Here is a 144,179-nt window from a genome sequence, read left to right on the forward strand (position 1 = left end):
AGCGACCTAGGAGTGTGTTTCCAAACAAGGGGAGGGTTGGGGGATGGGACATCATTGTTCAGTCCAGACGTCCATTTTCAGTCCTGCAAAAGAAAAGAGGGCAAACAGAAAGGTGTTCAGCCACCACACCACCACTACCACCCTCGACCATTTGTCTTTTTTGCCCTTCCTCTCGAGACCACGTGATCGCACCTGGTGGCCGGCTGCTTACGTGATGACAAGCGACAGAGTCACACAGGTGGTCTGTGACGAAGTGATTTGCTGTTAGTCTCGGCGAGCCTAAACAATAAATGTGAATAAACCGGAAGCTTTGTAGTCTAGTGCCTCGTTTTAGCAGTTAGCTGGAAAAAAATCGTCTGCCAGCAGTCCAGTAATACGAGCTCTACCGAGCTAATACAGCTCTACCTACCCGTCAGTAGCCATAGCTGTGGATCGTACAGAAGGTCTCTAGGTTAGCACGCGACCTTCTAGGTGTGACGTACCTGTCCATCTTCATCTGACGCACCAGTCCGTCCGTTATCATCAGTCTCGCCCATCTCCAGCAGCCTGACCAAGCCGTCGCTCGATGAGCGGCCTCGTGTCCAGGTCTTCTGAAGACAAGTCTGCGAGCGGCGGTAAGGCGGTGCCGGCCTGTAATTAACTGCCGATCTTCAGCGCCGCACTTAAGAGGCTTTGGCCGGGTGGATGGGTAGGTAGGGGATGAGAGGGAGGGCAAGACAGAACAAGGCGATCCGCCATTCATCAGACGTCACGCGTTGGATGGGAAAATAAATAAACAACTGGTGGCGACTTAGTTTCAGCCTTGAAGCAGAGATTTTATTTCGCAAACCACCTCCTGCCCTCCTGTCTGCTCCCTTATCCTCCTCCAAAAACAAAAACAAAATTCACTGTGGTGCTGAGTCTGTGATAAATGCCCCTTAGAATGTTAAAGATACTCCCTGCCATAAAAAAGGGGGTGCGGGGAGGGGATGGTGGTGGTGGCTACATTTGCTTGCTGGAAAACTATTGCACGCTGGGGGAGAAGGTTTGAAAAGAAAATGGCAGCCCCTTGATCTTAATGTCGTTAGGGAGGGAGGTGTTAATGATACCCCTTATCTTGGGGGCCAGTCCATCAGATTTTTTTCAATGCCTCGCCTTCCCTAACCCTATAAGAAGTCAAGTACTTACTCTACAGCCGGATCGACTGGCGTCAGGCACGCTACCTTACACGGGTATCGAACCGGGTAGTCTACGCGCCTCCAGGTTCTCACGCTGCTGCTCTAACCACAAGGCTACCCACGTTCCCAAAGGGGTGTGATGGGCGGTGGGGTGAGTGGGGTGGGTGAGGGGAGGGCTGACGTTGAGCTTCACGACGCACAAAATATCAGCCGTCACACGCGAACCACGTGATAGTTGCTTCTCACGTTTACCTGGCACGCGCTTCTCGCGAAGATGTTTTTGTGCTGATAAATAAAAATAAAGGTGGGCGAATAAAACAACACCAAATCATATGTTGCCTTCTATGTCTGAAAAAATACACCCGGGTCCTTCTGAGTGTCCTTCCATCCTTTGCTCAAAGGGTAGACATGACGCGAAATTGTACACGTGTGGAGCCTTGAGAGGAGGATCACGGGATATGAAACCAGTGGCACTTCAAATCAGTAAGTAAATGTAATGTACTTTATGCATTACGGGTAATCCCTGTAAAGATGGTTAGTGTTGCGAAAACGAGCTGTATGACGGGATAGTGGTAATTCGTAGTGGGGTAGCTGGTGATTCCAACACATGCAGCTCGCATGACGACAAGACGAACTTAATTTTCCCACTTTTCTACGTTCCCACCAATTTCTCTCTCCGACTCTTTCCAATCAGTTCGCGTGAAGCGTATTTAAAATGGATTATGGATATTTTACGCAATACGCAAAAAAAAAAAAAAAAAAAAAATGATGTATGCGGGAGGCGAGATTCGAACTCGCAATCCCCATCGCCACTCACTTTTCATCATCAAGCGAGGCCACGAATCAGTACTCACAACGGCAACGAGTAGAAGATTGAAATCGCTATATTTTACTACATGCTCAGGGAGTCTCAAAAAAAAAAAAAAAAAAAAAAAAAAAAAAATTACACATGGTTTGATTAGCATGCTTGCATCTGTAGATTACATCTATTGATTACAGAGATTACACTGGATAATCTAATTCCAGTGGTTGTGCAGAAGTAAAGGGCTTTTATCCTTCAGAGGTTATCTCACCCCCTCTACCCAACCGCCACTGTCACGCGAGAATTATTAATAACAGTTCTGACGTAACTCTCGTTTACAACGAGAAGAGGAGACAACTCGCTGACCATGAAGAACCAGTGTACTGCAGCGTAGGTCGGGGGGCTGCACACAGCGACGACTAATTAACAACGACGGCGACATTGACGGAGCAGTGTGGGAGTCAAACGGTGCACACCTGACCAGCCGATGCCCGCTCCCATCCACCCTCCCCCCCAAGATCACCTGGAGCTCAGAAACTAATTAGTCGCCGCCCGGCCCTCGCTAGTCGCCGCGCGGCTAATTCGGCCCCAAGTGGAAGACGTATGGTGGGCGCCCAGTCTAATCCCATCCTGTCTTCGGGATCCTGCTGCGACGACGAGGCTAACACGTGGCAGGAACCGCAGCAGGATCTCTGGCAGCGGTCCTTTGTCATGCAGCGCTTGTCGACCGTTCTTGAAAGGACGAGTTAAAGATTCGTTACTTTTTGAGATAAAGTGCGGCTCACACGGTGCGACTAGGTTTTGACAACCGTATAAACGTTCCCATCTACGACTAAGATTTGATGTTTGACCCCCCAAAAAATAATAATCCACCATTTCTCGTGAACATTTCTGACATCGATGGAGGAAGATAATAAGGAAATGTCGGCTGACGGTTTATGATTTACAGGCCGTGTGAAGTAAGCTTAAGGGACCGACTAATATCGACTTGAGGTAATATTTTTTTCGTGCGGACTATAATATTTCCCCCTCATCCTCTCCTGCCCCTCGAAGTGCAGGGATCCTAGCCCCATGCCCTGTGTCTGTCCGATGGCGTGGCAGCCACGTAGGATAACTCGGTTAGATCGCGATGACAAAAGCGCGGAAAGATGGAGGGCGAGGGTTGGGAGGGTGGATGAGTTGTCAACAGAAAGTTTTGAGATGAATGATGGGTAATTCCTCTCTCTCTCACTCACGCACACATTCTCAGAGAGAAAGGGAGAGAGAGAGCATAAAACTGTAAACCGAGCAACAGTCCCTAGGACCCGAACTGTGTGCGAGGGAAGGTTTAATGGCCGTGGAGGAGCTGGCACGAATGCAGCGGGAGACAGGAGGAGCGAGTCACATGACCAGACATGGCGCCGGCCTGCTGCACAGCCCACTGACTGCTCGCCGATGACCGCCGCGGCGGCCGAAAGCGGGTCTGTGCAGGAAATGGCTGCGATTTATCGGGGTTGATTACCTCCGCTGATAGCCCCCTTATACTTAATTAGTCGCATCAGCAGGGCAGGTTACAGGGTCGCTCTCTTCTCGGCCCACCCGCCTCCCCTCTTTGAGCAAACAGAGGAGAAAGTTTGCGACGGAATGAAGGAGGGACAATTCGGAAGAAATAAAAAAGATTCGTAGTGCCAGGGAGGAAAAAAAGAATAGAACCCGTGACATTGCTAAATCCATTCTTGCTTTGGTATTCGCACTCATACACATGCTTGCACAAACACACACACAGACCAGTAAATTATTCTTGTTCACGCAGTTCGTGTATCTGATTCCTATTTGCATGCGTGATTTTCTCGTTAATTTGGAGACTCCGTAAACAAATATTTAAAACAGTAATTTTACGAGGTTATTTTTAAGAAATTACTGGGTTATCGAAACTTGTCCTCCCCTCCACAACTAGAAGATTTGTGCATCGTGTCTCATTTCTTCCCCTTCTCCAACTGTGTTCTGTGTGTGTGGTGATGACACACTCTGCCTAATCCTGTCATTCGCTCATCACCTGGCTTCTGACTGTCCAACCTCCTGTTAACACAAACAGCTCCTAACTGTTATTTTCTATTCACAATTCACCCACGAGGCAGGTGCCGACGCTCACACACTAAAGGTAAACTAGTTCAGATGAAATATTTTGTTGTTTTGACACCTGTAAGGTGAAGTCACCTTGTCTTTACCTGTATTAATGAATAATTATTCAGGTTTGTTGTCAGAGGTCGACTGGCTGGGCCATGCTCCTGGAAACTCTACAATAGTTAAACAATGTGTTTGTCTGCGTGTCTGTCTACCTTTGTTACTGTAGGTTTGTCGGTTGGTCAGTCTTTGAGTCTGTAGTTGTTAATATTGAATAACCTCATGGCGTCAAATTATTTTCGAAAAGTTGTGGGCGCAACAAAAAGCAAACAAACAAACAAACAAAAAAACAACACAAAAAAAACAAACACAACAACCAACCAAAAAGAAGAACTAAATAAATAACAAACAAACCAAAAAAAAAAAAAAACTCACCAAAATAAAAACTGCGACATCTACTTTTGTTATCTCAGATATTCATTTCCACCCCACATCATCTGTCGAGAAACAGGGAAGTGGTGGTGGTAGTGATGATGGTAGGGGGGCGAGACGGAATTTCTCTGGACAACAGTGACTTACCCTCCTGCAAACAAAAAGTCACGTGTAATTGCGTTTTGCACGTGCATGACATGACAGGTCACGACCTGCACCCTCGCACGATGACATCGTCTTGTGAAACAGGTCAAAGTTCATGATGTCGAGCGGTTAGGATGCGAGGCCCGGCGAGAGGAGGGCCTTTCATAACACAGAGCAAGCTGCACTTCTGCACCGTGAGAAAGTCTCCGTTAGCATCGCTCCCTCCCGACTAAAGGTGCTGCGGAGGTTGTGGGAAGCAGACCTGCGCCAACGTCATGTCACATGTGACTCACCGCCCACGACCGCCGCCACAACCACTCTCACAGAAACAAACACAAGTACAGGATATTTGACAGGAAAAAATAAATAAATAAAGTTCATGCAGTCGTCTTCTCTCTTCCCTTGCTTTTACAATCCCATGAGCCCAGCACACCAAAGAATCGTCGTTTAGCGGTTTTTTAGTAAAACTTTCTCGTCTTCTACCCACTGTCGGAGGTCGGGTACATGGTCTGAGGACTCTTGCCACTAGGACTTGTGATGGCACCTTGACGACTGTGTCATCAACGTGTTTCTTTGCGACCCCTGTTTTGTAAAAGTGTCAACCATCGTGTCTGAGTTCGTATGTGCGAATTGATCTCGGGTATGTGTCTCTTTCGGATCGTCACACTTTCTGTCTCTACTTATTGCAGCCCAGTTATCGCCATGAGTAACATTCACTTGAAATTGTTGAAGTGTGTACCGTTCTTTGTTTCTCGCAGAGAATAAACAAGTAACCTCCACTAGCGTGTAATGCTTTGGGTGGCGCGGTGACGCAATTAGCGCCTGTCAAATACAGTGAGGGTTGGCTGTCCTGGGTTCAGTCTTGGGATACAAATATTCTTCTCTACAATGATGAATGGACGGAAGCATTTTTACAGGTGTGCCTATGACCCTGCCTTTCGTTATATTTACAAATATTTTATGTAACACTGTTTGTCTGCTCGTCTGTATGTCATCGTGCTGGTTCATTCCAGTATCCATCCTTTCCTTTCGTCGTTCCAGAATAACAACATCAAAAGCAATATATCTGTCTGTCATTCCACAACCTCGAGGACTGCTGAGACTTTCCCACATCACACAACGTGAATCCCATCACATGGTGAACTCCCAACATGCACACAGCATCGACTTCATTGTCCAGTTGTTGTATTTTTTTTTTTTATTCGTTCGCCATTACCTTCGGTCGCCAAGCGAGACTCGTTCAGACAGAGTCTTTTGTGCACGCGAGGACGTCTTGAGATAAGGCCCGGCAACATTTCTCCTCGCTTTACACCTTTTGTTCTCGCCAGCTCTCAGCACGCGGCCAGAAGCCGCCATGGCGCACTGGATGGCTGGCTGTCTGGCTGGTCTGGTCCGTAAGAAACGCTTGTTGGCCGCACACAGCCCTGTCTCCATCTTCCCGTCCTCCCCCCATTGACGACCATATTTTTCTTCCCTTTAAGGTGTCAATTTAGAAAGCTTTGTTGCAGTCCCCCCCTGTCTCGTGTCGCCTTGCCGGAGCTCCAATGTCTTGGAAACTATCGTGGGCACAATTGAAGCAGATCTCTTGGTATTCCAAGCGTATTTCCGACACGTCAAAGCTCTTCTGTAAAAGAAAGATTTTCTCTTAGAGGGAGATAATAATCTTCCATCGATCTGCGGGCAGTTACGGGTCTTGTTATACTCCATCTCAATTTTCTTAACATGTAATGCGGGAGGGCAATTCTTTCTTTCTTTCCCTCTTTCTTTCCGCATTAATTTTTTTTCCTAGTTACATTGTCTGCGTGAAATCAGAGATAATGTCTTTCTTTCGTTCTTACTCTGTTACTCCATTTTTCTCCATTTATATTGTCTGCATGAAATAAGAGATTAACTCTTTGTTTGTTTCTTTTGTTAGACATTTTTTTGCCAGTTATATGATCTGTGTGAAACTAGAGATAGGCTCAATTAAGTTTAACTTCTTGGCAAGTGCACACAATGATCAGTTTTCGGTAAGAACTAGCAAGAGAGGAGGGAAGTCGGTAACAACATACTTTTTACAGACAAACATAAAGGTAATGTGTGTATTACAGTTTATTTCAGAGGATGTATCATCGTCCTGGTCTTTAGTGTGTCGGTGATGCTGTCGACAGATTTTTGGGAATCCAGAGTTTTTTTAGCTGTTCTATGTTCGAGGGAAGAGGTCATTTTCCAAATAGCTGGCTGTCAGTTTTTCTCCAGACACCTGTCTACTCATGTGGGGTAATAATACTAGAGACTCCTGATTCTTCTGCATTTTATTTTAACAGAACTAAGCCACCATCTGTTTTTCTGAGGACAACAAATATTTGTGTGGATGTCTTGGTATAGATAAGCTATCAATTTTAAAATCTTTGTAGTGCTTCAACGTGGAACTTGGCATGGTCTATTTGAATCCAAGAAATGTTTTCATCTTGGAAATTAATTAAATTACATGAATTAGTATTAATTAATTGTTTTCCGATTTCATTCCTGTGTCTTCTACTATCATGTTTATCAGCGCCCTGCACTTCCCCAACTGGTCTAACAGCTTCATGATGGGAACCATTCCACGATTTACGTTTTTCTTTTGCGTGGAGATATTTCTTCAGTTCTTTCTATCTCTTCAAACTTCATCAACGAGAACCTCAACAGTCTGGCTTTGTGAGGCAATGCTGCGACTGGGTGATGTCCACCAGATGACTGGCAACTGCCTGGCATGTCAGGGCAAGAGGAGGCAAAGACGCAGGCACAAGGGAACTTGGACATCGGTCTTACAATAATATACTCGCCCGTCATTTCCAGATGTGGATGGCGTCCTTCTGCTTCAGTGTCTTGGTTACCTACCCCCACCTTCCATCCAAGAACATTTTTTTTTTTTCTTCCCATCCCCCTCTTCCCGAAGGCGGCCATCACGGAGCGGCAAGTCATCTCTGTGATCTGCACGCGCACACCTTTCTAATCCACCAACAATCGGCCCTTGTGGTGCATGTGCGTGCGGTAAGATTCGGCGGGCTGTCCAAGATCTGGAAATAATTTTTAAAAAATAGTATTAAAAAAAAAAACCTCCTGGCAGGAAAAGTCGCGAGAGATGGCGATAAGTATCTTTGTTGGACAGTGACAGCAGCGTGGGACGCAAGACTTGTGTCGCACGAGGAGGAGGAGGGAGGAGGATAGGACTGGTAGGGGGTGCAGGCCGCGTGTTGGAGATGGCCCGATAAGCCACTCGCCCCAACAATTTTCTTTTTAACCGCACGTGGAGTTTTAGAGTTGCGGGTATAATTTGGGGGAAAGGGGAGGGTAGTGGATCTAGCGGCCATTTCCCTGCCGTCTCCGTACTAGGTCTGGCTCCGTGCAAGTCTCGCCGTACAACACGCACAGTCAAGGGTACTTAAGTCTCCAGGGTTCCCTCCCCTACCCATAATCCACCCTCGCACAAATCTCCACCACCATCCTCTCCTCCTCCCCCAACTAACTTCACCCCACACTCTCACCCACTCATCCACCCACCGTCCTGTGGGCTTCTGCGGTTTAGGGTTCATCAGTCTACACAGACCTGCCCACACGATGGTCGTGGTCGTGTGATTGATGGCATGAAAGCTCGAACCCAGGCTTAGCTGTCCTCGCAGACTTCTGCTGCAGGCGCTTGACACGAAGGTGAGCGGCCTTGACAGACCAAAGCAAACAGCTCCAAGACAGACATGCGGGAGGGACGGTGGTGTGGTCGTCGTGCGGGTAATGCCACCGCTGCCCCGACAACCACCGGCTGGCACTGACGGGGGGAAACGCGTGTTTATCATGCGTAAACTCAGATAAACCCTTTTTCTCTTGTGTGTGTGTAAACCTACGCTTGCGGGCAGTGGGAGGGGAGGTTGGGGCTCGGGGGAAAGGGGAGAAGAATTGGGGGAAAGTGGGACCACAAAGAAAGATCGATAACTCGGATAACTTGTAATGGAGCGGTAGTCTTTCTTTTGTTGTCACTGATACAGTGAGGATTGGCTGTCCTGGGTTCACATCTCATCTCAGACAGGTTGTTCCTTTCTACCTGTGGCTCCCGTTTACAGAGGTGAGTGCTTTGCCATGATGTAGCCCTAGTTGCTGTCTCTTCCTCTTTCTCTTCCTCTTCTCTTCCTCGCCGCCTCACTGAAGCATTATAAAACAGGATGTACACAGACTTCACAGACGTATCAAAACTAGTCACGGGGAATCATCACAACTGATGAAGGATACCACAGAGAGTAGCATTAACTACTCACTAGGTGGCGCGGATTGTTTCTGTTTTTCAAATGAGGCTCAGTAAAGGTTTTACCTCCCAAAATCTGAGTAAATTAGTAAATTAACTTCGAGGTGCCAGGTAACAAACATCCACATAAACAGAAAGAAGCAAAACCTGCGATTTCACAGTTTCATTAACTTTTCTCTTCCAGCTCTGCCATTGGTTGTAGCCATGACGACGTAAACGTATCCATGACGTCACCGCCTTAGACCTCGTTGTGGTTATCTAACTCTAACAGAAAGAAAATGCTAGACGTTTAACAATGCAGCGCTAATTATAGTAGCTAAGCCGGCTAAGTGTTTAAAAGGTAAATTTGAGGACAAGGCTGGTCACAGAAGTTGAGAAACAAATAAACAAATAAACAACCAAACCGACAGACGTTTTAGTCGCGGAGTATTCACACTTCGCTGATGATGAGAACATGCGACCAGACGTAACCAGACACGCGACCTCGCGATCACAAAGCATGAAAGTCTCCGAACAGCAGGTGGTTGTTTGTTTATTATTTGTTCACTTGTTTGTTTGTTGTTGTTGATTTTTGCTCTCTCTCTACTACCATTCTTCACCTCGTCACAAACATCGCGCAGCTCGTCGTCTCATTAGTCACTTCTCTCGGCATCTTCAATCCCCTCTCCTCCCTCTCATGCTGCCACCCACCCCCCATCCAAACTCAGTGCATGGCCTCCCCTTTGTGTCTGTTGACAGCCCCCAGATGGCTGTTTCGTGTCTGCGGAGATTTAGCGGTAGACAGCGCCACACAGCGGCAGCACTCAAGACAAGGTGCGCCACTCCGTCACGCAAAGGCGAGCGTCTTTCATCGCCCAAGGCAACACACAGGTACGGTTCCAGTCACATCTAAAGACTGCGCGGCAGGTAATTTCTGCCGGCCCACAGGAACGACCGCGCATGCGCCTGAGCCGTGGTGGGGGCCACGTGGGCCAGAAGACGTAGCCGCCAGGACGTTTGTCGGACCCAGACCTCTGTTGTTCTTGATGGTCAGGTCTGTCATTGCTCTCGGCTTGGTGGGCAGGTATCAGAAAACTGTCATTTCACTCAAACTGTGCTAGAGTCTGTCATGTCTCCAGGTGAGAAATACAGAAAATCACAGACAGTGTCGGAGGAGAAGGGTTAATGGTTAGACAACTGATGTTTATAAAATTTTATTTTTAACCGGACAAATAAAAAAGAAGTTTGATGACGTGTGACAAAATTTTTATATGATGGTTAAACAAGAACTTTGCTCATCTCGGCCAAAAATATTTCTCCATATTTAATTAAAACATAATTAATCTGGAAGGGAGGAGCTAAGTCTCTACCCGACATGCCTGATTAACGGGAAGCACATAGTCCAGTATATTAGGATGTTTTATAAATGTTCGCTGGAAGGGGAAATCAAATTTATCTGAAATAGAAACATATTTGATTATGGTATACCAAGTCCTGCTATTGCATCTTCCTTAAAAGGTTTACGTTACTGCAACGTAGTATGAACGTAATGGCGCCGTAACTTGCCCTGTATGACAGCATATCATTGTTTTATGAAGCATACTGTTAGTTGGCCCACTCCCTCCTAGTGCTAATTAAGCAACAAATACTTGAGGATAATTTCGTAGTTTGGACTATTGTATCTAATGTAACTCAGTTTCGAATTTTGCACTAATGAGCGAAAAAAAAAACCTTCATTCTATTTACCTGTTTTAGTCACCATTCTGGTCTCATTCTTTTCAGCATTTACCGTTGCCTCTGGTAAGAAACAAGGGTGATGTTTGATAACAGAATAAACTAACCATTATAAATTGTTTCTTTCTTTCTTTTCGATTCAATAGAAAGCCTTCGCGTAAAGGATCGAGTAGCTAACAAGATAAACATTTCGACTTGCACTGACGAGGTGAAAGGGTGGCTTACCTGCCGACCTTCTTGATGCGGATGTTTGACTGTCATCTGCTCACCTGCCATCACAAGATCGCGGCTTCGATGTCCATCACTTAAGACGCAGGCTGTGCGCTTTGTACATAAGGGCCAAAGGGATTTTATTTGAACATTTTGACTTAGGGAAAGCTGGGTTTAGTATTGTCTGTGTGCTTTCTTTACTCAAATGGTCTTGAAATATGTGTCAGCTCTACACTCGAGCAACAAGGCAAGGCTGTTCATAGACTCTATTCTCTATCAGGAGAAATCAGTGCCATGCTAACAAAACTTATTCAGTTTGTTGATAAGAAATGACTGGTCCAGGTTCCCGAACATGATCGTTAGACTGCTTGCATCTCATCCCCTCAACCAGGTAACAAACTCAGACCCTTGCCATCTCATTTCTCTTTCTTGTTCTGCTTTTAAAACAAACTAGAGATACGTTTCTTATCTTCAAAATACAGAATAAAAAAAACTTCTTCAAAAGATGTGCTTACTTAAAAGTCTAATGTCTTGTACTACAGGTTTGGTGAGCCGTTTGAATTGTTTTCAGCCGTGTGTAGAAAATAAACAAATAATAATATGCAAATATGTGTATAAGGGTGTAAAAAACAGCCATCTGCCAATGGCACCCTGTCACACCCGTGGAGTGGTTCTGGCGACCGACACAACTATAACTACCGGCTTGCTTATAGAGCTGTCGTTGGCTGAGGACTGAGAAAAGGCGCTTTCCTTGCCCGCCGCTGGAAACAGAAATACAATTACACGGATCGATCCCAGACCCCCGCTCACCGCGACAAAAGACCGCGAGTGGCCGGCAGGAGGAGAGTGGCGGCCCTTTGATGCTGCACACGGGGCTAAATCACGCTTCCGAGAACTTGGAAGCTCCTCGGGAGGAGAATTCCACAGAAGAAGGGGGTTTGCGAGGGTGGGGTGGGGTGGGGAAGTGGAAGTCATGGTGGTCACCAAGGTGCGCGCAGGTAACGGTTGACGGTGGGCGGTAACGATGTCAGTGTTACCTTAAGTGGACTCATAAAATCAGGAGGGAAGAGGGGTCAAGGTCAGGTACCTGGCATGCAAGGGCCACCTGACCTCCCATTAACGGGTACATAGACGGGGTCTGTACTTGTGGAGTTCTGTCGGCAGCAACATGGTGCTGCTTCCAAATGAAGAATGAACAAACAAACAAACTCAGGAACAGGAATAAAAATAAAGTCAGTCAACGTTCAATAAAGTTTAATAAACATGACATGTCTTGGTTCTCATCGGGAAGGGACAAGATGAAAAAAAAAAGAACGGGTGCAATATGGGGTGCACGCATCCAACACAAAAGAAGTTTCGGTACAAACCATCGAGACCAGACCCACCTCCAGTCGAAAAAACAACTTCGCTACTCTCCAACTGCCATAACATTTCCAAGGAGAACATTTTTCAATCCCTAAATAATCTCGACAAACGCATGAATTATTCCCGACATTGTCCTTTTTCTCGACCTAAAAAAAAAAAAAGCCTTGCGGGCACTGGAAAGGGAAACACCTTGTACAGATTTTATTCACGTGATCAAAACGTCTCTGAAAGCCTGGCAGACGTTTGTCACTAAAAGGTTACACAGTGACACCTTTCTTTGCTCTCGTCCTCCTCCTCATCATCATCATCACCAACCATGGGATGCTGCAGCCAAAGATGTTCGATCCTCCACGCCAACAGTCGGTCTGTTTGAGATGTTGACACGTTTCTCGGTCCCCAGAGGTGAGCTGCTCCTCAGGCCTCGTTCTTTAATCAAATCGTGACGAAGTTTGCTTTATTGATGTTCTTTTTTCGGTGAAAGCTCGTGTTTACTATCCAGCAAGACGCTGTAATTGTTTCAAGAGCTCAGTAAGCGAGGGCTGTGGAAGTGATGCGATGTTGCGAGTCTTGCCGTGCTCCTTCACCTGTGTCTGAAGTCACTGGGAGAATGAAGAGGCTGCATGTGTGCCGAGGACACACAAAACACTTCTATGATTAATGGAAGTTCACCTTTTGAAGCTTTTCCCTCAACCTTGCTCACAGATAGCCGACCTTTCAAGCCAGCCTTCCTTTGTGTATTTTCGCTCTGTTTGTGTTTTCCCGCCTCGATGCGACACACCCAGTGAAGAAAGCAATCGTTGGAGAATTTTCTTCCTTAGGTCCATTAATTTTAGTTTTCTTTTTCATGCGACACGAATTTGAATGGAAGCAACACGGTCGTGATGAGTGGTAACTGACCTGTGACCTTGCCAACCATAGCTTGTTGTTTGTAAATATTTCTTGACAGCTATGCCTCGTTCGTCTGTATTTTTTTTTGTTTTTGTTTTTGTTTTTGTTTTTTGTTTGTTTGTTTTTTTTTTCCAACAATGCCTCATTTTTCTTGTTTATTTTCTTGCCAACGATGAATTGACAGCATCGGCGACATCAGCATCGCCAGTCGTCTGCTCGTCAGAACCGACATTTGACATCGTCGTCGTCTTTGAGGAATTTGAGATGCATTCAGATTTATGTGTGCCACTCCGAAAACTTTCTTGTGATGCTTACCAACAAAAGACAACATGCTGGTGACCTTTATGTCGCAACTGTTTGTCTCTCATAGGACATCGTTCTGTTGGCGTCAATCGTTTTAGTTACAAAAACTATCAAAGAAAAAAACTAAATCCAAAAGGCTAACTCATAATCCAAACAGGTTAAAAAAAATACTGAAACGATTAATAGCAGAAATTGAATGGAAAGTAAAATTTGTTTTCCGCTAAAATGAATAATTCTTCAGGAAGCCATTGGCTAAAGTTAAAATGTATCCCAAGATTCGCCAAAGTCTATCCAACGGACGAGCTGAACTTGAATAGAAGATGCTTTCAAACTATTTTCACATTACAAACGGACAGACAAAATAAAAAAATCTCCTTCGATCGACTTTATTCCAGGAGAGGCATGTTGCCCCACACGACAGCAGCTGTAAACATCAGTGTCAACTCGCCTGTAACTCCTGGCTCCAGTCCCGCCATCTTACTCCTCATGCGATGCGTGCCTGTCATAAACTCCACCCCAACACTTTCAAACAAGGTGTGTAGCTTTCTCTCTCTCTCCCCCGCTCCCGCCATCATAACGGTCCTCAGACGCACGTGAATTCTACGTGCAACGTTGTAATTCGAGCCTCGTTCATCCCTCGCACGTGTTAGGCGCCGCCTGGCAGCGAGTGGCGCCCTCTATCGACCGAAGACACGGCTAGGGGAGGCAATCGAAGAGGTGAGCGCACGCCTGATCACACGTTGGGGCCACCCTTCCTTCGTTTACACAAATCCCCGCCCGGGGCCTGGAGTTAGGGTCCCCGAGTCTTCCGTGAGCCTGCAGGCTCCTGGTGAATACATCCACGTCCTGGGTAGCATCCACACACTTGCCGGGCGTTGTTGTTGTTGTTGTTGTTGTTGTTGTTGTTGTTGTTGTTGTTTACTACCCATACGATGCTTGATAGCAACGTGAGACAATAAACTTTTACTTTTGGCGGTTATTATTTTCTAGTTTAAATCAGAAGGTGTCAAGCCGTGTCGTGATGTTGTTTTTTTTTATTTCCTTTAAACCTAGCGGACATGGGCTTCGTTTCCAGAAATCTCTTTCTCTGTTTTTTTTTTTTCATCTCGATGAAAAAATACCCTTCTCTCTCTCTCTCAAATCTCTTCTCGTTGTCAGCTCTGCCATAACAACCTGGGCTCTATGTTGTCCGCATGTGAAGTTCGCTGTAAGATGGAAACCTCCCGTTACATGTCCTCCGAGTACAATGGGTTTTCGTCGAGGGTTTAGCTACATAGGCTAAGGTCAGAAACAGTTACTCTGATATTTACTGCCATAGAGACTAAAATGGTGGCTAGAATTTAATTTACATTCACGAAGGATTAGACTTTGTATGTTTTAAATGAACTGCTACAGTCCGGCAGCTTTTGAGTTCTTTATACAGAGGAAAGATACTTGTACTATAATGTTTTAGAAACTTTTTTCAATTTTTAGACATCCATAGGGACTCTTCATGATTCAAGGGTTGTTTTAAGAATATTGTGCTAGGCTTGAGTTCGAGTAAAAATTTAAAGAGTGAAAACTAGGTGAGATATCAAAATCTTCAGTTCCAGACCCAGGGGAAAAAAAAAAAGGACCGAGGCGAATTTTATCGACAGTCAGAATGTCTGCTCTACGAGGTCACGACCTCTGACCTTGTCATAGAGTCAGTACTCCTGCAGCTGAGCATACCACGCATGACGTAACAACAGCTGTACCTAAGTCGTGACGTGAGCACTATTACAGTCACGTACCACATCTGTGACATCACGATAGTTGTTTGCTGGTCCTCGCGTCCACAGACCTTGCCTCCCTTTGACGATCGCTCTTTAGCTTCTTCGCTTGCGACCCTCCAGCGTCCCGGGGGGGTGAGTGGAGAGGTGGGGGAGGGCGTGCCGCGCTCTGTGTAACGGTCCCAGAGCGACTGGCCGCCTGCAGCATGGAGTAACGGGACACACGTGCCGCGAGCGGCGTTGACAACGGGACCCCGTGATTGCAATTTCTACAGACGGCGGCGGCGGGCCAAGAACCGGCGAGCGTCAGGATCGATCAAGAGATCGTGGGACAGAAACTTTACAAGTAAATAATGGCTGCTTGACAATCGGAGTGGGTATTGACTACCTGTTCGCCCGTTGTTGCTGCTGCGCGGTTCCGCGGGGCCCACCTTACAGAGAAAGGTTCCCTCCACGAACTTGTATTACTGGACTGCTGGCAGACGATTTTTCTAGCTAACTACTAAAACGAGGCAGGAGTGTACAAAGCTTCCGGTTTAGTCACATTTCAGATTAACTACTAAAACGAGGCAGGAGTGTACAATGCTTCCGGTTTAGTCACATTCATTGTTTAGGCTCGCCGAGACTGGCAAGAAGGTAAGCGTTGGTCTCGGCAGACAGACAGCAGTCCACCTTTACACATCCGTGTTCGTTCGTTTGTGAGATTTCAGTTGGGATGTGAGTGCACGCGCGTGCATCTGTGTGTGTGTGTGTGTGTGTGATGTGTTAGAGAAGAAGCCTTTAGTTTGGGTTTTTGGGTTTAGGCATCGGGTTTATCTCGGGTTAGGGTTATGATTTGATTAGGAGGAGTTTGTTTGTCTCTCTGTGTATGTGCGCATACGTTCGGTCCATGCATATAGTTTGTTCGTAAGTCTGTGTATACTTTGAAGCTGCTGGAGACAATCCATCCATTCTTATTACAAAGAAAAGTTGTCGAAAGACAGTGATAACCTGATAGTGGGATACATTTGACATTACTAGTCATTGTAACAGTCCGCCACTAAATAATTCACACTCACCCAGAAGACGATAGTGTATAATTTTTAAAGAACACGGCTCGTGCATAATTTACGTCCTCCTTACGTTACGAAGACGGCAGCTTGACCAGCATTATCGTCTCACGTTGCATGTTGTCTGCGGGAATATAAGGTGTTGGAGTCCCTGGACTAGTGCATTTGTAATGGGCTTTCTGTGTAGTTCCTTCCACTGAATTTCTGCATGACTACAAGTGGAAATACGTTTGTTATTACCGACAATCAAGCGGATGGGGGCTTCACGATTATGACGGACTGTCGCCAGACGAACAAAACAATATTTTAATTTTTTTATCTGCAGGTTAGTTTAGTCGCCACAGAATCGAAAACATTATTTGGGGCTTACAACTTAAAGCACTAGTTGGGTGTTAAATTTTTAAATAATTATTCAAAAGTAGATAACATAAAAAGAACTCATAACACAGACACCAGGATGGTGCATAGAGACGTTGACATTGGCCTCAGCCAATGGGAGAGCTGGCAGGATATGTTAATTAGGCATATTGTGACGTCACGGTTGTTCATGAGGAGGTTTGCAGTGATATAGCGTGAAAATGGAAGACGAGTGTTCACTCAGATTTGGGGAAATAATATCTGGGCTTTCCTGATCATTAAAAAAATGTTGGCACCCAACTAGTCCTTTAAAAACCTCACATCGAGAAGAAAAGTCATCGATTTCTTTTCTATGCACCTTTCACGGTCTCAGTCTTCAGATTCTCTGACGAGCAGACATGAACTTGCCTTCAAAGCTCGCTTTGTGTCATTCATGGGACAAACACGACGCTACATAATTAATTTTCTACAAATTAAAGAAACCTTATCTCTAAAAGAACGTGCGACAGACGCGGAGTTTCTTGCTCGACACCCTGTCCTAGCACCCGGCCTCAGACTCCAGGCTTTGCACCTTCGAGCTTGTCTTCTGAAGTGTCAGATAGGATGTGCGTTGCCACAGCGACGAAACCGGAAGCCAGAGCGTGCAGGATCCTGTGCGTAAACGGCCATGGAACCGGGAGTCTTGAGGAAAGTGGTGCCTCCTGAGACCGACTTCCGGTTTTTGTCAATCTGCCTTATCCCCCCATTTCTGGGATTTTTTTTTTTTCTTCTTTCCCAGCCTTCCTTCCAGTCGCCGTAAGTGAAGGATGGTGAGAGGCCAGATAACACCGGAGTCGTGTCTCGGATGACATCATGCCATGACGATGGCGGCGAACGATGGTTGGTGATGACCTGGGATGTCTGAGCTGAAGAAGTAGTTTCAAGATTGTCGTTTCAAGGGAAACTTCTTTCCATCACAACAGCTACCTGATGATAATGACTCGATGACAAATGATGATAACAACGACGACAATGATGATTGACGACAACGAGAGGACCGATGAGGAGGAGGATCACAATATTTGTAAATTTGCATGAACATTCATGTAAGGGTTCGTGGGGTGAGTGTTAAGGTTGAACGCCCACAGGGAAAGTGTACTAAAAAATCCTCTAGGGACATTGGACCATTGTTCTTTTCTCCGGAAGTAGCACACAATAGACTTAAGGACCTGCACAGCCTTAGCTTGTTCACGTGACTGTTTCGTTCTGTCCCACTAGTCTTGGCGGCTCCGTGTGTCCCAGTGCTGCCAGATACGAGTGGTCCTGCACGACACAAGTTGCGCCCCCACTCCACCCCAAGCCTCTGGTTACTTGCAAGTCAATTACCTGCGAAGGTGCGCACATAAAGCTTTTGGCTGTATTTGGTCGCCCATTACTTGCCTTCCGGTTCCCACTATCTTGCTGCACGAGCCATTTCAAGAACACACTCGCGTTCAGCTGCTGAGGCAGACCTGGGGATGCTGTTTCGATCAGAGAATTCATCGGGAATATTAAGACTCCGCAAGCTTGGGCGACATCTCATGTACTTCCGTCATGTTAGTTTTGTCTTTGAATTTCATTTTGGATTTTGTTAATTGTCTCGATCCGACGGTAAAGATTATGAATAAATCGCTGTAAGGTTGGCTGGATGCTACCATCATTATGACACGGCGAAAAATAGTTCGATGATCGATACAAAAAGGTGAAAAGGTAAACAATAAGTGAACCTTTAAAAAAATAAAAACACAAAACAAAACAAAATAAACAGAAACTTGAAAAATGGTTGAAAAAAAAAGAACAGTGAAAGACCTGGGATGGCCTTTAGAGAGGTCAGCAAACCTCTCCTAAAAATGTCTTTAAATAGGAAAAAAAATCCCTCAAGATAAATACGAGGATTTAAATAAACTATATAATAATTTTTTAAGTTAAGAACCATTGCATAATAGACAAACAACATTTCGTTCAGCCAATGACGTCAGCAATGTACTTGTGGCAGCAGCAGCCCTCGGTGAAACTGAGAAGATCGCACGCCGCCACTCCATGAGATGCTCGAAGACCAAACCTGCTGCTTCCTGAACAGAGGCCGAAGAAAAGAGGAAGCAGGCGATAACTGCGATCAATGTCGGTCCGTCAAGACGAGGAGGGGTGGGCGGCGGGTGGGCCGGTCTTTGTTAGTGGCTGCTTCAAGCCGTGCGAGTGCATGGGACCCCGTCTTTTCACGCGCTAATGTACCCGTGTACTCCAAGATATCCAGTTCTGCCGCCTATTTGCCGCTTCGATTTGTTGCAAAACTGAAAGAAAATGTCCTTTCGAGATCCTCTTTTCTTCGTCGTCATCTCCTGATTGTTCTTGAGTCGGCCTGAGTGCCTCGGCCAAGAAGTGGCTGCGAGAAAGCCAGTCACCTAGCGTTCAGGTGCCGGGAGGATGCTTGTGGGGGGAAGGAGGGACGGGGAGGTGCTCACCATATCAGATTTCTGCTAGAGACTTTTTACTGCAGACAAATGCCAAGATTTTTAAATGGTGGGAGGAAAAAAAAAGTTCCTTAGTACCCCCTCTTCCTCGTCTACTCCCCCCTACCCTCCCGTCCGCGCCATTGTTGGCTAGCTACAAGTGAGCAGCAGAGCAAAGCGAGGCAACTTCTTCAGCCTTCCGGCGTTTTCAAATCCGTCATAATCAAGCCCACCCTCCTCTACCCAGTTATTGCTATTTTCCTCCCATTTTGAAAGATCTGCTCGCGCCTTGTCAATAATTCCTGCTGCAACAGCGACAAGGCCCCGAGCCTGCGTTCGGTCCTTTCGGAAACAGTTGAATGGAAAGCAAAACTGAAAGTTCGAATTAAAACAAACATTTAAAAAAATTCTATATAGTTTGTGAAAACCTTTGATATGTTACTTAAGCGAGCAAAGGAACAGCAAAGGAAAGAGCAGATCAATGGAAGGAAAAGAATAGTTGATTAAAGTGAAGAGGAGACATTGTTGTCCTCGGTCCTTTGAGCGAGTTGATAATATAAGGCTGACATGATGCTTTTGATGTAGAAATCTACGGAGGTCACTTGATATTGTGTTTATTGATCACACGCAGACCTCACAACTATAGAAAGCTGATTCTTGAAGTGCTTGTTTGTTTCCTGTTTTTCTCTTTCCTTTAATGTTGTGTTGAGACAGGGCCAGTGTCTGTGGGACCGCGAGACTGCCGATGGATTCTTAATGTTTCATGATGGATGTTGTTCTTCGCGCTGGCGCTCCATTCAGTTGTCCAACACCTTTTTTCATATTTGTCCTGTTGGAGAGAAAAGGGCCTTTTAGGTTTACGAAACGCCAAACAAGCAAAGAACAAAACGTTTGAAGGACGTTATTTTATGGAGGGAAAGCCGTGACCAACGTAATCTACGTCCTCGTGACCCTGCTGACCCCACGCTGAAGTGCGCACAGACATACAGAGAAACAAGCTCTCACCCGAAACTATAATTAATAATGCAGCTATTCTTTATCACATACTAGCAAAGGTAGCACAACTTTGATCGGTGATGTCTCTTGGCCTGACAGGCTGTCACTGCTCAGTGCGCTCGCGGACAGGATCAGGTAGACACTACCGAGTGTTTCTACTAAAAGAAAGAAGCTTCGGAGCAGAATGCACGAACCAAGCCTATTCTACGGCCTTCGTGTAGACAAACGGTGTCGTGCTGTAACATTTGGTTAGCATCCGTCAAGCCGCTTGAATCTGGTCTAGTTTGGTCACGTGACCCGGGACGATAATCTGTCCAAAATCGTCCTTCATGCCACCTTGGAGTGGGGTGGTCGACGCAGACTGGACATCTGACTGCAAACGCGAAAGAATGGATTTTAATGACTATAAAAATATAACTATACATATAATTATTATTAAAGATGAGCCTGTCTCGTTATACCAAAATGGCGTCTAACAGATCGTTAGGTCTGCACATATATATCTTTTATGTGCACAGAACACAAAAGAGTATTTCACAATGACAGTGGCCGGATTAAATCATGTGAATGAAATGTAAATAGTTTATATTTCCGTGAAAATTAATGTGAATTAATGTCTCTGTAAATAGCACTATCTGTTTAAAGGAATTTAAAAACCTTGTCCTGTCCAAATTGTATCTTCTCTTGACCCCTCTCACTTTTTGTTGTAAGGTCTGCAGTGAAGGTTTGAGTAGAGGTTTGAGTAGAGTTAGAATGCGAGTGACATTGTGCTATGTTGTGACCTGTGACGTAGCAGGCCAGGTCATCCAGCGCCGCACTGCTCTGATGAAGCGAGAGCGCGCCCACTGTTGTCAACCAGGAAGGCGAGGGTTGTTAAAGGAGACTAAGACCTCAGATTTACTATACCAACAGTTACGAGAATGAATGGAATACATCCCATGGCCAGCTGAAAATGTTAACAAATATCTCATATACATGATTCGAAAAAAATAAGTTCCTTTTGTGAGCGAATTTACCAACGCGTACATTCCATCGGGCACTAAACTCATGTGATCTATCTTTGCCTTGGCAGCAGCAGTCCTCACATATTTAAAGGCTATCTTTTAGAAATTAATATTTCATATCACTAAAAATATGGCAAAAACCAAACAGGAGATAAAATTCGTCCAAGCAAAAGCTCTAAAAATTCCTACGACAGTGATCCTATTATTTTATGCCAACATCCCTTGAGCTGTGTTGTCTTTCTTTCAATTTTAACTTTTTCTTATGATAATGTACAGTTTATTTAACTAAATTTGATTGATTTCTGTTTTGAATTTACTATTAATGAAGGCAATATTTGTACCATTGATGGAGGCATTATTTTTTTGCTATTAAGGAGGCAATATCTTCCCCGAAACACGAGTTCACCTACAAGCAAGCAATGTCAGCTATTGTAATATTAATTTTCAAAGAAAATGTCCATGTCTGGCGATGTAAGTCACTTGTGATTAGAATTGGGTGTGAAAACTGTATCCTCAGTCTGTTTAGAAACAATACTACTTCTACATATTTGTATTGTTGGAGTTTTTTTTATGATTTAGATGTTGTATTAAGCACATTCTATTGTTGCACCTGCATTGCTAGTGTTATCATAGCCTGGCATCGTTCTAATTTCGTATCCTCTACACCTTTAACGCAAATAACACAGTGAATCATATCACTGAGGGTTGGCAATGGACTTTTTAATTATCTCTTTCCTCTCATGACGCATTTCATTGGCCAGTGATCATGGAAGGGGAATTTTGGAAAACCAACTTGTGACTTCTGATTGGTCAAATACTGTAATTCTTTCCATTGGTGCACTTCCGTCTAAGTAGAGTAGGAATATTCCACCTTGACTTCTAAATTGGTGTCAGGGTCAAAGCATGAAACTTCACCGGAAGTTGTCTTCCTTTTCATTTCCGAATTCCACATATACACAAGAACTCATTTCCTTCGCTGTCTAGCAATTTGTTGGTCAAAATCTAGAAATTCTAGCTTAAATTTCATTGGTCAGACGAAAAACTTCCTCTGAAAACAAGTGAAGAGTAAGTCCCAAGTCTACAGAGCAGCTGCATTTAATTGTCTTTAAGTGGTGTAAATATAAAGTCAGACAACCCTGCATGTATGAAAGTAAATGTTCTTGATACGACTGACCTTTCCAAACGATGATTGTTCCCTTTACAGCCATGACTGAGTACAAATGTGGAAGACCAAGACCTTGCCTATTTCAAGATATTAACTATTCTTCATACTTTGGAAAAGGAGCAAACTAAATAAACTTTTTCCATCAACATTAATTTAACTACTATAATTTTTATAAAGTACTTTCACTTATCGATATTTGGATTTGATATAAAATCAAATTTATTGTATGGAAACTTTATGCAAAAAAATATTTTTCTACTCATACCACAGTTATTAAGAAAGTTTTTATCTTGTGACCGGAGTAAACAAATGTAAGACTATGATTGCTCTTTGGCTGCCTTCACAAATTTCGATGATAGAAAACTGACAACTGCCACATCAAGCAAAAACAAAACAAAACAAAAACAAAAAAACCCCAACAAACAAACAAAAAAAAAAACAAAAACAAAAAAAAAACCCAACAAACAAAAGACAGAGCAGCAGATTAGTCAACGTGTGCAATATTGTCTTCCTTTGTTTCTATTCTGACTCGAATGTATCAGAGACTGTGGCAGTTCTAGGAGGCTGCACGTCTCCTTTAAGGCGGCCAGACAATGGCGGAGTGCAGCTGCTGCAGTCAACAGGATCGCCGTCCTCATCGGCATACAAAGCCTCTTGTCGCAGTGAGAGCGACTGATTATAAGTTTTTATATCCGTCCCTGCCTGTTGTACTCATGATTTGTTGGACTTGCTGCATATCTGTCTATTCTCCGTGTGTAATCGGTTGTTGCAGAAATCCTCATCACATTCATTAATTTGTCCGTTAAAACGATTGTTTGTGATATCCGGTCTTATTTCAATATTTATGTAATACTACATATTTCAATCACATGATGTATGATAATGATTGCTTATTCACAGTGTATTTCATTCTCCTAACCAGGACGACAGGCATGTAAATATTTTTTAACTTCTTTCATTTTAGCTTGCATTTTAAAAATCGGAAATAAATGTTAGGACTATCTTCATTTTTCTGTTTAGATGACCGGTTCTCGTTCCTTTCTCTTTCTCAAAACACATCCCGCTTAGCTGGCAGTTTGTCTGTCGAGCTCACCAAGCACATTGTAGGGTAGTTAACCCCTGAAGGTATTTGTTTACCCCCGAGGTAGATTAAATCCGATCTGCAGGCATAGGAGCATTCCTGAAGGGGCAGCTGCTGGACCAAACGCCAGTGGACCTGTAGACCATCTGCACCTGTTTGCAAATGGAGGACCTACAGTCAGTCTCTGTGCCCCTCGGTGATTATCTGAGACTGGAAACAACTCGTCTTTCATGGCCTTGCCGAGCAACAGTCATGATGATAACAAGGTGAAGCTGGGAGAATGTAAGGCTAAACAAGAATGTGTTGTCAGAGAATGTCCAGACGACTGAACGGCCAAGACATCGTCTGCTTCTGTCACGTTTCTCTCTCTTTCTTTATCTCTCCAGTCTGCTTATCTTCACATCAGCCGTTGCCAGTTTTGTCAAAGATTATGTATTCAACGGCTTCTACAGTATCAGGGTTGACCTGTCGGAGAACACCGACCCAAGAATGTCATTCTGAACTTGAGTTGACCTGAGGTTGACTTTACAGATTGGGTATGAAATCTTTTTGTACCAGTAGAAGTAGAGCATGTAGGAGTTGTGTAAAGCCCACGCACGTGCGGGCATTTAATGACCTGTCATGAAGAAAGCGTATTTAGTTGCTAGAGAAGGTTTTGCTTATCCGCTTCGTTGCTGAGGTGTGGCGGTTGTCACAAGAAACCGTAAGCTGGCTCGGTCCTTTTCTTCCATGTTGGACATGCCTCATAACCCGGCTGTTGTTTGCAAACTGCTCTTAATAGATCATCGGCGGCTAAGTAATCCTTTCTGTGTGCCAAGATTTTGCAAGCAACAGCTGTGCATAATGTGTTCCGTGCTAAGAATTCACGGAAACAGCTGTGTGTACAACGCGCGCATGCGCAGTGTCGCGTCATCGGCTTGCCGTTGGGAGTCCCCGTTCGCGGAGCAGGTCTGCCCTCCCTGGGGAGAGACAAACGGAGGTTTGGGGTTCACAATATCTATTCTTGTGGTCTGGGGGATGTGATACGCTCAGATGCCCCCCCCCCCCTTGCCTCTCTAATGCGCATGCGTCATAGTTAAATACATTTAATCAGGGCGGGGTCGTGGTTCTCGACATCTATCTTATATACATTAATTAAAAATATGTCTATTTATAGAAACTCGGCTCCATGTTGTGCAAATATAAGCTGCATATCACTTTCGATATTGTGAAAGTCAAAATCTAGATGAAACGTGGTTTTAATGTGAGGTTGATGGCGAGGTATGCGTATTATACAGGTGGATTTCTGACCACGTGACATGCCTAAAGATTCAGACTTTAAAAAAATTTCTCTTTCACAGAAAGAACTGGAAATCGTCAGGTGGAGATCGTTGGGTTCAAGAGTTCAAGAGTGAAGAGATTTCTAAAGACAGTGAATCAGGTGTTGATAAGACTTTGGATTTTGCACGACCTGTGAAATAGGTCAACGGTCATAACTTCTGACGACCTGACAGTGACGTGTTGAGTAAGTCTGGAATGTAACAAAGATCGAGAACGAATATCGAGTAATGCATTCAGTAGGTGTAGGAACATTGCTTAACGAGATGATGACGTGCTATATAGGTCTAAAAATATGACTTACCAAGATGTGACATATTGTGACGTGTTATATAGGTCTAGGAACATGATTTATCAAGATATAACGCATGTGACGTGTTATATAGGTAAACGAACATGATTTATCAAAATACAACATTGTGACGTGTTATACAGGTGTAGTAACATGACTTACCAAGATATAACATTGTGACGTGTTATACAAGTCTAGGAACATGAATTCCGAAGATATAAAATTGTGACGTGTTTCTAAGATATAAGGTTTTTCATCGTCTTGCTTCAGTTCTTTCCACCCTTTATTTCTTTCATTTTACTCTGTTTTTCTCTTTATTTCGTTCTCCTTTTACTTTCGTTCAGGCTCTTTCTTTTTTTCTTTCGGTCTTTTTACTTTTACTCCTTATTTGTTTTATTCTCTTTCTTTCACTGTCTTTTCCCTTTATTTCACTCTCTCTCCCTCGTTTATAGTTTTAGTCTTTTCTCTTTTTTACCTGTCTACGACCTGCATAACGACTTTGTTGTTGTGCTTCTACATAAGAACAGTATTGTACTTATGATACAGAGAACAACAACAACAACAAAAACAACAACAACAACCCGCTGTCCACGTCACCACTGTCCAGGAGGCTGTCCCACACCATGAGTGTGTCCGTGACAGTCTGACCAATAGTCTGGTGTCTACTCTGAGTTCTCTGTCTACCTGTCCCTCCTCCCCCGTCCACAGGTAACAACGGTTAGCACTTGGTCTGCTCCCCAGGAGCCGTGGGACTGATGACACAGACTCCAACATCTGCTGCTTACACTGCACGCTGAACCTATTTGTTCTTCTGTCCTGTGATTTCCTCTCCTTCGTCATCAGCGCCGTAGTCTTTGTTCTGACAGCGCGGCATGAAGCACAACTCCATCACTGTCACACCAACAATTCCTCGACTACTGCCACTGACTGCGCCAGTACACTGGCTACTCTTTGTCAACAAACTTATGGTACCGACAACAATTATGTATATACGTACTTTGATGACTGCGATATTTAATTGTGGGTGAGGAGAGTTGTGTGTCAGCCATGCGTTAAGCGGAAAGACGAACGGTTGAGCGAAGGTAACGTTGTTTGATAAACCGTCATCTTGATTGACACAATAAATAATGAAATATTTTGTTTAATTTTGTTTTCTTCTCCCCTCCTCTCTCTATTTATACCTCGGCCATGGCTTCTGTCTTTCTTTCGCTTTCTGTTTTTACTCCCATCTTCTTTCTCTCTCCATCGCCATCTCTCTCTTTTCTTTTTCTCACTCTCTTCGTCACATGCGACTAACTGATCACCTGTCAAACAAAAGCTCAGTGAAATCTGTCCATCGTGTGTTTCTGTGAAACTGTGAATGATGACATTGTTATTTACCGACTGACAACAAACAAAGGTTTTCCAATCATCTGCCAATAATCTGATCTTAGAAGTAAGTTTGTGGGTAAAACACTAATTAAATTTTCATTCACACATCGTGCAGACGCTCCAATGTTTAAATTTTCACTTTTGCTTCTTTTTCCTTTTTGGAAGTTTTCCCATCAGCATTCGAATCGTGGTGTATATATATTTTTTTAAAAATCAACGTAATCGGTAGATGAAAGTTGCTTTGATGATAACAGTCTTCCATTAATAAATAACCACGACTTCATGGCTCATTTGCTTTTCGGTGTTGTGTTTCTTTTCAAATTATTTAGAAATACTTACTCATCGTATTATAACTGACAGCGGTTATAACGGAGGACGTTTCTCATCTTACGTCACGTGGAATGAGATCCTCATCTCGCGCTCCGTCAGCACAGGGCTGCTCGTAAAGCGTCACGTGAACTCGTTCCTCTCATCCTGTAGCAAACCACATTCTCCTCCCCACCCACCCACACCACCATCATCACCTCCCACCTCGCCTCCCCCCTCCCCCCAGTCCGAACCATTTTCAGAATTGTCTCCCTGTCGCTGCCACGTGGTCTCGGAGATATCAGGATGGCATATCGTCTTGATTGATGAACAAGCTCCGAGCAGGCCAGAAGGATGAAAGATAATTGGCTAATCAGACAAAGAGCCAAGAAACGGTTGGGGGAAGGTTGGAGGTTGGGGGGATGGGAGGAGCGGAAGCCAACACGCTCATCTTTCCACGTGAGGAGGTGAGACTTTTAATTATCTTTGCGCCATGTGCAACACCCTGTCCGACTCCGGCTGTCGGTGTGGCTGGCAGCTTGCATGCGCGCCCTGCATTGCACGTGAGTGAGAGAACTCTCACTGTGTCCACACCCCGCTCTGTGCAAACCTCCAACGCACATGTCATGCGCAGTCCGTGTGTGGGTGGCTACAGAGATGTATCATGTTTACTACACAGTTTTTAACGGGTACTCTAGATGAAGCTCATTTACATATACCTGGCGAGGATCCATTGCTTTACACCTCGCGACTGAAACAAAGACTAAAGTAGAGCATCACTACCTGTCAATCCACCGTCTGAATCCCAAACGTTTGATGACTGAAAGGAGGAAGAAGGTGATGATGATAAATGGATATTCTCCAATCAAAATTTTGTTGGGCATAGATGTAAAAGATGTACAAGAGATCCTGAACCCCACATCCTCGGAGAAAATATTAGAAAATAATGTGCACCTCACTTGTACAAGCACTGTCAGAATAAGAAGGCCGCTGAGGACAAATTAAGAACTACGGAAAAAATTCAAGAAAAAAAATAGAATGAAGGAATGAAGCAACAAGAGAGAGAAGAGAAAAGGCATGAACTTATATGATTTCCCTAAGCAGGTGCTATCTACCCTTTGTCCCCCGCGGGTACAGCAGCATGGTGGACCTACCACAGAAGGCGTGGTTGTAGTTTGTGTCGGGTGTGAGAGGTCACACAAAGACACCCTTTGACCTTTGATCACTGACCACGCCACTGGACGTCATCTGCACTCAGTTCGGGGCCTGAAGCTTTTTCTTTTCTTTTTTCGTCCCTCGGACCGTGACAATACCTCAGCAGGCTCTCTATCCACCCCCAACAGCCTTCACAGAGGCGGGGTACATAAAACTGGCCTTGGTATGTTTGTGTAAAGGTTTATGGGTGGAATAAAGTGTACCCAGCTCAGTTTATTCATCCATGTCCGAAAGACAAATAACCACTTTTCAAACTGAGAAGAGTGGTGCCACATAAAGTATTCTTTTGGACATCTTTCTTTCTTCTATTTTAGTCTGTCTTTGTTTCTTTTTATTCTATCCTTTATTTGATTCTTTCTTTTTATTCTATTTTTTCTTTCTTTCTCTTTATTTATTCATCCGTCTGATATCAAATACTGTGTAAATGGAGATCTGCCTATTTTGTTTCAGTCATTTTTTTGCTTCCTCTCTTGTTTCATCAGTCATGTGTGCTGAACCACCAAGTAAGAATGCAGTAGAGACATAAAATGAACAAAGTGGAAAGAGTGGACAACTGTGGCACTAGTGTGTGAAAACGAGCATTAATCATAGCAACCTTCTTTCTTTCACTTGTATCCTCCGTGTCACTGATGTAGTCTGGTCTCTATTGTAACCGACTCACATACCTCCGCCCTCCCCCTTTCTCTCTCTCTCACACTCAAACCTGTTTTTGACTATTTTCGTCTCTGTATCTTCATTTCCACCCGTCGCCCTGTCTCTACCCTGACCTCCCACCCATAACTATTTTATGTACAACTGTCAGTCTGTTTTGTATCTTTGAATCTCTTTGTGTCTTCATCCTCCCTCGTTGAAAAAGTTTGTAAGCCTCCCCCTTAAAAAATTATTTTAAATATATTTTTACTAAAACTTTTCTCAGATCGATTATAAAAGTACACTTTGATTATGATGATTAGTTCACCCCTGTAAATAGAATTCCTGTTTACTATTAGCAAGGGCAACAACCCTGCATTTTTGTGCAATGTCTTAATTTTCGAAACTATTTTTATTCTATAAAAATTACTAAAGATTAATAATTGATAAAATCTGGAATGAAAGGAAAAAATTATTCTTGCTATTTAAACAAGGGTAAACGTAGTGGACAATACGAAGGACAGAAAATAATGAGAGAGAGAGAAAGAGCCAGAAAGCAACAGACTTTTAGCACTTTACCTAACGACCTCCTTTTTCTCGACCTTCGCTCCTTCAGTTCAGTGAGCATGAATGAGGAGAAGATGAGGAGGTAGAGGGTAAAAGGTTGATAAGTCCTTCGGTGTCTTTGATACAGAGTTAATGATCCCAGAACATACCGTACAACTGGTCGGTGATCTCCCTTTCTTCCTGACGACAACAAAGGCCGTTTGCTGACCAGCTGCAGCTGCTGCGAGCCTGTCGCGCGGCAACTTGTCGCGAGAGGTGTCCACGCGTCAGCCTGTCCCGCACGCGACCCTGTTCACGGGGGGAGTGGGGTGAGGGAGGATGGCGAGGAGGTAGGGGGTTGACAGGGAAGGGAGTCCATCCATCTCTCATCCCGTCTTCTCTCCGTTTCGTCCTCTCTACACCCTGCGTGCTGTCTATAGTTTCCCTCCATCTTCGTCAAGGAGAGAAACTGTCCCTCTGTGGAAGTCATTTTAAGAAAAGAAAAATAAGAAGGAAGACCTGCTGCTATATCTTTGAAATTGTGTAGAGTTGCAGTAAGATGGTAAGTCAAACTGACTGAGGACAATATTTACTGCGATTCTCGGATGGACATACAACCTTTGTTTTATTCTTTTGCGTAAATAAATGTTAAATAATTTCTTGAAAATGTCTAAAACCCTCGATGAAAGAGAAGGTAAAGTAAGAACTCGGGGTTGGTTGTGGGGAGAGTTATTTCATGGGTTTCACACTAGCGAGCCGTCACCAGCTCCTGACTGGGGTAGGGTGACAGGTAACGACTGCCATACAAAGGGGTAGGCGGGGTGGCTGAAAGAGAGAAACTCCGTGGCACATAAACAAAACCTCCTCACACCTACAGCAGGCATGGTTGGTCCTGTGGCCACACCTGGTGGGAGGTGAGACCCTCGGTTACCAGGGGAAGACGAGTGCGGTTACTGTGGACGCAGCACGTCACCAGCACGCGCCAATTAGCCAGCAACCTCCGTGCTGTGTGCGTGACACACGCTCTGGTGACGTATCGTTTTGCTGTCTCTTGTTACGAACATATTTTGTTCCTGACCACGTCTCAATCTTCTTTAGCCTGTCTTCAAAAAAATGAATATCATGTCTACCCACCCCCACATACTTATCCAGAGGGAAAGGGAGGTTGATTGTTCGTACATTGGTTTCACTGTCGGAGACTTCAAGCAAAGCTTGGAATGTGTCGCCAAGTAAACCTACCTTAGCTAAGACAGGTAATAATGAAAAGCGGGACGGTTGGTGAAAGCTCAGGTGTGTCACCATGTGTGTGTCTTGGGCACACGGCGTGGTCGGCGAGTCCTCGAGTCGCCAACACCTGCTTCGAGTGTGAACCCGACAAGCGAGACAAGTTTCCTGGACTCCTACAGCGCTTCCCTCTCCACCATACCTTTCTTCCTCCTCCCCCTAGCCTCCCTACACTTCTCCCCCCACCCATAACCACTTACGCCCACGCTCGACCTATCTTACCTGGGATCCACCACCACCCACCACCACCACCACCATCCCCTCTTCCCTCACTCCAACCCCTCCAGCTAAGGGGCACGCGAACTGCGCACCTGCCGTCACCTGGACCAGTGTGTGGGTGGGGGATGCCACGTCATCTCAGCCTTTGACCGACGAAAGTCGCGTGCCCCACTCGCGACGGCGCGTGCAAAGACGGCAGCCACGTCCTCCCTCTCCGCTCATCCCCCTCTCCCCCCGACTGGAGGATCACCTTTTGTCAAGATGCCGGTAGGCCTGAGCTTCAAGTGGATTAGCTCGTGTTTCGTCCCCTCGCTTTGTGCTCGCTGGTAACCGCTGGGTAAGTCCCGTAACCACCCAGAGAGCCACCCAGCAAGCGGTATCCGTCCTTCCCACCCGACACATTGTTTGTCTTACTTCAGCTGGACACATGTGTCATCGAGGCCAACAAATGATGACACCCCTGATAACGAGAGACAATGACACATGCAAATGACTTCATCGGTAGACACAGGCAAGAGGTGAGAAATTACCGACATCCACTTGTTCTGTCCTCAAGACAAAAAAAAAGGAAATTTGACCAAGCTTTTGTAAAACACTTCGCCAAACTTCTTCACACGTTTGTCAAATATTGTTTTAACACTTGTAGACAGAAACAACATCTCAGGCTCATATCTTAATATGTCTGGCATTATGACAAGTTTTTCTTGGCCTTTTCCCCGATAAAGGTCCTTCTGGACAGATCACAGATTGTCGAATATGTGACCAGGTTTGGAAAATCTTCATGAGACGAAACCGTTGGCAAACACAATTCCATATTTGACCTGTTTAAAAGCCAGAAACAACTTTCATTCTTTCAGGTTCAGAGTAACAGTGACTCTCAGTCATCTTTGTCCACCTCCTACTCTCGACGATGAATATGAATATGAATCTGTTTACTCGAATTTTTTTTCAAATACGATTGTTTTTTTCCAGTCGAGCTACATTGTTGTGAAGATAACAATGAAATAGTCGGCCTTTGACTACATATCCACTTTAAATCATTTTCCGGTTGTTTATTTGTTTCTTCCGTACATTTTTCAATAGAATAATGAAGAGACCAAACTTGACATGTTCTGTTTCCATCATGGAAGCGACTTGCAGCATAAATTCGGTCTTTCTGGGTTTTTTTCATTATCTATTTATTACAGAACAAAGGTGTTATTAACAGTGGGAAAACGTGTGGACACCCCAAGAGAATAAATTTTCACTTCCGCGATGCAGTTAACTAACAAGAAGCATACACTGGAAGAATAACAGAACAATATTATAAATACCGGAGGTAATAGGAGGTAGCTAAGTATTTGACATTGTCTAGTGGTCGAGACTACATTGGTCAGAACCTACTGTGGGGAAGTCCCACTCTGTACCAAAAAATTAATTATACTTCAACACAAAACCTCAGTGTATATGGAGCCATGTACAGTCTATGTAAGCGATGACTTTGGATTGTCTAATAAAATTTTGAATTACTAGAAAAATAACAGACTTGTGACTAAATAAGTCTGAGAAAACATTTTGATATTAGGAACAATAACTCAACAGATCTTCTAATACAATAAAAATAAATTATATAGATTAGATTCCAGACTTTCCAGAGATCGGTCCCTCTACGTATTTTCCTGACATAACGACGTCAAATATCAGACGAAATGACGTAAGACTAGAAATAAACTAGTGACGTCAGTAATCTTTGACGATATGTCTTTGTGATGGATTCCCAGGTCAGAGGTGACATGCCGCCATATTGTGTCAGAAGCTAGACTCTCATCAAGAAGATTTACACCGGCACCACGGAGCTCTTCAGACAGGAGGACGGACCGCTCGGCACGTCCGTCGCTGTGCGCATGCTCGTTACTGGCCGCAGTGTCTTCAAGGGCGTGCGGAGGACGTCACGCGATGGCGCAATCAGCTCAAGGAGCGACATCGGGGTTTGCGGCTGATGCGGTTTTCGGTTTCGACCCGCTGCTCGTCATGTTCTCAGACGGAGGGCGATGAGGCAGACCTACTCCATCACGCACCCTTAATGTTCGATTTTCATTTGCGTCTTCGTAGCAATAAGCAGGCCGATGATAGTCCCGAGCTGATCAGTTAGAGCGTGTGCCCGATACAGGACATCATAAAACCTCGGGGACATTATCCTTTCTTTGATGTGGGGAGGAGAGACGGGTGGGTAGGAGGAGGTGTGTGTCTGTGTGCGTGTGTGGGTACATGCTAGCGCGTATGTCTGTGTGTCTGTGTGTGTGGTTTTCAGCTCAATCTTTATAGTTTTATGTCACATTTTACTGGCAGCAATTTCCCCGGCTGTAACACGAGGACTCCTTAGCATTTTTGCGGTGTTTCTACCCCGTTGCCCGATTGAATGCACGCGTGGGTGCGCGTGCGTGCGTGCGTGAGGTAGTGGGCGTGTTCGCTTGCGTGCACGCGGGAAGATGGCTCCCGGCCTGTCGTTTATAAATGTTTTAGTACAACGAAGAATTTCTTAAACGATGATAGCCAAGCACTAGTTAACCCCGACTGATGTGATAGCCAATATCCACCCGCCATGCGAGCTTTGCTATTGTAATAACTGATTTCACTGGCGGGTATTCACTCCCACAAAATTCGTTCTGCTGAAGCGTTTGCTGGTTTTATTTCGTGTGGGTGGGTGAGAGTGGGTGGGTAGGTGTGTTTGGATTTTAAAATATTTTTTAACACAGCTTAGGTTAGTAAAAATATTTTTTTTTAAATCCCACGTGAAGTTTCAGAGAAGAAAGAAGGGTTTGTGAAGCAGAAAATGTCACCCATGCCTAACAGCGAACCGACTCCTCGGCTGAGTGGATAAGAACACATTGGATTACTCAGACTTCACAGGTTGTCTGGTGTGGCGTAGGCAAATCGATTTGTTGACTTCTGAGAGAGGAGAGCCGCTCACCTGGAGCATGAAAGATTCTCAGGTAGAGCGTGAAAGATTGCGCGGATTTAACGGGACGGACGTGCATGAGAAGGCGTGTGATTAGCCGCGCAAAGTACACAGACCGTGCACCTGTCTGGGCCGAGCAGCACGGTAAGATGTGGAGGGGAAAATAAATTTGGAATAATTTTAACGGTCCTCGATTTTTCTTCTAAAAAAGTCAGAATGGATTCAGTATTACCGACCTGTATCTTTACCTCCGTAACACCTGCCGCATAGCTGCACACGTGACTAATGGAGGTGATAAACAAGGGTGCGACTGCTTCATGCAACCTCCCTCAGTAGTAGATGCCAACTGTTATCTTGATGTATAGTTGTGAGGAGCATCGTGTTTTGTATTTTACTTCAGACTCAGTTTAATCATTTCGCGCGTCTGCACATGTTTAAAATAATAATAAAAAAAAAAACCCAACATATTGACATTCACATCTGTCATTTGTGATAAATCTCTCATCATCTCCACCCCACCACAACAGCACCCTCCCGCCCCCCTACATATACTTTTCATCAACATCCTGGTAGGTCAGATCCTGAGAGCTTGATTTGTTGTTGCTCTCTTTGGAATTTCTTGATAATTCTTTCTTGTAAATTTGAAAGAATGTTGAATGATTATTTTTTCGATTTTTTCTGATTTTTTAAGGGTGACTTTTAATCTTCTCATCTTTATTTCTTGTCTTTTTAATATTCCTCTCTTCTTTCTTTTATCCATTTCTTTATTTTATTCTCATGTTCGTTCTCTCCTTGCATGCTTTGTTTTCCTTTTTTTCTGTCTTTTCATATTTTCCTTCCTTATTTTTTTCTTTCTGTCTTTTTTGCCTTTCTCTCTTCTTTCTTTTATTCTTTTCTTTCTTCCTTCCTTTCTTTATTCTTTCTTTATCCTCCTTTGTTTCTTCCTTTTTTTATTCTATTTTTATCTCATTTATTTTCTTTCTTTTAAATTTCTTGGTGCTTTCATCGCCAAAGCTGGTCATGTAATCACACATACAGCTGCTTGTATTTAATGATGTAGATTACACAGCAATTAGTCGAGCCTGAAGAGCAGCAGTTTCAGTTTGGAAATGAAAACGAGGAAAAGCCGAGAAGTGATTCTAAGAGTCGCCATGCCAAGCTTCATCTGTGAACAGTAATGGAGGAAGGAGGGATGGAGGTTAACCTTAGGGGTGTCTGTGCACCCGAAGTCTTGTTACTGGCCTACCCCATGGGCTAGGAAGTCGGCTGATAACGTAGCGAACCTTACCCCACCCTTACCCACTCCACCCTTCCCCCACCCTTACACCACCCTTACCCCACCGTTACCCCGCTCCACCCCATACTTACCCCACCCCTCTTTCACCCGGTCTTGTCACGAGGTCCTCGGATAGTGTGACGACAGAGGGCTGGATAGGGGCTGAAGGTGTTGAGTGGAGGTAAAGCTTACCTCTGGGTGTAAGTTCGCACCTCGGGTTCATACGCACGGCCTAAGGAGGCTGGGGTCGACCAGAGATACCTCGACCGCTGGATGGGCAGATCACGTGACTGTAAACACCTCTCTAAGAGCTCACTGAGACGAGGGGCCAAAGTTCCCTGCGGCTGGCAGTTCTAGGGAACGTGGGGGGTGAGTGGAGTGGTGAGGGGAGGAGTGAAGGGAGAGAGTCCATTTTTCCGTGGCTTCTTTGTCATCCATTTGACGCTCTCGGTTCTGCTGAAGGGATTACATCCCGCCCAGCCTCAAGAAGGTGGCCATAATCGGATTCAAATTTGACTCTTCCGGCTGACATTTTCCCTTTGTCGAGTTTCAGTCATGCTTTGTACAGCTAATCGCTCTGTGTCTTTTGCTTGATAAAAAGCTCGATCTTTGCCGTTGCACAAGAACCCGCCTCTCTTTCCGTCTCTCTCTCTCTGCTAAGGGGATTGTAACTGGTTATTTTTAGGTGGAGTCAGCAGCTAAGACTACATCACGGCCCAGCAGTAAGCAAGCGCCACAGGCAGAGAAAGATCAGCGTGCCAAAGACGAGATTTGAACCCAGGGCACCAAGCTCTCACTACAGGCGCTAACCGTTGCGACAGTTTGCAAAACGCAAAGCTCTGGTGCAGAGTGAAAGAAGGTATTGGGTTTCAGACATCTTCCTTCCTGATTATCACAGTAGAAGGATGAGAGGTCGCTAGGCAACTGATGGTTGTGATCAACAGATAGTTGTTGATTGTGAGATAAGTTACACAGGCTTTTCACAATAAGCTGAGTTTGTAGTAGGTAGTGATGTGGTATCTGTAGTCTTGATTATACACCACACTAGCACAGAACTGTTTCACAAGAATACCATCTGCACAATTTTCTTTGTCAGTCTGTCAATCAGTTTCAACCGCATTTATTAGTCAAGATAAAACAAATTAATCTGTTTCATTTTTATAGCTCTTTATCCTTTAAACACGTTTTTAATTAAGCCAGATTATCTGTTTTTAACCTAAGTATTCCTTGAAGATTATACTAGTCTTAAAGCTCTGCAGGTTTTTCTGAAGATTATTTACTTATGGTGATGGTGGTGGTGATGGTGTGTATGTGTGTGTGTGCACGCGTGTATGTGTGTAGGAGGGGGGAGTGTTGATTGGTGGTACTTACTGTGGATAACAGACGATTGCTGTCACAAACTCAACAATTAAGCCATACTAAGTATTATGTGTGTGTTTAAAGGGAAGAAAAAAGAGGTACAAAACATCGTGTCCTCTCACGATCACACTCACAGCCACACCCACCTCAACACAGGGAAGCCATTTAAGACTAGAGTTTTACTTTATTGGATTTTTGCGATCCGTGATCAAGACAGAGATAAAAAAACTCCGCTTGTGGGTGCCAGGGAACAGAGAGAGAGAGAAAAGTGGAAATGGCAGGAAAGATAAGATACATGGATACAAACACACCACGGAATGGCACAGACTTATAATGCTGCACAGGGAATATTGGATATCAACAAGGAATGATTGGATTACAGTCACCAATACAAAATAAAAATCAGCAATTATGGCAGCATGATTTTGTGGAATTGCCACAGGTATGTTCAGCTAACTCAGCATGAAGATACCTTCATTCAAGATTTCTAGTATGAAAGTCCATTAGTGCATAAAAGGTATATTTATGTCACATCTACTGACATCCACTGGAATTTTAACACCTGGACTTTGTACCACCCACCCCTTTCCCGTGTTCAGTTCCGTAAAAATCTAGCTTGAATTTCCATAGAAGTGTATTAAAAGTGGGACGGGTTGATACTTTGTCTCTGAAATGGGTGAGAAAAATGTTTCAGTTGAAACAAGAAAGTTTTTTAAAAATCCTGTCTTAAAAAATGTCTTGATTTGATAACAGATTAAAACCAAAATTGTTCATTTTTGTTCCCAAGGCATTCCAAAATACACAAGAAATTCATAACAATCGCCAGACAAAAATGAGAAAAAAATCTGCTCTCAAAATGGAATGGATAATGAAATAAAATAAAGTGATTATAGTATGTGCCTCACAAAGGAATGTAAAGAAATTTTGGCAAAAAAAATGTATAGCTTCTAAGCACCAAAAAAAATTATTTGTAAACCAAAAAAAGTACATGGAATAATCAGCATTGAAAACTGGAGTGTTCAATATCAGGAGAAAAGCCAAAAATTAATTAATGTATTCATAAAACCGCGATTGTTCTTCGTTACTTCAAAAACTGTTAGCTGTACACAGCAACAGTCAGTGCCAGTCTGTCTGTTATTCGCTTCCAGGACTTGTACAGCAAGTAGTTTGTGTAAACAAATCATCAGCAAAAAAGAAACTAATCTGATATATAATAACATTTACATTTCATGTCTTTATTCGACGAAGGGACTCCTGAGCTCTGGATGTGTACTACACAGTCTGTCTTCTCTCTCTCACCCTCTCTCTCTCACACACACACATGAACACATCAATGTATCTACATAAAATCACCCTATCAATTTAATTTTCATAAATAGTCCAGGAGTGTGAAAACATACCCATCAACTTGACCTCTATATATGTACAAGATTCTGTTTGGTTCAACATGCTTCCAATAACATGCAACAGGTCAGAGCTTTATTGCACAGTTATTTTAAAAAAAAACCTCCCTCGACAGGTTTGGGTATATTCTTGTATGTTAGATTCCTAATTAAAAAAGAAGACCTTTTTAGAAATGGGGAAGAGGTACAAAAAAGACCCAGTATCGACGGCTCTGTTGCCATTTAATGTAAGGAAGCATAAATATGACGGAGCAGCTAACTCTCTTCGTTTCAAAATAACGGAATAAAACGTGCCAGGGGTGGACGGGGATAGGAAGGGAGAGATGCAAAACACAAAACTGTTCTTGTACTGGGGCCAGCTGCACAACATTTAAACACTTTTAGGCTTGAAACCTTATCTTAAGATAATCAGTTTTATGAAAACACTGCGCACAACACAATTTTAGAACTTTTTTTAACGGTTAAAATTGTTTTAAATAAGAAAAAAAAAACTTTGTAAGCCAGACCTTCATTTTCCTCAGCATAACTTTTCATAGAGGCTATGGAGCGATTTTTGAAAAAAGGTTTCTAAATCTGGATTTTAAAGAATAGTCATGAGCTGTGGAAACGCATCGTGCAACTAGCCCTTAGACTAGTGAGTTCTTACTGTCATCTTACTGGGTGAGTGGGATTGAGGAGTCCGTCTCTGTGTCACGTGATCTAATACCATTTTCACTGAGTTCCACAAGAAATATCACGACTGTCGTAATCTCGTAATCTCTGCCGAAAATTTAAGAGGATGAAAAAAAGAAAAAATGAATCACGTGACACTGCTTATATTACAAGCGTAAAATTCTTTATTGTGGGTCGGGTAGACTAATAAACAGTTAGGATTTAGAGGTTTCTTTAAAGCAAAGAGAAAACAACAACAAAGGATTCGACAGAAATAAACACACAACAAGTACACTCCTTGACATAGTCCATTGACAAGAATAAGGCACTCAAGCAGACAAACAGAGGGAGGAGGACACTTTGTGCCTTTCTTGCTTACAAAATTAAAAAAAAAAACAACAAAATTTGATTAAACCAACCACGAAACAGATCTCAATTAATTGATTTTGAACCCGTCGACCCTTGAAGTAACTTTCAAATAGTTTTATATGCTGGACAGGTGGTGGACACAACAGACCCTAGCCAAGATGTCAGCCCAGCACAGATCTTTTAATCAGTCTCGCAGAAAATACCAACAGTTTGTGCCATCCTCGTATAATCCCAGACAGAAAAACGACAGAAAAAAAACAACTTTTTCCTTACGATTTTTGCAAGATAAGAGAAATGAGGACAAATTTGAGGATTAACATTGAAATCAGTCAATAGTTTTATACTATGAAATAGTATTCGCAAATACACACTTTAGACTTATATTCAGTTTAAAGAATAACAACAATAATAAACAAGCTCACGGTTTTACTTTCAAGGATCCTTGGTCACATTAATTTATCAGAACTTTAAAGAAAGATAGTTGGATAGTGTGTTGGTATTTATGACAGAGAAGTTGTCACCACCCATACCCAAACAGGCTCATTGTTTGTCCACCATCCCACCCCGAACTCCTAGTGGTATTAAAATAAAATATTGCTTAAAGTTCTGGATAAAACCCCATCCCACCCTCTCCTCGAATCAAAGAAACAAACAAGAAAGAAAAATGTTGATTATACTCGAATAATGAAGCAATGGCTGGCCAAATAAACTGCCAACTGACTAGAAACAAAAGTCTGGAAATAAAATAAAGATAATATTTAAACAAATAAAATGAAATCAGAGTAATATGGCATCGGCATTAGTTCGAAAGTTCAACATGTCAGGAGATGGACAAATAAATAAATAAATGACTTTTGTCTGTACAGTGTTCTACACGGGCTCATGTTCAGTTCCTTTATTTATTTTTCTGGTTGTTGTCCCTTCAGTCCTAGAGACGATGAGAGAAAGAAGGCCTGCTTTATGCTTGAGTTGAAACAGACACTCATTGCCTCACATCATCGATGATAAAAGAGGAAAGCGAAAGATCTTGACCTCGCGTCACGTGTCCAATGGTCCCACAGGGTTCATTGAGTGCAGCTGGCTTCACTAGGAACACAGCTGGGAGAATGTTGGGAATGATTCACAACAAACATTTGGAAACAATTATTATGTATGGAATGTTTTTTAAAAAGCGCTGTCATAAACAACGAGTCAGGTACAAAAAGTTCAAACCACCAACATGTAGAAAAAGTTTGTTAAAAAGATGTTGATCATTATTTATAGGAAGTCAACAGTTTCAATTTGATTTTTCAAAATGCTAGAGCACATTCTGTGTGTGCTGCTCACATAAAGTCAGTGACGAGTCTAGTTAACACCCGGGGTGGGCTGTCCAGTAGCCGGATCTTCTCAAGAGGAAGAGCAAGAAAAGAGGAAAACAGCAGACAACAGGAAAGTATAAAACTCTGGCTTCAGTCTTGGACATGTCTTCGTACTGAAATTGTCTGCAACTTGCTCATCTGACCGAGTTTCTGTACACTTCTGTCGTTCTGTGGTGGAGCTGCACGTAACAAGACAGATGCTGGTCGAGGGTGTCAAGAGAGAGAGAGATGGGAGGAGGGAACACAAAAAAGGAAGAGAAGCGCGACATGGAAGGATTTCTGCTGCCTTTAACCACGCTATCCTCTGACTAGTCTGAGTTTGAGTCAGCATCTTTCAGAGCCAGGAAGTGGGAAGTCCTCGGTGAACACTCGTCATCAGTTCGCACAGAAAAGGACGATTGGTGTGTCACTGACCTCTGTGTCTCTCAGGACAGGCTGGAATCGGGTTCACCATAGAACAGTTTTTCTCTCTGCCAGCAACTGGGGTACTTGAGGCCAGAACCAACTGTTCCACACACACACGTACACAAATCAAATTTCTAGCAGCTCGTGTTCATCGTTTCTGCAGATCCTGTTGATGACCAAGGCACGCGGCTTCCCAGGAATCTTCATTTGACCGGAGTGCGTGCTTTCCCCATCGTACCACTCTCCCCCAAACACATCGTTTTTCAAGTCAATGGCAACTTTTCTGAGAAGGTGACAGTGATGTCTTTGCATGGCTGTGCCTGTCATCTACGATGCGCGTGCAGTCGGTCCTACCGTCCAGATGGCGCGCATATCACATGCAAACCTGTCTTCAAGCAGATGAGTATCACCAATGCTTTGCACCCGACTCCAGACTAGCTTGTGCCTACGGAGGTCAGAGGTCAACTCCCTGTAACAGGGCTACCGCCGATAGAGGCACTAGCCTCGTAGCCCGTCCTATCTGTGCATCTATACAAGAAACTGTGCAAAGAAACTTTTTTTTCAATAACGCAAACAGAGTTTATGAAATCAGTCACACCTGGGTTTCGATCACTCGTTTAGGGTAAGGGTTTAACTGATTACTCCCCGCCCCCTGATTACCTGAAGCAATCAGGATTGAATTGCTGTTTGACTAGCTTCACGCCTTTAGCACGTAGCGCCATATTTTTTTTCAAATTTTTTTGGTTCCCGAGAAGCTCATGACGTCACTTCCGCTTTTCCAAACCTCGCGCCGATCACGAGTCTCCGAGTTGTTCCATCCAGTTGGCGGACTTGAAATACTCGGGAAGAGGTTCGTCCATGCGTGCGATGACTTTGTAGATGGCCTTCTTCCACGAGGATTCCACATCCTTCTTGGTGAACACCGCGCGGAAAAACTCTCGAAGTGTGGATTCAACTACACCGCGGAAAGACTCGGGTGCCTGTGGAAACAGAAAAAAAGTTATTGTGACATTGTGTTTGTATATTCTTCTGTGTGTATGTGAATGTGACTCGATGACCTAAACTTAAATACTAAATATTATCAATCATTCATTGATGACCTTAGACTTCTTCCCCCACCCTCCTCACCGGCTTTAATTGTCATGTTCTTTTACTGGGTGCACCCTGCCTTAAAGCGGGTACCTCGCACTTTAACACATAGCTAATCGCTTGCTGGGAGTTCTCTGCCGCTGCTACCGGAGACGCAATTCTAATGCAATCAAACTGCTGAAAACCTAAACACTCCTTTTCGCCATAGCTCTTATTCTCTTCTTCTTTTTTTTCTTTCTTTTTTTGCGTCCTCGCTCCAGAATCATGCTTTCCTGAAAACAGCTAGACACTTAATTATGCTGTCGTGACCGCTCATCTAACAAGAGAGGGCTGAATGGAAGAGATAAAGAGGGAACCGGGTTTCAAACCCCTGTATTGAAGTTTGGCATGGCCAGCTAATCAGGGAGAAAGAGAGAGAGAGGGAGACGACCAAACGCGCGCAATCAAGGAAAATGTTTCGACAGCAAGGGAGCAACAGACAGCGGGGAGCACCCGGCTTGTCTAATGGTCCGTTTCTTCGGACCCTAACCAGCATTCTCGACGGAGGCCCCTATTATTCTTGAGCAATAAAAGAAAAGCGATTCAATACTAGATGGTCCGTTCATATCCCATGTAATTACGGAGGGGGGATGGAAAATGAGCGGAAAAAGCTTTCCGGGGTTAGAATAAAGATGTCAGCGGCTTTCAGTTGCCTTTTTTGTGCTCTTTCCAATCTACCGGTTTAAGATGTCCTCACTCGGTCAGCTGTAATTCCCCCACTTCGCCTCCCTCCTCCTCACCATCCGACTCCTACCCACCAATCGATGGACGTGGGGGAAGAGGGAGGGACTTTCGGTTAGAGATTGACTGTGGGGGAAGTCGGTGATGTGGAATCTTCTCTGTCCATCTTTCGACCTATGGAAGACGCGCTGACTCACGAGCGTTGTCTTGGGTGCCATGATGGCAGCCAATGGGAGGCGGTCTTCGTAAGATCATCTCCCTGCTGCTGTCACTGTCGGACTGTCGCCATCTTGTCTTTCGCGACCCATCACACACACACATGTTCATGCACAGACGCATGCACGTTCAAGCAGCGGGACATTTCTCATTGGTTTGATTCGGTTCCAGCAAAGTACTCGGCTTAACTAGTGGGAGGTGAAGGGGTAAAGGTCATCTAAGCAGAAGAGTTATCGACCAGCATGCCTCACGTCATTGGCTTTTCATCACGGGCATCAAGCTCTGTCTCTCTCTCTCTGCAATGCCAGGACTACCCGCCATTTTCTGGCCAGTCTTCGGTAAGCGGAAGTGAACAGAGCATGCGCGAAGTCCTTCCGGTAAAGAACGGGTCTTCAGTTAGATTGTTTGAATGACATCCGGAAGGATGTTTGGCAAAGGTAGATCATCCTTCACAGACCGCACACTTTGCACAGTATTGCCAAGCTAGCAGAGAATGGTTGTGAATGCAGACGTAAGTTAAAAAAAAAACCCAACTTGTAAATATAAACTGACCAAGAAAACCCAGCAAGGAACACCCTCATTTCCTCACCAAACAACCTACTGTATATCCGGCTGCTGGGCATAAATGGCATATCCTCTTCCACAACCTCTAACAACATATGTCATGTGACCCACCCTAGAAAGGAAAGCTCATTCACGACCCCCAGCAGCCACAAATTTATCGAAGAAAGGTCAGAGGTTACTTCTGACATCTTTGCAAAGGAGTAACAAGGTTTGCAAAAGCGGAGTAAAACAACACAAATTCGTGGTATGGCAACGAACTTCTCCTCCCCCACCCAACAATGCCCCTCCCAGCTTGCTGTTAAGTTGTCTTCAAAAAGCATACTAAACTAAAATATTGTGACGATTTTCAGCAAATTATTCTTATATGTTTCAGTTGATTGCTCTGTCATCATAGAAGATTGTATTATTCAGTACTTATTGCCTCATTTCCATCGGGTACTATCATGATTGGTTGATGTTACTCTATGGACTAGAGGCTAGCTCTTTCTGTCTGCCTGGCTGCGGTTGTTGGTTGTTACTATAGACTGTTATTGTTGTAGTAAACTGCCATCCAACCTACCTCTATCTGGTTGTTGCGGTTGTAATGAAGGTTGAGGTGGCGGAACAGCTCGGAATCCCTGTTGACAACGAGGTCGTCCGCGTGCTTGCAGCCATCTGCCACCGCCTGCGGCGTACTTCTCCATCTGGATGTAGTAGAACTCCCTGCAACACACAGAGAGGCAATGATGTAGCTGTGAATACTCACAACAACCCGGGGAATCAAAATATAACATATTTTCCAAACATAGAAGGAAAAACAAGAGGAACTACACTTCACGGGAGACCACAACAACTGAAAAGGATGTGTAGGAGGAAGAAGACCCTTCCAGAAAAACGTGCCAAAGGTCACTAACGGAAAATTCTGCCGCCACAGAGAAATGGGTAGGCGTGATGGGATGCATTTTCTCACTCTGATTAATTTCTTTGCTTTAAAAATACAAAATATGCTTATTCAACACGTGATAAATGAAAACTAATTATCGGACACAAACAAAGATGTGACTGATGGAAGCCCTCATAGTAAGGTCTTCAAGTTTAGGTTCCGTGTTCGATTCTCAATGTAACCTGATCGCAGTGAATTTTTTTTTTTCAACGCTACAAACTGCCCTCGAAATATTTTTCATGTAGTTTCTCAACAGGCTGGCCAGAAAGTCAAAAATACTGATCCACAAGTGACTAGCTTCAAGAGAGAGTGGAAAGGAAGGAAGAGAAAAGAAATGAAAGAAAGGTTCTTGGTGCAGACTGGCGCCAAGTTAATTACATTCTCTCAAATTTGGATTCCACTTTCTTTTTTTCCCCGCTGAGCGTCTCACATGATCATAAACATGTTGGCTGGCAGTGAGAGGCGAGTGGTGCGTATTGGCTGTGAGTCACTTTGATTAATTGCTGAGGTGATTCATAATCATAGGCTCTTGTCTTGCCTCTGTCGCTCGCTCACTCGCGGCCAGGCCCGGCCGTGCCCATGTTTCTCCATTCGTCCATCATTCCGGTATTTTACTCTGTTTGTCCGCCTTCCTGGTCTTCTTCTTACTCAACCTGGAAACGGTTGAACGGTAATTTTTCCAGTGACGGTGGTAATTCGTCCATGAACCTTCTTCCTTCCCAATGTCTTTTCCTGTCTACCCCTCCCATTCCCGTTGACCGTTGGACACTGTCGTCTGTTATCACGGAAGGATTCCCAACCGCTGCCCTAAAAAAAATGTGATGAGAAAAATCCTGATGACTATAGGGTGCGTGATTCCATTCCCATGGCTTCGCAGTGAAGTCACCAGGTGTCTCCTCCACTCGCGCATCACAGGTCGTAGGGGTCGATCCCCTGCACCTTGATCCCACGCTTCTGTCTTTATCTCTCATCGCCGATCTTTGTTGCCCTCGTCCGCCCACCTTTCATCGACGTCAAGTGGCAGCAAAGAACACCGCGCGGAGTAGCTTTTATTTCTCGCTCTCTCCCTCGCTCTGACCTTTGACTCTCCCGACATTTCTGAAATAGCATGACAATGGTCTGATCTTTCCAAGCACTGGTTAACTCTTTTCACAGATTCGGGCTTTAAAGTAGGGTGTGTGTGTGTTGGGGGAGTAGTGGCAGGTGGTTGGGGTTGGGGTTGATACTCGTCGTAATCTTGTACAACTTGCTGCTTAATTCCTCCCAGTTTTCCTCCGCCCTCTCACCCCCTCCTTAGAGCAGACATTTTCAACACGCAATCCCTCCTGTCCCACATATTTATTATTATTATTTTTTTTTTTTAGTGCGCATCCTCGTGACTAGGTCACTGCGTGGGGAGAGGAGGCGGGGATGCCAAAGATGACACGTGCATGTCGTTTGACAGATTTCAAGACAACAACTTGTCATCATCGACTCTCCGAGCACAACTTTCCCACCCTTTTGTTTTTAAAAAAGATCATCCTTTTTTTTTTTCCTCCCAGAATCCCTGCCCTAACCCCACCTTCCCAACTTTTGCTACCGAATCTGTCAGCACCTCCAGTCCGTCTGTCGTCTGCTCACAACTTTCATCTCGTCGTCGCTGCTAGACACTCAGCTTGGCCAACGCCACGACGAGGGATGGGAAGGTGGAGGATCACCTGTCCTTGCAACGACGACACCTGCGGCGACATATCTCACGAGTATGGCTGACCTCCCCACTCCTCCCCCAAGTGAGAAATTTAAAATAAATAATTCGCAGCTGCAAAACACTTGTCTACATTTGATTTACATAATGTACGAATGTTATAGTGATGCTGAGTCAGCGGGTTGCTAATATTTTCACAGTCTTCAGCTGTAACTGTAAACATGGATGTCACCGCTGGAACAATCCCCTGTTATTATGTCTTAGGTTACTTTTATTATGTCCCTTCTCGTTCTCTTGGATACAAAAAAAAAAAAACAACAACCAAAAACCCGTTATATTAACCAGTTATAAAAAGGAAACAAAGAGTGACAGTACACTAACGTCCACCTTCAATATTTTTAAAACTTATTGCAAGATTATAAAAAAAAATTGAGAAAAGACCTGAATGAAAATGATGCAGGCTTAGATTGCAAACAAAGCTATGATAAAGGCCGTGACAGACAATGCAACATATTGGTGTGTGTGTGTATTTTTTTTTTCATGCCTTCCCCAGTCGCAAAAACAAGTTTTCTCTGCACTGTTCGCTGCCCTAACCGGAAATGATAATAATGTTCCCCCAACACCAGACCCTGCAGCATTCCCCAGAGAAAACACACGAAGAACAAGAAGCAACAGTTAATATGGAAGTCCGATCAGGTCATAATGGCAGCGAAGGCTCCCGCTCCTCTGTTCGTGCCTTCCCGTTAGCAAAGCTCTCCTCCCGCATGGCCTCCCCGCGAGTCAAGGACTGGCGACTTGAAAGCGAGGCCACACAGAATAGGTCAGGCATAATTTTCGTCTTTATCACCCGCCAGTCTTGGAGCAAAAGCGTGGAAGCGAAATGTCAGCGTCGGGAGGAGGTCCGCGGGCGCGCCCACTTCGTGCCCAACCTTGGCAGTTGTCTCCCCTGCTAGCCGCACGCGGGCCGCCAGTGGTGAAACCTATCTACCGCAATTAGGTGCGGGCGCTGGCAAGATGTGATGATCAGTCGCCAATTTGCCCGCAGCTCCGCAACGCCACCGTTTTGGCAGGCGGGAGTGGGATGTGGAGGTGTGGGGCTTGGGGTGTGAGAGGGGGAAGGAAGGAAGAGAAAACTCGCCCCCAGAAAGAAAAAGAGAGAAACAAAGCTAAGCACAAGCCGGTGCAGCCCTCTTGGTCATGGAGGCCTGAAATTAATCTCAATTAAGTCATAATTCCTCGCCGACCAACGTGATTGCACTTGATTGAGGAGGAAGCATTTAACAAGCCAACAACTGTTCTGGGGGGTGGAGAAGAGTGAAGGGGGGAGAGGAGGACAGCCCTTCTCGGGCGTTCAGACCAATTCTTCTCCAGTTCCGCCGACCATCTAGGGAGGCTCATTATTCCGCACTTTCCGCGCGGCAAATTGCGGAAAGAAAGCGGGAAGGGGTGCCCCCTAAAACTCCCTGGGAACTAGTCGTTGACATTTAGCGGCCTGCTCGTTTTTCGCCGGCTTCTGTTTCGCGGGACAGCGTCGTAAGGGACAATGTTAAAAGATGTTTTATTGAGGGCCCTCGACAGACCCTCTTTTACTGAATGTCACAGGGTGGGAGGGAGAGACCTGAGGCAGAGCGTCCACCGAGCAGTGAAGAACAGCTTAGTGAGATGCCTCACACGACTGAGCGTTATCAGTCTCGGTCACATGCTTTGTTGAGGCTTTGTCGAGTGAGGGATAAAAACATAAATTCGCTGATCTTTTCTCAAAACCGGATGAACGTTGAGCCTTTGGAAAGATAGTGCACAAGATAGTATATTTTATTTCCAAACGAAGACACTTTCCATAAAGTTTTCACGTAAAGACATTAACACACCCTTTTGGCAGATGGCCAATGAAAAAACATAATCAGACAACTACAATTAAGAGTTCTTGAATAATTAGGGCTCATTGTCTTGATGCAAGCAGCGCCTCCAGTCTAGCGATTCTTCCCCTTCTCTCTCTTTACAAGGAAATCCCTAAAAGTCTATTAAGAGAGTGTCTCTTATTTAATGAAATGTTTGTGGTGTTTCCTGATGAATATTTCTCTCCATGTGCCTGTGGCTTGTACCGATCATGGCGCCGCCGTTGTGGTGTAGGAGCAGACAGCACGTGTAAAAGCTTTATTCGAATCCAACGTGTAACGGCGAAATGGTTGGGTGCAGACGTCACGGTCGCTCGTGAAGAGAAGCTTATGGTAGTGCCAACCTCCCTGTCGCCTCCCCCACTGGGCGAAATTACGTCTTGCGAACTGCCGCCATTTTCCGCGGCTGCGCGGAGCTGACTTATCTCCCCTTTGCCTTAATTTCATGCTCGCGACCACACGTCTCGTCTGGCACCTGCAGTCTAGTGATTCATTGCTTCAAAATAGCATGATCATGTTTTTATTCGTTAGTAAAGAGATATTTCTCTTTTTTTTTTCTTCTTATCTAGATAAAGAAATCCTCGCAGTTAATTTTCTTTCGTGCAATGAGGTCTAGTTATCTGTAAAAAATGCTTCAACAGCGTGTGATTTTTATTATTTCGAACTGCGCGCTCCATGCTGTGTTGAGACAAAAAGGAGAAGAAATGTATTTGCATAGCATCTCTGGGTGATGGAAGTGAAGTCTGCAAGCTAACAAAACGATCCGGTTCCTAAACGACCCTCTCTTGCGTAGTCAGGCGCAGCCATTAAGCCATTCTTTGTTAAGGAAGATCATGCTGTGGTTAGTTGGTGCAAACCCCACCGTCCTGTCCATATCCGTGGCACCGCCCACCATTAGAATTATAATTAACTTCAGTGCCATCGTCCTCGTCCAGAGCAAACAATATCCTCATTGTTGTTCTTATAATGTTTATTCCGTCATCAACTCCGGGTATTAATTTTCCCTATAAAACCCTAAATATGCGAGGTGTGTGTGTGTGAGAGAGATGAGAAAGGAGGGAGGCAATGGAGGCAAGTAAAGAAGGAAAATAGTTAGTGCCATCGATTACCCTCTCTGCCTTTTTCTCTCCCTCCCGCACACCCTCCCCCTGCCAGTCCATCACGCATTCATGCAAGTCCCGCGGCACCGACATCAAGTGCGCCGAGAGCGTGACCCTCCCTGTCCTCCCCAGGCTGCACCCAGCACCAACGGTTAGCGATCTTTATGAAGTAAGCCTAATAATGAAGAGGGTGTTGATGATGATGCTGATGATTATTATGATAATACTGGTTGTTGTTGTTGTTTTGTGCTCTTTATTTGGAAAACTCCGGAATAGCAATGACAGCTAACAGGACAAAGTTTTAGAGTCCAGTCATGGCAAACGGCTCTAACCGTTCAAACATGGACCAACGTCTGGCAAGGTATTTAAATGACAACTTTGTCAAACTTGGTCATCAAATATCCGTCCAGGTGTGTCAAGATGGGTGTCTAGAACTGGGAAGAAGAGGAAGATAATTGTCCAGATTTTTAATCCCACGCGGGTTACACCTGTTTAAGAATATTTACCCCTGATTAACTTCAAGTACAGTTTCACGCAGACACGTTCATGAAAAAAGAGTTCAGGTGAGTCTGCCCTGGCGACTAAAAATATCAAGCAGGATTTGAATGTTTAAAGACAGGTAATGCTGTCGACGAGACAAGAAGGTTAGCCACACAGGGCTTTGAAAGTCGCGCCGGGGTAGGCAGAAGTCAAGTAGAAGTGCACCCCTGGCAATCGAGAATGAAGAGGGGGAGATTACTCTGTAGATACAAGGGAAATTACTCTCTGGGCGGAGGCGTCTGAGGCTTGTGTACACGATCTCCGACAGGATCGGACCAGCCGGCCAGCCGTCGCTACCCGAGACCACCAAGGTTAGGGATGTGACTCACAAGGAGGCTGATTTCCATACGACTTCAAACATTGAGCCAGGGACCACCCTAGGGCTGATCACCACTTGAGCGACAGTGTCAACAAGGCTTTAGCCTAGTATCGTTTCCCCCCGGCCGCTAACATTAGAGGGCTTGCCCACTGTCCCCAACCGTCTCTTCCTCTCTCTCTTCCTCTACCGGTTCGTCCATCCATCTGCCTTTCCATGTCTCGTCTTGCTGGCAAATCTGCTTGTCACAAGTATTAAGTGTTGTCATTAAGTGATTTGCCCTGTGTCTGCTTAGTCCTGGAGTCGCATCCCAGCTTGGACTAAGCGAAAACAGATTCCCAACAATTTTCTTTGACTGTTTCCATCAGGAGTCGAACACTCTACACTGGAGGGAATCGCGCCATTCTCGAAGTGTTTTCAATTTTTCTGTCTTGATAACAGCAAAAGAAAGATGGAAATTAAAAAGAAAAAAGTAGAATAAAAGTTAGGGCCCTGAGGTCCCTCGACGAGAGTTGGGCAAACGCGTGACGGGAGGGGTGGGGTAGAGGGTGCAAATTAGTGTCGAGGTGTATTAGCTCCATCCTGCTAAACAAACTTCCCAACAGTTTGCCAACTCCGTGATTTTCTCGCGGTTAAACCTCGAGTCATCTTATCGGAGGGAAGAGACGGAGATGTTGAATGGTAAAGTAGTTGACGGAGGAGAGTCGGGAGGGGAGCGTGATGCTTTAACCGCCATCATGTCGGGTCTACCCTGCTCCGCCTCTTTATGGATGTGTTTAGAGTGTGTTGCCGAACAACATCGGTTGTGCAGTCAAGCGTTCTCTTCAGATGGGAGACAAGACTGGTTCGTGGTTCTGGTTTAAAGAATCATCGACCGTTATGAAGGCAATGGAGCGAGAGACCTTTAAAAAAAAAAAACTGCCGGCGACACGTTAAGACTCAGTTAAACAACTGCGGGAGTCGAAGTCGCAACCGCCGCGACACCTTGCTGACATTTCCAGAATGCAGAGGGCGAGAGGGCAACGCAAACGACTCCCTAAGACGGCTAATGGAGCGCTTGGCAAGACTTTCGCCAGTGTTGGCCCAAGGGTTGCCCACCCCTGGCAAACAGGGAGTTCGCGGCCCGAATTACATTTCCAGGTGAGTGCGAGCATCTTACGGCGAGCTCTCTTTTTCTCTGTCACTGACTGGAGGGATGAGGATGGGGGAGAGGCAGTTTTTTTTCTCCATGTGACGAGCGACGATTGAAGTTCACCCTTCCTGGGGACTGAGCATGGCCGCAGGGTGGACAGCTTATTCCGGAGCTTAAATCACAGACGAAAACTGCGCATGCGTGCTGAAACAGTTGCTGCAGAAATGGTCAGTTGTTGTCATTACTTGTTACATATTTGCAAGAGAACATTTACTTCCTGTAACTTCTGTTTAGCTCACTTCGTCTGGATCATTGTCCTTAACGCAGTTTTCAACCGGACGAAGGTTTCACCAGCTTATATCATCACCAAGTCAAAGCCTCTGCCAAATCTCGTCCAAAGCCCTTCAATATTTGTTTACAAGCTTTATTAACCGAACAAACTGTCGAATATGACTTAAGAAGATTAAGAAGGACTTGATGGTAGTGTCCTGTTGGGAAGAGGGCCTAGCTTCATGTTCAACACCAATACTACGGACTAAGCACCGTTCAGAGTTGCGGACTGCTCAGTTCTTAGAATAATGTGTGGATCGGTTCAAGTGACAGACATCTGTCAACCACACAACTAAATATCCTACACGCAAAATTCGTAACTTTCGTAAATAGGACGACTTTCCATGTTGATGCAGAGGTCTAAGGCGGAAAAATTACAAGAAAAAGATTAAACAGTTATTAACCAAACTGACTCCAAGGACGAGATTGACAATAAATCACAGCTTCCAACAGCCAACAAAAATAAATAAATAAGGATGAAAAACGAAAACTGCTCTTTCTCGTATAAACTTGTTTAATATCCGAGCTTGTTGTCGAGCACTGTTCAAACAAACCAGCGATTACCATTCGTGCAAACACGGAATCTGACAGAAAATAAAATCCTGCTTTGAAAAAAACCTGTTGTCGTCTGCAACCACTTCCCGACTATTGATCAACATGGAGGACGAGGTCCCACAAGAGGAGAAAACCCACACAAAGAAAATCCACTTCAGCTGTAATATTGTCCTCCCCTCTTGTATTCTTCATACCTCCACCTGACTGACATCTACATCGACAGGTCCACACACTCCATTCCTCCCCCCAAACCCCATTTTTTCCCTCACCCCCTCTCCACCCTTGTATATCTGTCACCCGCTCGCGCTCTCAAGTGCTTGCGTAGGAACTGAATAGCACAACAACACCAACCTTCCTTTCCACTCGCCTCCCGCAATCAGTAAATCACACAGTGTAGCAATTGCCTCGCGCGCCGTGCCCTTCGCTGAGTAAAATACATTAAAGATATGAGAATATGAAAATTTAATGCCCATTACGCTGAGCAAATGCCTTGACAATAGCCGCGACTTGACTTTGATGAAAGCCAAGAGACGGGGGGACGGGATGGAAATGAAGCCGTCCCCGTCCATAGGTGTCCTGCCAAAGGGAATTCACTCTGCCGGCATCGATAGATTATTCTATCTTTCCGCAGGGCAAATATTGGACGGTAATGATTAAAGATCAGGCGTGCAAACAGCGAAATGATTTATAGATACCGTGTCCCATTTGCGATAATGGACATCAAACAATTGTTCTTCATTGGATTTTCATCGCGGGGATATCAAAAGAGATGTTTTCCCTGCACGGTGGCACCTAGGCTCCTGTCAGACTCGCTGGGCAGTCTCACAATTTGCCGCATTAATATTTAAGACATTGTCAGAACAATAAGCCGGTTCCATCGCTCGTCCCGCGCCCAGCAGCGCAGTGGAATTACAGCCGTGAAATGCATTTGCACCTAGTGCTCGTCTTCATCAAAGATAGCCCACCTGTCAATTACACCGTTAACCTGAAAAACTCCGCTGGCTGCAAATTGAAATTGTTTCCCCCAGTCGTCCACAACCTCCACACCGTTCTTCCCTCCCCGTTCTGTCCTTTTCTGGATACGGGGAAAGGGTGGGAAGAGGTGTCGGAGAGAGAAAAAAATTATTAAAAAAATAAAATAATGCCTTCCACACCTCCGACTCCCCCCTCGCATTACTTTGATTGAGTAGTGGCGCGAAGGTGAGGCCACTGCGTCTGAAGCAAATCCCTTAAGAGAGAGGAAAAACTTGGGCGGGAGGAGTTCTAATTTGATCAGCGGCGGCCGCCGGAGAGCCATGAAAAGTGTCACAAAGAACGAATCCACGAGACAAGGCGCGACATGGAACAGGCATCAGGGAGATGGACACGAAACAAAAGAAACACTTAAATTGGAGGACGGTGCGCGTGGATGGACTGAGACAGGAACGAACGACTGCGAGGGTGTGGGAGGGTATGGCAGGGGGTGGGGTATGTATTTAACGCCAGTGGAAAGGTGTGTGTGTGGGGAGGGGGATTGGAGCGGGTGGTGAGTGGAGTTGAGTGGGGTGGGGATGGGGAATGGAAGCGGCTGCAGTAGCGAGAACTAATGAGCGGCATCGAGTCGCCGCGCGGCATGACGGGTGTTCGATCTCCGTATCAATCCGTGTAGTGGCGGCCAGGAGCCAAAAGCCAGGCAGCTCCGACACAAATCTGGCTACTCGCAGACAGGCAGTGGAAAACAAATGGGGAAGAAGGAATCGATCACACACACACACACACGAGTATATCTACAGCTCATACAACAATAATGCAATGGGCATTACAAATAACAACTGTCAATGAAGACGTTGGTTGAGACTGCAATAATTCGAGGACCATGCAAGACATACAGAGACTTCATCACAACCAGTAACAACTTCACTCACCTGAAATTGGAGAACCACTTGACCAGCTGCGCCGTGTTGTTTTTGTTGAAGGAGACATCTGGGAAGTAGACCTTCAGGATTCCAGAGTTCGGGTAGCGAGTGTAGAAGAACATGAGCTTGGCCTTCCGCAGGTGCATGGGCGTTAGAGTACAGGTGTGTCAATGGTTAAAGAAAAATGTTGATTGGACAAAACAACTAACTACAGATATCTTTAAACTTTGACCTCACGACTTAGTGAAGTGAGCTCAGCTACCAAAGTTGGGGGGAAAAAAAAGAACAAATGCTAGTTATGAGATAAAGCTAGGAGGGTGTGCATCACGGCCAAACACACAAACACACAATCTGACATATAAACCATCCTCAAGGCACACACACAACCCACACAACTACTAGCTTCATCTATAATTGAGCAGCTGGACTGCAGAGATACAAACGATGTCAAGTGCCTATTATTTCCGCATACAAACAGCATAATGTTTGTCTGAACTCAGTAATAAAATAAATTCTCCTGCTACTACATGTTTTTCGTATTGAAAGTTTCTTTCCTTCTTCCCTTCTTTCTTTATTTCGTTCGCTCGTTCGTTTTTTTCGTAATCTGCTTCATGGCCACTCAGCAGTGATCTACACTCACGACACTATCAGTGAGAGTTTCTTACACTAGTTTTTCCATCTTCTTCCTTCCTTCCTTCCTGCAGCCTGTTGCAGGGGAGTCTAATCCTCCAATCATAACACTTCATCTCCAGCTTATCCCGCGCGTGCAAGACTAAGATTGTGAGAGAAACAAGAAACACAACATCCTGTCCAAAAATGATCGAGGCTTTGGACGAGACTTTCTGGGTGTCGAGCGGAGTGTAATACTTCCTACTCCGGCCTGACGCGCGCTGATCCTCAAAGATGACGAGATCCTTGTCTTGCCTGAGCACTAGTCAGCAAGACATGAAATGCCTAAGGGGGAATAGCTATAGCTAAATACTAGCATGTCAAGCCAGGACTAATTTTTGTCACTATTTTGAATACATGAGGCAGTGTCCCGAGGAGTAGGTGTGGAGACCATTTTGTAGATTGTTCTAACTCTGGCACTGGGAGAGAGGGTCGAGATCGTTGAGAGGCTGTACCTGTGAACCAGAAGTATCTGGCTGCCCTTTAGGGTTGGTTTTACATGATATGCATAGTTAGGATGCACCCTGAAGCAGTTAGTGAACAAGTGAATGTTAAATGAAGTTAAACGAGCCCCCCAAGTAGTCCCACCCCACACATCTCTAGTCGCTACAGGTTGGGGCAATCGCAATAATATAAAGATTGTCGAGAGAAGATGAAACATGGCAGCCCAAACTGTAAAGACCATGAAATCTGCAGCACCTCACCGCTCGCCACATTTTCAAGATGACATATTCTGCAGTTCTGCTTCGCTGCACACGACATGTCGAAGCGAAACGCAATATTTCTGTCCTCGACATTTGTTGCGGTTCTTTTGTGTGCGCATGGCAACAGGATGGCTTTTAGTCTGCGCGGAACATCAGCCAACAAATGAAGCCGCTGAAAACGAGGCTATTCAATTATTGTCTCCCCGTCGTGTGACGTCCCGCTGCCTCCTGCCGCAGAATAAGCAATAAGTTGTCTCCCCTCTTTTCACCGGACATTAAAACGCGCGGTCTTGTTGTCTTCCCCTTTGTCTCCCGTACGGTATCGCCCCGCCGCGATAAGAACTACAAACATGATGGCTGCAACATCTTGCAACACACTTGCAATCTCATATTTTGTCGCGAGTTGCTGCGGGGATTGTTCTCGAGTCATTGTGCCATCCATGCCAATACTTTTTTTTAACACACCGGCGAGCGGCCTCCCACTCCCATTAGCAAAACAAATGCCCCTCTCCTCCATCGCCAAGAAAAACAAACAAACAGAGTCAAACACTCGGCACAGAGAAGATAAACACAGGGAATTTTGTCGTGGTGATTAAGAAGCAGTGGAAGGGGAAGTGGGGAGGGAGTGACATGATGGTGGGTGAGGGAACAGGTACGAATGATCTATAATGAAGGCCTGATAGACACGTGGTAAATGATGTTGCCTTTATGATTAAAATAGCATCTGCTGCAGGTGAAACAACGGTGTGTTGTCCACCCGACACCTCTCTCGTTTCCCATGCGGCCTGGATACCTGACACCTGGGCAAGTCCACTGAACTTAATGAGTAGTTTTCATCCTCGCAATGTGTTGTATGTGTTTGCTTCAGTCTTTTCTTCTGACTTTGACCTGTGTGGCACTTCTCAGAAAAAGAAGTAAATGACCAAGCCCAGACCAAAAGAAGAGGAAGGATCTTCTGATGTGGGTGCGGTTTGTGGAAAAAAAAACAGTTTCATCAAACGGAAATCGGTTAATTATCGCACGGCGCGAGATCTTGCCACAGAAAGTAAATGATTATAATTTTGTCGGGTTCCAGTGTTTCATGAAGGTAGCGGGGATTTAGGAAATTGATGTGGGTGGCTCCGGACTTGCTGTGCCATCCTCTGCAACTCCAACAGGATACGCTGCTGTTGCCAAGAGGCAATACGACCAACGACACGCGTGCAACATCACAGCCCGGCCTCACTTCAGCGAGAAAAACAACTTAAAAAAGCATTTTGAAACAGGAAAAGATTTGTGTACTTAATTATTGTTAATCAGTGGTAAAGACGATAAACATCACACGGACAGCACGGCTGGGCGAGAGGATGTAGCGGAGAGAAGAGTGGCGCAGACTCAGAAGGGAAGAGATGCAGAGGCGGGTTGTGAGTGACAGCCGGCGAGAGGAGAGGGAAGGTTCAGGTCCAGCCCATCAACATTTGCTTTATCTCTGCATCTCTGCATCTCTGAACCTCGCAGATACGAAACGACTTTTTGAGACTCGGCCAACCATCTCTGTAGCCAACAGGTTGGATGATATCGGGGCTCGATACAGGGAGGGTCGTTAGGCTGTTAGTTAAACTTGATGAGTATGTTCTAGTAAACTGCTAAGTTAGCATCCAGCTAGTGCATAGCTCCGCTCCGTGCACACGACCACAGTTGTTGCCATCTCTGCTGTAATCTGTCATGCAGTATGCACTCACATGTTGTTATCAACGGAGTGTAAGCTGTAATTTTCTCCTATCTGTAAAGACAAGGGTGTCCTATCCCTTACAACAGTTTGTCTTTTGATCAACTGTATCTGTATTTCAACTGGGTGAATAAGGGAGTGTTTAAATTTTCTCTGCCTCGTGCAAAAACGAAGCCATATAAGCATACATTTCTCCAAGTAGCTGAAATAGTATATTTTATCTTCCAGAAAAAATAAATTAAAAAATTACCATATCAGAAATGTTGGACTGTTTTATTAATCAAATGTTTACACTTCAGTGTTTTTGATTTATTTTTGTATGCCCCGAGAAAGTTGTAATTTAGCTGAACTGGAAGCAGATGATCATTCTTGGGTAGACACCTCCAACCCTGCATCCCTTCCTCCTCCCCAGGCTGTGTTACCGACTGTGTTTCTCAGAAATCTGACAGTTTGTTCTTCCAAGTGACTTGAGCCGAAGCTCAGTTATCAAACGATTTCTGATACCGTCTGTACTTTCACCTCGTTTCAGATCAGGCTCCTACAGGCTCAGAGGTCAGCCGGGTCAGTTTCTAATTTCTTAGGAGCGTGACCGTGACGCCAGGTCTAAAAATAGCGCGCTCTTGACTGTTATCTTTACTGTTATCTCTCAAAATATATCAGGTAACTTTCTAGAGCAAGATAAAATTATCGAGCGTTTCTCGCTTCAAAATATTTTCATATATCAGGTGCACAGTCACACTCCATCAAATCTTACTCAAACATCACAGGAGCTCACAGCTGTACGCGTGAACATTCACAGAAACTGCAGCAAAACTGAAAACAATATTTCTTAAGAAAATAAAAATATAAAATACTTAACAGTCAGAAGGTAAATAGTAGCTGTGTATTTTAAAAAGAGAGATTTTGTGTATGTGTGTGTAAATGAATGCAAGTGTGTTCGTCTATCTGTTTGCCTATGTGTCACTGTATGAGACTGCTTTCACGAGGTGGTGGTGAGTTGTGCTAACTATAAGGTGTTAGCATACAGCATCCTGAACACTGTAGTTTGTATGCTGTGCAGGGTAGATATTTTATTATTCTTAAAATAGATTTTCAAGTTTTTATATATTCAAGCTTTCTTTTTTATTTTATTTCCCTTTCTCTAAAGACAGGCACTGTTAATGATAACCTCCAAAATTTAAGGGGTGAAAGCAGTGTGTGTTTTTGTTTATTTGTTGTATCCCCCTGTCGCTCAGCACAAGTCATGGCTGAGCAGTCACAGAACAATCGAGAAGAGAAGACAGTTACCCACTAACATCATACCCCCGTGGTAAACACTAACCTGTCCTTTGTGCACCTGACGATGGAGCCGGTCCCTGCTATCTGATCCCTACCCAGTTCTTTGTTGGTGGGTGAATCTTCTGCTAATATTTGTTATTAATGATCTACTCTCCTTTCTGCTATACGAGCCACTACCTTTGGCTATCAGCCTGCAAATATTGTTTCTGTTTGCATAAAGAATGGGCGTCCAAGCCTCGTAAACAAAATGTTTCATGCCCCATTAGCCAGATAGTATCATCCGGTGGCTGAAAACAGTAGATAGGTTAGAAAAATAGTCTACAACACACACACAAACACACAACAGACTCAAATAAGAGCATTATGTTGCGATCATACAAACATAGTATTATTATTCAGCCCCTAGTCGGTGGAAAGTGTAAAATCCCAACTTGAGCATCCTTATATGTTAATACTCATTAGTTAAGAAGGAAGTCAGCTTCAGATTGTATCTGACTTTGACAGAATATTATTTACGAACCTTCTGGATTTTTCGACAAGAGAAATTAGTCTCGGTCATAGCTTCTCACTTTCATCCTAACTGAATAATTACTAATTATTCAAGATGGCTGAAAGTGAAAAGGAAGAAAACTTCGTATGTCTTCTTGGTCGTCCTTCTCATTTTCTTTCCACTTCTTTGTTTATATTTTCGTGAAAAGCCTTGTGTCAAAGCACAAACAATGCATTGCTTTAAAGGTTTCATCGCTTTGGCGATCACTGGAAACCTCCTCAACCGTTTGAATCCAAACATCTTCATAATTCAGGAGGCTAGGTGGCCATTAATGATCTCGTTACGGACTCAACAACACAAGTTGTCTCGTCCCTCCTTCCTGAATTCCTTTGACAGTTAGTTCTTTAGCATCGCTTGCATTGTGTATACCTCTGCTCCTATTCCCTAGATACATCCTCCCGGTTCGCTCCCCTCCTCGCGTACTTGTCTTCTTCAAGCACTGACATCCGTGAAACAAACAAAAAGAAAACTGAAGTGAAGCCAAACCAATAAAGCAGTTGAATGCCTTGACTGTATCCGAAAAGCATTCCGGTGTCACTGAAAGTGAACCGTAAGAGAAGGATGAATAAACCATGCTCCTACATTCAGAGTTCTCCCCCTTGCTGACATGTGACGCGGCTTCCCATGACCGCTTGGCTAAAAGACCTTTTTTCTTTGCCCTCGCGGTCAAACACTTCTTGTTCCCCAAACGCTTCTACCTTAACCTGCAAAATGGGTCATGGCTCGCCGGGTAGATATGCCGAGTGCATGCTTGGGTGCTGCCCAAAGTGCAGATGGGTTTAAATAATGCAAGGAGCTGAGCTATCCTTTTCTTTTTGCGTGAACCTGCAGGGAAAACGAAATGGTTATAATTCATGGTCTGGGGTTCTTGGGTCCTTCCTAACTCAGCATCTTTAGAAAACCCTGGACACAGCCTGGAACCCGTGAAATATAATCCTGCAAGGGTTTTCCACTTCACTCAGAACTGCGCTACCAACTATATCTAATTTGTTTTGTTTATTTTGTCTTTGGTTCTCATGCTACGCTAATCTGTATTATTCAGTTTCCCTCAAAATGTTAAAACAGTTTGTTGAGGCGGCTTCCATATGCTCTGTGTACCTGAAAAACCCAAAATTGTTTCTGCATGTTGTCCAAAAAATAAGCACATCAATTCTTGAGCCACTGATTCATCAGACAATGTCCTTTGCTGTGATTTAACACTACCTTGGGATACAAGGGATAACAGGTTCTTAGCCCAGACTGACAGTACTCAGCTTTTATTTGCATCCACAATACTAGACTAGCTTTCCGACATGGCTGCCTCACGATGTCAGAGCAGCTTCCGGTACCTTCTCTGTGACTCTAATGCCAGGCTTGGGCCCCTGTAGGGTGCCTTCCATCAACACAAGCTGTGTGTGGGGTGATGGTGGTGGGTGGTGGTGATTGTGGTGGTGTGTGTGGCAGAGCTGTTAGTCTGTTTACCTGCTGAAACACAGAAAGCCTTCTCGTGAGACTGGATACAAAAAAAAAAAAAAAAAAAAAATCCCTGCTTTCTCTTCGCCCAGGTGAGTTTGTTACCGACTTCCGCCACCTTCTGGTGTCCGTTGACAGGGTCTTCAAGCCCCACGCACAGCCCGCAGGATTGGCGAGACAGGACAGTATCCTGCGGACGGAGGGTATCGATCGCACCCATGTGGTCCCAGACGCTGGGCCATTCACCCGACTATGCTGTTGACACATGCCCGGGTAGGCGTGCCAGCAATGGGGAGATAACGTGTGGCCGGCGACAAACGTCTATTATCCCGCATCACATTTCAATGGCACGCTGCGCGTCTCCGGGTGGACCTGCACTAACGGATCTGGAACCGTGTGGTTAAGACCATCTTCTTCGCTGCACGCAACGAAAGTAACGACTGACAACCTTCAACGGCTAGTCGTCGGATGACGAAGATGGATAATCCGCTCCTTTCAAGAAAAAGAAGGAAGCTAAGAAAGAGAATGAAGTAGACATCATCTTCATTCTTTACTTTCCGAAACGTTTCACCTTATAAAGTGGTTAGTGTACTCGTGATGGGAGTTATCTCCCGGCTGATGTCACAATTTTCTGTGCGGTTCAAAATGTCGAAGTTCATGGGTCACAAACCCTGTCTGCCAGACTGGAAAATATTGCCAGGCCGGATACTTCAAATGGACATTTTACCATCAGGATCAGACGGCAAAACTTGATGGTGGATGAATGAAATAATACCAGATGGACAAACATCATGAATGAAGACAAGAAGATACCAAAAATTAAGCCAACTCTTTCTGTAATTCTGAATTTAATCATTGAACCAGTTTTTTCAGTGGTTCTTTAGGTAACCATTGAAAGAGAAAGGCTGGTCTGTGATACTCCATTCTTCGCCGTACTTTTTTATTTTTATTTATGTATTTATTTATTCTTTCTCCCACAACATTATTCTTCAGGCATGTATATAAAAATAAAAATAAAAATCTTCTCTTATATTTTAGACTCATATTTACGGATCAGCATTAACCAGTCTGACACATAGTCCGCGACTTTAAAAGTCGACAGAATACTTCCATTTATCATTCTCCTGTTCTCTCCTTCTTGCATTTCTGAATTATCTGAGACTTCGCTCCTTGCCTGTCCATACATCAAACATTTGTCATTGTCATCACTAGCTGATCTTTTATCTCGCCTATTTATAACAATGACTTCACAGATCGGCGGGGCCTTGACATTTAACCGTTCGGTCGCGGCGTGACCCGTGAAATGAGAAGAAAGTGGAGACGACAAAAAAAACGACAGCTGCGTCTGGTTCACCTTCTTGAGCTCGCTGGAGATTTGCTAAAGATAGATCAGTCTTTGTCACAAGCAGGAAATGGATCCGTTGGACATCGAAGAAGAAGTAGAGGAGCGATCCCGATTCAAGGCATCGCTACCCGAGATCTCGCCGCGATAACGCGAGACTTGCCAACCGCTCGCAAGAAATTCAAAGACGGCGACAAAGGAGACAAAGAACCTCTTTGACGACTGATTCGTCTTTCACCGGAAGCCGGATCTTGAGGTTAGCTGTAAGTCAACACCGGGAACGGTGAAAGGAGGGCAGTGTACTCGCCGTGTTTTACAGACAAAGCTAATCTTTCTTGCCATCCTTCTAGTGAAAAATAAAATGTTGCAAAATACACCTGGGTGTATTGTATCCCAGGTAACCAGGTAAAATGATCGACTCAAACGAGACATAATTATTTTGAGCAAATAAAGAGAATAAAGACAGAAGTGAAAAAGGGGAACGCACTCCAGAAAGTACCCCGGTTGGCTTGAAACAATTACACGAGATGTAGAGCATGCTTACGATGATAAAGATGATAAAAATCGGGGAGTCGAACTGATAACTGAGGACTGGGTGAGATGAACATCACTGTTATTTATGTTCGTACTGCTGTAAGTCTCAGCTTCCTAATTAATGATTAAAAATGTTTCTTTGCGTAATCATGTGTGATTATGCGATATATATTTCCTGCTAGAGTAGATATTTAAACAAAATACATGACCATCATCGGTTTTATGATCTCATGTTGCCCGTTAGTTTATTTTTAATTCGAATCGTAACAAAAAGAACTGTTGGCTAAAGAACTGTTAGCAGAAGACTTCTTTCCTCATCGTTTTTGGTGAGTTTATAGGGAAGTCTAGTGATAATCGTCCTGGCCATCTTGATTTTCATATATTGAGTGTTTGAGATACAGAGGGACACCAGAAGATGACAGTTGGAAGCTGGTGTTTGCAAGAAGTAGCTTCATGACTGTTAAGTGTCAGCTCGTTCACAACCATCCATTTAATTCTGCGTGTCGTGTCGAGGAGAGGAGTAATGAAGAAAGAAGGGTGGATGAAAACAACTCACACAAAGAACTGATCTTTCTCTCGAGATACAAAAAAAGATGACAGAGAGTGGGTCTCACGATACAATCTCGTCCTTCACTGAAGAGGAATCACAAATTATTTAAAGAAAAAACCACCCTTACCTCGTTTTTCACTGCTTAGATATGAGACACATAAAAGGATATTTTCTGGGAAGAACTGTTGTCCATGCTGTCCGGTGTCTGGGCGTCGAAGACATCGTTCTTGAGCATGTGCAGGCTCTCGGGGGGAGACTTTGGGGAGCTGCGATCGTGCATGGGTGGCGAGGGCAGATGGGGGTCGTACATGCTTTCGTGGAAGCGGAAGCTGAACAGGTCGGAGCGGTGGAGGCTGGGGTTAGTGATGGCCACGGAGGTAGGCAGGACTTGGGGCAGGTAATGCGGGAGAGGGGGTGGAAGGCCAGGGTGGCGCTCGGCGTCCAGGATGCTCTGAAGGCTGCTGCCAGGAATGTCCTGCAAGAGGGCGCTCTTGGCGCGAGGAGAAAGACGAGTGTCCGTCACCTTGGTGCGCTTTTTCTTGGGCGCGTTGGAGACGACAAGAGGCAGAGCCTCTGTCTGCTCAGGCTCCACTGGGAAGATGGGGGGCAGCATGGCCGTGTGCATGTAATACGGGTAGTGAGGGGCGAAGGACATGGCGGCAGCAGCAGCTGCAGCGCTGGAGGGCGGCATGCACAGGTCGGAGTCTCCGTGATGCAAGGGCTCAAAGGCGCTCAGCTTCTCCGAGTGCATGCGAGGGTTGCTGAAACGCTCCAGGAAGCTGAGGTGGTCCTGGAACGGGACGAGCAGGTCTGGCTTCTTCTCCTGGGCGTTGGCCATAGTCTCTTTCAGTGTATCTCTCTCCGGTTTGTGCAGCCGCACCGGGTGCAGCTGCTGGTGCTGGTGCTGCTGCTGCAGCTCCTGCTGCTTCTGAAGCTGTTGTTGCTGCTGATGGTGGTTGCTGTGGTGTTGCTGATGGTGTGGTGGTTGCTGATGCGGCTGCTGGTGTGGCAGTTGGTCTGAGGGTGTGATGGTCGTTGCGTGTTTCTCCAGCACGTTGTTGACCGCCGTGTCCACGGCCTCAGTCACGGCGTGGAGGATCTCCGACTTGAGAGACAGCGCCACGCGGTGGAGGATGGGCTGCTGCGCCAGGTTGGGCAGCGTCAGGTCGCCGCTGCAGAAGCTGACGTCCCGCTTCAATGGCTTCAGCATGCAATTCATCTCCCCAACCCCATCTACGTCCAGCTTGGACATCATCCGCAGCGGCGTGGACGTCATTGGCATGGTGTCATCGCGGGTCAAGCTGCGCGGACTGAGTCCATTGGTCACTGGCGGGGTGACAGCGTCTTTTTCGCGCATGGAGCTGCACACTTGCAGAAAGTTGTTGTTGCTGTGAATGTTGTTGTTGTTATTGCTGCTGCTGCTGCTGCGCGGGGGACTGGCGGGTTCGTCGTCTGCATCATCGATGCCGTTGCTGAACGCCTTGTCATCGTCATCCGAATCGCACATCTGATGGAAGGAGCGCGTCACGGCGTGCAGCTGCTCTTGCAGCTGTCGGATGTGCTCCTTCATCATCATCCGCTCAACTTTTCTGTACTTGGGGTCGGGTCCCAGCAGGGACCGTCCATCATGTTGCTGGGGCTGTGGCTGTTTCCGCTTCTGTCGCTTCATTTCGTACCTCGCCTGTTCCAGGGAATCGAACCCTGTTTGCGGCGACTGTCGTATGGTGGTCAGGATATTTTCCACTCTCGCCCGCTTGGCTTCTTTTGAGTCTGTAGAAGGGTTTTCGGCCGGGCTGTGCAGCCCTTCAGGGTCAATGTCCGTTTCTTTCGGAAGGTCATCGTGGGTCATCTGCCCGTACGTACTGTCTACATCACTTTCGTCGCCGCTGAAGTTGGCGAAGTTGTCGGAGTGGGCGTCGTTGTCGTCTGAGTTTGACTTGGACGACGACGACTTACCACGCATGACTGAACTCATCATCTCCTGGTTGTCGGAGTCGGAGGCTGAGCAGAAGTTAGTGAGCGCAGCGGGCTCTGCGGTGAAGGTCTTGAGCGTGTTGTTGTTGTCGCCGTGACCTAACGTCTGATGCAGCTTCCGCTCTTTGCTCTGCAGGATATCTCGCAACATCTGAGACGCGTCGCCTAGAGTCTCGTCCCCTGGCTTCATCCTTCACACGGGCCTGCGGATGAGGAACAATCACGGACCATCAATGAATGTTCGTGCATTCTTTATTAAAAATATTTCTGATACCCCTAACTACTAACGCACACGAATACGTGCAAACAATATAGTATAAACAAAATATTTTCAAGTTGTGACCTATGATCTAAGGGACAAGTGTGAAATCAATAGTTGAAAGGATGGAGAGATAGGAAGAAAAAGAGGGGAAATGGCGCCTCACTCCTTCCCCCTCTAACCCTGGCCCAGGGCCGGTTACTCAAAAGTCGTCGTCTGGTCACAAGTCGAACTCGTCGAAAAGTGACGCAAGCGCCACCTGTCATCAATTTACTTAGAGACTGCACAGTGCGTGTCAGGTGCGCAGCAGACTCGGAGGAAGGTGTGGAGGAGGGGTGTCAGGGAGGACCTCCGACAGCAACAGGTCGAAGGTGGGGGAAGGAAGGGCAAGGTCGTGTACTCAAGCTTTTCAACAGTCGTGTTGAGGATGGAATGAGGGGTGAAGCGGGTGTCAAAAAAATAGCCCTATGCTAACAACAATTGGCGACAGTCGAGAGGTTCAGAGGGTGCAGCAGGCAAGCAATAGGTGTATGGTGATGGGGGATGGAGCGGGGAGGAAATTTGAGAGAAATCGGGTGAATCTTTTCATTTTATTTCCGTTTACATGCACTAGCAAAAACTTGAATATTTCTTTGCACACCTCTTCACAGACTGCCCAAAAATCTCCCTACTGTCACTGTGGATTTCTCAAAACAATTATCCGCTGCCTTTATTTAAAAAACATCCGTCAACAACATCAAAAGATGCGGCATCTCGACGATGTGAGCATCTCTTGACCACGCTCACATTTTCATACCCTCTCCACCCTGTAACCTCTCGGTTTCTGCATCACAGACCGAGTGTCGCCGCTCTCTCTCTCTACGCACGCGCAGACCGCCACGCCCATCCTTCGATCAAGCAGCGTGCAGATCGTAAACGCAGGCTCGCGCAGGATGCGCGCGCAGCTTAAAGCTGTTGCACACGAGGCGTCGCCCGCCCTTCCTGTCAATGAACTTTCTGTGACTTTCTGTCGCGCTGGCCTGGCACTGGCATGCCGGGGACAAAAAACTCGGGAGATAAAAATTCGAGGTAAGGATTTAAAAAAAAAAATAATTTTTTTTTCCCTTGCTACCGATGCGGAACACCTCGCCGCTCTCGTTGTCGCATAGATCATCTTCAGTCATCGTCGGCACGTACCTGTGGGTGGTGACCTGTGTGGAAGGTGTGTGGGTGGTTTGTGGGGGTAGAGGGGAGTTATTAGGTGTGTAGGGTGGACGTGGAGGAAGAGTAGGCAACAGGGGGGCCATGTTTCGCTGCACACCTTTTGTCGGACTGTTTGTCACCTGGTGACGGTTAGAAAGATGGAGAGGGTTGGGGGAGAGGTCGGAGGTAGGTGGAAACAGTCGTTGTGATTAATCGAGAACCTTCGCTGGCGACTGAATGAGCTGGTTGTAGTGTTACGTGTCTGTGATGAACCCAGCACCCAGCCAACTGACCGCTTGAGTGACCGAGCAAGTGAGAAATGCTTCCTGACTGGTAAGTGTCCTGAACGCTGTTACAAGCACTCGTTAAATAAATAAATGATCCTGTCACTAGGAGCTGCGCACAAAAACACGGCTGTGTGTGATATGCTTGGACACTTCAAAGAGATCGAGTTGCTGCAAGCAGAAGCATGTCTTGCCGCAGACCTCGTGGCTGAAGCGTGTCAAAGTGCGTGTGATGTAGTCGCGCGCATCTCTCGCGCAGCGGAGCGTATCCGTCAGTTGTCGTCGGCCGACAGCAGGTTGATTCGTCGTGGGCTGATGAAAACCATTTCACACAAACATTGAGTTTCATCGCGGGTGTTTATACCCGAAAACTATTTTTTGTAGTTGGTGGAGGAGGGTAAAATAGCTTCAGGCATTCCACAAACAACTACACTGAAAGATTTTATTTATAACGGAAGTACACTTCGGTATAACTTTTTAAAAAATTCATCATAATCCTTTAAAAAACAAACTATTGTGGCAGTACTAAAAATTAAAGTTTTCCTTAAGCTCTACCAAAAAGAATTAAAGTGACGAGCGTTAAAGAGGGGCAATTATTGTCGATTTCCTGGAAGACATATCTCACAAGTATTGTAGCTTCATTAGACATTTTTATTTCATACATAAACACCTCCATTACACCAACATTACACACATATGTGTTATGTCGATTTTTTGTCTTGGGTGTAGTTTATTAAAGTTATACTTTATTATAATATTCATTATGTATTACAATATTATTATAATGTTACCCCCTAAAAAGCCAAACCATAATAAAATTTTAAAATGTTAAACATAGTGTATATGGATTGTTGATAAAATTTTATATAATCTGAACTTATTTGTTAAACCTCTTATTTGTTAAACCTTCTCTCTCTCACGCCTTCCATCAATCCCCCACCCCTTCTTCCACCTCATCCTTTGTTATCATCATTTGATGTTTAGACGGTTCTCTCGATCCTTTGCTCTCTAACAAATCCCCTTTGTCTTTGAACTTGTTCTCAAGTCTTGGATTATTTATTACTTCTGCGAGGTCAGAAGCTGAGAGGAAAACAAGTCCCACCGGGCCCCGAGCTGCTTGGGCACAAAGTCAAAGGGAGTGGAAACGTGGGGCCGTGATCATATCCTTGGCAAATCTCTCGGCGCAGCCTCCGCAACGCGGCCATGTCGAGCGTGAAAAGAGATGTTTTTAACATTCTTCTCACGAAAAAAAGTGCAATGAAACATGAATGATCAAGGCTAAAGTTTTAGTGTGAGGCTGCTGTTGTTGTTTTTTTCCGACGGTTCAAAAAAATAGGTTTGCCAAATCGAGCGTGATAGGTTTCTCTTGTGAACAGTTTGAGATCAAGGGAAAACGCATGTGGTGACATTTAGGAGTGCAGGACTGGTCTCTTGCTTACTATTTAAATGCCCTTCATAAAAATACCTGTCATTATCAAGATTCCTCACACAGATACTCTTCTCTATTAAGATGCCTCAGGCTAAATTACTTTTCCTTACTTAATGATACCTATTATAGCGACAAAGCTTTTGTATGACTAATAGTATTGCGCAATATTCCTCACATCAAATACAACATAGAAAAGACAAATGAACTAAAGAACTAAAGAAAGAAAAGTGAAATATTCAGCAGTAATTCCTAGTTTTCATGTACGTTTCCGTGAGACAAGCCTGTAATGTTGATATGAAGGCTTTAATAAACACACATAGATTTTATCAGTACAGATATTGCACATAAAAGTATTGTAAACTCAGACACTTTCTTACAAGAGGCTGGAAATAGTTCAGCGCGCGCAATAACAAATGTCTCATCCAGGTGTTGCAAACTATGCTGAGAGTCTGTCTACTCGACTACTCAACTCGCATATCTACACTGAGTTTATATTTTAGTCTCTAAAAACATCAAGTGTCCTCGTATGCACCGACTTTTACTGAAATATCCTTTGTGAATTCAGTATTACGGGCTTTGCGAAAAACTAATGGAGTTGTCCAGTCAGTTCACTTGTCTAAGATCCAATAGTCTACGTGATGACGTAGCTTTAGTACTTATCTTTCCTGTGCGAATCTTACAGAAATTCAGACAGTTAGGCATGACCAGTACGGCTTTATTTTAAGAACAGTTTTTTTCCCAGTCAGACATCAAACAGGTAATACCCTGCTTCTTGTCCGTTAGGTGACTTGTTGATCAGCAAAATGTCAACCGACGGGAAAGTTGTCGAGCTCTGTGCTCGTGCCAAGCAGGTCTAACAGTGTTCTAATCGCAGTGTGAAAATGTCAGCTTTTAGCTTGAACTGAGAGAATGAACACTCGATTTGCTAAAACTCAAGATAAACCAGATAAAAAAAATGGAAACAAGAGCAGTCTAGCTTCTATTGTTCATGTGAGAATTACACGAGTAGTAGTTTCTGTACTCGTTTCTCTGCCGGCAAAATGATGACGTAGCAAGGCCACCCCACAGTTCCACCCTTGGATGCCACACACACACACATCCACTCAAGCACGAGACTAGAGAGAGAGAGAGAGGGGAGTCTCCTACTAACTACCCCAGAAATGTTTTTTTCCTCGATTAAAAAAAAGAAAACGGTTATGAGATTCGCAAGGACACGCTGTTTAGAGTGTTGACTAGACGATACCCACGAGAATACACTGTATATATATATATCCACTCTGGTTGTCTCATAGAATTATTGTCGTGATGATTTATGTATTTCCACACATTTCAGCTAATGTTTGTCCAAGCTGAAGACGACACGGGAAATATTTATTCTGGTATTGAAAATTAGCTGCATTAAGAAGCTATCAAAGAGGAAAGCTCTCAGCACAATGGCATCAAGCTCGCCATTGTCGTCGCAGCAAATGCGTGTAGGATGCCGGGCATTCTCCCAAGGCATTTGATGTTCTTTCACTCGGTTATCGACTATACTTCCTGCTTACAGATCTTGTACTTTGATTGACAGAGCTTTGAAAATAAACTTGCATTGAGTGTAGTCCACAAGATGATAATTGTAAAAGACTTCCGAGCCAATTTCCACCCACCCTCTCTCTCCTCGAGAAAGCTCAGGTTTTTATTTGATCAGGTTTTCGAAAGAAAAATTCTCGTACATTGAATCTAGCCTTTAAAATTCCGGGAAAGATGCGCTGCAGACACTAACCGAAGTTTTCAGTATTTCTGACAATCGACTCTCCCTCCTACAACTCCACCTCTACCCTCCCTCCTTCTCCATTCCCCCCTCTCTCCTTTTTGGCCACCCCGTGCACGAGTGGTTTGTGTTTCTGACTGTAGATAGCTATGGCTCTGTGGCTGTGTAGGTATGTATGTGTATGTAGCTATGTCTAGACCCGGGTATGACACTCGTATCATCGAAAAAAGATGCTCACGATGTCTTGCTGCGTGCATGTCAGGGTACTTACTGGGCTTTCTATTCCACGACTTCATGTATGAACGAAATTTTTGTTCATCAACGCTTAAAACTGAACGAAAGTCGAATCTCAGGCTAAGCACACACATACACACTAGCGAACGAACGAACTGAAGAAATTTAAAAAAATCAACAGTCGTTCTGAGTCTTCACATCTGTCATCGTAACTTGTTATCTTAAGGAGTTTCTCTCGTTAACAGCTTGTTCCGTCGACACAAAGGTGCTGGTGCAGAACTTGCTAGGAAATTTTCTCTAACTATCGCAGGATTAAGTCAGTCACCTCGGGTGTGGGTCACAGGAGTTCGTTCGTACTCAACACGATTACTACAGGGCTAACGAACTTTGGCATGACGTGTCACTGGTGACAGTGCGACACTACTCTTGGAAAAAGGGAGAGTGGGAGAGAAAGGAAGAGAGAAAGAAAAACCAGTATTATGCTTTGTGGATTATTTGTGAGAGTAGCATCAGCAGTTGCACCAGTCAATCCCAAGTTATTTATTAGTATTGCGAAGTGAGTCATTATCCAAGATTATCGCCAGGATTATCTTAACAGATGTAGAACAGGCAAGCAGAGAGAGATGCAGAGGCAGGAAGTCGGGTACAGGTCTGAGAGAGAGAGACAGTAGGAGGAAAAACCCACAGTACAGTACCGTCTGACTGGAGGAAGCGATGTGAGTCCTGCAACTGTGATGCTGGAAGATGAGGGCCGAGCCGTCTCCAGCGATATTCCGTTAACTATCCTCCTTGTGGGTGGCAGATGAATGGGCAGCAGTCAGACCTCCATTCGCTCACTCCCCAGTGAGTGGCCTGTCCCCCCAACAGGTCCGTGGCTGCTACAAAAAGCCCGAACAGCACCAGAATCCAGCAAAGTACAGATTGGTGCGACACACTCCGTTTCTTCGATCACTGCACCAACGAATAAATAAATACTTCCCAAGTCGGAGGATGGTTACGAACCGTCTCCCCCTTCCAACACTTTCCTAACCACTCGCTGGACGAGACGAAAAGTCGGGTCTGTCTCTACAGCATCCAGTTCATCACTGACACTCGGTTAATCAAAAGTGGCTGTCCTCATTACGAAAAGTGATTGAAGGGGCCATCCCGCCCAACGACACTCCAACTGGGGTTTTTTTTTAATTCTTTTTTTGTTCACCCCTTCTCTTCTTCAGACGGCTGATTGGTACAGAAATGTTCACACATAAAAGTTATTGGTAAAATCCACGACCGGGCCGGACCAATGCCAAGTGTCTCCTGCAAGGCTGTGGAGTGTTGAGCGAAGACTCAGCATCTGAAGCCAAGCCCGCTAGTCTCTTATCTGACTGGATTCGTGGCCCGACTCCGTGTATTTATTTCTCTCTCTCTCACTCAGCCTTGTCCCAGTCCGCCACTCCTCCTTCTTGGGGGTTTCCACTAGCGACGGCGACTCCCTACGGTGGATTGAACTCTCCGCTATCTCCCAGACAAGCTCTCTCGCTCTCTCACTCCCCTCCTCAGATACCTGTGTCTGTAACTGCCGCGCCCACGAACCTTTTATCTCATAAAACTACTTTTTCCTCGCTCGCCACGCGCGTGCCCCAGGCACGAGCTCCTTAGAAGGGGCGGAGCGTTTGCCTGTCAAGACGCACGCCTCAACCGCCGGCTTCCTCCTGCCGTCCTGCGAGACGTCGCCCGGTGATTGGCTAAAGGCTGCGCGCGCTTGTCGCGAGGAGAGCACGAGCCGTCACTCAAGGCAAGAGCGTGTTGACGATCATATGCGAGCAATAGCTAGCGGGGAGAAAAAAAAAAGAGATCGCTGGGGTGTAGGATGGGGAAGGAAGCAGGAAGGAGAAGAGGGAATAAGAGGGAGGGAAGGGTTTGAGAGGGGGTGGGGTGGTAAAAATTATATCAACTAACTTCAAGAAGTCGCCAATAGTCGGAAAGGCTGGAACATCGCTGGCTGGCTGGCTGGCTGGTCGGTCCAAGAAGGTTGTGATGATGGGGTGGGGAGGGAGGAGAGACTGTGGGTTGTTGTCACTTTGCGGAGGGACCTTGGCAGTCAGTCCCCGCGACAGCCATCCTCCCCAGCTGTTGTAGTCACGGTTTCTCGGACCTTCCATCACCTGCAGTGAATGATGGAGGGAGGAACTAATCCGTGTCATCTCTCCGTCCAGGAACGACTGACATTAGGTTATCAGCAAGCATCACTGATGGCTACCACGTCGTCTGATAATTTAAAGCAACAGTTCTTGTTTCCGTTACTGAGTATTCTCGCGTGCATATCTTCGCACGTGCGTCTCTTTTTTTTCTGTTGTTTTGTCTTTATGTCAAAGTTTTCGTCTGATGATGTGTGTGTCTCTCTCTCATCGTTGATGTCTGCATGACAGTTCAAAAAGTGCCTGGCTCTTAACAACCTGTAGATAAAGCAAATTCGAAGCAACGTGAGAGGATCAGATAAGATAAATAAGAATACTCAAGAAATTAAGGAAGGTGGTTGAGAGAGAGAGACGAACGCTAACGTGTCCAATGGTATAAAACTCGTCTAAACGATGATTTCAAAAAGTACAACCTAAGAGTTCAGTGGGCCTAGGTTGATAGTAACAGTGGACTATGTGGCCAGAAGGAATGTCTGAATCACAGAAGATTCACTCACATCATTTACTTCCTGTCTTTTGCCGAAGATAAATAGTTTAAAAGCGGAGCTGCCATTTTGCAACTGGTCAAACGATGACCATCTTAGTTTACAGGCATTCTGAAGCTAAAACAAGAAGACAGCTTTAACAAGCATTAGAATGAGTGAGGATCTACAAAAGAAAGTTCAGAATGTAAAATAAACAACAATAAAAAAGGAAAATCCCAGATTGTTGAGAGATACATTCATCGCATTACTAAACTTATTTTTGAAAATTAATTTTGTGCTGGCGGCGTAGTCTTAGAAAACTTTTACAGCACAAATAAAAACTGTCTTTGGCACTGAGGCTTTGAACTTTTAGAATTGTCTGGAGCACTGTGGGACAAGATACCCAGGTGTTCACATCTTTTGATCGATGTTGAAATTTAAGAGGTTCGGCTTATGTATTTTATGGCACATTTATGTCATCAATCTGTATGATTATTTACCCCTTTCCTAAATAGGTTGTTCTTTTTCGGTAGTTAATTTCTTTCGTTCGTTCGTTCCCTCCGTTTCTCGCTCGAAACTTCAGTAGTTTTGTCATTTACTCCATTTCTATCGGTTTGTCCGTCTGCACTTCTCTCCCCTTTCCCCCCTTATTTATAAGTTCTTAACTCCTTTTTGTTTGGAGTGTCAATACGAGGAGGGTGTATTTGTTAAAAAAAGTGCTGCTGTTTAATTTCTTTCTTATTATTATTAAATTAAATCGCTTTCGGTATGATGACAACCTTTTGCTTCTCTCCCCTCTCCATCCTCCACCTATTGTGTGTGTGACATACACAGCTGCTTGCATTGCTCAAATGGTTTCTCTTTTGAGAATTTATTAAGAGCATGCATGCGTAGAGCTGTAGTATACATAAGATACACAAATAAGCTGGAAAACAAGTGGAAATGTTAGTGTGGTGTGTGGGGTAGGGGTGGAGTGGGAGGGAGTAATCGACTGGAAACATAATCTCAGTCATACAGTGACATACATACAGCTATTCGCATTTGTTCGGTCATGTGTGGATATACAGGAGGAAGAACTGGAAAGACACAATTGAGGATTGTCAGAAGGTAAAACACAACAAAGTTTCTAATTAAGTGACAGATGGGAGGAATAATAGATCAATGTGTCGCTGCAACGAAGCGTTAAACTTTTTTTTAAAGAGCTTGAAACCATTTGCCAATAATCATCTTGTGTAAGAGAGAGTGTATTGAAGCCATGCAAGTGGCGGACCAACCCTCCTCTATTAAAAAACAAAAAACAAAAAACAAACAAACAAAAAAACCAAAAACTAAAAACCTTCGTAAGTCAAATTTTAATTCAGTGACGATCATATAATATTAATTAGCAATATCTTTGCTCCAATGAGCTATGAATCTGCCATATACTGCCAATAAGATATTTGTTTCTATGAACATATCAGTCACAATATCACGGATGTGTATAGGTGGACTGCTGTCTGTCTGCCAAGACCAACGCTTAGCCTCTTGCGAAGTGATTCGCTGTTAGTCTCGGCGAGCCCTAAACAAAGAATGTGAATAAACCGGAAGCTTTGTCGTCTCATGCCTCGTTTTAGCAGTTAACTGGAAAAAAAAATCGTCTTCCAGCAGTCCAGTAATACAAGTTCGTGATCATATCAATCGAAAACTTGCATGGATCCTTCAGAAAATTGAATAAAATTGTCACTACATGAATGCAAAAATGATTCAAATAAAATATCCATGTAAGGTTGCTGAAGCTAGTTCAAAATATGTATGTGAATTATTAAAGTATTGTATATACACTTTAGCAGTAAATTAGTCGAGGGCACGGCAATGCGAGTTCGTTGTAAGCTCATAGGCCAATGCCTGTGGTATGTGGGTCATTAAGCTTGACAGTATTTGTGATACAGTGTAGTCAGTGTTTACCCCATTCACCCCCTGTTGCCCCCAAAGTCAAACATGATTTGCAGAAATCAATGAAAACAAAGTAAATAGTATCCTACACACTGAACTATGTCGGCGTTGTTACGGTTATGGCGTTTTTTCCATCCGGGGCAGCCATTTCCCAGCATCCAACGGACGGTTTCTTCGAAATCCCGTTGTTCACTGACGTCGTGCAAACATCACTCGTGGGAACTGACAAAGAAGGAGACAAGGATTCAACACACCGCACACGCCCACCACATGATAGTCAAGATGACCCCCAGGGCGCAGCATGTCTAGCCCCTCGCGGTGCATTGTGGGTGTTCACATATCGCAAGGTTCACAGTGTTCTTTGCAAAGCGCGAAGAACTGCTGCACGCGCGGCTGCTATTAGTCATAAATGCGTGTTTAACTCGTAACTCGAATGGACGTATCTCGGGTAATTGACTAACGGTGCAGTTTGACGGCTGTGCGGGGTTTGCTAGTAATTGGGAGGTTGGAGGGAGGGGCGAGCTTACGGCTGCTGGGCTGGTAATTAATCGGATAAATTCTTTCATAAACCGTGTCATGTTTTCTCGTTACAGTCATTCATCTGCCCTGTCTCGACGACAGCCATTCATTTGCCGGCCACATTATCGGTAGCCAGTCTTTTTTTTAACGAGAAACATAGAGAAGAAATACAACAGGTGTGTTGGCTGTACTGTTGGAATTTTTGTTGGTTCTACCTGTGTTTCGATGTCCGTATCCCTGAACTCTCACACCTGCTTCATCAAATTCAAACAAAATCTGAAACGAAACCAAAACCTGGACCCGGCGGTAAGAAAGACCCGGGTTACGAGAGAATGCTGCACTCAGTCCATCGTCCAGTACACGTCCATTCGAGTTAGGAGCAACAATATACATCACAGACTCCTGAGCGGTCATTCCACCCTGTCTTTTGTTTGTTTGTTGTTTTTTTTTTTTTCATATCACACAACAAACACCATACGAGCACGTGGCTCATTTTTTCAATATTTTAATGTCTAAAAGCCAGACTCGATGCTTTTGTGATGTCAGTCCAACGAGCCGCCGGTGTCATGGTGAGCATCTCGAGAGTGAATTAGCTCGTGGTTATTTCGATGTCAGGGTCAGGAGAGTTTAAATTTTCGGATGCGTCTGCAAAGGATGCGCCAGCTACAGCAGCTACAGCAGCGGCGATTGTACTGGAGGTGGTAACAGCAGCCGTCTTGATCGGAGAGGCTGAAAGTGTTAACAACAACGACGATCAAGATGGTGGAAGTGGGTGGTGGCACTTGCCGAGAGAGAGAGATAAATTTAGATCCTGTCAGACTGACAAAGGCCGGAGGTCAGGGGTGGCGCCCTCATCTACGTCATCGTGGCAACGGAGGTGCAACCTCTTCTCCGACGTTCTCGGGATTTTTAACTAATAGTGTGCTGATGGACGTGTGGATGCGCGGGAAAGCTATTTATATATACTGTGCATTTATCTATCGCGTATTTTCCATCATCAGCCGGGCTCAAAGCACTTTATATACATACATGCATATGAGTACACAACCTTCATGAACAAGCATGCACAAGCACACACACACTGGATGAAGCTGAAGTACCAGGAGAAACCCACCAATGCCCAGTTCTGAAAACAAGTGTTAAGTCCAAAAAGAGGCGTGGAGCCAAGATACGAATCCATGACATTCGAATTTTCACTGCTGGGGTAACAGACACGCTCGCCACTGCTTCAGCAGCAATCTCCACTGTCGACAAGTCGTCTTCCCTGTATATTTTCCGCACAGAGACTTCTAACCATCAGATTGATCTTCGTATTTGCGAACCATAGACATATATCGGCTATCTATAGATATATCAGCCGCAAAATTTCTTTTTCCTGTCATTTAGCCATGTGACTCTTCTTAATCATCGCACTGGGTTGTTTTGTGTTGTTTGTTGTTTGTTTGTTTGTTTTTGTTTGTTTGTTTGTTTGTTTGTTTCTTTCTTTCTTTCTTTGTTTTTGTTAAAAAGGCACAACTTACATACACAGTTCGTCTGAAGATATTGTTTAAGCGGTCTCTTCGAAATTCTTGTCGAATATGTTCGACATTTTCCGTAGAAAAGTTGGTGAACTACATGTGTTCTGTGCAATAAAAAGAAGACACGTTTCAATTTAATAACATCTGAAGTTCTAACAGTAGGATGGATTGACTGAAGGACAGGGCCATATCTCAAGTTTTAACAGTAGGATGGATTGATTGATTGAAGGACAGGGCCATCAGTAATATACAATTATTTTACCTCCTTAAGACGTAAACAAGCTAATTCTCGTCTCTATAGAGCAAGCTGTTCATAGTTATATGATCCGATCTTACGGGAACCATTTTGACCAAATAAAGGAAGAAGTATAGTTGCAGAATTGCTAGACTTGGAGTGTTGGCAAACGCAGGGAGCATTAACTCAGACGATGCACCCGAAGTAAAAATAAATAAATAAATGCATAAATAAAACAACTTGCTGGACATAGATATCTATCGGTACCCAAAGAACGTTTGCCTAACTGACTACCACCTTATTCCCCCCGTAGTAGCTAAGATTAGACCTCCAAGATCACCATCTTGTTGGCCTAGCAAGACAGTTAGTCAGACGACAGTTGACTTGGCCGGTCGACGTGATAGGGTTAACGTCCAAATGGAAGCCGGGGACTTTCACCGAAGATAGGAGGCCTTCCTGGTCTTCAGCACTTGCGCATCCTGTTCTTAACTTCTTCCTTTTAGCAGCGAGCGATCTGAACCGTGCACTTCTTGTGAGTAAGCTTTTCCGGTCCCGACGGCCAAGTGGAGCACTGAAAGGAAGACTGACCTCCCTGAGCAAAGCAATGAGAAGACCTAAACTCTTTCGCTGAAGATCGTAGGCTGGTGAGCCACTACTTCCGAGAGGTTCTCGTAAACTCCTGCGATGTCTTATTTATCTGCTCTTGTTAATGAGTGAATGACTTTTGCGTGTTCTAGCCCGCGCGCCAAACAGGTCTGATCATGAATAGAAGAGTTTATGGATCCGCCTTCATTCTCCACAAGTTATTTTGAGCGCATGCAAATTAGATGGTGAATAGAGGCCTGTTGATATTTGTGCATTGGGACAGTAGTGGCACCTGAAGAACAAGAACTGAAATAAGAATATTTGACGACAAATGCACGTACACAAACACGGAAACACACATGCATTCAAGCACTCACACATTCGGGAGGTCCATCAACACATTGGGGAATGGCTGTCCTGGGTTCACATCTCGTCTCGGGCATGTGGCATCTTTTTACAGGACAGCATAAGTTCGTATAGGTATGAATCTTCAAACAAAAAATAGAGAAACTAAAAGATTTTTATTTTGGTCTGCAAAACGTCTTTTGAATCGACCGATGACAAACAGATGTCGTAGGTAGGATTCCAGCTCTCGGACTTCGGGTTCGAAAACAAACAGCCTGGCCTCGCCAAAGATGAAGAAAGCAAAACTGAAGGAACTTGCAAGCCTCTAGGGCATTCAACCAGGTGGTAGTGGTGGTCACTTCAGAAAGAGGATCTCTTCTGGTTAATTTCCGTGATATTTGAGATACATCTATTCACGCAGATGGCCATGGAGGATGAAGGAACCCATTCCATATTGTTCCACTAGTAACCCCTTGCTATTTACCAGGTGTGGGCGTGAGAAAACACTTTGGTTTGGCATAGGCATGTCATAAAATCTTCTCACTTCAAAATTTATAGAAAACATTAAATAGTTTCAGGAAAATCACGAGGGAGGATTCGAGTCTGTCAGTTAAGACAGCGCGTGGGCGGATTGTAGAGAAGCGAGTGACTCCCAGCATGCAACGCGAGTTGCCAGTGCAGGGTGAATCAGCAGCAGACGTCTTGGCATCAGATGAGATCAGAACGAACGCAACCGGAACCGGAACTGCCAGTTTGACAGTGACTCACAATCACAATCACTTCTTGTCTGACCCTGACTTAAGCCCTTCTTGAACTTAGTTTCTATCTATGTCATGGGAGACTGCTCACACTCCACAAACAAATACTTTAGTCAGCCTTGTGCTTGAGGGGAACAAGACACATTTCGAAAACATAGAAGAAGTGGGATTTAAAAAGCATTTTGAGACCGAAACATCGATTTGTAAAGAATACTTTGGTTAAACAAAACATATTTTTATATTTAATTTAAAATTCAACAGGTGCCTTGAATGATAGTGACATTTGAAAGGCGTAGACATGTGATAGATCGTAAGATAAATTACTTACACAACTGAGGGATTCTTTTGGACATAAGTAGTTAAATTTTGAGTGTATAAAAATTAGAAAAGATAAAAATAGTTGGGTCAGATATCTTTAAAATTATTATTCAAAAATTGACAAATAAATAAAATTGCATGAAAGTGAATGTTTTAAAGGTAAAAACGTACTTGAGTTTGTTAATATATATAGTAAAATATATGTGTGTATAATAGTCTGTGTACATGGATGTTGTTGTATGTTTGTATGTGCTTGTTTGTGTGTGTGTGGTATACAATGTTACAGCCTTGAAATTCTAAGTGGTCTTATTTTAGTTGCGATGAATCGGACAGGAAAGAAGACAGGCGGAGCTATTCAACCATACTTACACCATAGACATGACGCATTTCCTTTTATCTTTATCAGACTGCAGCCCCTTTTAAAACCACAAGCCAAAATAGAAAATTCTTAAATATACTTAAAGAAGATTCCTTTACAGCATAGTATGAGATACATATTGATGCAATTATATGTAGATATGTCATTCATGAGCTGAGGATTCTGGCGGAAACGAAGTCGGCTTATCATCCCGTCTATCTGCCGCCTTTCTGGACGAACTTAGCCTCGACAACGATTGTCTTGTTTAAATGTAGCAAAGGGACTAATTCTGTTTCATATTGCCCTTAATTGGTAAGAAAAAATCGTGCATAATCATTTTCTTCTCCTACTTTTTTTGTTTGTGTGTGGGGGGTCCGTGCGTTCGTGTGTGCGTTCGTATGTTTGCGTGCTTGAATGTGCATGTGTAAGAGTGTTTTAAAGCGTCTATTTTTCCGTGTACACGTGTGTGTGTGTGTTTGAATCTACTTTTACCTGCAATAATCCTTTAAGGCCTTTTAGGGAATCGATACCGGCTTCTTTAAAATCAATTTTTATCATTCGAGAGTCTTTCTCCTTCTGGAGTTTTTTTCTTTTTTTTTTTTTAACTTTAATATAAAAAAAAAATAAACACTTCGTGTGAAGATGATGTAGTGTCTGAGAATCTTTCTACCATGAATGCGGATCTAGAATATTTTCTTAGACGATGCAACAGCTAGAGGTAAAAGTTGTGTCATCGGTTATGCTTTTAAATATTTGACGAGAGAACAAAGCAATCTTAATATGCCTTCGCCATGATTTGTTCAAACCCGAAGTGTTGGGGAAGTGGTTAGGAAGCGGTGAAACACTTAATCCAGAAGGAAGACTAGGAGCAAGTAGGTTGCCCTACTCCTGGCGACACCATCTTAATGCTCCGACATCTAGGCCACGACACCCGACTTGCCTCACTTTCGGAGACCTGGGCATGCAGCACATCAAAAAGAAAACCCAAACGTGTACTGCTAGAACTGTGTCCAACGGATCTGTAGTTTAACCTAAAACTAATTAGAAGACAGGCTTTTATCTTTGCTGAATATAGAGAAATACTTCCTTTACACAATACACAAAGTTATAAGCCATGGGTCGTCTGCATAATTTTAATTTGAAAACGCAGCTCCGTGAGGTGACCTCGGGGCCATCAAAATTGTCCTGATGTCTAGTAAACCTTGTAGTTATGCCGACAACACATGTTTATAATTTTCATGGGAGGTAAACTACAGGAAGTATTTCTCCATAAGTTTCAAGCTTGCGCTTCAGTTTGTTTGCGATCTTACTGTTTTATCACAGATCCACCAGAAAATGCTCTGCTCTTACAGTTAGTGTTTCCATGATGACTGCATACAGTGAGTTCAGCCTAATCCTCACTAATGCTTAGGCAATGAAATGGATCATAATTTTCCAAGTGTTTGCTCGCGCAGTTTCTTAAACATCAAGGACACCGTCGAATTCAGTTTACACTAGCTTTGCTCCATTCCTGCTAAGCGTAGTTCTCCTTTTACAAAACAACTATTATGTTTTTCTTTTCTTCTAAAATGACTTAGAAAAAAAATAATCATCATCTATGCTTTTCCTATGGCTTATCTAAACAGCTTTCAGCGTCCTAACGGTAATACAGTTTGTTTGTAATGAGATTTTTATATTCAGTGTCGTATGTGACTTTGGTAATTAAATATGCTTGTCTTCCACCTTCCTTTCTGGCACCGTAGGTATGAAGCGAGGGTAAGTCTTTTCTTCAGGGCAAACTCTGAAACTCAAGAAAAGTCGTTTTTCGAAGATACGAAGTGGTGTCCAGATCCCGCGGACGCTACTTCATGCTACTTTACCCAGAGCACCTTTTTTGACTTCTTTGTAACTACGGTTCCAGTGGTATAACAACACATTCGGGGTCTGGACACCGCTTTGTAAGTTTGGAAACAAGACGATTGTCCTCGAGTTCCCCATGTTGGCCCATGGCTTACCCTCCTTCATAACTACTACCCTTGGGGCCCAAGGGCAGAATGGGGAATTAAAGGAAAAGTGTCTTGTTTCCGAAGTTACAAAGCGGAGTCGAGACCCCGCTGACACTACTTCATTATTCTTTTACCTATGACTTTTTTCCTTTTCCACTGCTTTGTAACTACGACTCCATGGGTAACACATCTACATGATCTGGACACTTCATAACTTTGGAAACGATGTGGTTGTCCTCGGAAGTCCCAGGGCAGAAGCTTACCCTCCCTTCATGACTAATGGCCCTGGGCTCTACGGCCTCTTGGTCATTTTGTGCTGCAGCGTGGACTTGTTTATTTTATATTTTTATTTACTTTTTTCAAAACCCGTATAATGTTCATTAGCCAGATCTATTGTAGTTATGTTTAACTGCTTAAATAAATATGAAAATACAGTGTCAGACTCCATTTAAAATAACAATAAACACACGGAAATGTCTTTTCGACGCTCGAGCAGACGACAGGAATCGACATTACTGACGCATGCGTCGATACAACTTTTTCTATGGCCGCCATGCTAGCCACTGGGCTGAGATACCTACCTCGTTGTGTCAGGCGGTTTTCGAGCTGCCGATCACAGTTTACAAGATTAAAGGTAAGAATCTTGAGTTGTCCTTAGTGTGATTATTGAATTTTGCAGCTGGGAGTTTACATATGGATATAGGAACATTATTTTATTCATCGCTGACCCTGAATAACCTTTCTTTTATGCACATTTCATGGACTAATTATTGCTATAACAGACAAATATAGTAGAATTTGATCAGCAAGGTTTAAAACATCTGTTAATAATTTAATGCAAGAGTTAGATTTTAAAGTGGATAAGGAATATTTTGGTAATTTAGTTGAGCGTTTGCGCAATCGTGATAGTTACCGACCCGATTCGGTTTCGTCATGTTTCTGTGGATTATGTTATTGACGACCTTTTAGCATTGTCTTTTTTATTTAGCACTCTATTCTTTAAATATAGGACATTCTTTAAACTGTGTTACAAATAATATTTATAGGTTAATTCTAAGAGGCTTTCTCTGAATTGTGTTGTTGGAAGAACTTGAGAGGTCAAAGCCGCCATTGTTGCAAGGGAGATTACTGTCAATTCTGTCTCGTCGGATGTTTCATTTAATATTTCGATCGGATGCAGTTTTTGATTACGATTACTACTCGCACATACGTTATAGGAAAATATTAGTAGCTGATAAAAATCTGTTTAAGTTTTTTGAGTAGTCTAATTTGATATTGCGTGTATTCACTAACTGATCTGTGGACTCCAAAGTTGTGTTGTAAAACCGTTGAAAGCAGTACAGCATGTAAATGTGAATTTTATTTTATTTTGAAAAATAATTGCATTAAAATTTTATGTAATGTTGGTTGGTTAGAAAAGTATGCCGTTAAATGTATAGATTTTAAAATATACATGACACAATGTAGATGATCAGAATTTACATGATCAAATATACATGGTCAAAATATACAAGGTAAAGGACACTGTGCACATTTTGTACACCAGACCCAGTTGTTTAATAAGTAAGGTTAGGTTTATATCTTCAGTTATAAATACACAGCAGAAATTCTAGGATTTCCCATTTAGATTTAATAAAGTAAGTTACAGTAAAATGATAACTAGATTTTGTTTACAGTTTAGGGGTTTACACTCATATTTGTCGTTTTTGTTTTGCTGGTTGGTGGGCATATTGAGGGCTAGTGTTTCTATAACATTACCATTTAATATCATTAAAAAGAAGAAGTTTCTTGATTGAGTAAAGTTCTTCAGTAATATGTAGTAATAGATTTGAGAGCTCAGGCCTACTAGATTAGCATAAGGAGCTTCACAAAGTGCAAAAAAGAGGGTTTGCAGCTTTGTGAATGACTTTCAGTAAAATCAAGATCAATAGTAAAAGTCAAAACCAAGCCTGCAAGACTAAATTTTTTGATCTATGGATAAAGCATCTTCTGTCATGTTCTCATTCTGTATTATTAACTTAAAATTATTTTACTAGATTAATTATCATGATCTTCAGTGATAGAACAATGCCTATTTAATCAGTGGAGTACCATAGATATGCAAAAGTCATCATCAAGAAGGAAAAATTTGTGATCAGTAAAGGATTTTATATCCACCTGGAGCTGCATATATGAAGCAAGGGCAAGTCATTGCCCAGGGTCACACATCTAAAGTAGTATCCAGAAAAGCAGATGGTGTTTTACCTCTAGAGCAGTAGCTAAAAAGTGGAGACAAAGATGTCACGAGGTAAAGAAACATGAATTAGTGACCACAGGCTCCGGACGCAGTTTTATAACTTTGGGAACAAGACATATTTCCTTAAGGTCCGGTTTGCGCTGGGGAAACAACTTACACTCACTTCATAACTACGGTTCTTTTGGCTTTACCTTGGCTGTAAAGTAGAAGCAAAAGAAAAAATGTCTGACCTGAAAAAATTCCTTTGGTATTTTCAGGAAAATGAAAATAGGATAAAATAGCTTTCTATCAAAATACACAATTAGATTTCAAAAAAGGCAAAGAAAGCAGCTCTGCTGTTAAAAAAACAAAGTAGAGGTTAAGTAACCTAAATCTTTGTGTGCTCTTTAAACTGTTTGGATACCCTGGTCCTACCTATGCTGTTGTATTCTTCTGAAATCTGACACTTTTCAATGACATAGAACAGGTTCATTTATTTACCATTGAAAGACTTATGCGCATAGACATTGGAACTCCCAACCATATGGTATACAGAGAGAGTGAGGCGGTACCTACTGGATATGAATTGTACAAAAGAGTTGTGAAATGCTAGATAAAATTAAACATCGAGGATAAGTCGAGATTTCTAAACCAGATGCAGCTAAATTGAGAACTACTTTGGGCAAAAATAATGGAAGACATCTGCAGCGCTACAAATGTAGAAATGTGGGAACAAAGTGGGGAAGGAGATGCTAAGGCTTTCATCTTGTTACTTGAAAGACTGAAAGGAAACTATGCAAATATGGAAAGATAAAGTACAGTCAAGTGATAGGTATTCAGTTTATAGTCAGCTTAAAGATGCACTTGAACTAGAAATGTACCTTGCAGTAATAAGCATACAAAAATTCAGAAATACTCTAATACATGTATGAATTAGACAAGGAATTAGAAAAATTAATATCAATAACAAATGGTTAGTCCTATTTAGCAAGAACTTCCCTTTCTTCAAAGATACAATGGAAGATGAAGAACATTTTCTGTCATATTGTCAAACCTATGTTGATATTGGGGCAAAGTATCATGCACTTTTTTATAAATAGCAGGGCCAAGCAGGCAATGTTTGTTGTATTGCTGTTTCTTGCATAAATGAATGCTGTAACAAATGTCGCAATGTATATTTTCTATGAGCTAAGGATGCACACTTGAACTGATGATCAATTACGGATTATCAGAAATATCTTGTTTTAGTTTAATTTATTCCTTGTTGTTCCTTTGAGGAGCATAGGGCCGCAACAAGAAATATCATGTAGTGTGACCTAATTTGGTTAGACCACAGACTTGGCCTTTGAAGGACAACACAGGTGGCCACCGAAAATCATTCTAATGGTATTTTATGGTGAAGAGGCATAAGAAATATTGATGTTTTTCTCTTAATCACACCTGGATTTGTCGAGGAAAAAAAAACAGGAAGTGATGATTGGATAGTATTTCTAAAAATAGTATGATCTACATGAGTTGAATTAGTAAAGGAAATATGGAATCCTTGGTAAAAGAAAACAGACCAGGATGCAGTGTGCTGTTACTGAATGCTCTCTTTGACACTCAGATGGAATTTGTACTTATTTAGGAAATCCTAAAGATAATGTCATTAAACACCAGTGGATCTAACTTTGTTCAGAGAGGTATACATACCAGTAGTGCCCAACTTTTTCTCGCTCAAGGGCCGCATTGGACATGATATAAAATCTCGCAGGCCAAAACATGACGGTTTTGCCAGAATTATAATGTTAAAAATAAAATTATGTTGTGTCCGTTTAAAATGAGCGGGCCTCGTGGGGCACTTTCACGGGCCGTAAGTTGGGCACCCCTAGTATATACAGATCTGTGCTTTGTTCAAACATGCCATGCAAACTTCGTCCTCCCACCATACTGAAGAATTTGCTCAAAACATTTCAAAAGTGATTGTTATCTACTTATATGCTACAAACAAGTCTTGGACTTTCAGTAAAACAAAGAGATATTTTTCCTACAGAAGTAACAACTATACAAAAGCTTGATCTGTTAAAACCGATTATGATTGCTGGTAAAAATATCAAACACCAGATATGCAAATTTTTATGCTATATTTTTAATGATAAAAAGGTCATTTTCACCAGTCAGTTGTAACTGTGAAATAAAATGCAGTGCTGGAAATTAACACCATCTATCAAATTAAAAAAAAATTACAGGCTTAGCTTAGTCAAAGAGAATATAACACTTTATTTATCACAGAGGGCAAGTTGGGGCAGCTCGATTTAAAAGCACAAAACAATACCATAATCTATTCATATCCACCAAACAGACTCATGCATTCATGTTTCAGACAGCTGCATTCATTCGCACTCAATAACATTCAGAAATTGCTTCAGCGAAACAATGAAGGTTAACCTCACTGTGTTGGTCATGCATGCAGGTATGCAAAATCAGCGGCCCAATGGGAGATGGAAAAATTCTCTTGCAGGCTGTCATCACAAAGGATTTCAGGCACCTTGAGAAGGTGTCTAGCTGTTATGTAGAGTCTGAAGAGTACTCTGGGCCATTCTAGTGACTTTGGAGCAGGTGGATACAACATGAACTTAAACACATTTGAAAGTTGTTTGTATTTTATGAACAATAATACACATGGAGAAATTAACTCAACAATTTAGGTAAAATTAAACATCCAGCATCTGTCACTTTCATACCAATGTGAGTTTCTTTTAACCTCTCGAAAATAGTTGTATGCACAGACACTAAAAAATGGTGCCATTTCCCTTTCAGCAAGTCTTAATAATTTTAATCAGTAGGAATATATATCAGTCTACTTTGTTTTGTTCTGCATCATTTATGTTCGATCTTAGTACACTGAGGGAGAGCAGATAGGCACCAAAAAGCTGAAGATAATCATAAAATCATGAACTCCTGAAGAGTCAGATGATGGTTTTTAAATTTTTTTTAAAACAAAATAATAGTGTTATATTTTAAGTCATAGAGCAAACAATAAAGTTAATGGGCAACTTCTTGTTCCTAATCACCCCCAGTAGAGCATAGGGCCACAAGAATGGCAGCCTTAATAAACAGTTAATTTAGTCAAAACAACAACAGTTAAAAAAATTAACAACAGCTGGTTCAGTTGGTTGTGTTCATTAAGAAAAATCTTATTGTTTGTCTTTGATTTGGGATGTTGCCTTAATCTTGACCTGAAAGTGCTTAAGCCTGGGCATTGGTTGTATAGCAAATAGTGCTAGGATCATCAGTTTCTTTACTAGGTAAAAATATAATCAGTAAAAATAGCAGTATAGCTTAGCTGAGTTGATGGCAAAGATTTTACAGACAAATGTCAAGCAAAGAGGGGGTCTGTTCACTCTGATTGGACAACAGTATCAATTTATGAGTTCAAGCCTAGTTGTTTGAACAAAGTCTTGTATTTTTTAAAGACTTTTAAAGGATTTGGCATGGACTTTAATATATGAGCCATTGTCACAGATCTAGTCGGAGTGGTAGGACTAAGAGCGTTAATGACAAAAAAGTTTTTGAAGTGCCTGTATCTATGATGTAAAAAAAAAGAGGTGGTGAGCAGTTAGCGAGGAGGGGAGAATCGTTAGAGAGCAAATGCGAGGACGTGAAATCCAACATTTAATTGTGAGTAGAAGATATTGTGTTATTTGAACTGAAAAGCCATTGCCAAGACAGTGTGCTTTACTGGTTTATAGAGGACCTAAGGAACAGTTTGTGGTTGTGTTATTGGAAGTAAAAAGCCATTGCCGAGACAGTGAGCTTAATTGGTTTATAGAGGACTTAAGGAACAGTTTTGCAGTTATGTTATTTGAAGTGAGAAGCCATTGCCGAGACAGTGATCTACTGGCTTATAGAGGACTTGAGGAACACATTGTAGTTTGCAGTTGTGTAATTTGAAGTGAGAAGCCATTGCCGAGACAGTGTGCTTAACTGGATTTATAAGGAACTCATTTTGTGTTTGTGTTATTTGAAGTGAAGAGTCATTGCTGAGAAAGTGCATTTAAAGAATAGTATGGAGGAACTGAAGAACACTTTACAGTCTGTGTTTATGTTAGTTATCTCAACGTATCAACGGCCAGCCATTGAGTTATTCGCTGTGTCACTTGAGAAAAATAGATCATATTTGGATATTTTTTATAAGTTATTTTGCTTTGTTTTGTAAAAATAGGCAGACTCCTTCAGACAAATCATTTTGTTTATTTGTGTGAAAGAAGGCGTATTTGTCTGACATCACAAGTGTGTCGAAAGGGAGTGAGCAAGAGACACTCTGCTGTGTCGTGACATCCATGTTAAATAGAAGTAAAGCACATGAGGGTTATGATTTTAAAAAACTTGTCTATTAAAAATATTTAATAGAAATATGAAGTATTAGAAACATTTACGTTGAGTTCATTTGTAAAAATAGAGACTTTGGAATGTGCTATATAGAAAACAACACCTGGGCAAAGAACACAGGATAGTACAAACTATATTTATTTTATGTGAAGGTTCTATCCATTGTTTCAGTCAACACCTAAACCCGAGGGGAGAATGTTTGTGCTGGAGTAGGGGTTATAAGATAAGGTATTTATCCCTGATTAGATGCAAAAAAGAACATGCAGTAAAGCAGGTAACAAGATAAAAGAAACCTTTTCTACATTTGTGGTGTGTATACTTACACTATCTAATCCAGTAACATATGGTGGTTTCTGGAAAGTCTCAGCGTCTCACTGTGTACATCATTTTACATCTGAGATGTTTATTTATACTATCTAAAACCCACTAATAGCAGTTTCTGTTAAGTTTCAGCCTCAAAATGTTTGATGTAAACTAACTTTTGGACAAATGAATGCAGACATAAATATGAAAAGGATTTAATAAATACTTGTTGTTTTTTTAATTGTTGGAACATGTGTAAACAAAAGATTTTTGTACTGGAACAATATATATATCACAAGTAGATGTTTAATTCCATGACAGCAGGCCTAAACATAAACTATTAGAAAGTGAAATATAGTATATTGACTAACCAGCTAACAAAATGCTGAGCATTTGCAGACAGCAGTAGAGTGGTAGGCAGAACAAAAAAAATGTTGTCCCAAGATATAAACTGCTTATGCTGTCAGCAATGCATCTTTCATTTGAAGGCGGGCGCTGTTGTAGTCGAGACTTCCAGCAGATTCAGGTGATTCAGCCACCACTTCACCTTTCAGAAGACAGTAAGCAGGAGCATAGCAGCAGTTGCTTAGCAACTGCGAACAAGAAGCAGCATCGGTGCCAGCTGTGGCTCCCAAGGTGGAAGTTGGCGGACCTCTGACCTCTTTTCCGCACCATGCCGGCCACGCCCCGCTACGCACTGCGGACACGGCTGGGGCTAATTGATGGTCGCGCATCACTTGCCATCTCCAGCTGCTTCACCGCCTCTTTTATGGCGATACCCATGCCAGAGCCCGCTTTGACCCTTTTCAACAGGCGTGCTCGCCATGTTGTCTTCGTAGCCGTTTGGAACCTGGCTTCGGCCTTTGTTCATCTCCGGCTTTATAGAGACTGTCCATAGACAAGGTGGGCAGGACTCGCCCAGGCATATCCGCCTATCCTCCTCCCCCGACATTGTTGACCGCGCCTTGTGGCAAAAAATAAAAAACCAACAAAATGAAACAAACAAACAAAAAAACCACAAGACATTGTATCTTGTATTGGTTTGACATTAGCCTCCCATTTCTGTGGACATGTGCAAACAGCGTATCACATGTAGCACTCTGAAGTCTTCGTAAAAAGCTTAGAAATACAACAGATACAAGAGTATCAAGTTTATCATAGACAGAATGTGTGTGTGTAGGGTGGTAGATGAATGACATTTTTTGTCAGTGAGGGTGATAGTATAAGCAGCGATCTTTTTGTGTAGTGCTTTACCTAAATGGGAAAATAATTTGTTAAAAAAAAACAACGTGCATGACATTAAGAAAAGGAAAATGAACACGATAACTTTTGGTGGTTTTTAAAGTTGAAGTAGCACAGTCCTGATCTCACAAACTTATGAGGAAGTTTAGTTAGCATCCTCGGGCCAATTTTTAATGGTGGGATAAGAGGAGATAATGGCACGATCCACACTCGTGAGTTTTCCATTATAACATTTCTACCCGACATGTCTAGTACCCGTGTTTGCGTCATACGGCGCACATCAAGTTCTTTCCACAGTTCGTCTCCTTCTCCCCCTCCTCGTCCCTCCCACCTCCCCCACCGTTGTATGGTTTGAAAACGAAGCATCATCAACGCAGTCGATGCCATCTCGACGCTTGTCTTTTCTGTGTCCTCCCACACACCGCGTGTTGCCACCCAGTTGGCAAGTGTTCTGGCCGGCCTTGTAAAGGGCTGTATGGCTGGCTGTGCAGCCAACGGTCGTGTGCAAGTTCCGCGCGGGAGCGTCACCAAAGTGCTAGGAGCCCTGCTGCGACCCTTGCTAAACCCCGGCATTTTGGTAGCTGCTTACTGGCTGTTAACGACTGCTTGTATTCATAACGCGCAACCTGTTGCCACTAGCAGCACCACTGAAAGCCTGCGTCAGTTGTTCGTTCCCTAGTTATCAACGGTTTCCTTGTAAATCCTGCATCCACCCCCTTTCCCCTTCATCTTCCTCCCTCCCAAGCATCCGTTATTGTCAGGTTTCAATGTAACTGTTTCGGACAGAGCTTAAGGCGAGGGTGCTAACGAAGTGGTGTTTGGCCCTAGTTATCCGCAAGAAACCCGATCCACCTCTCCCCGTTATTTCCCTTTTCGGTCCAGATGTCGCCAGTGGGCTATCACGCCATCAGCAGTTTCGCCTCAGCAGCAAGGTTCACGTCGCAACAAGTGTCACTCTCCCTGTCTCGCAGTCTACATGACGACGGTCCGCCGGTCTCGTGCCGAGACCTCAGATCGCTTTTCATCGGAATATTTACGAGTGTTTTATTTTTAATAACACTCGCAGATGGTGGAGATGGGAACGGGCGCTGAAGCTTAGTATTGCCTCGTAAAGCCAGCCATCAGGTGTGGACGATGCTGCTTGTGGCGTTGAATTACATCCTGGTGGTGGTACTACTGTATGTGGCGTTCTGGACAAGTGCACAGCCTCCTCCTTTCCAATGTACTGGCTGTCATTTTGGAAGGAATTAACAGATTTTTGAAGCCCGTATTTTATGAGGTTGATATTAGAACATGTTTGCTCAAGGTTTCGTAGCAGTCCGAAATGAGCGCTGAACGAGACGCATTTGTAGCAGCAAAGGGAGGGTGCTGTAGAAGTAGATGAAGCGAGGGTGCTGAACATCAAGAAGTAGTCATCCTGTAACAGCGAGGCTTGACTGAGGATGAAGTTGCAGGAGAGCTTGTATTTCCTTTCCTATGTACAGAACACGTGAGAACGTCGGAAAATGGCCGACACGTTTGGAAGCTACGTTCGTTTTCTGCCGTGCTGAAAAGCTTTCTGACATTTTTTTTTTTTTTTTGCGGGAGGGCGGGTTGTTATGAAAGTGTTTAGGGTGGTGCATGTAGATCAGGCCTTAATAGCCTTCCAAACCCGAAATTGTTCATATTTTCAAATATATCGCACATTTACTGTCGAGTGTCTTAAATACCTTCTTCAAAAGAGGAACGTTGGTTAAAGGGGTTACTGTATTTTTTCATGTCTGTTATTCACCAGTGTGTCTGGTCAGGAAGGCCATCTAGAGAATAAATGTGTGATGTCACACTTCATCACCTATGAGATGCGGGGGAGTAGGTGGGGACAGGCCAGCTAATAGACTGTAATGGCAAGTGACTTCCTAGAAGTAAGGCTTGCCATTTTCACAGCAAGAATAGTTGCAGCTTTGTGCACTTGAATAAATGTGGTTGCTCCCTTGGTTTTTTCTGCAGTCCTTGATGTTTTTAGTAGGCTTAGTGAAGTCCATCTCATATGGTCATTGCGACTACCGGCATGCGTGGCTTGCTAGGCGAGGCAGGATGCAGGTCGGCTGAGGAGAAGGCTACATCGCCGGATAGCATCCACTGTCATCGTCAGAGTTTCGATCAGGTAACCAGGCTATCGTCGGCGCCGCTCTACCTCCATTTACCTGGCTTAATTCAACACCGCATGGGTGGATTGGGAATAGGAGTTATTAGAATTAATTTGGACAGCTCATGACAAGTGGGAGATCACCGAAGCTAGATGTACACCCCTCTTTCCCCACACCCTACTTTTTTTTTTTTCATTCCTCGGAACAGCTAGGTTCGTAATCTGTATGCATATTTCTTAGGGTGGCCTCCAGCGGCGTCTCCTTCTACAAACAGATGAAGCTGGTGTCCAGAGCCTGTCCGATGTCTTGTAGGCTCGTGACGGCGGGGGTCCCAACATTCCCTGAAAAGGAGTTGTCAGCAGTCGGGGCCGGTGCGTGTGTGTGGATGCACGCGCATTTGCATCGTAAGACAAAGTCCCACAACCGCCGTGCAAATTTGCCTTGATTTCGCCATTCTTGACACCCCATCTCCCCCACCTCCAAGCGTGAGCCCGCCACCCCCAAAAAACAGGGCCGACGCCGCGTGTTTGGAAGGCTGAGTCGTCTGGTGCACCCTGGAATACGAGAGTGTTTGCCGGGTGGTCACTAAAAATAGAGCCGCGTGTACCTTGCATGCGTATTAGTAGTCCGCCATTCTGAGACAGGAAGAGGAGGCTGGACTGGGGTAGTGATCCTCGGCAGTCTGTTGTAGCGGTTGGTCATTTCATTGACGTCATATGTCAACATGGCAGTTGGGGACAATCTTTTTCAGGTGGAGGTGATCTGTTAAATTATAGTTTGAAGTCAGTCTGCCGGGTCTTCTAGTCTTGTTTGATTTGATTTTCTTGTGTGCATTCTTTCATTCATCTTCTACATCTCTGTTATCTTATTTATTGTTTTTCTCTCTCACCTACTCTGTCTTACACTCACACACATGCATCACACATTTTTTAAGAACAAAACCAAGTCTAAATATTTTCTTATTCCTGTTCTTCTTCTTTCTCTGTACTTTAACAGAAAGTTAAAATATTTTTATTCATGCAGTTGTCGGTTTGTTTGCAGGTCGTCAAGAATGTGGAGGAGGAAATCTCATCGGGATCAGGTAATCACACAGCCCAACAGTAGGGTTTCTGCATGCAAAATGAGGCTTTATTGAGGTTCTTGGGTCGCAAATATCGTCCTCGTAACAGATTGGTCAGGGTGAATGTAAATGTGTTTTAGTTCACGTGCCTGTGTCAACAAATGTGCCGCCTATTCAATCCGCGAATGAGATGACAATACAATATATTTAAGATGATTTTTTTTTTCACGCTAGAAGTCCCCCCCTCCCAAACTTACCCCACCTCTTCAAACTTGTTTTATTCGTTATAGCAAGCAGTGGAGCACATGAAATATTCTCTCATTTGGCGCCATCTTGCTTGTGACAGGTCGGGCGTGTGCGCTGCTGCTCCGCTGTCACGGGACCCTGGCGGCCAGGTAAGTGGAAAAGTCATTAGTACCAAGTGTGTGCGTCAAAGGAAACATTAATGCAGCTGGGTGGGTGAGAGACTGTCTACAGGCGAGCGTGTTGTAATGAAAGCCCTACTTTCCTTCACCTTTTGCTAAGTTCGCAGACCTGTCTTCCATTAGTGTGCGTGCTGCCTGTAGTCTGTGCGATTCCGTCACGCTCTTTGCAAGGGTTTTGTTGAGCTCAAGGTACAGTTGGTGTGTATGAGGGATCGTAGGTTAGGTTTTCTGGATGTGGGTGGGAGGGGACACCTAATTTGTTAAAATAACCTCAGTCTGAGGATCATGTTCTGTTTGATCATTGCTGAATGTATTTCTTCCTCTTTTCCATCTTTTTTTTTTTATCTTTCCATTCCTCTTTTCTTTTTCGTTCTTTTTATTCTATTTTTCTTTCTTTCTGATTATTTATTCATCCGTCTGATATCGAATACTGGGTAAGTGTAGATCTGGCCATTTTGTTTCTTTAGGCCTTCCCCCTCCCTTCACTTTCCTTTCTTGCTTTATCAGTCGTGTCAGTCGCCTAGTAAAACATGGGCGCTAGTCTACGCCAAATAATAAAAATTTAGATTGTGAGGGAGGGAGCTGCATTGGTTTATGAGTGGACTGGCACTGGAGCGTCACCATAATGTTTGAGGCCTTAATGTCAAGCGCCCTCATAATACATAAGACAGGAGCGCGTGCATACTCACGTGCCAGTCATATTTCGAAGACTGCAATTTTCGCGGCATATACATTAACTCTGTCTGTAGGGATACCGGCAAGGACTTCCAGTGTAAGGGTACCGCCATAACCAGCAGAGATCTCGGGATAGTGATATGACTATCAAGGCATGGAGCTCAGTCGGCGCCATGTTTGCCTCCAGCCAGATCTTTTACAGAACCTAGCTTAAAACGATTTTCTGAAATCCTGCCTGTTTATGTACGTCTGCTTGCGTGTTTTCTCCTCCCCCCTTCATCATTTTCTCATTCTTGCGTGCTTGTAACGCCGACACTAACTCATTTCTTCAAGCAGTGTAGTCCATTGTCAGGCAGGCTTGTCCGCGTCGTTCGTCCCAAGTACAATGTGACGATGCGGTTATCCATTTGCGTTAATCGCTCCAAAGGACTCTATTGATTCCCGGCCCTTCTCTCCCTCCCACCCCCTTCCAGGTCTTGGCTTTATTATCAAACAATTTGTGGCGCATAAGGAGATTTCAATCGCACCTTACAGCTATTGGAAGAGCCATATTGTGCTTTTTTGTTGTGGCGGACGGCGGGAGAATACGGTAATGATTCCACCGTTTGTTTGGAAGTCATTTCGGTTCGGCGTCGTTTCTTATCGACTGGGGCTGCCCTTTACTTTCGTGTAAGCGTCTGAGTAGGGAGTTGCTTTCAGGCGCTCAGGTCGTCCCAAGAGGACACAATATTGGCGCGCGCATTGCCTACAAGATTTGCAAATAAAAGCAGGCCATCAGGCGTTTGAATGAATCAAGAGATGGAGAAAAATTTACTCGCGGAGAATTCACGGTCTCATCAGGAAGTCTCGTTTGTAGACTGTTCTCTATTCATCCCCTCTTTCTCTGTCTCTCTCTCTCTTACGGTAATTGCAGGATTGGGAGTTGGGTCCGGTGTTGAGACAAATAAAGTTGTGCACGATGGTGATCAATCATTATCCAATTCAGGTTGATGAGTTCTAGACACTTCAGCTGTCTGTTTTGCAGGTTCCGCGGTGACACTGTGGCCAACGTTTTTCAGCAGCACAGAGGATTCCGGTGTTCGGCCATAGCATGTGAGTTTGCTTGTAGCCTGTGTTGTTTGTTAGCTCTTTGTTCTCTTATGGGTGCTCACATTTTTAACCGTTTCTTTTTCTTTTTTATTTTTTTTTTTTACAATATACTTAATACAAAAAACAAACAAACAAAAAAAGCAGCCCTTCGTTCTTTTCTACCATATGTGTGTGTATATATATCCATGTGTATAATTTTCACTGTGTTAATGACTGCAATCTTTGGACATCTGTGTAACCAAAGTAAAAGTGAAAGAAGTGTCTGATTTCTTCTTAATTATTTATGCTTGTCATTTAAAGTCATGTTGGAATCAGATCGTAAACTAAAACGATATAGATTTTAGTTCAGGAGGTGAAGTGTGATGCAATAATAATAGTAATAACAAAGCACTTACACGACATGTCTTCGCGTGACAGTGAGCTCAGCTCACATGAACAAATGACAAACACGAGAAACAGTAGCACAGTTGCCAGCTACACAAGCAAAGGGGATTAGGATGGGGTTGAGGTGGTAGATGATGACAAAAGGAGACCATCTGCTACCGGATTATTCATTAAAGAGGTACTTGAGATTGGCATCTGGAAAGTGATAGGGACAAGAATGTCAGCTGGAAAGTGATTGTAACTTGAGAATGGCAGCTGGAAAGTGATGGTAACTTTAAACATGGCAGACGAGAAGTGATGTCCGTTTGAGTGGCAGGTGAAAGATGACAAGGGGGCAGACAGGCAGCTGCAAAACGATCAGTGGTACGAGTGACAGGCAGCTGCAGCTGACAGTGGCTTGACCACGACAGCTTGAAGATAAAGCGAGCGTGACAGCTGGAAACTGGTGGTGACATGACAACGGCGGCTGGGTGATAGTGGCCTGTAAAAATACCAGTTCAAAAAAAGAAAAAAAAATCCCCACCAAAAGACGAGCATGTAATACAATGATATTAAAGTGGGGACAAGTGACATCAACATCTGGAAACCGATGAGTTGAAAGAAAGTGGCTGCCGCACGCGCTCGGAATCGATATCAGTGAAGCCTGCAGGGGGACACCAGGGACATTTTGCTGTATCGTGGATTTTAACAAACTTACTTTTGGCTTAAGTGATGCCAGCTTTTCACGGTAATTAGTACCATGCAACCCTGTGCTGTTCCTTCAGTAAGGTAGTGGGGAGAGTAGGGAGAGTGTGTGTATGTGTGTGTGTTCGTTTGCGCGCGTTAAGTATTTATATTTTTAAATGTGTATGCGTTGAGCTTATCGTTATTTAATATATCTTTCCGTGTTGCAGGTGATGAGTTTAAGATAGTTCCTGTGCCGACATTAGCCGAATCTATATCAGAAGGAGATGTCAAGTGGCTTGTAGGTGAGTTCGTCTCACTTGCCAGTTTGTCAGTGTCCGGTAGAAGGGATGGAGCCTCAGGTCCCTTTATTCATGCAGTACAATGGAGGATGAAATATCTCTTTTAAAAAAAAGTTATTTACAAGGCCCAATAAAAATTGGACCGACCAAGATATCACATAAGATCGTCTTGCAAAGCGTGAAATGGTGGGTGGGGTGGAGATGAGGCATAGGGTTGGGAATATGTTATAGGATAAAGCGAATGTGGTTGTGTTAAAACCAAATCGTGGATCCAAAAATTATGGCTGGACTCTCAGCAGTCGCCTAGAAAATGCCGAAAAGCATCCTACTCATTGTCACGCCGCTTGTGATCAGCGTTGCGTGTCAGTTCGAACAGAGGGCGCTTATTAATTTTCACCCTTTCATTTCCTTCATGCCTTTGATGGGACAGAAAAGATCTATTTATCGTAGGATGTGTGTGTGCCTGTGAAGGAAACACATGAATCAAACGTCTTGCAGCTCGTCTAATCACGTGTTATGGGTGTTGGATTATTTTATTTTATTAAGTGTTTTGAGAGGTAGGGGGAGTGGGAGGAGGCGGGGAACGGTTGCACTATGGACTGTGTGTCATGTTCACATGCAAGTGTTTTGTCTGCAGGTGTGGGTGACTTTGTAAAAACGGATCAGACGGTAGCAGAAGTCGAAACGGATAAGGTAACTAAATGAGCAGCGTTCTCTTGACTTTTCATTTTTACGATACTGTTAATAAAATATGACGCTCGTGTCTGCAATTTTTAAACCAAAAATAATTTGATAAAATTGTTTTTTCTTCTTTTTTTTTTCTTCCCTTCCTTTCCAGTCTGACAACTGATTTATTACTTTTCCATGCACTTTCAAGTTGTTTATTCTACCCTTCTTGCCCTACGTGCCTTTTCACAGTTCTCTCGTGTACCTAGTGCAAGTATTTTTAGAGCAACACCTAGTGTTGTTCTTTGAACAAGAGAAGCGTATTATTTACTTGTTAGTTAACTTCAAGCTTACTACGGCTCGCCAATTACTTGTAAGCTGTTCGTCTATTACATTTGTAGGAAACGATTTCCTGCTTGTCCGTGGTGAAGACTAATTGCATCCTACTATAACCTGTGCAATCATGTATCTCCTTATCACACGCGTACAATGATGTATTTGCCTCTTTATTTGCAGCATAATACATTTTTAACAGGTTTTAGTTGAACAATTTTATAATTAAACTTAGTGAAATTGGCCTGCTGTGTGTTTTTTCATGCAAATTTAGAAGTGTATTATGTTACAGATCTGCATATATTGATGCAATACGTATTTGCATAACAGCTCCTGCATTGAATTATCTAGTTTGGTGGTGTCATTGTAATACCGAGATGTGCCTTTCATAGCCGTGACAGATTTTATGTGTTCATAGTTCTTGTGGTATAATACGTGTGCACAGCGTTTTATTTATGTAGGTGTGGTTTGTACAGAACACTAAGTGGTCTGTGCTGTGATGTTTGTGACACCTGCTTATTGATTGTGACAATGTTGCTTCCATCGTTATGAACCTCCTTTTCGTCTTATGTTTCTTCTTTGGACATTGTTGCACATAGTTCAGAGAGATAAAAAAAATTCCTACCAATGTCTATAGTTGAAATTGTTTGGCTAAAAGAAATAAAAATATGATGAGGTTAGTGAATCAGAAATGTGCACCCGTTTCAGATAAACGTCTCAGTTAATACGCCTGCAGCAGGTGTAATAGTAGAGCTTTTCGTCCCAGATGGGGAAAAGGTGAAAACTGGTGAGAAGCTTTTCAAGCTCAAAGTATCAGGTCAGTACATATATATAGAGTGCGTGCATGTTGTGTGTGTGTGGTTTTTGTTTTCTTTTTCTTGATGAGTCAACAACCCTTTTGAATTATAGAACTCACAAAGACAATGATAGTAAAAATGTCCCCCTACCTTTATGTTCATCTTTAATCATCTTGATACACATGATTATACTGGGCATGGTTAGGGTCAGGGTGGTGTCCGAAATGTCACTAAACAGGCCAGTGTGTGTTTGTGTCTGTGTCCACAGATGCCCCTCCTTCGAAAGAGGAAGCCGCGCCATCCCGACCCTCGCCTCCACAACCACCTCCACCACCATCCGCCAAACCTGCAGCACCCTCCGTGTCCACCTCGCATCCTGCGCCTTCTGCCCCTCCTCCCGTCCCGCCGGTGCCGTCCAGCCGCAAACCTCCGTTCCCACGTCATCAGTGAAGCCCACACCAGCTTCCTCCGGCGCCTTGCCACCTGTCGGCGGAGCCCGCACAGAGCAAAGGGTGAATATTCGCCAAATCAGCTGCCATACGTTTTTTTGTTTTTGTTTTTTCATATTTGTCCTTTTTTTCACCTCTGTTCTGCCCAATAATAATGATGGATCAGACTCTGGATTTGCACCCTTGTGTTTGTGTCAGCGAAGCGGAGTTGCAGTCTAGGTAGTCTAACCCTGGAATAGAATTCCCGCTCGACACATTATCTGTCGGCTGGAAAAATTATCTTTGCGTGCCAGGCATGTGCACTGACAAGTGTTATTGTTGTGATATAACTATTTATTATGCTCACTATGGAAACTTATACGATCTTTATGAAGAGCTTTGATGCCAGTCAATAACTAATCGCTTACCTTACCTCAAGTATCACATGGCGAGGATTTGGTCGTAGTAAATACAGGCCATAGCACCTGTTGGCAAATGCTATACAATTCACATGTGCGTACATAAATTTTCTGATTAAAAGTCGATTGAGACCACACCGTTGACATTTCGTTGTTTCGTGACACATGGGTAGGACGTGGAGATGAAATAAGTGGGAAGTGTCATGATATGTGGCACGGTAGAAGCATTTCATGAAATGAATTTTCAACATCTTACCTGTAAGTGTTTCGCAAGCTGAGAGGTGCTATTCACATCCAGTAAAGCTGGTAGAACCGATGACGTCAACATCATAGACTGGTCATAAGTATGTTTTCGCCTTTCTTAATGGGACACAGTGTCGAATATGTGACCATGTTTGGTTAATGTGTACAGCTATGTAAAAACCAAAGTTTAAGGTTTGAGGCCCTTAATGCGTGTAGTAGAAACAAAATAGAGAGGCCGCGTGCCAAAGGACTGTCATCGAATTCGATATAAATACCAGTCCATCCTCTGTCGAATGAAATACATTTTCGAGTACGTTATTCTACACTTGGGACGTCCGACCTGCGAAACCATTTGGTCTGGAGCGGCCAATTCAGTCGCAGGTGGGACTCGAAATTCATAAATGTAGGAGAATCATAGGAACGTAAATGTATAGTAAGTGAATCATAATCATAATAACGTAAAATTCTGAGGGACAAGCAAGGAACGTCCATTACGGGATAGACAGGACACATAAGGGCGTATATGATGGGACTGACACGTACGATTCTCGCCGGCTGCACGCGGCCTGTATTGCGGTGACTCAGAGGACAGGCAGGGAGTAAGTCCTTGTAGGGATTATGCATGTTGCAAAAGTGTTAACGAACTGTGCAGAAACTGCAGGCTACTTTTTATGTTCATAATTTTGTTTGTCCCGCTAATGACATTATAAATATGTGAATGTCCCTTAACATAAAAAAGGTTCCCTAACCCCGACATAGACATAGACATAGACATAGTGTAATATTGCCAGGACTCTTGCCTGCATGCGAATTCATGTGTAGGGGCTAGAGACTATAGGGTGGGTGTGTGTGCTTGCCTGTAGACAATGTCTTAGCTCGCTTTGCACACATCTTTAGAATGGAGGATGTCTGGCTTTAGAACAAAGAGTGTGCTAGGTTGCTGCGCTAGAGTCCGCTATAGCGAGGAATAATTCTACCGAGTGCCAACACTGAACTTGTCCCACTTGATCTTGGCAGGTGAAGATGAACCGCATGCGACAGCGCATCGCACAGCGCCTGAAGGACGCGCAGAACACGTGCGCCATGTTGACCACTTTCAACGAAGTAGACATGAGGTGAGTACTGAGCGCCTGCACCTTCCTTCCACAAGGTCTGCCTTTGTCTTAACTGGAGAAATATGCTCGAACATTGGACCAAGTTTGGAAAAGTAATTTTACTATCACTATTTGCAGAACGTTTGTCTGTTTTTGTCCGATTTTGTGTGTGTGTGTGTGGTCAGGAGCATTTTTGAGTAATCAGGCTTGCCAACAGTCAGGCAGTTTAGGTGAGTGAAATGGTGTCTCAAAACCATAGGTCTCTGTGTGTGCATGTTGTCTGGTGTGCTTGCATGTGCGCGTCAGAGGACCAGGAAGTTTTTAGCTTTACTTAGCACGATTCTGACTTTTGTTTTCCTCTTATATTTTTTGATTTTGTGTAATAATGGGAAACCAACATCCACTAGACAAACTGGCTAAACAGTACAAGAACTGTGTTCATGTATTTCCCTTGTACTGTGCCTGTTGAGTCGATAGTTTATGTACCCGGTGTTGCTCTTGCCTCTGCCACCCGTCTTGCGAAGCTTAAGGGCCTTTAACCACAAACACTTCGTCAAATATGTGGCTATGTTTGGTACAGATTTTTTAAACATGACGGTTGTAATAATAATAAAAAATTGCCCAGCTTAATTCGAGGACGTGTCAGGTTAAGAAAGGTCTGACAACATGTGACCTGTGTGCAGCAACGTCATGGAGATGCGCAACAAGTACAAGGACCCCTTCCAGAAGAAGTTCGGCCTCAAGCTGGGCTTCATGTCTGCCTTTGTCAAGGCCACGGCCTTCGCCCTTCAGGACCAACCGGTCGTCAACGCCGTCATCGACGAGCAGGAAATCGTCTACCGCGATTACATCGACATCAGCGTCGCTGTCGCGACGCCAAAGGTTAGGTGTGATATTAGTGGCGCGTGCTTGGCCCACAAGTACGAGAAGCTTACGATAAGACATCGAGTTGCGTAGTCAGCCCTGCTTTGAGTGCAAGGGATGGCTTCGGGTGGTTGAGGGGACGTTTTAATGGCGGAGAAGAATTTTCAAGAGAACAAACTATCCACAAATCTGCGAGTTACTTGACATAAAGGCAAAAGGGAGGATTGGCTAGGAAAGAGATTAATATACAAGCACTGCATAGTCGTAATGTCAAAACGCAGTGAGGGAACCTTCGGAAGGTGATATATTTTTCTTCCTTTTTTTTTTTTTTTTTTTTTTTTTTGACGTAGCGAGAACGTGTATTTTTGTTGGGGGTGGATAGGCTGTCAGCATCTATTATCGTAGAAGAGAGATAGCCCATTGACAACCATGCATTAACCAACAGAATGTTTACGAGAATGCGTATCTTTGCCAAGTATTATTTTCTGAAGCAGAATTCGCAGCTCAGTCAGGGCCAGGTACATACAAGGCGAAGTAGAATAATATGGAAAACAATTACTATGGAAAAAATATGTTGACTCGCTTCTGGGAAATGCACTTTGTCTGATTTGTGAGATAGAGATCACCGTTTGGTGGCTGGTGTTCAGGCAAGAAGTTGTCCTCCAGTGTTCCTTTCTCACAGGTCGGACAGGACAGAAGGTTTCCGCTGCAAAAAAAAAAAAAAAAAAAAAAAAACAGTGTCTGTGGGTCTTATTTTAAGTAACATTTTTCATCGTGTGTTTTCGACACTTCGGTGTTAGTGAGAGAACAGTAAATATTTTCTTAGTCTGTTTTTTTTGGTTTTTTAAATTTAAATATAAGCCTTTTCTGCAAGTTAGCCATTTCTATGAGTAGATGTTGATTTTTTCGGTTTTGTTTTTGTTTGTTTTTTTTTTATAGGGAGTGCGTTAGGCGTTAATTTAATGACCGGAAGCATTGTTGTTGTCTCTAGTGTTGACATGTGTATTCTCGTGCTTTAACGTCTCGATGCGTCGTCAGGGACTGGTGGTGCCCGTGATACGTAACGTCGAAGGAATGAACTACGCTGACATAGAGAAGGTCATCGCAGAACTAGGAGAAAAGGTGAGAACACGGTTATTCACCAGGCCCAGTATGCATGTAGACCGGAGAAGGGGTATAAACGGGTGTACGTTGATCAGGGTGACTAGCAGCGAAAAATGTGCATGCATGGGAGCCCGGAGAAGCTCTCCCGTCCGGCTGATGGCGTTTAAAGTTATCGATGCTCTCGGTCCTAATACCTGTAAGTTCCATTCTTTATTGACGTCAACAAATAAAAATACCGTTTATTAGATGAGCTCAGTTTGTTATTTGGATGGTTAATCTAGAAGAATTAAGAGAATGTGTATATGTGTGGAGGGGGGAGGTTTACATATATATATAGGCATATACGAGTATATGTGTGTGGGTAGTTAATATATATATAAGCAGATATGTGTCTGTGAGGGGATTTACAATATATAGAGTAGGTGTGTGTGTTGGGGGGGGGGGATATAGTACACAAGCAGATACAAGTGCGCATGAGTTGGGGGGATTATATGTATGCAAATATGAGTATGTGTGGGGGGATTATTTTATATATATGCAGATATGAGTAGGGGTGTATGTGTGTCGTGGTGTTTTAGATAAATATACGTGCAGATATATGCCTTTGGTCGTGCTCATGATCGCTGCTTGCTCTCTTTCTCTGTGACGACAGGCCCGCGCTGGAACGCTGGCCATTGAGGACATGGACGGCGGCACCTTCACCATCAGCAACGGCGGCGTCTTCGGCTCCATGTTCGGTACTCCGATCATCAACCCACCCCAGTCAGCAATCCTAGGCATGCATGCAATTTTTGATCGACCTGTCGCCGTTGGCGGGAAGGTAAGCTTTGGTGGATAACCGTTTACTTTTACTCAGAACGGTAGACTTTGATGCATGGTGTCTTGTTAGTGATAAAGTGCAAGGCATAACAGGAAGTTTTGTAAATTACGATCTTTACTAACTACGTAATATACAAGTTCTTTTGTCTTTATGGGTGGAACGGAGCGACCCCTGTGTAAGGAAAAGGAGGGGAGAATATTACGTGTGATGTTAGGTCGATCTGCAGTGTACCTTGCGGAGCAATAGTCTATTCGCATAATTGCAATGTATTAATCCATATATATATATAGCTTATAGTGTGGAGCATAACGGCTCTTTGTGGACTCTCCTCAGGTGGAGATCCGCCCAATGATGTATATTGCGCTCACCTACGACCACAGACTTATAGACGGCCGCGAGGCTGTGCTTTTCTTGAGAAAGATCAAATCTGCTGTTGAGGACCCGCGGGTCCTGTTGCTGGATTTGTGAGTTCCTCTGCTGCTAAGCAACACCTCGCAACGCCAGCAGCCGAGGTTGTGTTGTGATATCCCAGAAGACTCGATGAGATTAGACAAGATTTTTGTTTGTTTTTCTCGTTTGTTTGTTGTTTCTTTTTTTTTTTTTTTGGAGAAAATGTCACTGTATAAATATACAATATAAGCTCTCACGATTTCTTGTGTGTTTGTGTGTGTGCATGCGTTCTATCTCTCTCCCATATATTCTTTGCCGCACATCCCTATCCCTTTTATCCATCTCACCCATCCCACCATACGCCATTATAAAATTCAAACCACTAGCAGCTTTGAGCAACACCCCAAATAATCTATCAAAATAATTCACAAAAATGTATGCACCAAGCCGGAACCTTTAAAAATGTGAATTCTAACAGTCATTAAAGGCACTGTAACAGTTTTTCCAAACAGGAAAACAGCAATATGAAAAATGATGTCTATTTTAAAATTATTATTATTTAAAATATTTTAATTTATACCCTTTTTAAAATGTCGTCTAGGAAAAAAATATTTTCATGAACCAAATTGCCTCACAGAGGGACTTGCAAGAAATGGCGATCGGGAAGAGGTCCGCTGCCAAAGAACAGCAGCCGTCGCAGAATTGAATTCTGTAATAAAGATATGGTCCACATTACAGATATTGGCCTCGCCGAGGTTCTGTCTGCAGCAGAGAGGGTCGAGGGTCCCTCGCCAGTTCCTTCTCGATGGCAGGATAGCACAGACTTCATCAGATCCCCTCCAGACACTGGGGGGCCCGAGGAATGACATTTTTATCAGACGAGTTGCATCCGCCGGCTAGACATCAACATTTAACCGTTGGGAAGGGGAGGCTGGCTGTGACTGTACAAATGGGATGTCATCGAGCCCAACTCCCAGACTACCGAAGTACACCAACGATGTCTGCTAACAGTTGCTGACAATTATTTTTACGAGACAGGCACAACAAGGAGGTGTTTGACTTGCGACCATTTTTATCCAAGACCTTAAAGTAGACAATCGCTCTTTATGGACAAGAGAAAGCCTCCTACAGAACAGTCATGGTCAGCTGGTGACAATAGGGTTAGCAACATTACTCACTTGTTGACATAAAACTTTCCGTAGATTGATATGCTTAAGAATTGACAATTGTGTGTGATCATACTTATCTTGGACTGAGGAAAACACCTGCAGAATTGTAGCCATAAAAAGAGACAGACTCCGGACCTGAGATGAATAAGCAATCTCTTCTTTTGTGCCCCAACCTTTTTTTTCCCCCAGTCGCGAATTTCTCGAGTGTGAAAAGTTTCTCGACCTTTACAGGAAGCTGAAAGAGGAGAGGGGATGAAGGATGTTTTGTTACTACAGCTACTCAAATTGCAGCCACATTCACAGTCTTCCGGATGGCAGCCACCCCTATCCCAACCGTCCTTTGCTTCTCTTCTATCTCTGTTCCAGTTGACTTACATTTCCGTGTTGTACTACAGTCAATAGATGGTTACTGGGAGGGAGGATGCATGGCAGGATGCGTTTCTTAAGCTGCGAAAGATCATCTTCCAGCCAAAGGCCGAGATTACCTTGCAGCACAAGGCCAATCGTCAGCCGCAGGTGTCAGGTGGGAGGAGGACTTACTTCAGCTCGACCCAGCGCCGCCTGCAAGCCATTTCAGCAGGAAAGTTCCAGTGATAGCAGACGGCAAACATCGACTGTCTGGCTGGCCTCCAAGTCTTCGATTTCAAGGCTCAGCCTGGCATCCAAACCTCCATCCATTGTTCCTGCTCTACTAACGTACACACTAGCTCTCTCGTACTGCCTACCCATCTGCTTTCCAACTTAAGTCTTTGCCCCCAGGGAAAACTACCACCGCGATGGCGCCTTACAAACCTTTATTGTTTCGCCCTCCCTGTCTCTTCATGGTTCCTTTGCTGGGTAGTCCCCGCCGACTTGGGTAATTTGTCTTTCCTTGTTTGTGTCACCAACGTCTGCCCACTTTCACACTTGGCTGCTTTTTTTTTTTTACCCGAGGACGACGATGCCCCTCCTTGAATCATGTCTAGCATCTGGCGATATATTTGGCGGAACTGTCTCGGGGAAACGCGGGCGCGCCTCCATTGCGCCGAGCGCGCTAGTGTGGAGGGAGAAGCGACAGACTAACAGCTGCCGAGCCACACTCCCTCGGTCGCTGTGCTCCACTGCGCCACTACTGCGACCTCTGAACTACCATCTTCGCTTGCTTGGCTGCTCGAAAGATTGTTTCTTCGTGCAGCGAGCCGTGAAACTGGCGGTTGAGGGCGTCGACACCTGAAGCGTGTCGCAGGGTGGGGGGAGGAGAGGGACACAGAGGCAGGTAATTAGTAGTACACTCAGGCCGGCCTTTGATGGGGCTGCGCGGGAGGTTAACAACCCTCCGTGCTCTAAAGCCAGCGTTGGCAAATTTTAGTGACTATTACCTTGGCTTGCTTCGACCTGCAGCAGGAATTTCCTGATGGCAACCTTGAGACCTGTGACCCTGGCCTTTTGGTTTCAATACGTTGGCGGGCTGAAGTCTCCATGTTTTCAAATGAATGAGCACAAACAGGATACTGCATCCGCTCTCTGGGTGCATTTGAGAACATCAGAACGTCTGAGGCGACTTCCTGCTCCCCCTACAAATTTCTTTCCATCCCCCACCTTCAGGATGAGTATGAAATATTTTATTGCCCCGGTGTTTTAGTTGTATTACTGTCTCGCGCTGTTTGTGGTTCTGATGGACTTCTATAATCACATCCCCACGAAGAGGAATGTCCCTTTGTAAGGATCTCCTATTGCTACCCATGCTTCCAGTCGACAACTCTTGTTGCCCTCATCAGCGCTGCTTGTTAAAGCTCATTCTATCTCTCGACTTTTGCTGGTGAGCACGTGGTCATCATTTGGTGCAGGTGGTTGGGGTGAGGAGGGCCGAAGTGGATAGACGCAGCTTCTGTCAAGGCTCGTCACCGAGGTTTGTGAGGGACGATAAGTAAGTTCTGCCTGCTACCGTCAGTCCCGCTACTCACCAAAACCACAGACCTGTCCAGCAGTGCATGCCGTCACCTCATACGACGTCACAGCTGTCCACGCGAGGCCACGATGGTTAGCGAGACTTCGACGAGGCTGTTCACCTGGCTTGCTCTCTGCAGCTTCCTGCAGGTGCTGATCAGTATTCACACCTGATGGTGTAACGTACGCTTCGCTCGAACAAGAAAGGAGAGATTAAATCAAAATTCAGTCAGGTTATGTAAGAATGAAAAGCTGTCACCTCCTCAACACTCACCCGGAACCACCAGCTGTCAAGATTTTAACGAGTGTGAATACTTCACACTCACCCGACAGTAGTCGCAGGCTCCTGACAACAGGCGCGATGGCTCTCCGATAAGGGCCGTGGTCCTTACTTCACAGGTCCATCATGTCAAGTATTAATCGTCATAAAGATGCAAACTGTTGGCCTTAATCGCGAGATTAACACATGCGCAGTGGCGCTCCTACAATACACTCGTGTTGTTTCATCAAGCACACGGTCCTCGATGGTTTCTGGACGGATTTTCCTTGGACAAAAACTGCTACCAAACGATCAAATAACCCCCTCCTCCCCAACATTCGCCAGAAACCCACTTTTTCTTCTTTCAAAACCTCTCTCATCTTATTTTATCCCCTTTGTCGTTGCCGTGAACTTTGGTAACGCCTGCTGCGCCTCCCTACCTGCTCGAACATCCAAAGCCAATAGAGAATAGTACCCTCTGTATTTCATGAAGGCCACAAGTAGAAAGAGAGAAAGAAAAAAAGAAGAAAAACGCAGAAAGAAAATCTAGTATTTTTTTTTTAAACATTGGTCAAACGTTAGTCCATATTTTCCCGGCTAACAACAGCCTGTACTCGGTGGAAAATGTCGAGAAAAAAGCAGGAGGAGACGGCCGTCGACCGACCGGGAGCTTGTACTGTATGAGAGTGATCTTTCCATCAACTCCTTTCCGGCCTGTATATGCTTCTTTACTTACAATGGCTATTACCGCTTTATTTTATGTTATTTAGAGGTATGCACAGCTGATGACACATGGCTCCATTGGTACACCGCCCGACAAAGAGCCTGTCACGTCCATCACGGACTAACTACGGGCGTTTGTGGACAGTGTCACACACACCTTCCTGAGCGTGCCACAAAGAAACAGCTGGCTGCATCAAAAGATCAGAGTTGTGTATCGGAAGAAATGAGAATTCATCGACTGAAAGAGCGATCGACCAAGAGGCGCGTAGTTGAACGACTGCCTGCCGACCTCCGCCACAGCGAGGTGAAGAACGAGGACAATCGTCGGACGACGACAGATGAAGCGAGGGTCGCATGCTTGAAGATGCTGATTCTCAAAATGTGTGTAAACATGGTTTTGTTCGGAAGAGATCACGAATCATTCAAAATATTGACATTCTTCATCTGAATAAAATGGATTTTTAGACGGAATTCTAGTACCTGGCTACGTGTTATTAATATAATTTTTTTTTTTCTGCAAATAGTTGTCAGTATTTTTACTGTTCGCTTTTCACAGTTTAAGACGATCACCTACAGGGTCTACCAGAAGTCTTGGCTAGCCATGTCCCATGCTGCGTGGACGTCACTCGGACGGTTATCTGACCGATGCAGCTGCTGGCTGGCCAGATCGGTCAAGCATGAAAGGCAACGGCGCGACGCGGCAGTTTTCTCCGCCGTGCTGGCGACAAAACTTGTAACATAAGCTGGTAAGCAATCTCGCCAGAACCTTGAGAGAAAAATAGTCCTCCGTCTGATCAGAATTAAGAAAAAAAATGGCAAGCAATCTTGCCAGAGCGTCGAACGCAAAACGATCGGCCTTCTGTGAAAGAGTCAAGAAAAATAAAGCCAGCGAAGCTAGACTTCTGTCTCTCAAAACGAAGGATTGTTGGAGGAAGAGAGGGGAAGGGAGAAACCCCAAAATCTCTTTCAAGACATCTTCAAAAGTCAGCAGCAGTTACATCCAATCACACTACACTACCTTTAGAGTTGACGACGATTGACTAAACTTCATCACCGATGATAATTCCTACCACAACTTCTTCCTTTTCTCCTCCCTCCCCACCAATAGGCCCACCCACCCTTACAATCAGCAAAAACTCAGCAGGCAGCAAGTCTCTTTTGTCCGGCCCTTGTCACAGCTCGGTCTTGCAAAAATAAAATAAAAAAAAAAAAAAACATGGCGGGCATAGGTGAGCTGGGCGTTTGCCGAGCACCCGTTGGAAGGGAGAGCCGGCAGTAGGCCACCTTGCGTGCACGCACAGCGCCAGGTGTACAAACAGGGGTTACGGCATTCAGGTACAGGTCACTCCTCCATCGACCGGAAGCAGTCGATAGAGAACATTTGTTTTGAAGAAAATTAGTCAAGGCGCCCTGCTTTCAGCGAAGGCATCGGATGCAGCAGACAGGGGGAAGTGGGCGGGCGGTGGACAAACAGCAAGGAGGTCAAAGTCTAATTGTCTTCAAGGTGCGCAAACAGGAGGTACATCCCCGCGCGCATGCGTGATTGTGATGTCATTGTGACGTGATTTAAAGTTGTGAGACGATCTTTTAAACGAACTTTCTGCCCCAAAAACTTTTTTCCTTTCTGTTATATAAAAATTCTCTGCCAGGAACGACGGAGCAACAGACTGGTCTGGTAAGTTTTCCGGGGTGAGTTGTACTCGGCAAAGAAACAAGAAGTCTGCGTGACGTGCGTAAAACTGCTCGTAAATTTGTATGTGGTCAAAAGATTTCGATGCTTAATTACAAACAAAATAAAAAAAACACATCACATTCTTTGTTGTTTTAGTTGTCTTAAGCGTTTAACGACTTTTATATTTTAAAAACTAATTAATGTACTTTTCATCGTGTAATCTATTATTCACGCTTAATCTGTGTAATAATTTGTCTGTTACATAATGTGAACTGTTTTCTCTAAGAGCATGCGCATAATTGCATATAATATACACACGAGTAAAAACATATCATACACGTATTGTAATACAGCAAATCATACAAACAACACACAGGCTTATAGTCTCATTATAAACAAGAGAAGGAAACTCACTGACAGCAAGGACAGTAAAATAAATAATTTTTGCTTTAAATGACTGAGGGAACGATTCACACTCAAGACTGTCTCTTAGTCATCGTCTTCGTCGTTTTTGCCCCCCTTCTTTATAGAAAAAAATATTCTCCAAAAATCACACAAAATTTGTTCGCGGATCATAAATTTCCTACAAAGGACCAATCTTATTTGAAGCCTTCGTCCGTTGCGCTGTGGAATCTTGCTATGCACGCGATAATTGCCTTGTAATTGCACATTTAAAATCAATCGATGGATCAGATTTTAATCTTCTGCCAAAGCAACGACTCGCCTGAGAACGGTCACACGAAGCTTAATTATCACAACACGCTAAGCCGACATATTGCCAAACGAACAATAACTCCTGCGCACCCTTCCGGCCTGACTTCTCTTCCGCTGCCTGCTTGCCCTCTTTTTACACTTGACTGATTTTGAACTCCACCGGTTTTTTTTAAATTTTTGCGTATGATTACCCGAACATACAATGTTCAAACGCTCGATAAATTCCAGGACTTGACAATGAAGTTGTTGACGAGATTTTGTCGATTGTGCTTTTTGTTCTTTTAAATCGGTAATGAGAATGAGATAGAACATCAAGCGAAATTTCGAAATAGCCTAAGTGAACCCAACGAGGAAAATACCCAAACGGAAAAATCCAGCAAAAACAGTTTCAAGGTCTAGAAAAAGGAAATTGCCATTAAACATTTTTTTTAATTAATCTGATCCGGAAATATATGACTTACTAATTAATTAACTTGTTAATAAGAGTACAAACAAATTCAAATAACTTTCAAATATTTGTTTAAAAAATACTTGACATCCACATCTGTGATACTCAGAATGATACAGACAGCGGGTTAGAAGTTGGAAGAGGGTTAATGAAGAGGTGGGAGTGGTAAGTCGTTAAGATTACAAGAGACAAACAGTTTCTGTGATTACAGGGTGTACAAGAAGTTCAGAACTGATTAGTAGTCGACCCCAGTAACCTAACACTTCGCACTTGACACCTGACAGTCGTCGATAACACATTACACACTGCAGCTGACACACATCGGATCCTTGACGATGGAGAACAAGGTTACACCTTAGGGTTGACAGCAGTTACCCTAAGGATAAACACAATAGAAGCAATTTTCTTCTAAAGACGAAAACGACCTTTTGAAGTTACCTTTATGTCAAACATGCCTGTTAGCCTCCAGACCTTTTCCTTTTTTCTTTCCTCGCAGCTATCACAGTTCACTGGAAGAAAACAAACAAAACAAGACGATCACAAATTGAATAGGTTGAAGACACAGGCCCCCCCGACCATCTGTCACAACTTCTTCTGTTTGCCTAACGGCATCACAATCTCTTCGGCAAATACAAAACCATTTTTAAGACTGAAAGGGTTAAGCGACGTTGTGTGCTCGCTCGCCGAGTGTTCACACGCTCGTGTTGTTTGTTCAAATGACTGAGGAAACACCTCCGACCCTTTGGATACAGCTAGGCAAACAAAAGCTGTTGTGAACACGTAAGCCGGAGGTGAATTTGTAGGTGGACATCAAAGACTCGCCGACACAACAGCTGATGCTGGAGACGCCGACAAAAATGTGGATAGAGAATACGTGGATGTAAGTCTGCTGATCTGTGTGGAAAAATGCAGAACTGTTTTTGAAATAAGAGAATTTGCACGTGCTTGTGTCAGCTCGCACTTTCTGATTGAGTCTGATTTTTAATAAATTTGGATTTGTAAGTGGTCGTGTTGGCATTTAGAAGATATGGATAAGTTACCTTGACCTGGTCTTTACTGGGCACAGTAGTATTCACACAGGAGTTTCATTTTCAGTTGTAAGTGAAGGAAAGAAGTCGCACCATCAGGTGGGCATCGAACCAGCGTAACATCGACTTAGCGAAACTCGAACAGAGGGCTGCCGAGGGTATAACGAGGGTTTGACGAGACTTCAAGCCGTCAAATCTCCTGACGTATTTTATTTCTGTGTAGTTTCTCAAGTTATACCTGAGTAGGGTTAGTGTACAGGCGATGTGGAGACAAGTGAACTGCCGACTGGTGAGCAAGTCCGTTAACAATTTCGTAACTTTACGCCTGATCGGCTGACGCCATCGTGTGAGCACTACTCACATGTACCCGGTACACACCTGACACCGCGATCTGTACTTCGCATGCCATTATTTTTTCCCCCCATTTTACATCTTTCTCTCTCTCCTGCACCCGAACCCTTTCATCTTCCAGATTCCGACGCCAAGTACCTGTCTAAAAAAAAAAAAAAATATCGACAGCCAAGGTACCTGATGTCAGCACAAAACCAAAATTAAAATGGATACTTGAGCCTTTTAAGTAACCATGGATACCAGCAGTGTTCTAATGCGCAAAGAGACCCAGAAAAGACCGTAACTCAAAGCGACTGTCATCCGCGCTGAGCTGTTTAGGCTGCAGCAGCAACAACTCCATTAAAACCCCACCAACGGCATCGCAACAGGTCCGGCGGTGGAGATTTCGCCGCACGACAGTCTTGGAGGCGCAGCAGACGCAAGATTCCAGCGACTTGCAGACGTTGCGTGTCGCGGCAGCCGTGCCGCGTGCCGTGCCGTGCCGCCAACCGCCGGAGGCGCGACCCTTCGCTTGCTCCGCAGACTCCACGGCGCCCACACCCTGATAAAGTCATTAGATAGGCCGTCGTAAAAAGGAGCATAAAGATGGAGGGGAAGGCTGGTGTGCGATTGTGGCGAGAACGGTTGTGGAGATATAAGGAAAAAAATAATTAGACGTTGGATCAAAGGATCTGGTAGAAACCGTTACAAACGTTACCGTTAATACAGGGGCAAGGATAATTGCCGTAAACACCACCATTACATCACACATTACAGTCTACATTACCTGACCACGGATACAAGTCCTTCTCGATGAGTATCTCTTGCATTAAAAACAAACAAACAAACAAACACCGTTGCCATATTTCTTCGATAATCGGCTGCAACAGGCGAACTTTTTCTTTCCACAGACATTTCCAGGAATTCGTTCAGACGGCGGGTAAAGAGCATAATCATCCAGAAATGATGGACATGGGAGGGCCACAAAGAACTTATCATGTCAGCAATCCCGTTTGCACACTCGGCGAATTGTACAGGTTCACGTACACGTGAACGGTCGATGAGGCCTGTTGGAGCTAGTCCAATGGTCAAAGGTCAGGTGAAAGAGTTTAAGACAGCGATTGGCGTATATTTGCATATACTTATTCCACTGCCCACAGGAATGAATGCAGCTGCCGAGTGCTGAAAGCGTTTCGAAAACAAACATTAGCTTTTATAATTAAGGAAATAAGACAGTCTTAAAATTTTATTAAAAATGACGGATAATTTTTTTTCTGCATCAGACAGGGATAGTGTGAGTGCGTGCGTGATGGGTGTGTGTGTGTGAGTGAGATGTTTTCCACCAAGCAAGGAATAATATGGCAAAGCAGCCGGCCCTGTAGAAAGAATAGGGTGGGAAGTAAGGGGTGTGGATGCTATATGTCACACAGGTCTCCTGGAATGTCAGCAAAAGCCTTAGTAAAGTGATCACGTGATTGATGAACGTGTTTGCTGGACAGTCTGGCAGCCATGTCTGTCGCAGTGTCTCTGCCTTTTTTTCCTTGACTTTTTTTACAAATATATTTCATCATTTCTTCCATCTTTTCTGGGGGAAAAAATTATCTTAAAAAAGGTTAGTCAGTTTTTTTTTAATTTCCCACGATTACCTAAGTAATGGTGGTGTGAGTGGGTGGACGAGCGAGCGAGTGGGTTGGTGAGTACACATGTGTGGGAGGCGAAAGAGGAAGATTGTTAAACAGCGATTGGCTATAAAAGCCTAAAAGATTTAATTAAAGAACACAGTGCTTAATGAAGCTTGATTAGCTCGATAGCTTGAGAAGTAATTAATGACGTGGGTTTTATTCCACCCGGCTGTTGAAGTTTGTTGTGCAGGCAGGTATTTAAACTGTGATTATTATTCGCTAACAAGAGTTTCTTTTTTGTTTTGCAAGAGTTTGTTTTTTTAATTTTCTTTGTCGGAAATGAGGCTTTCCCTGAAAACACGCAAATTGTGTGGGAGGCTAATATCATTAGGGTGATTGCTCGACAGGTTTTGTTACTAAGCAAGGAAATAGTCATTATTTTTAGTAGGTAGCCGTGGGCTGTACTATGCCATTGTCACAGGTCACAGCTTCATTACGGTTTGACCTGCTTCAGGGTAGTTTCTGAGTAAACAACGGCTTCAACATTGTCGTTGGTGTCACGTTTCATTTGTTGATCTTCACTCGACCTGAACACATTACAAGACAGGCAGTGTGCTCCTCAACTTGAGTGCTTAATGACTAATGGGGTACAATTTCGTTTTTATTATTTTTTATAATGACAGGGTGAAGTCAGTGCAAAATATTATGTCCACAATCCTGTCTTTTTCTACATACGCACCTAAAATGATCGCCATGCACAGAAAGAGGTCAAAATCGTGAGGTCACGTTTTCACACAAATACGACAATTAACAATCCCAGCTCTCGTATTGGCTGAGATCGTCACCACGGAAACGCATCTTTGTAAAACTATGACGTCTGTGTTGTTGAGTGCTTCCAGTGCAAGGTGAGGACAGAATTTGGATTAATCTTTAACATTGTTTGTCGTGCAGTTTACACTTACTCGACAGATGACTGAGTGAAAAGGCCGACCTCTGAAATCAGATGTTTAAATAGAAGGCCATCGTCGTCCTCAACAGATGCTGCCATGTGAAGGTCTCAAACTTCAAATAAAAGACAAGGTCGAGTGCCTCTTGCAACATTTCCAAGCAGAAGTCCTTCGAGTCTAGTTTCAAGGAATGAAGGGACTAGATATATCCCATCAACTGATTTAGAATCCGAAACAGCAGTACACCTGTACACCTGTACACCCATCAGTCTGGTGATAAAACGCTCAAAAGGTAGCAATTTGAAGATGGCCATAATCCTTCTCGTATTAAACACCAAGGGAGACAATACAAGACCAACCAATCACGTGTCAGGAGCTTTTGATTTGTTTTCTTTTGTTTCGAAGCAGGTGCCTCCTACACCTCAAATCGGCTCAAGCTCGGCTCTTCAAATCCTGATCACTCGTAGCGCCGTCGAGCCGTGAACCTGTGTCGCCGAGACCTGAATTCAAATGTTATGCCGGTAGGTAAACAGAATCCGAATACGATTATGCCAATTTTAGGGACGGCCTCCCTCACCCACTCACCCTTTTGGCAAATAGGATGTGAAGGAGAGAATCTCGGCTACGACTGATAAATGATACACGGGGGTTACGTCGCGTGGCGGAAGCGAGACACTGCGCATGCGCCCTTCGAGAGGTTCGTGCGCGGGACGCTGAGCACGTGCGGGCACGCGTGCGGCTAGGAGGCGCCCTCACGGACAAAGGTAGTTAGCCGGAAGAAAAGATGAGCAGACAAGTCCCTGCGACCTTGTGTCGCCCCCTGGTTCAACTCCAGCATGGACCTGACAAAGCTAGGGGAGGCAAGCGGGACGCGAAGGGCAGAGAACTCCACATCGATAAAGCTCAATAAACGCTGACCCTGGTAACCACGGGCCAGGTGTGCAGGCCATGAGTTTTCTGGTGTTAACTTTCAGCAGTCTGTTGCCTGCTAGCTGACAGGTACCTTTAGCCATCAAGCTAGCGACTAGCGACATTCAGACCACGCCACTAACGGCCACACCACGGACAGCAGCAACAGTCTGGTGGACAGAAGGGTGGACTGTTTAAAATGTTAAGTCTAGTTTTATTTGCATTATTAAGATCTGGCTTTTTAAAATTATTTTTAACTGACGGAATGTGAGCAGGACGAGGAGACCACCGCCAGAAGGTTGTAGAAACAAGTGACTGAACATTTTCTCCACTGCGGGTATACATCCACCCGTGTAAGAGTTTGAAGCCAATTGTTTGATAACATTTCCATCTTTTCCCACATCGCCTAGCAAATATTTAAACGTATTATTAAAAGGCAAACCCTTTAAATGATAATCCAATCAGAAAAAAGCATAATCCTCGCCGTTGTTGACTTTATTGAGTAAATGTCACGTGTTGTCTGTTGGAGGGAAGTGGGGATGAGGAGACTAAAAATAGCCACCATTGATCTCGACACCAAATACTACAACAAAGAAGATAAAACAATATAGAAAGCACGTCGGCGAGAAAACTGCGGATGTTGTCATCAGTCGACGAGAAGATGGATAATCCAGTGTTCAAATTCGTTTATCAAACTAAAGATGTTTTCACACTAACACCTCACCCCACCTTTCCCCTCCAGAAAAAAGCGTGAAAATTTCATTTTACTTGAATATTCTAGGTGATTTCCACTCCTGACAAGCAAAATAATGTCGGAATTTCAGGTGTAAAGGTACATTGAAAAAAAAACTTCTGTCGTCCATCAATGCCGGAGAAAGAGAAAGCATGTTGAAATGAACCTCACCGTTATCTGATTTTTTTGCTAATCGCAGAGGGCGCCATGTGCCTAAACCGAACGTCGCACGGTTTTCAATTTTCCCCAGCGCCAGCCGTGGAGCGTTTGCACACGAACCCCATCAATCCCATCAATCCTCTCGCTGCCCCGGAAACCACCTCCATGGACGCTGGATGCTGAGCAGAGCTGGAGGATAGTCATAGGTTGCTAAGAAGGAATCGGAATCGAAAGAGGTGTTTAGGGGACGGGGAACTAGTTTGTTCGTTGATAAAGGCTGAGGAAAAGACGACATGTTTAGGAGGGTTTGTAAAAAAAAAAAAAAAAAAAAAAGCACAAGGCGTCTGGAAGGGTAGCTCCTACCCCACGTGTGCGACAGAATCGAGGTCCACCTCTGGACTTCCCACACTTTCACCCGCCTACACAAAGAACATGGCGGGGTGATGTCTGTGTTATGATCATTCCACACACACCTGCTCGTACAGGTAGTAGTTGTGTCCTCCTCATCCTCATGTATAAGAGCGGAAATAAATGTATACGTTCTAACCTCCTGAAGTGAGAGGTTCACTGTGTCTAATGGCCGCACTTCTTTTGATCACAGCGGTGTCCATCACTTTCTCGCTTCTCCAGCCCTACACGTGGTCAAGTACCCCTTCCAAGACTGGATCATCTGGTCATCAGTATGCTGCACTACACGAGTATCGAACTGACCACTTGGTGTGTCATCTACCCTGACCTCCAGTGGGTTGACCCCTCACCTCTCGGCTTCCAGGAACAGTTGAGTTGGGATTCTCTCCATCTTCTGTAGACAACAGTAGAGCAGCTCATGGTGAATGCGCTGAACTTCTGACCCCAAGACTGGGATTTGATTTCAGTTAGTGGATTACTTCCCATGCCGACCAATCGTTGACAGGTACTTGATTGATGGGGAAAAGAGAAAAGACATGGCGGGACCTACACACAGTGTACCACTCACTATACCTTCCTGGCTTACCGGACCTTTACGAACACAGCTTTACGAGTTCAGAAGAGTTCTACAGTATTATTCTACCACAATAGCAGTTACCATTAAGTTACCGAAATAAAAATCTGACTTTGAGAGGAAGTGAAAGAGGAGAAAAGAAAGAAAAGCTTGTCGTCGTCCAGCAAGTCGTCCAGGCCAGTTGATGTCTGCCCGCCATATCCTGTTAGCTCAAGTTAAACGAGTTTCAAAGCCGAGCCTCCAGCGAACCAAAAGTGAACATGTTCTGGCTTTTAAAAAGTGCCCGCTGCACCACTCTACCCACAATGCCACGCGGTGACGTCTGTTGTGCGTTTAGTGTGTTCGTCACACAGGTGACGTGCCTGCAGCCACCCGCTGTTCGTGCAGTTGTTATTGGAACTTTCAGTCACCTGGATGTCCACCCAGACGTGGCACCTGCCCAACAAACGGGCCTTCAGACCCATCTGTTGCTCCTCCCCGTAAAATTCCAAACTACAACCAACGGTTGAGGTATAACGGACACGTCGACATCCGGGTGCGTTTTAGAAAAGCCAGTGATGAGGAAGACGTTGATGATTTTTTTTTTTAAAGAATAAAATAACTTTTGTCAATAACAAAACTAAGTAGAGTGCTAAAAGGTCAGTAAACTGTGAGAAAAACATGGCAGGAGCAGTGATCGGGTGATCTTGGACTCGTGACGTCAGCTGGACGATCAAACAAACAAGACATAGGTCTTGAGGCTGTTGTTAGCTCCCTTTGTCGTGCAACTTCTATGAAAACAGCATCTCTATTAATTTTTTATTGCTCTGCGTACGAGGGAAAAAATATGAGAGGAAGGCATCAAATGGGTTCGTCAAATCAAAGCAAATTGATACTGATGAAAACAGGAAAACAATTTGCTTAACACTCTGGAGACTTCGATTCGTTGATGAAAGGCTTCTGAAACGTGAAAGAATGCAATATTTAAATTATATTATGCTGCTGGTGGGTGTAACAGAGAATGAGAGACAGAGAGATGGGGAAGGAGAGAGTGAGAGAAAGGTATACGTAGTATTAAAAAAAAAGGAACGTGTGTCGTGCGACTCTGATTGCCTGTTTCCTGCGGATTAATCATGCGATTATTTTGGGACCAAACTAGAAAATTTACAATCTTAGAAACTAGGTAAATAAATTCTACAGACAGTCGACATTACAAAACAATAATACACAAACAAATTTGTCCAAATTTCCCGTTGTAGCCCGGATATCAGGGCTCCTACCATCAGTGACGAAGATCCAGGGAGCCCGCACCGGAAGTGCCGCGTTTTCGATGTGGCGACGGTTTTCTTTCGGTAATCGGAAACCGTTACATCACTCAGGTACTTCCTGAGTAAAAAGTACTCCCAGCCTAAACTGTTTGTTACTTTATTTTACACTTGTTGTCTATTAGACAGTATATCCACTCTATCCCTCCATGTAGGTCAAACTGTTGAGGAACAGCTTATGTAAATCTTTGCAAATGCACAAAGTATTTGTAATATAATATTGTAATATAAGTCTCATTAAATAATAATAAGTAGCTCCTTTTTTAAGTTCTTTCCATCTATTTGTATGTGTGTGAGCGCGTGTTCTATTTTTTATACTGTCCTCTTTTCACAGATAGAAAAATAGCCGTAGGGTCCGGTGAGGCAATGGTTGGATTCCCTGGGTTCAACTCTCGTCTCCGGCACACTATTCTTTCTCTGCATATGGCCAATATCAGAGTGAGGAATTAGTTTTGCATAGATATCAATAAAGTATTTATGGTATCTAAAGTCCATCCAATTGTTGCTGTTAATGTTGATGATGATGTTCTTTTGAGCCAGCAGGACAACGCTGATGTCGCCCATTTGTGCTGTCCTCCTGTGAGTTTAAATGAGAACAAAAATGGACGATGTTCATATAAATCCATCTCGCCTTCATTTCAATCCTCTCGCCAGCAAGACAGCATCCAGTTAGCGGCACAACAATCAAACGAGATTATTCCTTTCGCAGGGCCCTCACCAGCGCTCGCCAAAACAACCTCAACAGCTTTGTAGATTTAAATGAATTTGTCTGCCACGTGCCAAACAGGAAAAAACATCAGTGGCAGACTGGGAACTTAGTCCAGACAGAAAAAACCTGCGATAATGCATTTTGTGTTTTCACTCTTATAGGTTTTGCATTTTGTTCTAATTTTTTTTAACAGTTGAAACATTGGATATCTAGAAACAATATCTGAAAGCTGCTTTGACCTTTTGTCCTAACACGAGGCAGTGCTATCAGGGGTCACGAGGACGTGTAAGAAGCGATGGATCCACAAACCTTTGATGGGTGTGACCTATGACACGAGTCAGCACACGTCCTCGGCAACAAATAAGTGCTAGAGGATACAGCACTAACATTAACCACAGGTGAGTACTAGAGGATACAGCACTAACACTGGGCTACAGGTGAGTACTAGAGGATGCTGTACAGACCCTGAGTACAGGCGACTATGCTGCAGGAGTCAAAGCTCAAGTGCCTCACACCTCATACTCATACAATAAGTGATCTGCGCAGTGATTAAACAAACCGCCGTTCAGCAGCCGCCGCCTTCCGTTGCCGCCAACAACATGGCGCCGCGCGAACAACTTAATCACCAGAGCAAGAAATTTCCGCTTGAGCTGCTACGGCTTCAACGTCTTAGAGAGCGTTTTCATTACTCTCATTCGGACCTCCGGCGTCGTGCGGACTCGAACTCGATCCCGTGGAGAAATGATTCTCACCACGGACGTGGTCGCACCCACCAACGCACCCACCCGACTTCACAGTGGTGTAGGAAGATGCTTCGTGAAAACAGAGGGGTGGGTATGGGGTGGGGGTAATAAACTTCATGCTCACGATGAGCACATGCTTGCCTCAGTATCTTTTTTTAAAGGGGGGCGATTGCCAGCCCCCGCCTTACCTCCTCCCCACGGCTACTACGTCACTGATCCATCTACCCGCCCACAGAGCGTTCGGAAGTAGGACGGGTGGCTCAGCGCGCGGTCTCATCAAGTCTTGCCTGGTTTTACGAGGTCTGGCCGGTCTGGCCGGCCCCATTTCATGCTCCACAGGCAGCGCCAGCATCGAAAACGCGCCTGCACGCGCAAACAGTCGCGGTTGGATCAGACCCGGCAGCTTGGCTAGCACGAGGTTGGAGAGTTAGCGAGGGAGAGAGAGAAAGTCTTCGTCCAGCGCCGTAATGGAAGGCACAAGGTTTCACGCTCATATCATATGGAATAGTTAATCTGTTTCATTTCCTAGCCGGCACGGGCCCCACGGGAGCGAAAGGGCGAAAGATGGAGGTTGATAAAGGTGTGTGCGCTGTGTGTGATGGTGGTGGTGGTGGTGGTGGGGAGGATGGTGTCCACGGACCAGGTAGTGCTCGCTGTTTGAGCGCTGAATAACACCAGGAAGGAGGAAAGAGGGAGGCTGAGAGAGAGGGAGGGACACGAGGAGGAGGAGGGGGCACGTGCAAAAGAGAAGACAAAGACAGCGAGGGACAGAGGCGCAAGTGTCTCACCGCAGTGTTGTACTTGCCGGCTGCGGGCAATATTAATATTGACTTGATTAATGGTGCCGTTCTGTGTGGTAATTTACATTATTATGGATTGTTGTTTGGCCAAACTAACGCTGGTTAGCGGGCCCCACGCCACAATACTTCAATTTTCGCCAGTCGCAATGGGAGGCGAGTCAGGCAGGGATACCTGACAGGCGGGTAATGACCATGATCTCGGTCGATCTGTCACCTGGTCGGTCAACTTGGTCAGTGAACGATTTAGAGAGAAAAAAATTCTAACAAATAATAATTACGAAGGGACAATCTTTGCGCCTTGTGTAGTACCACTCTCGAGAACTCTTTAGTCGGAACTAACTCAGGCGCCACCAAGAACCTCAAACCAGTTGGGATGCTCATCTGTACCAAAGATCTTTTGGTTTAATTTTTATTATTTTTAGTGAGGTAGCTCAAGAGTAAAAACTGCGGATTGTTTGTTTGTGGACTCAGATCTCACCAAGGGGTACATCATTTCTTATTGGATGTTTACAGGGTAGGAAACAGCTCTCCGAGTTAGCCTCACTTGTTGACACGGGTACGACCAGCATCCTGTTGTTGTCATACCAAGACAGACTTGAGGAAACAAACCAAAATAAAACAAACCTCAACCCATACACAATTATTATTTCTTAAAAGTAGGAATAGATTGTTTTTGACCTGGACTGGATATTAATGACAAGTTCTTGACCTTTACAGTTTATTAATTCCTGTTGTTGTCGCGGAAGGAGATCCGGGTTAATGTCTGAAGTACTTTTTTCAAGATTGGTCTATCTCTTAAGAATAGCAAAAGCTCAGAATATTCCAACAATCAATTAGATATATACATAGATAAATTAATCAATAAATGATGTTAATGGGTGTTTAATTACTGAGTAGGGATGTGGTTGGATGAATAGAGCAGCAGACTGACAGGCAGACGCCACGCAACAGGATTTCCAGGTAGACAGGTAGGCATGTAAAACACCAACACCATGTGATGCAGATTAGTTTTAATTTTCTTCCTTAATAACTTAAAAACTGTTTACAGTCGATAAGACATATACATACACACATAATATAGGAGGAGGGGAGGACACAGACCCTCACAGATTGCGAGTTAATAGGCAGCAGCCAGGTAATGGCCTGCACACCTGTGATCAATAGCCACTCGCGCACCTGACAGTTTTGAAGGTTAAATTAAATCAACTCAGATTATGAAAGACGATCAAAGTCGATACAAACAAACCTGTGCGCATCCGCTCCCCCCTCCCACTCTCCTAACACGGTTGGTGTCAGATGAAAGAAATAAAAAAAAAACTAGACAGTGTGAGGAACAGCGAGGGCAGACAAAGAAACAGATAAATAATGTCGTCAGCGACAACATGCACTTGTTCCTAAGTGGATGAGAGTCACAAAGATATTTGTCTATACTTATGTTTGAATCCTAAAAATGTTGTTGTTTGTTTGTTGGTTGGCTGTTGTTTGTTTGTTGGCTTGTTTGTTGGCTGTTGTTTGTTTGTTGTTGTTTGTTTTTTGGCTGTTGTTTGTTTGTTGTTATTTGTTTGTTGGTTGGCTGTTGCTTGTTGGTTGTTGTTTGTTGGTTGGCTGTTTCTTGTTGGTTGTTGTTGGTTGGTTGTTGTTTTTTGGTTGTTGTTTGTTGGTAGGTTGGTTGTTGTTTGTTGGCTGTTGTTTGTTTGTTGGTTGTTGTTTGTTGGTTGGTTGGCTGTTGTTTGTTGGTTGGTGGTTGTTGTTGTTGGTTTGTTGTTGTTGTTGATGATGATGATGATGATGTTGATGAATATTGTCTTCAAATGCACACTGGGATTTATTGTGTAATTCTCAGACCGACACTGCGCTCAGGTGTAATGACCAACGGTCGCAGGACAAGTGCGTGCGCGTGCCTGCGCGTGTCTAAACACACATCTCTACATTCTGATCAATGAAACAAAAACAGTTTTGTCATCTTCGCGACGGAATGCCTGATCCCTGATCGGAGCCGGTTGGGCTAGCAAACTTTCATCTACATGCCCCCCTGCCCCACTTTCATCTACACCACCCTCCCCCACTTCCTCCCCTTTCCCCCCGTCTCCCACCCCAGACCTTACCTGGCGACTGTAGGTGATGCCGACATCCCCGGCACGTGCTCCCCAGCGCGCGGACGCCAATGACATCAACAAGCGCCGGGTATCGACCAGCCCTCCGCTCGCGCTGTCTTGAAGAGCCATGATTAGTTCGGCGATCTGTTGCTTAATTTGCTGATGGATGCGCCAATGCAAATGAGTGTTTGAAAGAAGAAAGCAAATATTTGAAAAGGGAAAGTGTCTTTTTACCCCTGGCCCGCTCGCCTGGCAGGCCACACTGACAAGGCAATACGTCACCGGAAAGTTGCCGGACTCCCACCCCACACACCCCACACCATCCCACCCGACCACCAGCCACCGGCGGCCATTATTTCAGGCTGGTTTTCTTAACTCTCTCAGTGCCGTAGATGCGGTGGTGGACAAGCAATACTCTCAGTGCTCGTCTGAAATGTTGATGTCGGGGTAACAGACCCAACCGTAGACTGCCGACGGCAAACACCCGAATATATACACTGCTGTCACACCTACATTTTACAGGGATAGGTAGACTCAGGTGCTTTTTCTGGTGTTTGGAAACCCAATGTTACCTCACACACCTTCCCATGAAACAAGACCCTCATCACTCAGTACATCTTCTGTTTTAATGTTAATGAACATTTCGGCAATAAATAAAATCAGAAAAAACATTTGTGTATGTCTCACGTTTCACGCCTTTTAAACTTTCTTTTAGAATGCTCAGTTGGCAATTTCAACATTTCTGTACAAAGCAGTAAAGGCAATGTTCCTCGAGGCAGCCACGTAGGAGGTGGCACGACATCTCGCCATTGGTTACCTGTCGACGGTACTTTGAAGAAAGATCTGTGTCTGCGGCTGGTTTCAGAGCAGCGAGGGGATCCATTATCTTCTCGCAAGATTTCTCGAGTCGCTCCATCATCCAAGATGTATCCTTTCTTTCCGTTTGGACTTCGCGAACGATCACGAGATTGAGCGAGGGTTTCTACATCTTGTCCCTCAGTCGCAACTGTGTCGGCTCGTGTTCAAGTCCCAGTGTTGTGTCCTGACACACATTTAGCGAGGGATAAACTCGTGAGATCCCCATGAAGCCCCCAGAGTCACATCGCCAGGAGGAGCAAATGTTTCTTTTTTGTATGTCCGACCTCAACACAACTTCTCTTTGTCCCTAAGTGAAGAGAGAAGGAAAGTCAATAGCCACGCCCACCGGAAGCGCTCCTCATCAGATGCAGCGGTCAGAGCGGAAATACCTGCGGTGATGCTGCGCCCTCTGTCGACTTAGAGCGACCAGGTGTTCATACACATGGCACAAAATGGCGCCGACAGCTGCTCAATACATAATCATTATTTTTAATTGTGTAAGCGGACTGTGCCGGGTGGCAGCTTCCACTAAACTTTGTCGACTAAACCGCCTGAACCACCACCACCCGTAACCCAACAGCACAGGTAGTGCATTGTCTGTGTGTGTACACAGAACAAGTTATTGTTGAAGACAAAATCGATCTGGGGTCATATTCACGAAACACGTGTACCAAGCCGGTGCCTACCCGGGATGGTTAAATCGACTAACCGCGGATAGCGGATAACCGTCATATTCATGGCTGTTCTGGTCGGAAATTTATCTGTTCTTCCGACAACTTTTTCCCCGTGAAGGGTAAATATATATATATATATATAATAGAGTTCCTGATTGATCTACTTATGCAAAAGTGGACATAACTAAATTTAAAATGATAATAAAGTTTTTCAACATCTACTCGAAATGGTAGAACACAATCAATTTTGGGTTTTTAAGCTTTAAATACACTTTCCACTTTTACCCCTTGGCAAAGTAGGTTCTAATGTTCCTCCCAAGAAAAACTTATTTTTAACAGAGCCGAGTAGAAGTTTGCCTTCATCGATCTCTTCTCATGTTTCAATACTCCCTTCCCAGCTTTTCCGAGGGGTACGCATATTTATCTATAGATATTTTTTTTTCACTCACGTACAAAGCAGACAATAATTCAGAGGCACAAAAGCACAAACACAAGAAAAGAAATTAAATACGGTATTGTCCCCCATCCCTTGTAAGTGTGTTTATCTGCGAATGAGACTAATTTAAACCGATTACAACATCGCTCCCAGCTACCGAGGCTTCGCAGAATCGCTTGAACGTCCATCCCAGCGTTCATAGCTCCTCCACTTCTTTTTAACGCTGTCCAAACAGACATTTTCTTTCGAATTAGTGATAGTGCTGCGTGCATCTTACAGCTCTCGAACAGTCGATGGCCCCAAAAAGTTCTGTCCAAACACAAGTTTTCTTTCAAGTCCGGCAGAGGCGTCCCGAAGACCTGTGGCACCTAATGGAAGACAGGAAAGTCCCGGCAGGCTGGGATTCCAGACCCCACAGTCCGTGTTTGCTCAGTCTATCATGAACCATCACTCTCATCTCCGCGCCCGTCCTGTGTGAGTTGTCCGCCCCTGGCACTACGGTCTTGGCCACAATGCAGGAAATTGTCTTCTCTTTATAGCCGCTTCGCCATTGGTCCTGTGGGACTGTTCTGTGTCTAAAATTAAAGAGATTCGTTAGCGAGAAAGGCAGAGAGAGAGAGAAGGGAGAGAGAGAGATCACAGGCTGAAAAGATAACAAATGAATTTTATCGAAATATCACAATGCCATTAGCAGACAAGCAGAACTCATAACGGACACTCCTCAACTAGGGCCCATAACTTCCATCAGCGTTTACGTGGGATAACGCCAACAGCGCCTTTCATTTTCCTCCCACCGAGATGTCTTGCGTGCGATCATCAGCCCCATCTCCCTCTCCCCCGTCATTATGCGATATCTACCTCCAGGCCTTTGTACTGCCGCTTTGTCGGCACCATTATGCCATCTTCCTATCACATTATCGCCCCTTTATAAACAATGTGTTTACCTAGACCCACTCTACCTGACAGGTGCACCACCTTTACTGTCGCGCAGTACCGCGAGGGTCATACTGGACAGCACGGCCGCAGTAAGGTTAATAGTGTCTGTATTATTATTATTATTATTATTATTATTATTATTATTATTATTATTATTATTATTATTATTATTATTATTATTATTACACCAATATTGTTGCTGCTGCTGAACGCTTAAAAGCGAAGTTCCTCATTTCTCAGCAAGTTTAACAATTTTATTTTCATTTAGTTGGACTAATTCCTTTTTATGTTTATATTGTCTTTCATTATATTAAAAGCTCTTTAAAATTCTCCACAAAATCAACAATGCTTAAAGAAAATGCAGGTTTGAAAGAAGAACACCTTCCAGAGACAAGATGACATTTTCAGCAATTAATATCTTTCTGTTATAATATATCATAATTTACATCTGTCATTTCACCTCGTGAAGCATAGTCTCATCGCCATCGTGTTATGGTTGTCCTCCCTCTCCTCGTCCTCCTCCTCCTCCACCTCCTCAGCATCAGCATCATCATCATCCAATTCCTCCTCCTCCTCCTCATCATCATCATCATCGTTGTCTTTGTCATTATCATTGCTGTCATCAATTCGTCGCCATTATTATTATTGTCCTCATCGACATCCTTATGTCTTCCTCATTCTCATCATCACAAAGATCATCTTGCCTGTCCTTTTGTCTTGGTGACACAAAGAGGTGGGAGTGGGCTCCATGTCCCTGTCTTTGTCAGGTATTGCAGTCGTTGCTGCCGCTGGACAAACTAAAATTAGACGACGTGGGGTGAATCACATTACAAACGGCCTGTCTGCCAGCGACTTTCTTCTCCAGTCGGCAACGGGTCCGACAACAATGGCGGCGCTTACTTTGCCATGCAGACGACAGAGAGAGTGATACTCCACGGAGCATCGACTACCAGAGATAAACTCTCGCCTGCAGGCTTCTCTCTCTCTCGGGGGCCAAATGGACTAAATTTTCTCTGCCAGGTGAGGTCATTGTTTAGAGGAAGAGAGAAATCCGGTTCTGGGATCGTGTTTTGATCTCACGTGAAGCGATTTTATTGGCAAAGGAAGGGGTATCAGTTTCCGCCTGTCAGTTACCTCCCTTGGCGGCTGGTCACGGCTGAGGTGGCGCTTTGTGTTCGCTGCCAAGTCGTCTTCGATCCTGGCAGGCCCGAGACACAGCAAGAGAAAAACGCACAACTTCTCGGCTTTCACCCACCTTGTGGACACCTTGCAAGGGGTAGGGGAGGCCAGGACCATTTTAATGATTCACTTTCATTAAAGAACCCCACCCCCAGCCTCAGCCCCAGCCCCTTCATTGCCCACCTCGCTCATCCAGTCACAGAACGAACCAACACCCAGCCTCCACCCCTATCTCCTGTCCCCCAAAACGCTTTTTTAAATTATTTTTTCAAGGCAAGGAAAGCTGTCCCCGCGGCCTGCAGTTCTCCATTTCCCCCCGCGTGAGCAAGCAAACGGTGCCCATGCTGGTCCGTGTCGCATTATGTTAGTCGCCCCCAACCGATTGTTGCCAACTGTCGGGCTGAAAGCACCCAGACTTGCGGCCTGAATCGTGGTTAATGTGATGCCCGGTTACACGTGTGTGCTCGTGGGCCCGCCGTCTGGACCTGACTTTCAAATCTTGTTGCCAAACACTCCTCCACAGGCTCTGTCAATCTTGCAGACTGAGACGAGGTTGGAATTTTTTTTTATTATTAACACCACTTTGTTAGTGAGTGATGAAGATGAATATTCTATGCTTACATAGAAGTCTGCGTGTGAAAACTAGGGACAGGTAGGGTTACCCTATACGTACACTTATTCAAGGAAGAATTAAATGGTTTGCATTTAACATCCAAAGTTTTTATCAAACCCAATCCAGCTCTTCTCCGTTTTTTTCTCGTGTAACCTCGAGGGAGGGGCTAAGGTTACAGCTGCGAGTCGCCAGTTAAATGAAGCTGCTTCTCAATGCATCAGCTCAGACAGGTACCCGTCCTCATCAGCCAAGTGTGCTGCCTCCAAGAGTGATCACCGGTGTGAGCCTCCATCCACTCCACCCTCCCCCTGTATAATCATCGCTGTCATGATCGCCATCATCTTTATCGGTGGAAGTGCCTCTGAACCCAAGTCGCTCAGTCGTGACGAGAAACCGCTTCCTCCTGGCCTCAGCCTCGTAGCCTTAGAAACGGGAGGAGGGGAGGAAGTGGGGAAAGGGGGTTTGATGCACGTGGAGGAACACAGAAAGAGTGTGGAGTGAGAGAACAGAAAGACTGAAGTGAGAGAACAGAAAGAACACACACACTCATGCACACACACATGCGAAAGGACACGTGCGTACTCACGCACTCACACACACACATATACACGCGCATACAAACGCACACACGCAGACACACAAAGAGAACTCGCACATGCACAGACACATATGCACATAAAATCAGTCGCGTGCACACATGAATATGCAGATGCTCGCGACTAATTGCGACTTCTTTCCATAAGAGCGACCTCGGTCGTTGAATGAGGTCGGACCTGATGATAAGGAGACGAGCGGGGATTCCTACTGGCCAGCGAACGAGAGAGAGAGAAAATGATGTAAATCAGGAGGGTGGACAAAGAGAAGGGAGGGATAGGACTGGAAGAGGAGGAGAGAGAGAAAGGAGGAGGAGAGAGAGAGAAAGAAGTGGATGTGTCCAGCGTGGCAGCACGTGAGCGCGCGCTGGGGCGTAGTTTCATAGACTGGCAAGACGTATGTTTGCGCGTCTGTTGGAGTCCTAACGGTATTCCTGACAATAAATTCTCTCCCTTTTGTGTTTGTGCTTATGGAAATGGCAATCGATCACGTGCCGTGAAACGTCACCACGTCTTGTCTCACCCGCCACTGCCCACTCCACCCGCTCCCTCAACCCCGTTACGTCACGCCCCACCTTCCTCCCACAGCCCCACCACCGGTACTTGGTGTTGTTGATAGAGAGAAGGAGGGAAGATACCCCACACCCCTCTCTGTCCCTTTAGCGAGTAAACAATGTCGCAGTGTGTGTCTTTCGGACTATCATCTCAAATTCTCGACACCATGTTTTCACCGGTGTTTCTATGCCCTTCCATTCCTTCCATACTTACTCTTGCCTTCTTTCTCTCCTTTATGTAATTCACTTACAGGTAGGAATTTGTGATTTACGCCGAACCAGCAGCTTGGCAACAACTAAGGCTATACATGTATATTGTGGCAGCTGGTGGTGACACTCACCCATCCACCCATCTACCTATCCACCTTACAGAGAAAGAAAACAAATGCACGATACTGTCACTTGTATGTCACTGGACCTACCCGTATAATTCTGTCACTCTCTCAAGGTCTATCTCGCCAGTCTATCACACACACACACACACACTTTACACATGTCCAAACAACACTGACCACTGCTCTACTTGACTTCCTGGCCTGACATCGTCATCACGTTTCTGTCTTCCTTTTCGTCAATCTCTTCATCAACGAATGGGCGACGACCAGCCCTTGCCCACCTTCCCCCTTTCCACTGACACTGCTTGTGAAGGTAAGTGGCGTGAAGAACTGCGATTAACGGCCTGACGTCAGCGCCTTGTCACGTGACTCGCTTCACGGTAAGCCGCCAGACGTCCGTCCACACCTTTTGCTTAGGACCTTGCATAGGACCCATGCCAAGTGGACCTACTTTCTTTGTGCACCTTCTTCATTTATTATTTCTTTCGTACTTAATGAAAGGTCAGGTGCTAGCATCAAAATGTTATAAAGGTCAAGTGCTAACATCAGAAGGTCCTGATCAAGTCCTTGGTTGCTCACTGGTTCCTGCATTCTCAAATGTTTCATCGAAGTCTTCTAGCCAACAAAGCTCGTGCAGCGATGCTTATTGCAAGTACTCGCAAGAGTTCATTATTTTTTAAAATAACTCACACAGGCAACACTCGTTTTCCAAGAAAAAGTTTTCTCAAGCGGGACTAGAAGGCGTGCAATGGACGGTGGGTGACATTTGCAGGTTCTTCTGAAAAAGTTGCAGAAAAAAAAAAACTAAAATGAAAATAATATATAATATAAAGATTTCTTGGACGTTCAGCTTGTTTCACAGCTCACTCGTCCTGCGGGTGACGTCAGCTCACCCAGACTAAACCCTGTTGTTGTTGTTGTTGCTGCTGCTGCTGCTGCTGCCCAAAATGAGATGCAGGGGATTGCCGGCTGGCGGCGAGACCAGGGTCCGTGTGCAGTCACAGACGGCGGGCCACGGCGCGAGCAGCATGGCGGATTGACGAGAGGCGCCAACCGGAACTGCGCCAAGCGGGAACCATCTGTTCGGCGACAGCTCCGGGTCCGGGGCCACTTGCAGGCGCGAAAGAAACCTGATGCCGACGGCTGCCTGCTCGCCATTCAGCGCCCGTCCTCCGCCAACTACCACCACTAGGTGCAAGGCGTGAGCTCCGTTCAACGCTTCTTCAGGGTTTCAAATGCACGGAGCGGGACAATGGCCATGCCTGGAATCCTCCCACAAAACACAAATGGCACCGAGGGGAAACCGTGGGATATGAACAGGGCGTCATCGCTTTTCCTCCCTCCTCGGACAGTGAACACGAGGTGTCACCAGCTTTATGTCTGTCGTTTGTTCTCTCTTCCACTTTTTTGCATAGTCCCGCACTTGGTGGTTGTCCCGCTGCATGCACTTGACACCTGTTTACAGACGGCAAGTCAGACAGACGGCAGGGTTTCCACAATAAAAGAAGATGAAGAAAAATACAAACATTCAATTCAGAATACAATCCAGCATCACATGTTTATTTATTTAGCCATTGAGAAAAGGAGGTCACGTGACATTTTGTCACCACTCTACCAGAGTTTCTCTTACATGACGATAATATCACGATCGACAGTCGGGTGCACTCTTACCCAGGAGAATAATGAAAATATTTTTAAATCTGTGCATGGGTCCTCATTTAGGCTCATACGTGTTCTGGCGCTCTCTCGTTCGGACGGACGGACGGACGGACGGATGGGCGGCCGGCTGATTCCGTCTTCACGTGATCTGCGGTGGCCGCCAGTCTTGACACCACCTGAATTATTCACTGCTTGGCTGCCGCTTCTGTCACGCTTAGGGACGGCCGATCGCCGACATTTAATCTCTTAATGGATTGGCTACCTTCGGCCTCCACCCGCCAGCGCCGCTCGGTGTGGGCCACCCTCGGCCGATGACTGCTCGGCATGAGAGGCGAGAGTGTGGGCTAAGTGGCAGGAACTCCGGGTACTCGCGATTTCCTTCGAGATCGCTTCTGAATTTTTGTGGGGAGTGAGGGGATGGAGGATCTTCCTCTTCGATGCTTACCATCACATTGTTTATCGCATCAAGAAAAAAGTTTTTTATTACAGGTATGTCCTACACCCACTTGCATGAATGATGTACACACAGACATACACATAAAACACACAAACTTCTTTAAATGCAATAACATTCCTGGAAGGCTAATTCTGAAAGATAAATGGTCACCAGAATGTCAGCTCCCCTCATTTCATCTACATGCAAGTAGCTTTAACCTTTTTTTTTTTCAAGGGGTGGGGCTGGGCCGGATGGGAGGGTCTGGTGTGGATGGGAGGGTCTGGTGTTTGATGGCGGACGGCAGCAAGATACCGCAGTCGGACGAGCAGAGATATACGGCCAAGGGCCTCATCGCGACGATTACGGGCAAAAAGATGATGATAGTGTCAATTTTTCATGCGGCGACTTTTCCGCGCGCCGCCCGATCAAATACTGGCGGTGTAAAGATGATTACGAAATGGCCGGGGGCCGACATGCATAATTCACACCGCAAGCTTTCAGAGACGCATGTTAAGTGAAAGACAAGAGGCCCGGGACTGTGGCAAGAGCGGGACAAGAGGCCGCGAGGGTGGGAGTGGAGGGTGTGACAGCCGGGTGGCCAAGGCGGGAGGGGGAGGGAAGGTCCGACATCCGGAGGCAACACGAGAGGCCAGTTTCTCGCCACAAGCTCCAGCAACAGAAAAAAAAACTGAATAGTTGACGCCGAGAGTCGCGATTAGGATGGCAAACAGAGAGGATGGAGGGTAGGGTAGGGAGTGGGGTGGATATGAAGGGCAGCCGGGAGAGCTTTGCTTATCATCCAGGAGGCTGAGAGAATGAGGGAGAGTATTAGAGAGGGAGTGGGAGGTAGGGGGAAGGTGGGAACCACTTTATTTCTACAAATGATTAGGCTGAAAGACAGCGTCCTGCATCTTATTACTGGGAACACTTTACATTCAGCACAGATTAGAGTTAAAAGCGCCCGTTATCACTTGGCAACTCTCCTCATTCCTTCTCTCTCTCGTCCTCTCACACTCACACACACTCATACACACTCTCTCTCTCTTCCTCTCACTCTTCCTCACTCTTCCTCTCACACTCATACACAGACCCATACTTCCACCGAACGAATGAACTAGTTGGGGGACTATTTACAAGGCTGGACTAGAGCTCCGCGATACAGTCATAGTCACTACCTCGGCAGCAAACTGTCAACATTCAACATGGCATCAATATTATATAAATATTATAATATATTATACCAACACTCGACACTCAACATGTAATTAAGAAAGTTCTTGGTTTACACACCCTGTATCTAGTTTCGGCAGGTTTTTTGTCTGTTTTTGTTTTTCTACCGCCAGAGGAGGGTGGAGGTGTTCTTCACATCCAGCAATGGGTCCACCCACCCACCGACCGACCAGCCGACCGACCAGCTCTTCAGAGCATGTAGGAATTATGATGTCACGCGATACCCAGATTCAGCTTTTCCCTTTCCCCACCCGCCATCGCACTTTACCTCCACTTTTCTCGCTCTCTGATCAGCTGAAGGAAATGACTTCAGACCAGCAGAGCCGGTGGTCGGGTGGGAGGTAGTGGAGGGAGGAAGGGTGGGGAGGGGTCGAGTGCACCCGGCACCGCCGTTGCGCTAATCAACCAATGTTTCCATCTCATCTTCTCCACCTCTAAAAAAACAAAAAAAAAAGTCCCACCTACTCGTCGATGAATCTAGTTACAACACCTCGCCATTGCGCGTGGCAGCCACGTCTTCACGTCGCACGTGCATTGTTTGTATGAGTCTGCAGCCCTCGCATTCACCCTCCACCTTCCTGTCTTCCTCCTTTGTTCCACCACCAGCGGCGGTGCGTCCTTTTCACCCGCAGAAATCAAACCTTGGTAAATGGAGGAGGGGGAGAAGAGGATGGAGGGAAGGTGCCGGTCGCTCGACACGCCAACGGGAAATCTCGCGAGACTTACTCGGGGGCCGAGCGAGTGGCATTAAAGTCGCCTTCTTTGCTTTCAGGTGTGCGAGGGTAAAAGACATTACAGTTAACAAGAAAGTGATTTGTCACATTTTCTTCCAGACACCTCCCTGGCGCTGGGATTCACGGCGCGAGCGCGCGCGACCATGGGAGGAGAGAAGGGGGAGTGATTGAAAGAATCGGTCATTCTCCCAAATTGATTCTCTGTTTGCGTTTTGTGCCACTCACAATCAAACCCATTCCTTTTAATTCCGTTTTGCGCCGGCTGTTTCTCCATTTTCCTCCTGGATACTAATTTGTTTCGCTTTCCTGAAAGCAGTTAGCTTCAGGTCGGCGGCGAAGATATCGACTGACTCGCCTTTGATAACGAATCCATCTTGTTGTCACTACCATCAAAGGTAGCTGCGTGGACGCCATCGATTTCTACGCTCTCTGTCTCGCTTTTTCGTCTCCCTCCGCCATCTTGGGCTGTTTCCTCGGATTTCGATCTCGAGTCGTGTCGAGCATAAAGCCCCCATAATCCATCTCTTCTCCCCTCCTTCCTTTCGCACGCCTCATCAAAAGCTGCCCACGTGGAGCCGCCACGTCAGGTGGCGAGGAAGGCTGTCCAGGTAGAATGGATCCATCAGGTGTCTTTATGACTGGAAATCCCGGCAAATGTTTCACCATCCTTCCTCCTTCCCTCGTGCTACCCTCCCTTGCTGTTGGCGAGGACGACCTGCGGGTCTTAATGGAAACCGTTAAAGGTGAGAATTAAAACTATCCTCATCTGATCTCTGAAAGATTCATCGGCGGTGGAGCCTCTGTCTCAGACTCCAGGCTCGCCATCGCTCCTGGCTTCTTGTGCATTGCCGCGCACTAACACATCTGCGCAGCCGCGCGTGAAGAACCGGAAATGGGATGTCACAACGTTCGGGGGACACTCGGGGAGACTCGGCCCACGGCAGTCTTTGCAGGTAATCAGGTCCTGGCGATTTCATCGCGGTGTGTTTTACGACTTTGTCGCTCTGGGACTAGAAGAACCTGGCAGGTGAAGATCAGCAATGGGATACGGTGGACAGGTGATAGCAGCCTCACAAGCCAGGCGCTGTGTGGGTGGGTATGATGAACCACTCTATCTTATATCCAAACTTTACCTGTTATGCGCTGTTTTAACTTCCATCCTACCATCCTACCATCCTACATCCTACCTACAAGGGATTGTTCTTTTTCGAATGTTCTGCGCATGACGGAGTATTTACTAACCAAGGAATGGAGGAATCTTTGTTCTCGCGAGATTTCGCCAAGACTCGCGAGGCTGGTGGTCGTGTCTGGGGGACATACACCTCCACAGCCTCTGAATCCCTGTTATAACCTCTAATCGAGTTCAATCCTTTCTGTAAAAACCAAGCGACAGATAAATAAGGATCGTGATTGTGTGTCGTTTATGTCTCTTTTTGTGTTATTATCTAGGGATGGATGAATGAGGATCGTGATTATGTATGGTTTGTGTGATGACGGTTTGTGTCGACTTTAATGGGGTACCTGCTCTTTGGCGCCTGGTAAAACAACTTTATTATTAGTGGGGAGAATGTGACCACAAGCGCTCCACTGAAAGCATGTCTCTTGAGGACTGAATGTAATTTAAGCTCCGCAAAAACTCTGAGCTAAATCCGTTCTTAGCCCGGGCAGGGCTGCATAGCAACCTTATGGATGACCCCGAATGGTGGAGGTAAAGGTCGCCCTAATCTTTTTATTTCGTTGGTGAGGTGTTAGAGACCTTACTTTTCTCGAGGCGGTTTAGTAAGGGCGGTTCCAATTCTTTCTCTCTTCAGTACCACCCTGAAAGCACCGTTAAAAGGTATCCAACCGACACGCTTCTGGGTTCAGAGGTCAGTGGTTTATGCACTCAACTATCAGCTGACCCCAAGTGACGTCTACCTGGAAAGCGGGTCAACGTGTTCTTCTCATTCTGATTCAACAATATTTGACAATATTCAACAATAGTAACACCTGGCGATCCACAGCTTCACGTGAATGCCATTCTGGCAACAGGACTTCCTACCCGTGTCCTACATACCCGTGGCCCACCCGCTCGTGGCCAGACTCACCGCATGCTGCGCACGTTGCATAATAACAACCATTAGTTGAAAGGAAGAATAGTCGGCCCCTATTCTCATCATATTGCCGCCATCGTAGATCACGAGAGAGAAAGAAGGGTGTTTAAAAATGCTGCTTGCGTTTGACAGCTGATTACAAAGTCCATTGAATTCACTCAACCGTCCAACTGAAGACACTGACGGTGAGACTGAGAGTGTTTGTGACTTGTATTCTCCTCCATGAGGGTCGACATTCTGTGTCAGTGTATACCTGTCATTTATATTTCATCCTCCTTGTTCGTCATTACGCAGCTGTGTGTGTGGAGTATTGTGAAATGTTTTAATTGTAGACGGACGTTAATTGCCGTTAGAAAGGTGTTTTTTTATATATATTGTCCTGTTTAATATTGTTTGTCCAGGAAGCTAATACATCATGGCCTGGACACCTGGATCTTGGGCCTGCACCCTGTCGTATTTTTGTTTATCGTCTTTTTATAATATAAACACGTGCGGTAGTAACACCTGTCAATCGCATGCTGAAGAGAATGGTAAACAACAACAAAACAGTAGAACCTCATTTGAAAACTACCTTCTCGCAATATCTACCTGGACAGCTAAAGGAAACTGGACGCGTGTTTTAATCTCTCTCCCACAACCCTACCACAATCACCACTAGCCACCACTTCCATCACACTACCACCACCATCACTACCACCACCATCCTCACAGACAATGCGTTCAAGACATGGAAAGTTACTCGTAACACGAGCACTGCTGTCACCTGCCCACCTGCCCACCTGTCCACCTGAACATCCATCTCCTCAAGAATCACCTCCCTCATTCACGTCTCGTGACCCATCATTCTCTCCTCCACAAATTCTGTTAACCCCCAAACCCCTGTCCTCCGCTTCCATCAGAACTTACTCCGATTTCTCAGTTCCTCCAGGCAAGCTACTTGGACCGGGGCTGAGCCTTAAGGCAGCTGTGACTGGCTTTCATTTTCCCTTCACCAGGGAGTGTTAATGCTGTGGAAGACCAATTTCCTGCCCATACCCGGGGTTCAGAGCTGCTGTAATCTTGCCAGCGCCAAACTCCTCAGACCGTGACGGGCCGGTGGATAGCGTTTCAGAAGCTTTGCCCAGTGTGACATTTGGTTCAAAATGTGAAAGAGCTTTGGCTTCTACAGTGACGTCGATATTGCGCGCGCTGCCTCTCACGAACATGTTTTCCATGCTAAACCGAGGGCTTAAGAACCTCAGGAAACTCTCGACCAAGAAGAATGCCAGTCCAGGTCTTGACTCTGGGAAGGTTTCGTCTGGAAGTAAACAAGGCTTGAGCTCTCCCACTGTCCACGGATTTTCCCTCTCAATTATCATAAAGGTGCGTGTTCTCTGGGCCCGCAAGCCGTCCGGTGTAAGCGAGCCTGGTAATCGTACCCGTACCCGAAGAAATATCTTGGGTCGAGCGAGTGTGTTTAAGGGCGCAGAAGAATCTGTTTTGTTGATGCAATCATGGCGGATCGATGCTGCGGGTAGTCTGCCCTTAATTTTGCGTCGTGTCGCCGATAGAGAGCGAGTGGAGCGAGACGAGCAGAGAGAAGAAACCAGAGGAGGGCTGAGAGAAAGAGTTCCTGGGATGGAAGAGTAGGTGGGAGGGTGGGGGAGGAAAGGTCGGATCTTTTCATCACCAAGCCTTTGATGTTTACCTGCGCGGAATTTGCTGGCCTGGCCTTCAGTTCGTCCACCGACCATGACTGCACTTTGTCTTTGCTGGAGAAAAGAGCAAGAAATTGTCCCAGACTCGGTGCACATTATAACAGTCACCTCTTGCAGTCATCCTTTCTTCCTCAGGCATGAAGGACGGTGGAGGGACGCATGGACATGAAGCATGGAGGACTGTATATCTATGTTCAGCGTGGTTGTCATTTCTCTCGCCAGCAAATACCAACAAAGGTTCAGAAAGTCCCTGGTAGGAAGTCCCTGGAATAGTGGGAAAGCCACTGTGCAAGATGATGCCACTCGTCAAAGCCAACAGATCCTGGACGGCAGGCAAACAGTGGGTCTGGCAACCCTTCGTGACAGCGATCACAGCGAGGATGTAGGAGAAAAAGAAAAAAAGGGAAAAGAATAACGAAAACAAAAGAGTAAAAGCAAAACAAAATCAAAAAACAACAAACTAAAGATAACAAGTAAAATAAAATAATAAACAACAAACGAAAACAATAATAAAAATTACAAAAACAATATAAAAAAAATTAAAGAAAACAATTAAAAAAAATCTAAAAGAACTTAAAAAAATGAAAAAAATCAAAATTGAAATAAAAACAAAAACAAAACAACAAACAAACAAAAATCTAACTACACCATTACTTTAAAATTTTAGCAAAGAGCCACAGACTGGAGAAAAGACGACCAAGAGAGACACCTGAAAGCCTGCCATAAACTAACTGCAATGATCATAGAACAATTCTAGCGGAAACTTGTAACAGGATCCACACATTAGGACAATATACGATATGAGTCGAGATAATATTCAGAATAAATTAAATCGAACATCGTGCAAGGAAAAAGTCGACTTGCAGAACACTTTACTGAGCAGCACCTTCCGGTCCCCTCCCTTTCCCTCCCCTCCCTCTCCCCTACCCTCCCTATGTTTAGGACGGTTAGCACCCGCCGGCAAAGCTCGGGACATCAAACTTCAAATATTTCCTGACCACATTTCCAGCGTGACTACATTGAAATCACAAAGCTCGGCAAAGTCTACCCGCAGTGAACACCAGTCACCTCTAAGTCGTCTCCCTTTTTTTTTCAAAGCTGGTTCAACGGGAAACTGCCACAATAGTCATGGCGGATGTCCGGACACGTGCTCGCCTTAAAAACATCAGCCATTCGACGCCTTCAGTGTTTTGTCGATCTCTCTTCTGTTTCCCGAGCAGCGGACATGCTCGTGCTGGCGACAGGCGGGTAGCGGGCCTACAGTCGACGCCATGATCAAGGGGGACCACTCGTAGTACGATCTCGCCCCCCTGCCGGAAGTGAGGGGATGGCGCCAGATTATTGCGTGGAAAGCCTCGTGAGTCCAGCCTACGGTTAGAGGTGAGACAGGTGGAAAAAAAGTCATGATGAAACTGGAGGGTGAAGCTCATCCACATTGAGAAGAGAGAGAGTTGGGGGAGGAAGGGAGGAAATAGTTTGTGTATAAAAATGTTTCCAAAATTATAAACTGTTTTCTTTACTTCCTTACCATAAACTCTAGATGTGGCGGAGAAGAAAAGCTTTACTAACATTGTCGAAATACTTCGACTTACGAGAAACTCCAGGATAACCGCCATTACACCTTCCGCCTCACCCTCGTCTCCTGTCTTCATCCGCTTTAAAATCCCTCCGCTGATCATAAACCTTAGAAAACATGGATGTTAATAATATTCAAATTATTTCTGGCGGCATGTTAGTGTTTGAGGACGACCCCCCCATGATGCAGTGCGTACACTGTACGAGTCCCGCAACAAAAACGCTGGAGGCGGCATATCCACCATTTGCCGAGAACTTAAGAGCGTTTAAAGGTAACACCGAGCTGCTCCGCTGTTACAATATTTGAGAATCTGGCGGCCATACTTCGCCAAACCGTTGTCCCGGTAATAGAATTCTTCAAAATTGCTTCCGCGGCTCCCGTTCGGTCCCCTTTGTGCGATGTGTGCACAGTTCCAGATTTATTTGTCACACGACAGTTAGGGATGAATGCGAAATCATTGACGGTGAGAGAAGGGACAGAGAACTCACGCGCTGTCTGCGACTAGTGCCAGAGAATCCGAGCGGGACGAGAGGCAGGCAGCGAGTCCAGAGAAAGGAACCCACCCCACCCCGAGTTGCTGAATCACCCGGATCTAACGAGGTGAGGGGTAGCGCGACAGAGTGTGAACACACAGACAACGAGGTAAGGGAGGGGAGGGGTAGCCACCGGGGAAGGGGGGTGCACCGTCAAATCATTAACGTCCATCGCAGGTGAATGACAGGTGGCAAGCGAGTGGTTGTGCTGCTGCTCCTGTGGAGCGTCGTCGCCGTTCACCTTAACACACCTTGTCGTCCCTTCTCTCTTTCTCGTCCTTTTGGGGGTAGGTGGAGGGGTGGTCGGGCGGGTGGTGGTGGAGGAAAGAAGTATAGATGGCTTAGTATGATGTCTTCCTACTTTCTTTGTCATGCAAGAACAGCGCTTTTTTGTTTGTTTGTTTGTTTGTTTGTTTGTTTGTTTGTTTTGTGTTTGTTTTTGAATTTTTGTCTATTTTTAGCTCCGGAGAAACTTTGTAGCGAATTCGTGTGTGTCTAATAATCGCACATTTTAACCGTTCAGATTTTGTCTTATCTTACAAACATATACTGCAGTCTTCATTTTTACCTGTCCGCTATCGTACCTATTGGTGGCGGAAGTCTGTCCGAAGAAAAAAAAAAAAGAAAGAATATATTTGATATTTTCCATATTTCTTTCTCAGGTTTTGCTGTCCTCGGTTCAGATCTCGTCTCGGGCATGATGTTTTTTCTTTATTTGTGGAGTCTGTTTACAGGTCTGGCTGACTTGCCGTGATATAGCCTTAGTTGCTGATTCGGAGTAAAACACCAATCCCATCCTCCCTCTCTGTCTATAAAATATACACTCAACAGAATGCTCAGCTCTAGTGTCCAACCTTTCTCCACTTCTCCTCCAGATGCAGACATGGAAGTCACAGACAATTACAAAAAAAAAGATGTTTGGTGGAAAATCCGTATGTGGCTGTTGTGTCCCCCTTCACCACTTCCTCCCCTCCACCCGCCTGTGAGAGTCAGCGCCACGTCAGCACATTGTGGTGCGAGGTCGAAGTGTCCAGCGATACGGTGCGCCGGCTGTTACAGAGCATCCTCCCCACATCCACAACATCGATGACGACCTTCTCTGCTGCGGCATTTTTGCACCGAACACTGAGATATCCTCTCTGATCATATCCGGCATATAGTCCCCCCAACCCCCAACCCCCGCCCACACACACACATCTACATGGACCCCCGCCACCCTCTCTCAGCCTCGCGCTGTCTCTGTCTACCCATCGGGTTCAAAGGGAGTGTTGTCAACTTTCAGCAAGTCCTTGTCATTGCCTTGTGAGTTCGATAAGTCAGCCAAGCGTGTCGTCTGTCAGGTGTGGTGGCGTGTCGACAAACTGAGAGAGTGCGGGACACCTCGTCGTGGGACCGCCAGCAACCACCGCGACCACTGCAGATGTCTCAGATCAAAGAGGACATCCGCCTCACGTGAGAACCACGTGTGTGTGAGTGTGTCTGTGTGTGTGAGTACGTCTGTGTGTCTGTGTGTGAGTTCCGCACGCGCACACTGACACCTCCACATGGCGCCACTGCGCGTGCGCAGACCATGGCCATGCTCCTGTGCGGTCGTTGCAGTGGCCGGTGACGGAGATGCTCACCACAGCAGCTGTGTATCAGAAACAATGACAATGTCGCCGAGCGTGACGGATGCTTGCTGACATGTTGGAAGAACCTGCCACGCGACATCATTAACCGTAGACCATCAGGCTTTGCGACATGTGATCAGACCCTGTGGAGGTCGATGATTCAACTCAATGACTACTTTTATCTGTTATCGCGGATGACGATGGATAGCTTATCTGTCTGACGGCTGATGCCAGTGACACACCTGCCATGAAGTCAGACGACTGACGATAGATAAAAACCTACATAAAAAAGAGGATGAGCATTGTCATGAGAGACAGATGAATGCTTTCCTCTCTGCCAGCGAAGAAAGGTGGCGACAGGTGCGCGGACACAGCGAGTGAACACTGCTCATGACGAGGACACTCAGAAGATCAAATACACGTTGGGAGTGAAGGGAGGGATGTGGTCGTTCCTCCACGCATGTCAACGTGTACATAGGTGTCAGCTAAGTGATACGGTTACAGCTGGCGGATGTTCAGAACGGTAACCGACACTCAGTTATCGCTCTTGACTACAGCGTCAGCGCTCCCGGAGTTACCTCGCGTGGATTTATTTGTCCACTTTAGCCACTGTCCTTGAAGCTTCCACAGAACCGTTTATGCAAGTAGAGTGGACGCACACACAGACACACAGTTCGACGAAACTGGTTTCCTGCTGATCAGTGAATCAGCTTCCGGTCCTTGATTTGTCCAAACCTCTACTACCTACTGTTGCCAGCTTCCATGGCACGAATAATGTTGCAGATGACTTTGCGTCCACCTTACTTTCTAATGTTAGCAGTTGAGTTTAGTTTATTCCGTTACTCCTCGAGGAGTATACAACCGCAACAAAATATGAGCAGTATATATATATATAATTTGGATATTATATAAGAAACAACAAAAGTCATCTTTGTGTGTGTCGTCCACTACACCAGCTTGGGGCAAACCATACTTGACTATGCTAAGCAGGTAATAGAGCAGCTAAACTGTTGTTTTACTATTAAAGTTATAAACTATTATTTTATGTCTGTAATATTTTCATTAATTTATAGATATATATTGCTTATTTTACTACATTCTACGATATCATGCTATCACCTATAGTTTCTCAGACTCAGTTGTCGGAACCTTTTCTGTCCCACCCCACCTGAAGCTGATTTGTAATTATGACCCAACCCGGGTGTGAATGACACATTCTGTCGTAAGAACGAACCTGGGATCGGCGTCGATCACCGACCATCCAGACTAAGGCTCAGTCCGGGGAATGATTGTCAAGCTGCTTGTCCATGTGTTCAAAGTGTTGGGTGGGCGAGGGCGGGAACCGACTAGCCTCGCTTTTGGAAACCGCCATTGCTGACCCCCTCCCCCCAGCGCCACCTGTTGGCCAAACATCGCGGTGAATGTGGTCAACGCAACACGCGGGGCTTCGATCACAGATCGAACTGCACGGCGTCTGTTATCTCGCACGTGTCGCCGCCTGTAGAAACGTTCTCTACGCCCGACTGGTTGGCAGGCAGCCGCACATCCTCGGTCGTCAATAAAACAATTCATCAACCTCTTCATAAAAGTGGCCTCTGGGGGCTTTTTCCTTTGCTTTGAGAGGGCCTTACAGAATTTAAGGTGGTTAGAAAAAAATGGCATTAGCATGACAAATAGACAACCTGCTGTAGGGTGAGGGAGGATAGATGGAGGGCGGGTCGTCGGTACATAGTAAAGCCACCTTCACACCAGTTGCTACAATGTCGTCAATCGATGTCCTCACAGCCCTCCTACCTTCAACATTGTCTCATCGGGGTGGATGAGATGGAAGGAAATTAATTGGCAACAAAGTTTCGACTGATTTTAATTGGTTGTAACATTTTTATCCCTCAGTCGGTAAAACTTATTGTAGTCAGTAAAGTCGCTCCGTGTGATGCTGGCTTAACCTGACTTTTTTCCGCAACTGTACAACGATTTCAACGGTTTTCGTATTCATATGCAGCTGATGGTTCTCCTGGCTTATCGCAAAGGTGGCCTGCGCTGTGTAAAGAGCTCTGTAAGGACTTGAACACACACCAACAAAATAGAAGACCAGGATGGACAGAAGGGAGGACGACAATGAATGGATGAACAGGTGAGTTGTGATGATGAACAGATACAATGGAGAGACTTCCTTGCACCGATCTGTCGATGACTAACAACATGACCTCTATGTAAGACAAGCTGCAAACAAAGTCCCATCATCCCCCAGTTGTGAGGTGGGGAGGTAACCCAGCTTCAACCTCTACTCAACTTTTTCTAAGGGAAACAACAAGATGCTGAGCTAGTTCTATTAATCTTATGTCAACTGATGTTTTACGCCGTTAGAAGCAAGGATCATGGCACCAGGCTGGTCTAGCCCTGTAAGCAGGTGCCACATCCACAGAAAAGTTTTTGCAAGCTTCTAGGGGAAATAACTGAATGTATTACTCGGTTGACTGCGTCACCTGAGTGGAGAAGACATTATTCGCTCAAGAATGAACGACGCGATAACAAATCTTCAACAAAGAATTAATTTTTTAAACAGTAGAAAAAAATAAACGTACGAATAAAAGAACAAAAAAGAACGAAAAAATAAAAAATAAACAATAAATAAATAAACAATAAAAAAAACTCAACAACAAATATAAAGAAAAGAAATAGAACAAATAATAACAACAACGAAAAAAAGATGAGGAAAGAAAAGAACTGAACAAGAAATAAAAAAAAAATCTTTCCTTCATCAAAACGAATTTGCTCGCCAGTTGATTTATGATTAGTTCACGCTTGATGGCGCAGGGAGAAGATCAATACCAAAGGCTGTGCTGATAGGGCGTCTTTAAACAAACAATCAACTCAACAAGAGGGTTTAAACAACTGTTGTCCACACACAGCCCTACCTGTACCTTTGTCATGAGGACAGGTCTCAATGTGTCATGTCAGGTGCTGTGAGGTAAGACTATAAGTCATCACAGAAAGTTCAACACGAGGAGGAAACACCTGAAGGTGGCTGTGGTTGTGGGTGTGGTCGCTGGTGATGGTCAGACTGTTGGCGAGGGTTTGAACAGTTTTCACTATTAATAGCGAAAGAAAGAAATATTTCATCACAAAGTAAACAGGTAAGAATGTTTCTGCTTAAAAAATATAAAGTTTGTGGAGAAATGAGATTTCAATGAAATATTTCAAATTCTCAGCTCTAGCCTCCGGGCTGGGTGCATAAAAAGAAATGCGATTTAAAAAACATAAATAAAAGGTGGTAGGGAGATCTGGTGAACAGCTGTCGACATCACCTTCATTTAGTGTCTTTTCTGTCGCAGTCTGTAATCAGCCAGCTCAGATCCTTTTGTTTTCTTTTCTTCGGACGAAAAGCCATTTTCAGTCGATTCCTTAAGACAAGTATTGCTTCACAAACATGGCGCTGGCATCTGGTTTGTGTTTTAACTGCAACTTTTAACTACAGCCTCATCTTGGTCTTCAACCTTTCTTTCCAAGATGCTTTTACTGACCTCCCTGACCCCAACAGTGAGCTGCTGTTGTTTGCACACGGCGGAGCAGAAACAAAGAATCCGAGTAAAAACCTCCGACAGGAGGCGGAGAGCGAGGACACGCATTTTTCTATCGTCTTTCGGTTTCTTTTAAAAACAGTTTGAAAGAATTACTGGGACTGCGGGGTTCTTAATGGACTTTGATCCGGGCACTCAGGCCCTGAGGTTACGGGTGAGCAGCCGAGCGAAACGAAACAAAGAGTAAGTGTTCTGACAATGTCTTAGAGCGGAGGTAAAGTCTCTCCGAGCAGCCTGGTCCCTGGACTGTGACAGAGATCACAGACATCACAGAGATCACAGATATCACACAGAGATCACGTAATTAGCGATTTGAGATGTTTTCAACACAAACGATGGACGGTAAACGGGTGAGTGTGTGTTTACATGTGTCGGTCATAAGCAGTTACTGTAAATGAAGTGGGTAGAAGCACGACTGTTCACTCTCGTAACCGTAACTAGTCGTCTCATTAATCACAATGCTCGCCATTCAGCTTCATCAGTCCAACACAGCGGCAGGTCTACTCAGACCTACTTAGTGACACGCGCCAGACACCTGCGGAAGTCAGTGAGGTGTGCGGCGACAGGTGTCAGCAGCATACATTACCCCACTTCCAGCTCCCACCCCATCATTTCCACCTATCCCCTCTCCCACACCCAAGAACGACCGTCTCGCTCAGAGCAGACCCGAGATCCGTCCCGACAACCTCTCGTTTGTCACTACCGGAAGTAGAAACAATCGCCAGCACCATCACTCTCCCTCCCATGCGGGTGTGTTCGAAGAGAGAAAGAAGGCTCGGGTATGAGTTTTTTTTTGCTTCAGTGAACCCACGGAGAAACTTGGAGGGGAAGGTTAGTGTTGTACGCCGAGCCACCAGCCAAGGTTTTATCACAGACCTGTAAACAGATTGCACATGCAGAGAAAGAACAGCGTGGCCGAGCCGAGAGCTGAACCCAGGACAGTCAACCCACTGAGAAAAAAAAAAAAAGAGGGGACAGGCAGTTACCTAATACCGAAGCGAACAAGAGAATTCCGAGTCTTTGATGATAATGTTCAAGGAGGATCAAATCCAGCTCTGCCATTCCCCACAAAAAACTGCAACAAAGAAACAAACAAAAAAAACAACAAAACGCAATAATTTTTGTTGCTCACGGTCCACAGACTGCTGTGTTGCGAACCCACGTGACTACGCGCAATCAGCCAATGAAATGTAAGGGAAGAAGACAGGACTGATCAGAAACAGAACAACACGATGCTGATGTCAGGGAGAAGGTAAAATATTTATACCAACATCGAGGTTTAAGGCGAAGAAAAACCCTCCCATTTCCCAAAAGAAGAAAAGTAGCGCACG

The 144,179-nt window shown here is 44.6% G+C and overlaps 2 protein-coding genes across 2 annotated transcripts; one reads left to right on the forward strand and one right to left on the reverse strand.

Annotated features, from left to right (window-relative positions):
- Positions 1 to 36,163: 36,163 nt before the first annotated feature.
- On the reverse strand, positions 36,164 to 70,743 carry LOC112570024. Its single transcript, XM_025248205.1, is given in 6 exon segments — positions 36,164 to 41,165; positions 43,334 to 43,442; positions 43,444 to 43,476; positions 53,153 to 53,307; positions 62,100 to 64,107; positions 69,738 to 70,743. Coding segments are annotated over 5 exon segments (2,478 nt in total). The 5' UTR covers positions 64,095 to 64,107; positions 69,738 to 70,743; the 3' UTR covers positions 36,164 to 40,979.
- A 9,980-nt stretch (positions 70,744 to 80,723) lies between these two features.
- LOC112570026 (dihydrolipoyllysine-residue succinyltransferase component of 2-oxoglutarate dehydrogenase complex, mitochondrial-like) lies at positions 80,724 to 102,507 on the forward strand. Its single transcript, XM_025248206.1, is given in 14 exon segments — positions 80,724 to 80,869; positions 91,534 to 91,573; positions 91,899 to 91,947; positions 93,677 to 93,744; positions 95,019 to 95,093; positions 95,728 to 95,783; positions 96,798 to 96,906; positions 97,155 to 97,316; positions 97,319 to 97,398; positions 98,994 to 99,091; positions 99,754 to 99,952; positions 100,973 to 101,056; positions 101,691 to 101,858; positions 102,192 to 102,507. Coding segments are annotated over 14 exon segments (1,413 nt in total). The 5' UTR covers positions 80,724 to 80,779; the 3' UTR covers positions 102,327 to 102,507.
- The last annotated feature ends 41,672 nt before the right edge of the window (positions 102,508 to 144,179 follow it).

This window comes from Pomacea canaliculata, linkage group LG8 (assembly GCF_003073045.1).
Source record: "Pomacea canaliculata isolate SZHN2017 linkage group LG8, ASM307304v1, whole genome shotgun sequence".
Classification (NCBI taxonomy): domain Eukaryota; kingdom Metazoa; phylum Mollusca; class Gastropoda; order Architaenioglossa; family Ampullariidae; genus Pomacea; species Pomacea canaliculata.